A 144,179-nucleotide genomic window follows, 5' to 3' on the forward strand; every position below is an offset into this window, starting at 1 on the left:
TTTTATTTTATTATCTTGTCAGTGCCGTCATGTAATAACAGAAACGTGTGGACTTCGTAAGCCATCAAATTTCCGCTGAACAAATTATGAGATGATTTCCATACTAAAACCGAAAACACCGCACAAGATTGACGAAATGCCAGAGCATCGATCAAAGTTTCCAGAAAACTTCGTGCATAATCAACGATGTTAATTATTTTTAGCTGAAGGAAAAAAGGTTTTCTATGAGCATGACATGATTACATCGAATGCCGTTTTAAGCTGTGCGGACAATCGACTCGTTTAAAGGACACAAGTTTGAAACCCATGTAGCGCATGCTGAAATATCGATTAAATGCCATAATTGAGAGTGGACAATAGCTTTCTTGGTTATCTTTTTAACTAATAAGTCTCTAACCACCAGCTACAGATAGGGTGGATTAACCCACCAACAAGAAGAGAACTTTCCAGGTGGACCGGGTAGGCGGCCATAGTTTTGGGTACATGAAGGTTAAAATCCCTTTTTTCAAGATACAAACATTTTCACTAAAAGATGCGAATTTTCTCCACGCTTCAAAATAATCTGTTGTTTTGAAATAAAACAAATCGTTTTCATAAAAGCTAAAGTTTTATTTCTAATTTCCCAGGTTGATTCATTTTGGTGATAATCCGCCCCAAGTCACAGTCCAGGATTCCTCAAAAAATAACAAGCTTAAATTTTACCATTGTTATGCTACAAAATACTTGAGGTAAGATATCACCAAAAACTCTTGTTTTGTAAAAAAAAAATTTTTCATAATGATTGACTAATTTTTTTTAAAACGCAACAATATTTGTGAAATAAGTTGTGTTTTTACGTTCACTTACGCGTATAAGGACAACTACGTCACAACTATAAAGTTGAATCAACACGCGGTAATTATTAAACCCATTAAAGCGTTGTAAACTGTTTTGAACGTTCAAGAATGACTTTTAAAATTAAAAATGTTATCATCGAACTTGTTCGTGAGCATCTCCTGGCATTATCACTTCGTTTCATTCAAATATCAAGCTACCCAATGATGTGTAAGGTCTGTGTGTCTTGGATGAAAACCAAAGATTGGCTGCTCTAGTAGCCTTCCCGGAAAGATCGTAAATCTGGGGTGGTAAAAAGATTGACTCTCGGCATTATAGAAGCTCACACGACAAAGAAGAAGGGATCTGTGACATGGCTGCAAAGTGTGGAATGAAGCAAGGAAAAAGAAAGAAAATCATAACATTAACTCTACGCCAAGCAGACTGCACAAAATGAGTAACCAAACTTCTCCAGATCAGCCAGTTCAGAATACATTTATTCAATTTCAATTTTTTAATTTTTTGTCGGAATACATAAAAAATCGGTATTGTAAAAACAAAATACATAGTAACAAAAGAAAAAGGTGGCAAAACCATAATGGTTTAAAACGTGCTTGCAAAGATCTAATTCTAAGGTTGATAGCTTATTTATGTTGCTTCTTAAGATGATAAATAGCTTCTCCTTTTCGATCCTTTAAATCAGCCACGAAAACGCTTATAGCAAGAAAAAAAAAGTTCTAAGAAAGAACTTTTTTTTTCACATTCCCGAAAGATTAAGCCTGAAAATATTCATATAATATATTAACCACCAGACCTGATTTGTATATCATTACAAATTATAAAAGCATGATTTTCGTAAGGTTATTCAACTTTAAACATCCTTTTCCTGTTTGGCAATGACGTAAAACAGCAAGTAATGCTATGAAACAAACAGTATGTTAAAAACGTTCAAAACATTTCACCGGTTGTGTCACAGAGAATTTCTCTATGTCTCGCAAGATTAGGGCTTCGAGCAAGCTTGTTTTTGCCAAAGGGAGAATTATTTGAAAAGCGTTTTTGCTTAAAGGTATGGGCTATGTTATGTATAACGTAATCACGAAGTACAAACTTGACCTTTAATTGTATTTCTGTTCCATCATCTTCGTGCTTCGCCGGACTTATTTCTAGTTTGTGGCTGGAAAATTTCGAGACATCACTGTTCTCAACAAAGATGTTCTGCGTTGCTTATTTTTAATTCATTTTTCACGGAAAGAGAAAATATGGTCTCAGTAATGATTATACAGCAAAAATTTCACCGTTGGTAAATCGGATTTAGGTCAATGTCTTCAGCAAGTTGATATGATTATCACAGTAGCGTAGCCAGGAATTTTGAAAGGGGGGGGCTTTGACCACCCAACGGCGGGGGGTCTGGGGGGCCTCCCCCAGAAAATTTTGAAAAATTACTTTGAATTTGGTGCGTTCTGAGAGCATTTTCAACAAAAATGTGGGTACGAATATTCCTGTAAAATGGTGTTGTCCGGTAGCATAGCAAAAGGATAAGATCATGTTTTCTTCGGCATTTTTCGGAAAAAAAAGCTAAGTCACTGTGTTTCTTTGTTGCTTATTCCTGGCTGAGATGTTTGAATGTTTTGTATTGGCAAAACTCGCTCTTTTAATGCAATTTTGTTTAAAATTAGGCAATTTTTTTTAGACTGAAAGCATCATTCTCAATATCGTGACGTCACACGCGTGCCAAAGGGGGGGGGGGGTTGTAACCCCCAAAACCCCCCCTTGGCTACGCCACTGGATTATCACACGAAGCATAACCTTGTTACAGCATAATATGACGTTGGTGAAAGGCTGAAAGCTTATCTTCAGACATCTCTTAATGTTTCATAACCTTCCTTGAGTTTACTAAGGTTTCCAAAGCGTTTTTTTATGAAATTTCATCCTTTCTTTTTTGTGGGTAGCTAACAGGTCCATAAAAACAATTAATATAGCTTAAAACCTCTGTTTCTCTGCAGGCGAGTATAGCAAGAATTGACAGCGATAGACAACGTGTTTCGCCCATGATGCTGGGCTCATCAGTATCGCACCACAAATTCATGCCACATTTGGTGGTGACCACATTATGGGAAGGTCTTTAAATCATTTTTTGTTAATCACATTGCATGGACAAAGAAAACAAAATGTTGAATTTTGAAAAGTGAAGTCTTGGTCTGCAGTTATTGTTCTTTATGTTAATCTAAATCTAAAAAATTAAAGTTCATTTGGTGAAAAAAAGCAACGCGTTTGTGATTTTTATCCTTGTTCGACACTGCTGAAAAACACCACTCATCTTCGAGTGTGAAAAACTTATATCTGCCAAACCTCCACAGAAAAACTGAATAATTGTACGGTATATTTTTGCCACCATGCTGCGCAGCGAAGGACCCTAACTTCCTTGGGTGACTTAAAACGGCTGGAATCTAACGGTACATTGGGTACAAGGCATATTTTCGAAAGTTTGAAGTGGTTTTAAACCAGCAAGTTTAAAGGATGCTTAGCTCCCATTAATTGCCCTTTTGCACTGCATGTTTTAAGTGTGTTTGGTGTGAAAAACGCAAACCTGTTTTGCAAACCCTCAATGAAAAGTAATTTTTGCTGAAAAACTTTTTGATTTGGATTTTTGAGTTTGTCGTGTCACCTCTCAAGTTGTCTGCGCTTTAATGCAAGTCATCTGTGGGCATTCGTGGCCTGCTTGTTGCACTTTGTTAGTGTTCAATGATTAGTAAATAGGCTTATAACGTGCAAAAAAAACTATTATCGTCTTTCAAGCGTGACGCTAGTTTTCGATTATATGCAATTAAGCCTTCAAGCAGTCACTTTTTGTCCATACGTGTAAAATCATTGTCGAATACAAATCGTCATCTTTCATAGTATGTTCCAATAAAAGCTACAAAATCAAAGGTTGAGTGTGGAAAAGTTATCAGTATTCTCTCTCAGCAGAAACGTGGCCTTCGAAATGAGTAGCCTTACAGTACGTTCGATAAGATGCAACCCGCATGACTGGGCTGAGCAGACGCCTTTTAGCACGTAGTCAACATCATAAAAATTGTAGCTTCATTCTACTGTGCTGAGTGAACCTGTTACCGATTGTTATCTTCCAACACCGCATGCGTAACTTCTTCAAAAAATCAATGCGTTGTAAATCTCTGTCCTCCTTGTTGTCAATTTATGCGACTGAATGCAGGAAACTAAATATTTAAAAGCAAATTCATTTTAGATTCAAAGTATCAAAAAGCATAAGTTTAATTACAATCTACACCATACAAAAATAAATGCTATTGCGTAAATGATATTTTGCCAATTCGTTTTTGAATTTTAGAAAAGTGAAAAAATTTAAACCCACGATCGGAAATCATTAAGAAAAAGTACCCAGAATCCGTTATCAGTCTTGGCACTTAAGGAAAAAATGATTTGAAAATGTTCATGATTTTTAGAGAATGCTAGAAATTTAATTTAAACCAAAGACCACAAAGTCGAGAACAGTCATCGGAGGATTACACTTTCCCAGCCAGAAAAATCCTCCCTTTTTACATTGATTCAACGTCTGCAGACGTCTTGCGTCTGCCGTGTTGTCGAGAGATTAAAGCGTCTGACCAACGACCGTAAGGGTATAGGTTCGGCACCTCGCAAGAGTACACGGCAGTTAGAAACTTAAAAACATGCTTGAAAGCATGCACGAACATTTGCTTCTTTGCTTTCAGTCTACTCAATCTTGGGCACTATCTGGATGCGGCAAAACTACATTTATTACATTTGAAAAAATATTTCAGAATTTTCTGTGTGTGATTGGGCTAAAACCGCTGCTCTGGATATATTTGAAGAATTTAATAAAAATTGCTTGGTATCAATCTTCTCTTTGTAGTTAGTGTGCGATCGTGATATGACTAAAATTGTAATCATAATCCAGGTTTGTATACATTTATTATGCAAATAATTGGTGAAACGGTACTAGAAGCACTGGCATTCTAACCAAACTTGCTTCAATAATCTTGAAAATACAAGAACTCGAAAAACCGCTTTACCTTTCGCTGTTTTTATACTGCTCAGCTTTTTCAACGGTAATACGCATCGATCTTTATAAACTGTTGTGATTTGTAAGAAACTTTATCTGAAGGTGCCTTACTTGAACGGTTGTGAATGTAGAATCGTGTAGTCATGTAGATCAAGGCGGGAGCAGGACAAACCCCTGAAGAACGTCATTTTTAATTTTAAAGGCGTCTTAACCAATTTTGTTTGTCAATCCCGGCAGTGAATGTGAAACATCTGTTGAAACACGCTCAATAATCATATGGACCCATGTGCCTGTTTAGAAGTAGGCAGAGTAGCTTGCAGGTTGGCCTCGGTGCAATTATGGTATTGTAGACGCCGTTGGACTCAGGAAACATGCCGCTGGTTGACTGTTTGTCCACATAACAGTCCTATAGGTGTCTTGAGAAATGAGGGTCTGGTACACAGTCAATCTTACACATTGGACAAATTGCCAGTGACACTTATTGATTACGCTACAAGCCAACTTGAGTAGTAAGCCCTGCAAGTACAATTCTTGTAAATATATCCGAAGCAAAAGTTTAATGCGATCAATAAGCGTTTGCCAAATGCACTCAACATACAAAAATGCGTAGACTGAAAGTCTCAAGTGCTGCGGCTTACGCAGATGGTGAGTCCAAAAATTCCCCCTACTATAAGAAATGAATGTAAAACTGTAAAAGGCTTTAAATCAAAAATAAACAAGCTAAATCTTCCTTGAAATAATCCCATCTAAGTATTACATCATGCACCAAACATACTAATATTTTTTTTGCCCAGCAATGATAAGCCAATGTGTGTAGATTTATTAGCAAAATAGTAAGATTGTAAGTACTCCTACTGGCCTTCTGGTTCTTGTGTTTTTTGTCCACAGAAGTTCTACAGAGTCTGCAGAAGTTTTTCCATCCTCTTTGACCAATCTCCATCTTTCGGTGAAGCGGTGGCCATGTGCTCCAACCAGTTGTTTTATTTCAATATCTTGGACTGGATCGTCATGCTATTGTCTGATTGTTAATCTGTTTTTCTAACGTATTATGCCAAATTGGATTTTTTTGTCACTTTAATATGGTTTAACGTGTAAAACATACGGTAACCCAAATTTATCATATTACTGTGACATACCACTACTGCATCCCAGCTGGCGATGCCTGTCATTTTTGCATTAATTCAACGTTAGCCAACGTTGGATCGGTGTGGAGGTGACGAGTTTAGCTGACTGGGGTCTAAAATTATCGCTTTATCAACGCAACTTTTATCAAAGCACGCTTGATATCTTTAAGACATAACTTCCCTGGGTATAATTGAATTTCCGCAAGATGATGATGTTGTTTTTGCTAGTTTGTTTTATTTGTTTTCGTCATTGATTCGCATCGTCAAGTTGTATCTTTTTTGTGAGTCGTGCAAGGCCTGGTGCGTTGCGCTTGAAATGGCTTTGCCCGTGGTAGGATTTCTTTGTGGGGTTTTCTTTGCCTGCCTTGCTCTTTGCTATGAGCTAAACGCATCAAGACGTGTTCCCCTTACGACCATCAGCACTCTTGATAACGCACCATGGCCGATCTTCATAGCAACTGTCCATACAAATCTTCAATATATCAGCTAAAGTTATGTAGGCAAATAAAGTTATAGCCTATATATATATGTTTATTTGTTTTGTAACATTTTTTATTTATTTTTTTATTTTCCCTTTATATCTTAAATTTTTCTGAAGGTGTTGCGACCGTGCCAAATTTTTTTCAACTCAATAACTTACTTTGGTCACAAGCACGTTTTAACGTTCGCGTTTTGTCGCTTCTACCTTTTTCTTGACCTTTGCTATGTTGACGTGTATTGTTTTGATATGATGGTCAGAAATAAAAAAACAACTGAACTGAACTGAACTGAACTGAACTGAACAGTTTACATATTTCCAGAGGTAAAATCAGCAGTTACAACAATGTGCTCGATGCAGCAAAGGAAACCTGATGCCGCTGCACAGACGACCAGCATTTTACGCAGTAGTTGTGTCACTGTGTGGATATGGGAATAAATAGTTGCTATGATTTGTTGAATGCGGTGATATTCGATAATGCGCTGTCAGTGCTATGACAAAAGAATCATGACTGGCTGGCAATAATAGTTCGCTTTCCTCATGTCTGTCATACAAATATTCACGAAGAAGGGCAGTGTACTCTCATATATATATAACGATCGAGCAATATAAATTAGTCAAACAACTTGGTCGTCATAGAAAGAATAGTATGCAATCTTTAGTGGGAAGTATAGTTAATGCATCAGAAATTTAATACCTTGTAAGTTTAAATGCAATTTAAAAAAGTATTAGTTTAAATTAAAAATTGCTATTGAAGTAATAACTTTAAACCTAGCTTCTAACAATTATTAGAATGTAAAAGCATTAAATTTGTTTGATAAAGTCTTTAAAACAAACTGAATTGTAGAGAATTTTATTTTTGACATGAAATTAATTGTTGGAATAAGTTAACCTTTAAAAGGTGAAGGTCAAAGGTGATTTGAGAGAAATGAGAGCATGGTACTTCGGCTAACTCTCAGAACGTTTTGATAAGAGTGTCTTGTTTTAAATAACAAAACGTTTGCAAATACAAACTTTGAATACGTTTCTATTTAGAAGAGAACTTATTTAGTATTTATTTTCTAAAGTATTTAATCAAATAAATATCTATCAAAATGAAACTGCTGATCATATTTGTATGCATTCTTGCTTATGGCGTACATGATAGTACGGAAATTTTCTTTAATGGTAAGCAAACTCTCTTACTATCAACAGAACTTTATAAAGAGTTGGTCAATATGTTTCATTATGTTGTAAACCTAAAATAAAATTAAGTAGTCTACATCTAAAACAAAAACTTTGTACGTTCAAAGTCCATAGAAAGAAATGGTTCGAAGAAAGAAAAGTGAACAAGTAGCCCGTTTCGCGCACAGCACCAGTTCTGTTTATTTAATTGAAAAAATATATTTGCAATGACGACCATAATAATTTTAATAAACTATAAAATCAACGTTTTACTGTAATTTTGATGGTTCTTAAATAGTTTCAAAAGATAAAAGCTTGAGTGAAGGCGCAATGCAAGTGTATTGTATGGTGTCTTACAATGTGTAATCAGTCGTTCTTACATGTGCAGACGTTAAATCCATGTAAAAATGACAGATTTTGCTGTCTGAGATGTCACATGGACACTGTAGCGTGTTTTGTGCAAAATCTTAGAATAAAAGTGTTTTTGTATGAAACAATGTACATGTGTGATAAAAACTCTTGTTATAATTAATTTTACTAATTTATTATAATTGTGCAAGACCTTTTTTGCACTCAAACAAGAGTCAAAATGACGTAGATTCGAGTGTTGGAAACCTGGATGCTGATGCCATTAGACTTTTCATCTTGCAGATGTTGCAGTCACCATTTGTGTTTTATTAAATTTCTTCTATTTTTCTCACCAGCTAGATTTTTAGCAATCCTAAAATCTCACGTAGAGAACGAAAATTCAAACTCCTTCACGACTAGTGCACCAACAACAACCACAACCACAACAACGGCTGCAACTACAACCATAACTACCACTACCATAAAGGTAAAACCGAAAAACTGTTTTTATCTACATACATCTTATACTTAAACAACATATACTATAAACACTACAAAAAGTGTTCCTTGTCTAGCAAAGCGACTTATATCACATATAGTTATCAAATATTTTATTCAGATAATTAGTAACTAGATTTGATACGTTTTATACCGTAGTCTACTTATATTACATGTTATTCCTTATACTGCCATGGCCACCTGGAGATGCGGCCTGATTTGTCACATTTTGCAGATTTTGATTACAGCTACTGCTAGTGCTTGACTGGCATTTTTTGAGATGTGTTTACTTTTTGCGGTTTCCTAATGACAAAAAACTTTTTTGTTGCCTTGGGGAAGCAGTAGCAAATGAAAAAAATTAAGTTGAAAAACGCAAAATCAGACTGTTATTGAAAATTAACAGTCTGACTAAAATTTACAAAATCAAATTTTCTTTGTTTTTCAACATGTGAGGATGTTAAAACCTATTGTATCATCTGGGGAAAAGAATAAAGAAAGCGTAAAAATATAATTTTTAGAAAATTTTATTTAAACATTCGCCAAAAGTTAGAAAAACCTGGAAATTTCTGCAAAATGTGACAAATCAGGCCGTATCTTTAGGTGGCCATGATACTGCATATTATATACTGCATGCATGTTATACTTTTATTAGGTTATGACATAGCTGTCAAGTGATGCTTGTAAAATGTTAGAATAAAAGTGTTTTTGTATGAGACATTGCACATGTGTGATATAAATTCTTATTACAATTAATTTTATTGATTTATTATAGTTATGCAAGACAGTTTTTGCACACCAATGTATTCAAAAGTGTTATTCAAAACATAAATTTGAAATACAATTTTGGTAAAGAGGTGACTTTCTTCAACCATAGATAGATAAACCAACCAACCACACGGCATTTAACATAACACATTGAAGTGAACATAAACTCAGAACTACGAACGTTTTTTTGCCATTCACGTGTTAGCCCTTTTCAAGCAACGAAAAATAACTGGTTTTACATCTACAGTGAAAATATCGTTACTTGAAAAGGGCTAACATGTGTATGGCCGAAAACGTTCGTAGTTTATAGTTTATGTTCACTTCAATGTATTATGTTAAATGCCGTGTGGTTGCTCGGTTTTATCTGCCTATAAATTTGAAAATTCTTTAACTCAGCGTGTAGATTGTATTCTAACATGTGTAAAACTCCTTTTGCTTTCCTTGATCTTCTGTAATATAATGGAACTTATTTTTGTCAAAGACGCTGAATTGCGCACCTTATTGCGCACGAGATAGTTCATGGAAATACAAGCTTACAAGATGCGGAAGAAGAAACCTAAGTAAGTTTTACATTTAAGATTGAATGGTGAATTAACTTGAAAAAGCACACCATTATTATTATTATATTATACAGTAAATATTCAAAACAACCAAAGCTAACCAAGCATGGAGAAAACTTAATGCTATAATTTGCCTTAATGAAGAATGTAATTAGACCATTATCACAAAAGTGGCATTTGAGAAACACCATATTTGGTGACCAAGAACAAACAGACTGAGCCACTCCTGGCAAACGGAAATAAATCTATTTTTTTGAATTCGATATTTGTAAGCATCAAATAAATGCAAAACAGTTACTTTCTACAAAGTAAGAATATGATGATGCAAAAATTTTAATTGTAATTAATATCAGAAATCGAATCAATCTTAAATTACAATCAAAGTTAAGCAAACCAAGTTCTGTTGATATGAAATTATTGAATAAAAAGCAGGTTCATAGTTTACAAAACATGTCCATGATAAAAATAGAAATTAAAGATTGTTGCTTTTGTAATGTGGTCAACTGGTCATGCTTATTTGTGGGCAATATTACTTGAGGCACGATTGTTGGAGTTAAAAATCTCAAGCAGGGTTCAGTTATAAAAAAGGCTTTTGCTTCTTCTGTTTTTATAAAGTTCTTATACAGTAGAACAGGATTGTGCTCCGTTGGATAACTTAGACTCTAAAAGGTTTCTATGAAACCGAGTGCGGGGAAGAATAATACAAAATAGAACTTTTTTTTTTTTTTTAATTTAAAACTACCTGCATTGCACTAAATTAAAAAAGTAAATTACCATAGTTTTTCAAATAATTTTAGTATGATACATAATAAGCTACGCAGGTCATTTATAATAATTAAGATTCCATTTTAGATAAGAAAAATTACAGGGCAGTATTTTACTCTTGCTATTACGTTTATTCTTTATGACTTTGATTTTTAGTTTGAGAAATGTATTGTTTAAACTTAAAGTCTTAAAAACGCTTCAAAACGTTGAATTCTATTTTAAAATGATAATATTATGCAGTCGTTTAACATCTATCCTTGTATAATAGCCTACCTGTTAGATAACGCCTAAAAATGCTACGATAAAAAATTAACTTTGAAAATAATTATTGAGTTAGTCGATCAACACTCTTTTCCAACTGTCGATATCGTAATGTTTCAATTCGTTTACTTTGCAGAGCTTTGCATCATTTGTCGAATCTCTCTAAAGTGTGGTCGAAAACCAGTGTCACCTTTGTAATAATTTGAGGAAACGGTTCAAAATATCAAGAAAATCTCATTTAAAATACTGGGGCGTTGCACTTCCAGAGATCTGAAATTTCATTCCAAATACGTTTTGGGAAGATCTGAAATCGGATCCGATGTTTGGAAGAAGATTTTTTTCCTTTAACGATTTCATCATTTGGAAGAAAGTGCACTATGACTTTGATTTAAAACAAAATGAATAAAAAGTTGCTTAAAAAGCACAAGAAGCTTAATTAAAAATTTATTTCCATAGTTTGTGAAATGTACTGTACCTGCTCTGCGACTATTGTATTTGTACAGTATATTGCTGAAAAGGATTCGCGACTGTTGATTGTACTTGATTAAATTTTTTTAAAATCTTCTGGTGTTCAATTGCTATTAAACCTAAAGTAACTCAGGTAATTTACATTGCTGTCGATCTTTTATGCCTCAGAAACAACGCTATGGGTACACTTTATAGAAATTTGAGGTAGCTGAGTGCAGAGTTAGCTTTTATAGATTTCATAAACAGGCGCTCGATTCCTTTTCTGGCAAGTTAGCTGATACGTTATCTATGTCAAGCAAGCTTTTGCGCAGTCATGAACGAAAAGATTCCAGAAAGCGCTAAACTTATTTTCAAATTTGATCAGTCAAGCTGTAGTGGAACTACGGCGATATCCTTCTTGGAAAAGAAAATTTTAATATATGTGATTTTCTTTTTTGCTTACAATATGACAACGTATTTTTAAGCGCAATGATGAGTTCCGAGATGCTACATTGGGTGTGTAAATTCGGCCAGTCATGTTTAACTTTGTTCATTTGACTGGCAATCGTAACTTTGCTGTTTTATAGTGTTGCGAATTATACTATGAAAAACATTAAAAGCTTCTTAAATTCGTGACGCTTAAAGAACATTGTCGAAAACTATACGTGGCATTCTTGCCAAGTGACATTTTTGTCACTTTTATTAATTTTATAACGTTGTAATTTCGACGTTGAACCAAACCACACCTAAAACACAAAGCGTGTTGTTCATCCAGAGATGAAAGATTAAAATACCATGCGCTTCGTTTATTTAAAATTTTCTCCGTTGCAAAATTATTAACATTTTTCTTGACAGATTAATATAATAAATGCAGTTTCTTACCAAGGAAGAAGATTGAGTGTTGTATTCACGCACAGCGTGTAAACAACGTTCCTTATTTCGATCTTTCGTTTGAGAGCAAAACCTTTCGTGTTTTAAGAAATTAAACTGGTCGACATTTTAACTCCTCCGCCCCGATAGCTCAGTGGTTACGCGCCCGGCTTAACATCACACGACGCTGGTTCGGCTCTCGGGGTGTGCGCTTGAGCAACGCATTTCAGGAACTGTTCTCCATTCAGCGTCACCTAGTGAATAATGGAATAATTCCCCGGCAACAACACTTCAACAATCGGAAAACTTCACTTTGTCAATCTCGGTAACCGGCCCTGCGTCAAGAGCCTCTACAGCCTACAAGTATACGAAATTTTCCAGGAATTACCTATCAAGGTTTTGTCAGTCCGAGGATAAAGATTCAAAACCAACCAACTTTAAAAAAAGTTTAACATTTCTTCAATGCAAATTATATTTGGTAAATAGTTTTTGAAATTAAAGTTTGAAAAAGCGGGTTTAGTGTAGAACCAGTGTTCTTCAAACTTCAGTATGCCTCCATCAGAAATAGCTTATTGACTGACCTGTTTTTACCTTTAACCAACTCATTTGCTATCAGAAAAAATTACACATCTTCAATCTTTAGAAAAGAAATGAACGCGTCAGTTCTCCAAGCAGACTTAGCAGTGCATCCACAGCAGTGCCGAGCCCAGTTGGAAAACTTTTTGTATGTAAGGTTATTAGTCGGTTAGTGATGCGCGGTTGTTATAGATTTAAATTGAATAGATCAAAAAACAAAGAAGTCAATCTTGGTGTCCTCTATCGTGCATGTCGTTAAATATTTTGCTGAGAAAAAAGCAGCGTGCACTCTATGAGTGTCGAACCGGCGTCGTTCTGAGCTCGCTCGTTATTTGACCAATTCCTTGTGAAGACTGAAGAGAGTTATCAATCACTTTTCCCAGTCCCACTCCGATGGACTGCCTACCCATCCCAGCAGGCATCCAACCCGCTGAGCTACGACATAAAGGAGTCACGATTTCTCTCGCTCGCAGAGCTCTGGACCCCGACCCTCTCCTCCATGCAACATTCAAGCGACCACCACCTATAAAGCAGCGGCTGAAATCAAGACGCCCCATTGTGCCTGCCGCACAACAACTACTTAACAACGCAGTAGAACTTGGTTTAAGTGCGGCACATTGACGAACCACATGTGGAACACGGAATGACAAAATCACACCTCCACGCTCCGTGACTTCATACCCGACGCCGATCCCCGTCCACCAGGGATGTCCCTCGCAAGGCGTGCGTGGGTCAGGCTTAACCGCCTGCAAACTGGCGTCGGCCACTTTCCTTCGGACATGCACAAGTGGGGCCTGGCTCCTTCATCAGAATGCGAGTGTGGTGCCACGGAACAGACCGCAGACCATGTCATCCACCACTGCCTAACCCACCGGCCTCTACACGGTGCGCATGGTCTGAGGGTCCTGGACGACGAGACTGCTGAGTGGCTGAAGATCTCCTGCCCTCCAATCTAGCCTGGAAAGATCGCTCATACGCCATCATCATCATCAATCACTTTTCACACTCAAAAAGGAATTTTGCAAAGATTTCAATAGAAGCAATAATTTGTATTTTTATCAGACACAAATTGAAAGCATTTGCTATTTGATCTTGGCTGGCTTACCAAGTAAATAAAATTTATTCCTTTTCAACATTGCTTCATTGTATATCTCGTTGCTGAGAAGAACTAAACAACACAATAACTTCAATCTGTTATGTTGTAGCTGTTTTTATGTGTTCGGTATTAATCCGTAAATATTTAGCAATGCAAAATGATCAATAAAATAAATTTATAACTTGCTTCGTGTAATTTCTGATGATGAGTAAGTTTCACGTTGGAGAGATGAGTATAGTTTTTCACAAAACGTGTTTTTAATTTTGTGATGAAAATAAAGTTTATTACTGTCCCGGATTACTGTCGTGTTTACCTATAAATTGGGTAACACTGCTAAATTTATCTGGTAGTGCTTTAAAGCGTCAGCAAGCACGATGGCTCATGGAGCACGTCAGCGTGTAAGCATCCTACGCACTTGTGCGAGGACAAATAATCAACAATGTTGATCAATTTACTTTCCAAACTACAATTTTTCAAATCTAAAAAAAATACAAAAACAAGAAAACAAAAAGTATTGGAAATCATAAATTGAATAAATAAAAGAAAATTTTACACATGCTTTGTTGTTTTAACAGCTGTAATTTAGATACCTTTAGCTGTTTAGTTGTAGTTTAGATATCTTTCTTAACCAGATTAAATAGATACTTTTCTTAACCAAAATGTTACATTTATCCAATTTTGAAATATAATTCAGAAACCTGGACAATTAACAAAACAGTTATTAAAAGAACAAATGGATTTGAAGTGTGAGCATTCCGAAAAATGCAGAGGATTTCCTCGACTGCAAGAAAAAGCAAACCAAATTTTTAAAATCAAGTCAAATAAACAAAAAATCTGCTAAAAAATATCACAGAAAATCAACTTCAATTTTTAGGCACCGTGCTGCGCAAAGCAAAATTGGAACATCTCTCTTATAGCCAAAATTGAAGAGAAGCGTGCCCAAGGCGGACAAAGATTAACCTACTTAAACCAACAAACCGACAAAACCAACATACACCTAATACACAAAGCAAACAACAGAGAATCTTGGAAACTTTTCATGCAAGAGGCAGTCAATGCTTGGAATCAAGTGCAACAATAAAAAAAAAGTTAAGATACATAAAAGTAAAAGTGAGTCCCACACTTGATCCAAGCATCGGGGATGAGAAGATAAGGTTTTCATTGTACTAAGCCATCGGCACTAACAAGAGTAGGGTGGGCGGCCATCCCACCGCATAGCGTCCAACGAAATACTTCACAGAAAGATAGATTTCTTGAGCGTTTGTTATAGGATAAGTTGCAGCATAAAACTTCTCTGCACCGTTTCGAAAAGTTGAAATTGGTAATTTACTAATGGAAAGACATCGGTTCAACGCTATCCACCGACGCCCAGTATGTGCTTGATTGTTACTTAAAGACAATGAAGTGTCTTTAAATAGCAACTGTTTTACATACAGTTGAATTTGGCTGTAGCGATTTTGGCTAAAGCGACATTTCCCTATCGTGGCATCTGTTTCAAGTCCTGCTTTTAAACTGCAGGTAAATTTCTGCTATCGCGTTTTCGGCTAAGGGTTACTGCTACGGCTACGGTTACGGCTATGGGTTACTGTATATGAAAAACAACTACTACTGTCAATATGATCTTGATTTAGAGTAAACAAGTTTAGACTAGAGAGTGAACAAAATGAAATGGACAGGTAGCTGAAGTTTTGGGAAGTTACTTTACCGAAGACAAGCTTGTTCATTTTACTTTACTATTTTATTATAACTAACATTTTGGCAACGGTAATAAGATAAAGTTTGTTATCAAGATAAAGTCAGCCAGGTTCGGTAGCTTGTATATTTTATTGATAAGGTGTTTGCCGTTGTGAATGCGGCTTCTGCGGCTTCATCAGTATCTTATTCAAATGGAAAGATTCTATTACTGGATTCAGAAAAACATTTTCAAGTAATTCCGAAAGACTTCAATAAACGTATATAGGCTACTGTTGATACACAGGTCGCTATTGAATATGCAACTCTGGAAACCACTTTTTCTTTAAGTGAGCTAAATGTAAATGTTTCCTCGTGGCTATAATATCATATGAGCGTCTCACTACGTAGAACTCGCATTGTGTAGGCTACGAACATTAAGAACTTTGAATAATTTTTCTGATTGAATATAATTTGAGTTTATCTCATTTTTAAATAAGTTAGCATGTGGTATATTATACAGTAAAGGCTGCACAGGTTACATACAATCGATCTCAGATCTGCCAACACGAGAACCTAAGGGGAAATCCCTCAGCTACTGAGCTGGTTTGTTCACATACATCTAAAACTGAGTACGATTGCAACGTCATGATTACGTCAACACAAAAGGAACACAGACACAACGCAAGAGCAAGTAAAGCAAACATGACAATTAACAAATACAACATAAACACAGGCAATTCACAACAGTTGCAAATGCACTAATATCAATCTAACCGATTGGTGTACAAAACAAATTCACGAATGGTGTCTTGTTTTATAAACATTTATGAAAAAATTATTTGGTTAGTTGGTTTTGAATCTTTATCCTCGAACTGAAAAAGCCTTGATAGGTTATCCCTGGTTGTTTCGCGTACTTGTAGTGGCTCTTGACGCAGGGCAGATTACCGAGATTGACAAAGTGAAGTTTTCCGATTGTTGAAGTGTTGTTGCCGGGGAATTATTCCATCCATTAGGTGCCGCTGAATGGAGAGCAGTCCTTGGAATGGGTTGCTTAAGCGCACACTCCGAGAGTCAAACCAGCACCGCTTGATCTTGAAGCTTCTTCGTCCACGAAGTCACGCGCTAACCAATTGAGCTATCGGGCGGACGGATTTAGAAACTCTGGAAACTGCTCGATTACTGTAACTACAAGACCACCAAACCGGCTTGAAAAACAGGGTTACTTTAATTCAAACTGGGAAATTGTCGGACCTGTTCCAAAATTTTACGTTGCCTGATGATATACCCATACATCAAAGGATATAATTCCATGAAAACTATGTTCCAAAATACTTTACATTGAGACAATGCGGAAATAGCGCTCATAGCGGACATGATTATTAAATCGTGACCTGACAATTTCCCTGCTGTGCATCCAAGTCGGCGTTATAATCCAAATAAGGAGTCAGTCTAAGACGGTTAAAGTCACAAACGCGTTCTCCTTATTTTGTTAATTTCCGTCTTTCAAAATACCAAGCATGCAGCAAATACCGAAAATCATGATTTTTCCAATTATTTTTAGTTATTGGTTAAAAAAACAAGATAACCTACCCTAAAGTTTCTAATTTTCTCGAAAATCATTATTTAATGAAAATTGCGTTTAAAAAGAAACAGGACAAACATACCACGGTTGATTACAAAAACACAACATTTGCTGATATTGACATGCATATTAATTTTTTTTCTAACAGCATATCCAATTTTGAACAAAATTAAACCTGCATTTCATTTCCACAGAACATTCCCAAACTTCGCGAAGATTCTATAGAAGGTTGCTGAAAAATATGCCTAAACTATGATAATAATTTTGCACTATATAGGCTACATTTGTATCAATGGGTATAACACCGGAGTTTAACTTGAAGCATCACTAAATGTTTTGTCTTAAAACTTTCTGAAATTGTTGGGTAGAAACAATATTGCAATGTATTGCGCAGTGAGACAAATTAAACCTGTTGTGATAACAGTTCAAGTAGGAATCACTCTGTAGCTACAATTCCATCAGCGAGGCTAGGTTAGAATTTGGGTTGGAGCGTAGTTAAACTTGGCATTGCTCGAAGGGGTAGCCAATGCTACAATGGAAATCTTCTGTTTCAATTGTCTCATTATGGAATACTGTACACTACTTGAGTTTTTTAATCCCAACTTTGTTCTTCCATTGGTTAATGTATTGTTTTGTTTGTTCATTGGTTGTCATAGTCACCCGTCTCCGTATTTCAATATTCAAAAACATTGTTCTTGGCTATATGTGCATTGTTACTAAAATAATGCTTAGTGAAACGATGTAAACAACTGAGCAGCGCACTCCAGGTAACGTTGTACTAATGAAGGGGATGATAATGATGATGGCGTTCACACTTCGCATTTGAAGATGTAAACGTTAAAGGCAAAAGCAATTCAACCACGAATGGTAATTTTACACTGTCCTAAAAACCAGACCCGAGTCAGATTGAATTCCTATAGGTTTGTACTGTAGCATATAAAATTAAAACAATTATGTAATAGGCTTTTTAAAACATGCTTAAAGTTGGACACAAAGGTTGGCTGCTTTGCTTTCCCGTCCACTCAATGCAAATTCGTCATCTTCCACAACTGAGAAAAGACAAGGTATGGACAAAATAAACCAATCTATAAATTAAACTCTAAAGTGATATAAAAAATGGCTTCACTTATTAAACTTTTTTTTTCTTTGGCTAGGTAAAGTCCAAATCAAATGCTTCCTTTAAAAAATTCCGCAATTTATTGGGTGTTTTCCTCTGGTGATTTTAAAGTTCATCGCCAACCTCACGGGGATTGCTGTTAATGACAAAAACATGAATCTCAAATGAAAGTTTTTAATTGTTTTGATTTTTTTTGAATGCTTGCCCACAGCAGTGACGTGTGGTTGTGTACGTCAGAGATTTGCAATTGGACAAATAAATCAAAGCTTTTAATCTCAAAAAACAAAGCAGGGACACTCTGATTTGTGGTTTGGCATTTAACGTTTTTTCAACATTTAAACCTTCTAAGTAACCGAGGCCGTGTGGACAACAGAATTAAAACATGCATTGCATTAAATCAAAAACAAATACAAAAAGTGCCAAGAGCAAGAAGAGCCAGAATATTGATCACGACTTATTCGATAATCTTGGTCGTAATGTTGGTGTGTGATCTTACGTTTCACAAAACAAAAACAACATCCTCATATTGGATATCCATATAATGAAATTCCAAACTTTTTATTCTTATTTTTCTTGTAAAGAATTATCTGCATCATGTACTTAGCATGCAGATTACATGAAGCATATGAGTTGTATTTACGAGTAAATACTTTTACTCAAGTTCAAAGCCTCCAATGTGGTTTCTTTGTCATAATATTAAAAACCTTTAGCAGCTTCATCGAATCACTCTGTTTACAATTTGTAAACTTTTTTACGTTGGTTTCTTTAAATGGAGAACAAGTCAGCTACATAGCCGAGTGGTGAGTGCCATGGTACGGCATTCGAAGTGTTACCGGTCCGACAACCCCCTAGAGCAGGGGTTCTTAACCAGGGGTGCAAGCACCACTACGGGCGGCGAGACCTGTGGCTTGGTGGTGCGGAGATGCAGAATTACCAAGGTTTGTTACAATATGACGTAAGAAGTAAAGTTGTTTTACCAGGTTCAACAAAAATTTCGAACTGTCGACGACTATTACTTTTCAGCCAATCCTAGGAAGGGGTGCGAGAACTGGTTGGTAATTTCAAGGTGGTGCCGACAAGGCAAAAGGTTAAGAATCGCTGCCCTAGAACATGCGGCTGTTTCTGACAGGACACTTAATGGCATGCTGGGAGGTGGACACAAAGATTGGCTTCCTTACCTTTTCTTACACTCAATTGAAATCTTCAACCACCGGCCGTAGCCTAAGCCTTGGTACGCGGTGGACTACTAATTGAATCTAACAAAAAGTTTTACAAATATAATGGGACTGGTGGTCGTTTTAACTATTGACGACTTACAAACCTTATTGTTAAATTTCAATTGTTTGTCTATTTAGTCATCGGTTCAGTTCATCATATTCTAGCCCAGTGCGAGCCCACGACGTTTGAAACCTCATTTATAGACTAAATTTAATCTTTTGTCTAAGAACAAGCACTATTTAAATTGAAGAAGTAGTTCAACAATAGGCTGTTACAAGCATTGTAACTCTGATGAGTGATTAAAAGTCGTTGATTTGTTAAAGCAAAAGTGAACTCCCGAAAGTGGCTGTTGTCGTTGAAGTGCTCCGGTTCATTAGCTGTGGATTTGAGTGAAGTGAGTGAAGCCTAATTGCTGGCTGTGAGGCGGTGAGTTCGATTCTTACTGGCAGCAACAATTTCAAAATATTATTTTGCAAGTAAGCGACTTTTTTGCCTTAATTTTTGTTTGAGTCACGGCAATCGTGTTTGAATTTCCATCCGCAATATCTAAAGATCAATGTTTTATGTAATACTATTGTTATAGTGATCTTGGAAAAGCCTGGAAAAATCATTGAAGCGAGAAAAATCATTGAATAAACTAACAAAACTTATACAGGCCATATGACATGTTATGCTGTTAGGCTACAAATCAAATAAATAGCGAAGCTTTATAGTTTAAGGTAAAAACAATTTCCTTTAGTTTTTCTCTATTTTTTTTCCACTTTGTGACCTTCCTTATTATTTCTCCGCATTCCTTTAGAAACCTGTATAAAAAAGTGATTAAGTTTTCATGCGTAAAAATAACGGCAAGCCAAAAATTTAAAGTTTTCGTTTTTACACAACACAGTTGTGGTTTGAGTTCATTCTAGTATACACCGTTATGTAAGTACTAGTTGCTTATGCAAGATTGCCTGTGCAAGATTGACAAAAAAGGAGGCGATTATCATCGTTAAGATACCTTTCCAAAAAAATATTTATTAAATATTTCAATCAATCAATAAGACAACGTTAGTTGAAACGTCAGCAAAAAGTGCAAGATCGTTACTTGGAACGTACGTGGTTTAACCCGGACAGACAAAGTGGTGTAGTGATTTGGAATGTGTCTTTGATGGCTTTGTAATGGTTGGTCGTTTCCTTTGATTAAAATATCATCTTTCTTTAAGCATTACGATTTGTGGGAAACGATTCATTGATGAATTTTTAACTAAAAATTGGCCATTCTTGTCTTTTACTTTTACTTTTATATTTTTGTTGTGCTGTATAATTTGCCAATTTGCTTATTTTTTGTACAAAGTTGCAGCTGCCATCGTAACCCAGTGGTAAAGCTGGAGTCAACAATTGGTGTTACACACACTCTTCACAGACATTCACACACGTTACACACACACACACACTCCTCCCCTTTCCTTGTTGTATGAGTAAAACTACCAGGATTAAACATCGAAAAAAGGATTTAATAAAAAAAAAACATAATTAGTGGATTTCCTTTGTGGGCAACTAGACACAGTGTGACCAAACAAATTCAAACTACGACAAAAAGATTCGAAGAGTTTACAATAATATTGTTTGGACAATTTGATAAGTTGCAATCAGTCAGACAGTTTTGTTGTTTGGAGGCAAAACAAAACGCACGGAAAAAAAACAAAACAAAAACGAAAGCATACCTTGTGCAATGTGCATCCAATGAGAGAACGCGAAAGACCGTAGCCCTGGGTAGGCGTGAGAGGTCACCGAGTCTACACTCTCTCATTCAAATAGATATGGCCTGCGAAAAAAACGCTACCTTATTCAAATAGTAAAATGAAACAATAGAGAAGGAAGAGGAAAAAACAACGCAGACGCAAGGAATGCTAAAAGAGAAAATAATGATACTTAAAAAAAATCAGGTGTGGTTGTCGCCTCTGCAACTCTTATTTACTGAGCAAGTTTTTTTGCATGTTTTGCTGAACAGTTTATAGCTTTACTTCATGCGTTTTATTTTTTTCATATGCAAGGATAAATTGTACACTAACAATAGTTAAATGATAGAACAAATCGTAAAAGTAACCACAAACTATACTTGAAGTTTTTTGGGGCTAAACCATTCCACATCTATGCAAGTGCAGACAATTATTTAAAAAAAAAATTAAATTACTCTTTACAATAGGTACATGGATACAAAAGAAATGCTGCAGTATATGATGATCGCAATAGTTCATTTACTGAAGACGCGGGTTCGAATCCATTGTCAAGCAGTTGCCACTCATTCGATAGAAAGTTGTTTTTCTGCAAAAGTCATTAAAAGGAGCTGACCCGCCCTAAGGTTTTCTGCATATAATGAGAACGTTTGCACGATGCTGGAAAACCTTAGTTCGACGCCGCTGTAAAGCACGCGACTAATGTCACGGAAAGATACCTAATAAAATGATTAGCCTAATAGGAGGAGCTGACTTGGTGACTTTTGGTGACTTTTGGTGACTTTTGGTGACTTTTGGTGACTTTTGACTTGCTTCCTTTGGTGTGTTGTGTTACATGTAATTGTAGTATTACTGTGTGTTGTCACAAAAAGCACGAAATAAAGCAATGCTATTAATATTAGGCTATGTATTGTATTATTATCACCATATCACCCTATGTCAATTTTTTTGCTATTCCGAACGTGTTTCAAAGCATCATGATGACACGAAGAAAGAAAGCTGTCATGTGGCTCTGAGCAAATAGGATTAAGTATCCACACGTAAAAATTATCACTATCCAATGTAGCCTATTACCTTGCACGATTAACCGCATTGTAGGCTACGATTAGGCTAAATATCGCAATAATTGATATCAAGGTTTCGATGATTTAATTTATCCCATTAATTGAATACGACAATTATAAATAAATGACGTCGGTTCTTGCATAACGTGAAAAAACAACCACATGTGTGACTTTTTCTTTGCTGGCCATATCCCTTTGCTTTTGCTATTTCATTATTCTGGCATCATGACAAGAAACAAGAAACAAATCAGAATGAAAATGAATAAAACTTTCTTTCCACTTCAAACCGAGAGAGGGTACTCCAACACTCGTTCCTGAGATGTGGTGCATGCTAAGGTGATATTTGAAATCATGCCGAGATTCAATTGGCAATGTGTTTTTCCAATCCTATCAGTTACTGCTGTATGAGTCACAGATTAGAATTGCTCTAGCGCGCATTTGAAGTATTCAATGCGTTTATGTATAATGCCATGTTTCTACCAGACAAGAAAAATGTTATTTGTTCTAGCTAAAAAAAAACAACAGTACGTTGCACTGACTGAACGAAACGTTAGAAAGGAAGCAGATGATTGTCGCTTTAATAACCAAAGGTAGCCTAGAGCCTATAATTAGGGGGGATACTTTTGATTTCAACTTTGGTCTTGATTTTAGGATACAACAGTAGGCTATAACCTAAGCCCTCCGGAATGTTTTTAAAACACTCACAACCAGTAGCGTAGCTAGGAATTTTGAAAGGGGGAGGGGGGTTTGACGACCCATCGGCGGGGGTCTGGGGGGCCTCCCCCAGAAAAATTTGAAAAATTACTTTGAATTTAGTGTATTCTGAGAGCATTTTCAACAAAAATGTGGGTATGAATATTCCTGTAAAATGGTGCTGTCCGGTGGCATAGCAAAAGGATAAGATCATATTTTCTTCGGCATTTTTCAGAAATAAAGCTAAGTCTTTTGGGGGTTGTAACCCCCAAAACCCCCCCTTGGCTACGCCACTGCTCACAACAAACGTTGGATTTTTTATAGAAATATTTACCTGTCAGTTTTTTTTTTTTAAACTACCGTCATTTGATCATGCTGTATGTTGTAACATAAAATTATTTTTTAGACACTGTGAAAAGTTTAATAAAAAAGTCCTATGTAGGTCATGCTCAGCAGTAGGCCTGATGTATGTAAATCAGTGATATTTGCAACTATTGCTAGAAAAAATGGCAGTCGCCTACTAGTGATATGGATATCTGGTCAAGGTAGTCACTATCAATAGCTGTCTGGATTATAGAAATAGGGTCAAGCTAGCTGGTCTTCGACAGGTCTATCAAATGCGTGGAGCCAAAGTTCTCCATAGTTGGCTTGTGGGTCAAAAACAATCAAGGAAATACGGTAGGTTTTAAGAAAAACAGTTTAATCATGAGTGTTACCTGGAGTGCATTGTGAGGGAATTTAAGGAAAGACCTTCTGAAAGTTCACTTCACAGTATTGGAGCATTGTCTATAATGTGTATTTGGTAGAGCTTTCTCTACAACAACCTCTCGTCGATCACCATCCATTAAGCCTATAACAACTTTACACGAAATATTGCAGTTGAAGCATCTTGAGCAGCAATTGTCAGCCTGAGGTTTTCAATTGGTTGTTACAGCAGAGGCAAGTTGGTCTCCTTGATTGAAATGAAATATTGAAATGAAATCAGGAGATAAAATAGATAGCAAGATGAAAAGGGGTTGGGCTGAGAATCTCAGAATGAGGGTTTAAACCGAAAACGCAAAGTATTTTTTTTGCAAAAAGAAGCCAAAGACGTTTTATCAGTTAAATCAGTTATCATTACAAAACAAGCTAAATGCGACTTTCTTTTTTGAAGAATAGTTTTGGAGATAGGTTTTAGTCAATTCACGGCGGCTTTATTATAACTAGTTTCACACAAACTGTTGGTATTTATGTCACGCTTTTGCGCATGTGCGTAGTCATGAGCACAAACGAAAATGACTACTTTGCCGTGTTTTACGAAAAATCCAAGAACAAAAAAATTGCTTGAGGTTGTCTTTCCACATTTCTACAGTGTTTTAGTACAGTAGCAAACAATATTTGAACTTTAAATGGAATAAACAGAACTTGGCGCCCATACAGTACAAGACAATTTTAGGAGAAAAGTAATTTTCAGGGTGGGGGGTTTTTGGATGAAAATTTCAATTTTTTTTCAAGGCTCTTAGAATATACTGTTGTATCCTAAAATCCAGAGCTAAAGTTGAATTAAAAAAAGGCCGATTAACCTCCTCCGACAATAATAATTAACTAAAGAAAGTGTATAAAGTTTACATTTTAAGTAAAATTCTCCATTTAGATCTTCTTCATAATAAGCTACAATAAATAAATAAAATCAGGCAGTTTCGCAAACTTGTATAATTGATTGATAAAGTTTTATAAAGAAATAGATGCTGATATCTATCACTGTTTGTTCTCGTCTCACAATAACATCGAGGAACCAGAACAGAGGTTGAGGGCATCGGCATCTGTTTCTTTAGTTGACCTTATTTGCTTTGAATTTAAAATAAGTTGAAATATCAACAATTATGTGGAACCATTCGCTCATTAATGTTTTGTTTATACTTTTGTTTTAAATTTATCCACTTTTGATTTGTGACGTAGAAATGATTCTTTTGCTTCCAAGTGTTGCCAACAGTTTTTGTCAAAAAAAAAATCAACTCCTTTTGAGCCAAAGTAATGAGGACTTATGTTTGTGTTTTGGATTTTCACTTTGGCTTTAAAGCCATAAATTAGTGCCTCAGGGGACTTGCAACAAATAAGTAAATGATAAACTATGTGATAAAAAAGAGTGCGTATTTTCCTATTGTGGTGTTCCCTCATATGCTGTCATTTTTTTGCCTGCGAGAATTTGCGAACAAGATTCTGATTGAACTGCGAGGGTATTGTGATGCGGAGAAAACGCGCCGTGAGGAAGTGTTGTAGCCGCATAAGTTAGCTAAGCAAAGACTGATTTGGTTTTTGTTGCGCAAAAAGATTTAGCTCATAAGAAGGGTTTTCAACTGTAAAATTAAAAATATATTAGGTCTTTTCTGAAAATAAATAAGTGCCGCAAAACATTATGAACAAGATATTTTCTATTTTTTAAAGGCCAAGTTTGACGTGGCGAATAAATAATAGAAAATGTTTTTTGAATAGTTTCTCAGTTTTGCTTTGGATTTCGTATTTTTTCCTGTGTGAAAAAGCATTTGGAAAATCACAAATAAACAAGTTTGCTGGGGAACAGGCAGGCAGCAAAGCAAATTAAAACCAAAAATTTTTTGGCAAATAATTTTCAGTTTCTCATATTTCGTTGTTTGATAAGTTCGTGACCGTAAAGTTGGATTCTTACTAAACGCGAATCGGAGATTACAATGCAAGAAAGGATGCTGTCATACTTAATCTGCATTTCGTGCTAGTTGATTTTTCAAGCTTTGTCCAGCAAAGCCAAAAACTTCTATGAAAGCTTCCCAGATTATAAGAAGTCAAAACAGTGCGCGGTTTTAAAGAAAGAGTTTATTAGCACCAATAGCAGAACTTAATTGATCATTAAATCCTTTTTTTATGGTATAGGCTACCGAAACTATCGCGGAACAGTATGAGTCATATTAGTAAACCATAAGCAAGAAACCTATATAAAGTGCAGATTATTATTTTGGAGGCAAATAAACAACTGCTATAGAGCAATGTGGCTAATTTTTCAAATATAAAGTTACATAGGCCTAGGTCAAGTTAAATTTGAAGAAAATAAAATAGCATTAACACTGGTAAAATTAACTAGTATTTTTTCTTGTTGCTCTGCAAATTATCTAGCCTGCAGATTCTTTAGATAAAAAATTTGGGGCGATTTAATAGCTGAAGACAAAGCTAATTTGACCAAGCCAAGTAGCGTTTTCAATGCATTGGACGGCGGTTCAAAATTTTCCGGAAGCAAAGAGAAATCTCGGAAAAGCAGTTTAAAAGTTTAAATAATTTCATCTCTTTAATAAAATGCTTTTGGTGTTTTTGCATAGAAAAGTGATTCGTAATCTCTAAAATCATAATGCAAAATAAAACAGCTAATTTTTCACTTTTTCTTGGCAGGTGTTATTGTTTTATAGAATCAAGAAGAACAGTGACTATGAAGTTAGTAGTTCTTTGCATTGTTTTGCTTCTTCCATTTTCTCACGGGTTCTCGTCTTCTTTAACACAAAGTAAGTGATCGTTTACAGTTTATTTTATAAATTAATTAAATCACTTTTTAAGAGAAGTATTCTTACTAATTTTTGTCGTATCTAGGTTAATGACCGGTTAGTAACGAGCAGTGGTGTAGTGCTGCCAGAGCTTGCAAGAGATCAGTATCACTACCTCTCTGTAGAAATTAACGAAAAAGACTTAGCAATACTGATAGGCAATTAGTGAAGTCTTTTGTTATTTTAAGAAAGTTAAAGTCAAACTGCCCGACAAAGCACCAGTTCTTGTAAAACTGCCAATATACCCATTGTGGAGAATTAGAATTTAGATGTGAACAGGAAGGTCTTTGGATCCATTTTCAAGCATGTTATTGAATGCCTTCAGGAAGTCCTTAACCGATGTCCTTTCAAAAAATAAAGAAATAAATGTATGTCGAGTATTGGGGGAAGTCCCTATCATTTGCATACCGACGCTTTCTAAGAATAGTTTATTGATTTCTGTCAAAGAAACGAAACTTTTCTTGTCATTAAATTGTGTGGGCTGTATGCAGTAAATATTCGCTTGACTTTTAATCGGAGTTCAATCATTTGTGTGGTATACCGATAAAATATTAGTGTTCTTTAAACCCTAGATTAAGTGTTTGCTGACAAAAAGATGTCCATCATATGTTAATGTTTTAAAATGCCTGCATTGCAGTTGTAAAATGTACAAAACCAATTTTAACCGACATGGTTATGTAATGATTTATTTGTAAATAAAATTATTTTCAAATACACAAAAAAAACAACTTTATGTTGATTGATAAAAATGGTACAATTTTACCCAATTTGTCCAACATTTCGAAGGTTAAATTTGGACTCTGTCTGCCGTAAACCAGGCTTCCTGCCAATTTAGATTAAAAGATTAATTTAAAGTTTTCAAAACGCACGATCTCTAAGACAAATCCAAGTAATGATAAAGCTTTGGTAGAGAGTTTGCTTTGTTGTAGCCTACCATAGACATACAAAACAAAGTAACTTCAAAGTGTTTAACGTGTTATTACACAAAGAAACATAACTTAATTAAAAATAAATTCAAACGTTTTCGACACGTACTTGTGTCCTCATCAGAAATTAGTTTACTGTGCATTTGCTATACAAAAAATAATGAGAATTCAAGCAGCTTAAATGGAGTCACCATTATCAAAGTCACCTTTACAGCCTGTTTTACCCTTTGCGGAGGTCGTCAGCAGGTGATTATTCAAATAGAATTAGAATTCAATGGGTGGAGTAATTCCCAGGCAACATCACTTCAACAATCAGAAGTTCCACTTTGTCAATCTCAGTGACCGGCTCTGAGTCAAACGCCTCTACAAATATACGAAACTACCAGGATTAAGCTCTCAAATAAGCTTCCCCAGTCCGAGGATAAAGATCAAATCAATCACATAATTGTTTACACAAGAGTTTTAATTTGATGCACAAACATGTGAACGTGTCATTCGTATTTCAGTGTGACGTCACACAACCTCCACTAGATTCTGCAATCTGCACAGAACTAGAAAAATTATGCTACTAGTCAAAGTTCCAACTGGAATATGTCAATGAATGGCCGATGAACTGTCTGGCCGTTACTTCTGACTGAAGTGTTTAACCTTAGTCCTCGATGACATCTGGATTTGGTTTATCTGTACATAGCCTACTATATTAAACCATCTCATCATGTCATTAAGTTTGGAGGATTAGTTGTCAGTTGTACTTTAGTTCAAAAGGTGATTTGTAAATAAACATCCAAAACATTTCGCAGAATTGCAAACCATTATTTTTTTCAAACTGCTTTGCTCGAATGCAAAGATAAACATAAAAAAATAATCGTTGTTTGCTTTTGGACTTTCACGGGTTGATAGTGTTATAAAAAAGCAGCTTTTTTTAGTAATGAATATTTGAGAATACCCCGCAAAGTTACAAATGCACAACCCACTGGCGGGCGTTCCCAAGAAACGATTTCTGTTTGAAACCGCGAGGTGTAGTTTTATCGTATTTATCAGAGCGACTGAAGGTTTAGAATAATTTGAAGGAAAAGCAAGAAAGGAAATCTTTATGTCCTTTTTGAGGGGTGTCGAACTACCACCCGTGCAAGAGCCGTACCAGAGCTCCCATCACTCGGCTATGCAGCAAACAGCGCTTGGCTAAATCTTAGCAAAGCTTGAAATAAATACTGCAGTGCTCACTGAGGTGATGGTGCTTTAAGAAAGTCACAATTAATTGTGGCTTTCTATCAATGCAAAATATGAGCACTTAATATGACAAAACCAAAAAAATTAAATCTTTGATTTATACTATGTTGTTATATACTATTTTTTATTTCTAAAAAATTCTTCTCTATAAATCGATTTTTGGATTCAGCTAAGATCATAGACCGCTGAAAGGGTGTCATAAATCAAACTGCAGACCAATTATTGTAATTGCATTGCCGGAGTGCTCGTGGAAAGGGTCAGCAGAATCAAACAATTATTTAATCAAAGCCAACATGATTTGGCAATTACTCTGAGAATAACTCATCTGTCATGGCTGCAAAACTTCCGTTCTAACATAAAGTTTCAGTCGCTGCATTTGCATCAGCAAATCAGTTTTTGTATATTACTTCAACGTCTGCAGTTTTTGAATCTGCAGATGTTGAACCAATGTAAAAAAGAAATAACTTACTGGCTGAGATATTTTAAGCTAGTTATTTCATCGACTATAATTATTGGTCCCCTTTTTACAATGACAAGAACAATGTTATCATTGCATTGCTTTAAAAAAAAAAATTGTAGTATAGTTCAGGTAGACAAGGGACCGAACACTAGGTTAAAATCTTTCTTCGCCATGCTATTTTATTAATGTTGACAATTCTCTGTAACAGCATTGTCTGTAAACTGCGTTATTGTACAGAAATTATTAATGTATTGTTTTTTTGCTTGTTTGGTAGTAAATATGGACCTATTGGTCTGATGCAAATAATAATAACAATAATTATAACTAAATAATAATAATGTATATTTCCGGTTTATGCAAACATAAAAACAAAAGTTTTTTTTAGGACTGTTAAACCTCCTTGGCGATTTGGAGAAGATTATAAACAAACATGCCAACGAGACACCATTTAATGACGATGCTGCCGCTCAAACAAATGCACCAACAGCAACTTCAGCAGCGACAACAACATCAGCGGTAACAGCAGATGAAATCGAGGTCAAAACAAATTGCTGAAAACTAGATCTGTTCGTTAGTTTTTAATGCCCACAACGCATTGTAACCGATGAGTGCAGTATTTTATAACATCAGCAATTTTACTACATTGTTACTAGTGTTATGGCGGGCACGCATCATGTCATGATAAAGAAAAGCGGTATAGGAATAATAGGTTTTTTAAGCAAATCTACTTCGAGCTACTTGTCAAAACCAAATCGATTAAAGCAAAATATCCATCTTTTACAGGGGATTCCAGTTGAAGAATATTGCAAAAATTTTTGCCAGAGGAGTAGTGATGAAAAAAATTACAAGCGCACGTGCAAGCAAACTAAACAATACGGTGAGTTTTTTTGCGTCGTCAACTTATTTGGTCTTCCGGTTAGCAACCCTGGTCATTATAGGTTGTTCTGGGCTTTGTTTACAGTTCAGAATAAGACCAGTTATTTCTCCAGAAAATAATTTTTTCTGGAAAAAGCAAAAAGTAATTTTGCCATGAAAAAAAATCAGAATTTTTGCGAGTTCAGCATCTTGTTAGATTTAAAATTGAAACCTTCAAGTTAGTTATGAGTTTAAAAAGGTTCTAGGCTTATTTTGATAATTCCATGATTAAAGTTTCATGCATTGTTATAACTCAAATCGACTTTAGCGAAAACGTTGTATGCTACACTGAAATTACAGTATAGGCCACATTCTTGGCAAAACAAGCAAGATTAAAAAATACCAATTGTTTTGTGACCATATATAATCTACATTGACTTTTTGTTCCAGGACGATGTCTGTTTTGCCGGAACGCTTATGGATGCCGGGCACGCACATCCGCGGTATTGTAGCTCGTTGGAACCAAACGTGATCTTTTTATTAGCCGAACAACACCTCTTTATACCAACCAATCACAGTCGACGTTCCTTGCCGAACAAGTCGATACAGTGTTGCTAACAATTAAACCAGCATGATCATCAGACATTTTGATTCGTTAAGCTGAAAAGTTTTCTTGGCAAAAGAATCAAAAATTGAACCAAAAAAGAATGTTAATTTTCCGACAACTAACGTCTGTAATATTTAATCGAGGAATGAATTGTTTTTTTCTTCCAACAACTGTAAGTTTTTTTTGTTGGACCCAAAGCTCACAGTTGCTGAAAACGATTTAATCATTAGGTAATCGATTAGGTAATTAAAAAAAAATTAGTTGCTTGTGCGAATAAATGTCCTTTTTTGGTTCTTGTTTGAAGCATTCAATTCTACTTGGCCCATTCACAGTTACATTGATTTTGTTTCGAAGTATTGCCAAAACGATACAGTAATTTGTAATTTTCGGCAAAAACTTAAAACTTTTATTCTTCGGTCTGTGTTGTTCTTGAGAGTGTCTGATTTTGACTCAGCAAAGATAAAACAATCAAAACTGCTGACTCAGATTAGTCACTGCTTCCTTGCATTGTGTATCAAGGTGCTTTGTAACCAGTTTAAAATCGTATGCATAAAATCGATGTAAAATCACATAGTTTGTTGAAAAAGTATATATCGCAGTGTCTTCAGTATTAAAAACGTAAGATGTTAAAATTATTATGAAATAATTGTATAGATAGATTCAGTGGCGTACGCAGGGTGACAATGATTCCCCTTACAAAATCCTGCGTATTCTATAGAGTAGATGAACTCTTGTTAGTTATTATGCTGTTTGTAGTTTATTGTAAAAAGGTGTAATGTGATATTGAAGTTTAATATGTGAATAAACATTAATTGTCAAAACAAAGACTACTATCTCATGTTTGTATAGGTCCTATCGTGATTTTAAACGCCAAAGTGACTAGATAACATTTGCTTGCCGAAAAGCTTTAAAGTATTTGAAGTTTTGCAATAACCCATATTTGTCTCAAACAATGTCAAATTAAATATTTTCTGCCCAGAAGGCTTATTTTAGCAGGTGGTCGAAATAAAACGGAAGCGCTGTCAGAGTTTCGAGAATCGTGACTTTTTAGAAAGAAACTTTTCTAAATCGGATTTCTTTCAGTATATTTCAACATTTTGCTTTAAAACAATTGGTCCAAAAATCAAGTTTAATGAAATGCCACCGGTTCCACCGAACTGAATATTGCGATTGGAAAGACAGTAAGAAGCTGCAAAAACAGAACCATAATGCAGCTAAGACTTTGATAAGAGATCTTATTCTAAAATACCTGCTGCAATGCCAGCTAGCAAATTTTTAGCTTTTTTTTTAATTTTGTTTGTAGAAAATTGAGTATGTACCCCATCGACCCCCACATCGGTTAAACAAGGAAATAAATTGAACTTATTAAGAGCGTGGATTTAATAAAGCAGAAAAAAACATGATGAAAAATAAAATTTTACTCCAAAAGTGGTTGATAAATATTTTTGCAACAAAATCGCTAGAAAGAAGTAAGAACAAGAACGAAAAGTTAAATATCACTGCGCTAGTGCATTTGATACCGAAAATTGGGGAAGCCTCGCCCAAGCGACATTGTCCAACGAGGAAAATTTGGTCTCGTGTATGTTGATACAGAAAGAAAAGGTTAGTTGAAAGGCTTTAGACCATAAAGACAATACTGTTAATTTGCATTTATTAACTTGTCTGGAACTTTTACAAACAGTGGCAACAGCAAATTAAAAAGAGGTGAAAATGAATTGCCGAGAACTAGATCCTTTTGTTGGCTATCAATTGCTAGCGTTTATTTTTGAACGATATTTATACGACAAAATCGATGTCTCTACATGATGGCAATTTCAGCATTAAGAAGTTAGAACACAAACAAATTTCGTGCTTAGTTTGTATTTGAAAATTTGCTTAATTTACATGACCAGCACAGCAGCCGATAACAGATAACTTAGTAGATAACAAGCTTTTGTACACAATCATTGAATGCTGAGAAGCGGCCAAAGAGACGTTCCCTGACCGCAGAAAATATTTCCAGGTAGCAGGATCAGCCGGTATAACAATACTTGTTTTGTTTTTCTTGATTCCGTTAAGCTAGCTTATGCAATGCATACAAATAGAAATTCAGCACAAATAGTCTAAAATGTGGAGTCTAAGTTTGTGTGGCCACGTTTCACATAAAATCATGGTTGAAAAAAATTTTTAAAATTTATTTTCGATATTTCAGCTTTTTGCTGTAAAGGCTTATTACGGTGATACTGACTGACTACACAAGACACAGCAAACTTTATTTCGTTGTTTTAAAAACTTTCATTAATGGAATCGTCTAAGCATTCATTTAGATGTCGGTTCCAACATGGGAGATAATATGTTGTGAAGAAATATGATCAAAATGATGAGTAAAGAAAAAGAAAGTGCAAGCAAAGTAAAAAGATTGTTGAAACTTATTAAGCAGTTCACATAACACCCATGAATATTTATGATGAGAAAAGTCTTTGTAGTCTTAAATCCTAAAAGTTTTGCAAACTTGTAGAGGTTAAGAACCTTTGACACAGCCCGGGTTTCCAATGTAGATTGTGGAAGTTTTACCTTTCAGGTTACATAACTTTTCTGAAAGTTACCTTTGGTATTTTCAACTGAATTGAATCATCCCTTTTCTTCTCACTTCTTATTTCCCAGAGTGAGATATTCAAAGGTTGAGAGATTAAGCTGTTTTATTGATGTTAAAAGGAAGTATGTATCAACTCTTATCATTAATTCTACATGGCCAAAGACTCGTTACTATTGATATAGGCTACAACAGTACAACGTGTTCAAAAATCTAAAGAATACGTTAATATGTAACGAGTAATCCAAACAAATCTATTTTGTGAGAACAAGGGGTACAATAAGCAGTGGATTTAATAACCAAAATCAATACAAAAGAGTAGGCCTACAGGGTGCAGTAGTCTATATACAACACAGACGGATATACAAAAAAATCTATTAACAATGCAAATTGTATTTCATCATGGAAGAACGGAATATTTCTGGAGTAGTAGGCTAAAACGGATTATTTCATAAACTATTATGCAGAGTTAACCAAACCATTTTGTCAATCAAACAATATAAAAATGTAATGGATTTTTGAAACACTTCTGCAATTCTGAAAGCCAACTTAACTTTCAAAGACTTGCAGCAAAGCAAGTCACAATGTATAAGCTCAAATCAAGATTGATGTATTTTTCACTGTGATCGAAACTGATATCTTCAATTTGTGCTCACTAGCACACTCGTGCGGGGGCCTTTTAAGTTTTTGATATATATTTTAGACGTTCCAAGTTGGTATTATTGAAGCAATCGGCATAACTTAATTAGCATCCAAAGCAGTTAAAAAAAGTAACCTAAGCATTAAGCAATGGCAATAAAAGTATGAGAAACGTCTCTTTAAAAATTTTACTTTCAGGGCAGAATAGCAGAACTTTGGGGTTCTAAAGTGATGATGCATGGACTCATTTTCTCCTGCATTGCTTGTTTAACTTTCGAGCCAAGCACTTTATTGATCAAAGAAATTGTCGTTTGTTAAATGTATCAGCAGCGTTTTTAAGAGGGTAATTTGGATACTGTCGATAGAGTATCGGGCCTTAAACAAGACACAAAAAATCTATTCAAAACATATGTATTTTTGTTCAAAATCTCTCCTGAAAAGAGTAGGGCCTTTAAAATAATTTTCGGCCCAAAAATACTTCTGAAACTTTTGTTAAAGTTTTTGTGTACCAAAGTTTTAAACTTCAATATAAACAAAGGAGGCATTCGCTCCTGCAACGAATTATAAACATAAAACAAACAACTAGATCCAATTTGCATGCAAAGATTTCATGCACGTGATCTGACATACAATTACACTTTTGATGTGTTTATACAAAACATTGCTTTTTTCAGCAAGCCATATTGAATAAGCATCGGAGATGAGATGGATGAAATGATAAGGTTTCCATTATACTTAGCCATCGGCACAAATGAGAGTAGAGTGGCCAGGCCAGTTCCTTTCTCCCGGCCGCATTTTCTTCAGCAACTACGCCGTTAAAACGCTGGATAGAAGTGAGCTATATTTTAAACAATCAGCTTAAACCGGGAGTCGAACCAGGATTACATGATTGGAAAGCGAGCGCTTTATTCGCTGCGTCATCCCATTGCTACCAAAGGGACAATAGGCTAAACTGCAATCCAGGGAAACTAAATTGTCCGCTTAGCAGTGCATCTTCTTAATAATTTACATCGTCTCAAAAACCTTTATCTTTTTGTAAACTTTTGAGGTGCTTTTCTAAAGGATAATCGCATTCCAGAAATCTTCAGATAAAAAAATTAATTGAACAGTTTATTTTGCGACGTAATCTCAAATTTTTCTAACTCGCTGCGTGAATTTACATTTAAATAAGAGTTGTGATTTTGAAAATAACTTTACATTGACCTGTAGGTTTTCAGCAATTATGTTATTACTTTGAGGATAAAATAAAGGACAACACTTTCAAGAACAAAAGGATTCTTACAAAAAGCACGTTTGCGTTTAATATGTTGTTTCTTTTTCTATCAAATTAACAACTTGACGATAAAAAAGAAGAAATTATCAAAAGTACAGCCTATTTTCCTTTTAAAGTGAACAATAATCGCCACTTAAACAAACTTAAACTTAACTTACTTTTTATGAAAAAGAAAGGGTAGTCTTGATCTTATGCAGGAAACCGCTGATAAAAATGGCAATAATTTCAAGCATAAATACCAATGTGTTGCGTTATATAAAACGTGACAGCAGTAATGCTTGTGGTGATTAAACTGAGATTAAAAAGTTAAAATGGAAAAAAAAATCAAAATAATCTTACCTAATTTTATCTCTGGGCCTGTAGGTGAGTTATATAGTTTGTAGCCAAAAACACAGGAATTATAATGTATAAAGTACAAACAACATCACATCTGCAAAAAAGCTTGTGAGTTAGTTTCCTAGAACAAAACATTTATTAAATGTCATGGATATACTTCGTGTATAAGGACTATGGTCTTCAAATTATAGTGTTTTGAGAAGACACCTGCGCGTTATAAAGTGAACTTGAATAGTGAAAAGTGTGGGTGTTTATCGGGATTATTATCGTTTCTGGCAGTAGTTGCAGCGTTCATCCGATTATCCCGAAAGTAAAAGCAGAAACACTGTGGCACTGAAATTCACGACATTAATGTCTGGCAATTTGCCAAACCACACGCAAGTGTTTCTGCATTGGCACAAGGTTATCAGCACATTGTTTTGATTTAAAATTTTACCTTAAGAAGATTTGTTTTAAAATACTTAAATCGTTCTGAACGATTTGTGGAAATCGTGACAATGATATGCCTCATCAAGTTTGCAGGATCTATTTTTGTCAGTTGACACGCTTTAGGCAAAAAGGTGTTTTCTAGGAAGTACGTTTAAGCTATATTGTTGCAGTCATTTGCTCAGGATCGCAAAGTTAAAGTTACGCCATTTTTTCCACTTGTTGACTATGTTGAGTCTTCACCGAAAACTCATCGACAAACGTAGCCTGTGACTCATCTTCTTGATCCAAACCTTTGTGCGACGAGGAGCATAACTTGAACTATCCATCAGAGCTGTATCAGTTACATAGTTTTCAGTTCAATTACATCGTCAAAAAGTGTGGTTACATTACAATTACATAGTTCTGGAATTTTCAAATTATAATTACAATTATTTTCCCATGTAATTAGTAACACGTTCTTATTACAAAAGTTAAATGTTTCAATATTTATGTTTATTGATGGTTTTTGCAGTTTGCTTTTATCAAAGACAAGTAGGATTGCATTTAATGAAGATTAGGTTCCAATGTAGAAGTCCTATTTAAACCGCAACTAACTCAACAAGCTCAACAAAGTAATGATATCATGCGTGTAACTTACCCTATGCAAGTGTAATTTGCGTCAATTTTTTTTTGAAATTACAATTACGCAACAACAAAAAGTTTCATTTACGATTATAATTACAATTACATAAAAATGTGTGATTAGTTACATTCAAGTACAATCGCAATTGATCCAACTCTGCTATAGGTGCAGCGCTATCAAAATGTTGTCATCATTATTATCATTGTCGTGACAATACCCGTTAAAATAACTGGGAAATAATAGAAAAACATCTAAATACAATCCACGCAAAGACTTATATTAATTCATTCTAAAAGGTTTTATCGCTTCATGACTCCAATGTTGGTTGTACCACCAACAATAGATCTTTTGAACCACAGATTAAGCTAACGACATAAGAATCAATTCGTATTGAGTTCTTCCATGGGTCAGTAACCGAGAATTTTAAACATCGGATTAAGCGGAATAAGCTACTAAATCCGCTAGTTTGCTAAATCGGTAAGTGATCCATCATCAGTGTATCCAACTCTTCTTGCATTTAATCTGCGCAGCACATGGTGAGTCCATGCATGACGTTCGAAAGGGCGTATGTTTGATACCCATCTAAAAGACGATATACTATAACAATAATAATCATGTGTTGTTTAGCGTCCATTGCGACAACACGCAGTACACTGCGATCATAGATGCAACATCACAGACAACAGGAAGCAGCGAAGTGACATATAGGCTACTGTAGTCGTTTCTAGCACTAGTTGCAACGTTCATCTCATGAAATTGAAAGTAAAAGCAGCAATAAACAGGATGGTTTATTGCTTCACTGACGTTTCGCACACCATGACATAATTGTCCTGATGAACACCCAAACTTTTCAGTATTCGGGACATATAGTCATCGAGAATAGCTGATTTCATTATTTTGGCATCCTGTGCTCTGGAGCGGTGTCGAACCTACGTCCTTTCAACGTCGCGCAGAGGTTCTCACCATTCAGTTGCGCAGCCGAAGTTGTGTGTTTGGTAAAGCGCGTTAGGTCTATGACGGAGATAAACGTGGACGCAGAGGTAACTTTTCTTGTCTTTCCGTCTCCTTAAATATTAGCCTTAATACGAAAAACCATAAAAATATAAAAATGATAAGAATATAAGAGAATTTTTAGCACAGAAAGTTTCGTTGGCCTGGAAGAAGTTTCACAATGAAACTTGCGAATCAAACAGCTATCAGCGTAATCGCAAAGTTTGAAATATATTAAAAAGATAATCGATTTTCGTATATTTTTGTTTTTTGCCAACAAAACAAAAATAAACTGAACTAAATTGATGTACTACAAGAAAGATACTATATATAGTGACAAGCGGCTTTCTGTCAAATTAACAAGAACTTCAACAGAGACTTGATGATTTATTGTTGCGGCATTTCGCATACAGAAACGTTGGTCTCGATGGAAAGCCACAGAACACGTAGGCTACATTCAAAAAAATGTATACGACGAATGAACTCACAGATTTTTTGTGAACTTCGACTGGAAAGCGAACATACAGATGCTGTCTGGTTGTTACAATTTTCAGAAGATTACAGTTTTTTTTGGACTGTTTTACACTGATTAGTGATATGTGTGAGGCGATGTCACAATTCGTTGTGTTACCTGGAGTAGGCAATGAAGATGAGGAAATTAGGTTTTTAGAAAATTACACCCGGACAGTTAGTAACAGACTTTCACGGCAAAAAAAACTTTGGGTTTTGTCATCTTTTCCTTTTGTTGGTGTGAAATTCGTGTATTTACCTTATCGTTTTCTATATGTTTGCGCCAGCAATGAAAAATAAATTGGATTGAATTTGAAAAAAATTATCAGGAAAAGACGTAAGTCACGGCGGATCTTTACGCAACCACAATGTAAACAAACGTCAATCGTATTTGCAAGAGTTTCATTTTTCACAAAACTTAACTTTAATTTACACACAGTTCTGACTATTGTCTCAGGAGCATAGGTGTCACTTCGGCATAAAGTTGTGTCAGCACTCAATCGTATGAGACGCTGAATCAATCTTAAAAACGGGTTTTGCTTGCGAGAGTATGTGTAATATGTAATAATATGCCGTATGTTCATTGTTTATTCTTAAATGCTCGTGTTGTTGATTTTTCTTTTTTATATTGGTTGTAAGGTTCAGTCGTCCCGCATGGTTTCATCAACTGGCACACCTCCAGTTGCTTTAGGTATGTGGAGCCAACTGGTTCTTCCAACTAATTCATCTACTTTAAATTGTTAGGTTTGGTGGCCGTGCTTAATTTACTTTCGTGTACGTAACCGTTAAATTTGCATCGCATGCACGTTTTAAACTTTTGTAGTTTTGCCACCTTTTCCTTTTGTTGGTTTTGTTCCCGTTCACTATTTGTAACTTTATCATTGCTGTTGTTTTCCGACAAAGAAAAATAAATTGAATTGAATTGAATTGAATTGAGAGTGCCTGAACTGGACAGTGGACAGTTAGAAAGCATTGCTATCAAACCAATTCAATCGCGCCAATCGATTTTCTGTTGCAAATAAACCCAATAAATCAATTGTTTTATTTTCACTTTGCACAAAGAGTTGCGTTTTTAAACTCACTCAAACCTGCTGTCAATATTTCAAAAAGTTTGAGACTAAAATTCAAAACTTAATCAAAAGTCATTGGATAACCGTATCAACCTAAGCAAGGAAAATAATTCGCTTGCTCTTTTAATAAACATTTAAGAAAAAAATGGATTAAATAATTTCTTTACTCAATTTTTAAAAGCAATTTTCTTTCACGAACGGTGATCATCACCTAATTTTATTTATTATTTTAGCCGTATCCTGCATAGCCTACTCAAAATTCCAGCACTTCAAACAAATGGGAAACGACCGCAAAACATAAGTACCAAAAGAGATTTAATAAAAAATGTTTTCAAACAATGTCAACAAAATAAGTTGGTTTTAAAAATGTGTAAGGTCTTTGGCGATTATTCTTTTATTATTCACCTACCAGCAGTTCTATGCTGTGTGTGTTATTACAGTAGTTTACTATTATTATGCATGATATTGCTTTCAATACGCATGTGCAGGGGCGTTGACAGGGGGGTCTAGGTGGTACTTTTGGACCCGGGCCCGGAATATTTAAGGGGCCCGGATTTTAAAAATTCCCCGCGACTTCAAACATAATCAAGATCTTAATATAATCAGATCTGAAGGAATTGCCATCAGAGGTTAAAACTGCTATTTCAGCCGTCAGATGGTAAAGTACCGGGCCCCTTTCTGGGTACTGGGCCCACCATCTCAGGGGGCCTACTAGTAATAGACTTTTGCGTGTCAGTGACAACATGTTTTTAGCTGCTAAAGTTTACTGTGTGTACTTCCATTGAGAAGATAATTTAGGTCCGGTACCAATGAGATGCTGGGCCTGGGCCCTTATATCAAAATATCTCTAAAATCACCACATTATCTTGGTCGTTATTTTGTGATAGAATTTCAGGGGGCCCACAGGTAATAGACTTTTGCGTTTCAGTAACAATCTGTTTTTTAGTTGTTAAAGTTTACTGTGTGTAGCCTACTTGTTCATTGACAAGATGATTTAGGCCCGGTACCAATGAGATGCTGGGCCCTTATACCAAAACATCTCTAAAAACCACATTATCTTAAAAAGTTAAAATGTGACAACATTAGTAAAATTACCTGTATTTGAAATAAAACAGGTTGGTTGCAATTGAATACTTGAAATCAAGACAGGCCCAATTCCTACAAAGGTGTGTTTAAGATGAATGTGTTTTAATTATTTTGGTTGTTTATTTTTTCGTATTTTGTGGTAAAACTTTGGAATTGACAACTGTTGAACTGAAACCGCTTTATATTATACACTGGTAGTGGTAGGGTCACCATACTTTGTGTGCTACTGTTATAGGTTAAACCACGAAGTAGACAGCTCATTTTAAAATGATTGTCATAAATGGGCAAATTATATAAGACATTTGCATAACTTAATTGCAATGCCTTGTCTAAATTTTGCAAAAGCATAGATTGAAACCTTTCTTTAGCATAAGGTGAAAGCGTTCATGTTTTGTACGTAGGTTAGCTTCTCGTTAGCATAAACTTTAAGAGTCAGGTACAATTGATTTTGAAGTCTGCTAATAAGTAAACAAGACACATGAAATACTTTTTGTAATACTGGACTAGCTTAAAGTTTGGTTGGTCTATTGATATCCCATTTAACAATAAAATATTTTTTCTACATCTGCCGGTATAACTTGCAAGGTAAAAGTATTTTTTGAAGTGTCAGAAGCTGCATTAAGGCTGTTGCACTTTTAGCTTAACGTTTTGGTTTTACAGGGTGTTTTGTTTTCTTAAGCTTTACTTCAAAGTGAATGTTACTGGTTTACAACTGGTAATCTAGTTCTAGAATGGTGTAGGCTAACCTTGCTATGTACCAAGATTTCATTCAGCATTTCATAAAGAAGATGTCTTGTTTGAACTAGCGACATTCTTGCTTTGAACATTTCAGATAAACAAAACTCTCAAAGAGGAATTCTTTGAAATGGCTGAACATGGAGGTTTGTCAGAACCTAGCAAACTTTGCTTTGCCATTATTGCAATTGGAATACATTCGTTTACTATGATTAGCAATGGTGCAGACGTGCTGCAAAAGTTTTGCAGATGTTCCAAACAAGGGAATGTTTTTCTCCAAGCTCTTTGCATAGTTTTTTTTTTTTCAAAAGTTATGTTGAGCCAAATGTTAAACCTTGAATGTACCAGAAACCATGCTGCTTTATGTTTCATTTCTTTCATTCCAAGCAAAGATGAAGCTATAACTTGATAGACCTGTCCTGTGTTTACTATTAGTTATATTTCTGCTGTGTTCTGTACACTGTTGGGTTGATGATTGTTTATGAAGTTATAAAAGTTTAACTAGGTAGTAGTTAGCCGGTATTGTGCAATGTGCAGTAAGCATTATAACATTTCATTAAGCACCAGTAACCTATGAAGGCTTTCTGAGTACTGCAAAGTTGTCAGTGAGTGATGAAGCTGTTAGACCTTACCTAGAAACCTATTAACTAGTGTTACACTGTAAATATTGCTCCGTTTTGTTAAAGATCATAGTAATTTTCTTATGTATGCCGTGATTCCTGTGAAGTAGTTGCAACATGTGATGAAGTTATTAAACTTCATCTACATAAGTCAGCACTTATGCACCATTTCAATAACAACTGTTTTTAGCATGACCATGGTGTTTGCATATGAAAAAATAGTTACATGTAGAAAAGTTAATTCAACAGTTAGATTACAGCAACTGCTGCTCATAATAATTGTGCGTCTTAAATTCAGCAACCATAATGTTCCAAAAATAAAGCAATTAATAAAAAAAATGTTTTAGTGAAATATAGCATGATTAACAACAGGTTTCTAATAATAGTGTATCTTGTGTGAGTAGTTAATATACCATGTACGCCATTCTGTGCTGTTATAAATTAACACTGTTCTGTTGTGAATTGAAAGTATACACTTGAGTTTTCATGTTAGCATTTTGATTGGGTAGTGGGTACTTGTTAGCTTTTTGAAAGTATTGTATAGGTGAGTGGTTTAATCAATCAATCACTGGTTTATTTTTTTCACAAAATATCACATCAAATGCACTGGTACATTACATCAAAGTGAGATAGGAAAGAAGCGAAAGACCTTATGAGGTCACCAAGTCAGCCTCCACCTTGGCGATCCTATAAGGCAAAACATAATTACCACTTGGTGAAAGTGTTAAAATGTTGTTTGTTAAAGCATTTGTGAATTCACTTTTTTTTGCACTTCTAAACTGTTTTGCTATGTTATGGCTATACATTTAAAAATAATAGGTTAGTGAAACTTCAAATGCCAATTGTAATTTTTGGAAAAAATTGCTTCCAAATGTAGGTAACCAATTTAAAATTCTCATAATTTTGTCAATTCTTGTCCGATGTAAAAAATTGTATGAACTCAATGTGATAAGCATGTCAAATTTTGATACCAGCTTTTACTGTGTGATATAAGATCTGGGTTGAATGACCCATACGCTTCATGACCGTTGCCAGTATGTTTAGAAATCGTTAACACTTTTGGATTTCATTGCAAGCAAAGGTGTAGCTATGACTTGATAGACCTGTGTTTGCTCTTATTTACATTTGTATTGTTTTCTCAACTGGTGAGAAAGTCTAGTGAAGTGAACCACCTTTCCATATCAGTGCAGTTAACATACACACTATATTATCATAAGTCTGCTTGCCAATAAGGGGCTCAAAATTATTTTGGCCCCGGGGGCCCACAAAGGGGTTAACACAGCACTGCACTTCAGCTTTCTGGTGGTCAAATAGCCACTTCAGCCACCAAACAGTAAAATAAGAATTTAGTTTAGTCTAGTATAGTGATTTCCCTAACCATGAATATTACCCGAAACACGAATTTCAAAATAAACAGGTTAATATTTGTTTAAACTCAAACTGAAATGGCACAGGTAAGAAGATTGCTATCCCTGTTTCTGCACTAAAAATTGCACTGCACTAAAAACTGCACAAAACCGCTTTTCAGATTGCAGCAATCAGCAAATGTTTGATCGAGGCCCAAACACCTTTTCCAAGTCAAATTGAAAACTTTTTGACTGTCTGCACCACCTTTGCTGTAAATTCTCTTCTGGTGAGCCTAGAATACTCTAGCGCCATGTGACAAACAAAAGTGCAAAAAAGCAACAGCTAGATAGAGATAGTAAGTTTTGCGGTTCAAGAAATTTTAAGATTGTGCAAGATTTGTTAAATGACCATGCTTAAACGACATCAATAAAAGTTTGTACACAACCTTTATTTTCATAACATAGTCGATGAAGGCCGAAGGGGGCCCGAAAATAAATTGGTACCGGGCCCGAGAAATCCTGTCAACGGCCCTGCGCATGTGAATATCTCCCAAACAGGTTTTGGAAAAGAAGTGCGGCGCCTAAAAAGCTTAAAATAGAGCGCCTGTGGAAACTAATTTAATCTAATTTCTTGATGAAATGTTATTGTAGAACACAAACTATTGCAGAATATGTTTTGAAGAAATAAAGCGAGCAAACTGTGCCACTTTGTTATAAACGCAGTTTTGTATAGCCAGTTTGAAACAACCAAAGTTTAAAGGCTTAATATTTACTTAAATAATGTTTGCATTGCTTTTAGTGGCATAACCAGATTAATCGAGGTAAAATTGTCTTTTTATTTAATTAAATTAGCATTTCTGTAACCGCAAATATTAACAGTAAAGTTGCAAAAATATCACAAAAAGTTTAGTTTTTGTGGTATTTTACGTTACAAAAAGACTGCGCTTTTTACTGTATTACGCGATTACAAGGCTTTGTGGTGTCATGGAACATCTTTATGCCTGTGTGCACATGTGCTATTACACCCATGGAGGGTAGCATACAATTGTGCTTCCCTCTTGCAGTTTCAAAAATTGCCATACTTATAAAACCAAGACTGGACTTGTTATTGTCTTTTTTTTCGTTTGAAACGTGTGACCAGTGCGTCAAATGGCAATACGATCTCTGCTGGTACATTGCATTATAAAGTTTGAGTAGCATTGGCATGAACTACCTACCCATTCATACTAAAAAAGAAACATGTGATAATGTTTCTGCGAAGGCTGCTTGTTGTGACGTATTGCTGCAATCATCGAGGCTAGCACAAGACAAGGTTTTCAGTAGCCTTTGAGTTTTTGTCATGGAAGTTTCCAATGCAACAAACAAACTTATTTATTTATTCTTCTTTTTATTTTCACGTTATTAAGATTATTATTGTTGTTATTAATGTTAAATCTTTGCTTATTGAGAACAGGACAGCAGCACGATTTGCAATTCTTATATTACGGATTGCTTTATTATTTGCTTTGTTAATATTAACCTCTAAAGGAAAAAGTTTGTATTAACTTGGTATTTTCACAGTTGATACGACGGGATAAAGACATCAAAGAGTTCTTAGAAGAAGTGGATATGGCATTGTCTGAGTAACTTGAAGATAATTGAGGAAATGAGATCTGAGTGAAGAACTATTCCAGACAGCAAATCAGTGTTTTTTACATTGATGCAACGTCTGTAGACGTTAAATCAATGCAAAAAACGACTGATTTGCTGTCTGTGTAAATGGGTGTTTGAGTGAAGCCAAAAAATTTAAAGATCCTTTGCATTTTTTTTATTTCTTTCGCCTCCCGGAAGGCTCTGGTAATTTTAAAATAAACTCAAGCAATGTTAAGGTAAACTGAAAATGAAGCGTCTGTTTTTGAAATAAAGAATAAAGAAAATTTTGTAAATACGTCAACTAAAGCATTACAAATTAAAGTTAAACTTTTATTACTTATATTTTTCGTCGTGCAAGCCTAATGCTGGAAAAATTACTCGTTCCTTGTGTTAATGGAAATCAACTAAATTTCTAAACCAATTTTGTCCATAAAAATACTTTCGAAGGTCCAAGCAAGATTTTTTAAATTTCACAATTGATTTGACATCTTGATTCCGCGATGAATAAAATAGCCTAAAGCAACTTTTACAACTTTTAAAGGTTTGAGGTAATGTGTAAGTTGAGACATCACATATTTCTAGATGGCTCTGACCAACGTGATGAAACAACGAGGAGGAACGTTAGAATGATTGAAAGTAATTTTTAGCCATTCAAGGTGGTGTAGTTTAGTCTGACAAGATAGATTAAGAAATAAAAATTAGTATATTTGCGTTTGAAAGTAAACTTAAATGCATGCAATTCAACAGCTTATCAGAAAGTCTTTGTCCTTTTTCTAAGAAATATTTTTTAGGTTATATTTATTTTACTGTAGACAGGTCTATGTTTATTTATTAGGTTCAGAGCCGATAAAAGGAAAATTAGGGCCCTGTATCTATGACATGCCAGGGCCCCTAAAACAAGACAACGACAATAGAAGACTTTTGAAAAATTTTAAAGCGGAAAAATACCAGTAAAATCATGGAGTTTTCAAGATATTGAATTGTTATGTTATTTTCAAGATATTGAATTCAGGTGATAAAATGAAGTTCTGCTTTGCTAGCAAAGTGGAATGCAGATAACTAACAATACAAAAAAAAAACTACTTTTAATAACTTTGCATTTAGTTTTAAAATTCAAGTTTTAGCTTGGTTTGAAGTAGTGTCTGTAACAAAAAAAAGGAAACAATTAATTAGCTGTAAAATTTGCACTATTGTCGTTTATATCTCAAAAATGTATCTGATCATTTTCATTCAGTTGTTAAATTAAAAAAAAAGAAGTTATACGCTATGCACGCAACAACATTTTTGTGATTTATGCTTTTGTTGTGTAATTTACGGCATAGCTTTAGCTTGGCCGAATCATCATTAGTCGTCATCTCCGCCTGCAGCAGATTGCGCATCAACATGGGTTATTTGCTTCCAAGAGTGGCGATTTTGAGCCAACTCGCCCAGTGTCGCCAAGTTGGCCGAATATCGTGATGTAAACAAAGATCTTCCGCTATCAAGCGAGTGAGGATTCGAGTTGATGAGCTTTTGTATAATAAATTGAGCCAAGTGTTGCGGTGCAAACAAAATTCTGCGGTTATTGAATAAAGAAACCGTGTGCAAACCACACGTTACCAATACGAAACTATGATATACTTTCTTGATATTTCTTGAATGTAACTTACATTCATCTTTTTTCATTGAGGCGTTTATGATCAGATTCTTTGCACATGTTAAATTTTACGAGTCTTTTTATCTACGCAGCGTTTGCGCCTCGAGGGCCCATTCATGCGTCATTCTGTTATCTGGTGTCGAGGTGTTTCTGCTAGTTTTAATGGTTAAAAAAATTTTTGTTCAAATTCTTTAAATAGCTTTTATGTTTTTATTCTGCTGTTTGTTGTATTTCAGTCACTTAGCTAATTGAAAATACATCTTTGTGCACTTTTGTCAAGACATGGTGGTTTGGAAAAGTTGTTTGGTTAATATATTTGTGGTTGCCCTCCAACATTACTTCAACAGCATGGTTACAAACTTTGTGATTTCCTCCTCAGATGATAAATCTTTTTCCTTTTTACAAGAACGACCGCTCCATAAGTTTTCTCAAAAGAAAGAATTTTTCCGACAAATGCGCCTCGGGCTGAAATAATGGAAAATGATTTAAAATGTTTAGAACAGCACTGAAATTTCTAGTTAGCTTATACTTGTCAGTTTTAAAATCGCTAAAAAGATTTGAAACGTTCAAAGTATATCCCAGTATTGAAACTGAAACTTAAAAATGTCGAAGAAGAGCCTAAGGCTGCAATCTTAAATTAATTGAAATCTTGGAAGTCCTACAGCCCATTGTGAAAATCCGAAAACAGCTAAAATTTGCTAAGTAGCCTACAGTCCAGTGCAGAATTAAAAGATTATTGAAATGTGTCAAAGTTTGCTGGAAGGCTACTGAAGTTAAAAATCATTAGAAAACAGAGCTGGCAACTCTGATGCTGTAGATAGATTTTTATTTCAAAACTTTTTATTTCAAAGTGACGCAATTTCACTCATTGCTTCTAATTGGTCAAAAGCGTTTCGTTTCTCGTTGACCAAAGTTATGACAATTTCTGATTCTGTAATTGGTCAGTTTTTCTAAATGATGCGGCGAGTAGTTCAAATTAATAATTGAGAACTGAAGGGAAGAAAGGCATTAAAAAAATTGTTGGTAGATTTGTTTAATTTTTTTTTACATTTTCTAATGATAGTTCATAAATTGGCATCATATATTGTTATACAACGGAGTTGAAAACTGAAACGTACTTCTTGAAATAGTGCCGCGATAGCTCGGTTGGTTATGGTTAGCGCGTGACTTCGTGAACGAAGAAGCTTGAAGATCAAGCGGCGCTGGTTCGACTCTCGGGGTGTGCGTTTGAGCAACACATTCTGAGGACTGCTCTCCATTCAGCGGCACTTAGTGAATGAAATAATTCCCCGGCAACAACACTTTAACAATCGGAAATTTCACTCTGTCAATCTCGGTAACCAGCCCTGCATCAAGAGCCTCTACTAGTATGCGAAGCTACCAGGAATAACCTAACAAGGCTTTGTCAGTCCGAGGATAGAGATTTAAAACCAACCAACCAAGTAGCCTACAGATAACTACACCATCTTCATTCCTTAGGTTCAGCTTAACAAATTACCAACATCAGTGGCAGAATACCAACCACAACTAGTCCATCAAAGAATTTATTTTATTGACATTTCAACACTTAGACTATTATTAAAGTAGGCTATATGGTTATTAACAGTGTAAAGATATGGCCGATTTATTCCAAGCAATGGAAGATTAAAGGAAGGTTCTCATTATTCTGTACTAAGCCATCGGCACCGACAAGAGTAGGTTGGCCAGCTTATTTTCCCCGGTAGCCTTTCTTCAGAAACTACGTCCACTCAATTTATCACACTCTGGGTGGAGGTGAACTGTGTTTTTTCTTCAACAACCAGTCAAATGCAGTTGAAGAAATAGGATGCTTGGAAATCGAAGCCATTTTGTAGCTAAAAAAGCGTTGTAGGCTACAACTGTATAAAGACTAAAAATGTATTTCTTAAGCTTCATTGCAGAGAAAGTGTTTAATAACAAAAAGGTATTATTATACATTTAAATATTGGACGTTGTATACACATTTTTGACCTTCAATAATACAACTTCATCTGGCATTTTAAAAATTACAACTTGCAACAACTTTTAGTTTAACTTTGATGCAAGATTGAAACTTTCTCTGGAACGAAATACACAAAAAGATGAAATCAATTTTTTGGAGCCTGTTTGTTTTGCTTGTAGTAGTCTACAATCTCGACTCTTCCGATGCAGGTACCTTGATTGTTTGTATTGATGAAGCATATGAATGTTATCTGGCCGGGTGGCGATGTCCATCAGCTCTAACTAACATGAATAAGGACACAGATTTAAACTGTTATCATGACATGTTAAATGTTATCATAGCAAAACATAAGTTCACCAATGCAGGTGTGTGCAATAAACTGAAGTAAACATATTCTCAACATATACATATTCTAAAAAAAAAAATTATTCTAGTGAGTAGTCGCCGCAAAAATTTGTCACAATCAATCACTATTGTAATCCGTTCAAAGGATTCTCATATAACTTAAATTTTGAATAAAAAATGTAACGTGGCTAACAATTAATTGACATCAGGTTTGTATGCTGTTTCTTTTATGTCTTATCTGCTTGTGTTGAGCGTATTAGCCCTTTTGTTTATTGGGCTACTAAACGACACAGTAAACTTTTAAGTGTGATTTATTGCAGAAACGTTTCCTTCAAGACTGAGTGGCCACCCATTGATACGAACACGTAGAGCTGCGTATGTAAGTCCTTAATATTGATAGGCTAATGATATAGTTGATTGATTGTCGCTCTACAACTGCTAAGGTCTTTCAGCGACAGGACTCCTGTTTAATTTTGTATCATATTTACGATGTAAACACATTATTACCCGACTTATCCTCACTGCGTTATGCAAGAAAGAACACAATCGGTACCACTTTAAAGTCGTTGGTTTGACACGGCCTGGTATCGAACCTAGACCTACCAGCACTAGAGCCGAAGGCCGAAACCCCTCGGCCCCTGAGCTGGTATGCAAGTCATCAACCCAGCTATGTAAAGTAGAAAGCCCGTGTCTGCAGACGTTGAATTTCGAGCTGCAGACGCTAACTGCAGACAGCTATACCTCGCGTCTGCAGACGTTGAATCAATGTAAAAAGGACGACTTTTGCTAACTGGAAAGTGTTTTTATTTTACTATCGACTGTTTCAATTGTAAGATTGTCCCTCTCTGCCATTGCACTAACCCAGATAACAAATCAATGTTTTGTTACTTTCTGGGTATCTTAGACGCTACCTAGGTAGCAAAAATGGCCTTTTTTACATTGATTTAACGTCTGCAGGTGTTGGACTAGATTTCTGGCTGAATATTATTTCTTTGACTACGGTAGCTCAATGAACAAACACCTTAATCCTTCTACAAAAAAAGTGCAATCTGGCGACAATAGGCCAAGTTTCGACGTGCGTAATGGAGTATGCTTTCATGCACCCCCTTCCGTTTGGTGTAGGCTACGGTCGTTTGGTCGACAGGACGTTTGGTCGACAAGACATTGGGTCGACAGGACGTTAAGTCGACAGAACGATTCATTTTAGGGTTAGGTTAGGGTTAAGGTTAGTTAACTAACCCTAGCCTAACCCTAAAATGAATCGTTCTGTCGACCTAACGTCCTGTCGACCAAATGTCCTGTCGACCAAACGTCCTGTCGACCAAATGACCCGGTACCTTCCGTTTGAGCTTGTGGAGCATCCGCCACATTTCAAATAGGCTTGATACTAAGACTCGTGGTAGTAGTAGAAACTTATTGGTTGCCGCGCGTAAACATACCAAAACATATCATAAATTATAGGCTTCAAGCTACAGTATTTTATAGATAATTTCAAAGTTTTAACTTCTCAATACATGTTCGGAAACGACAAAAACTGATTACCGGTATCAAGAATTTATGACCCGAAATTGGCTTTATTTAAGTTACAAAAGCGGTCTCTTTTATTTTGACTCAAAGGCATTGTTCATTTTCTTGACTTTATTTTGACAAAAACAACTGTTTTTTCTGCATTTATAATTTAATCTATTTTTCTCTTGTAGTTTAATATATTCTGGAGTAATATATGCAACACTTCTTGCAAGTGGTCGTACGCTTATAACAAAAAAGGAGAATTTTTCCACAGAAGAAAACCGTGCAAAAGATTCAACAGTTTGAAAAGTAAGTAGGCCTATTGTTAACCTCACCTGAAGTGACAAATTATCAATTAACAGCAAAAATATTTGCTTACCGAATGCAGAGATCACCTACTACAAACTTGTGATATAGAATTCAACTCCAAAGGTATTTCTTTGGTGAATAATGTTTAGGAGATTTGCTGCCCAGCAGCCAGTGTTGACAGCGGACTTTAGCATTCTTTTGTGCAATTTAATCATTTCTCGGAAAAACGCAAAAACGGGGCGGAAACGCTTTGGTAAAAAGAGTCTGGCTGGATGCAGAATAGGACTAAATTGTCGTTTTATAAATTGCCCATCCAACGTGTACACGGCAAAATGTTAATGCGATGTTGGACACAGCATTAAACGCTCCATGCCATGTCACCAAATAGTTTAAGAAACAAGTAGTTATTCTTATTGGGAGTGGATTTACTTTTGAAAGAAATGTTTGAAAATGTTCTACAGATAAATTACATGTTTTATGAGTAGCCCGTTTTAATTCATTTTAGTGTACAATTTAGGGTGGGTCGATTTTCACACAAAATAGTCAGATTGTCGCATAAATCGGTATTTAGGTGAGGCTTGCCATACTAAATAAAGTGTTCAAATTTCAATGTGATGTTGTGCTCATAACCATGCACTTACCCCAGGTGGAATGAAAAAATACGATTTCTACTTCACGGTAAATTATATTCAATACTTCACGGTAAATTATATTCAATAGGTAGGCAGCAGTGAAAACAAAACACAATTGAAATTTAATGAGTTGAAACCACACCTGGATGTTAAACTAAACAACACAGTCTTCTTTGATTCAAATATAGGCCGCTGCTTTCTTGCATCTAAGATAGAATAAATCATTGTTTCTTTTCTCCTTTCCGACAGAGTTGAGGCTGACCTCAGCGACTGCACGAATCATTCTTTCAACGGATTGAGTCTGTGGTGTGTATGATGACTTTACTGGGACTGACTTTATTGCATCCCAAAGTTTATCTTCACTTTTAGATGATAATACTGGTGGTTCAGTAACGTCAATCTGTGTCCAGTCGATCATATCAATATAATCCATTGCATTAAGATTAAGTTTATCAGCAGGGCAATGGAATCTTCGTATTATTGTAGATGAAAGATTCCGTGATTTCAGAATTCGCCTTACAGCTACCTCACAAATGGCAAGTCTATTGTCATGAAACATGACATAGCCTATAGCAAGTTTTCGGGGTGAGCTGCATAACAATTTTGCTTGATCGATTTGTCGATGACAGACTGCACTTCTACTGGCTCAAGTCCACGACTGAGTTGTATCATAAGGAAAAGTACTGCTGGAACATCGCTGATATCTGTGGCCATCTTAGTGGCAAACCATACAGGCCAATATACAGTTGGAATGAATCGTGTCAATGTCTTAACAGCTTCTGATGGATGGGTTTGACTAACATAATAGCACATTCGATTTGCTCTTGTGAACAGTGGCTCCGAGAGGGGGAGGAAGTCGGGCCAGTTTCCCCCCTAGCAAAACATTGCAAAGGTAAAACGAGTAGTTTTTTGTTTTTGCAGTTTTGAGGGGGGCCCATATTTAGTACTAAAGTAAAAATGTACCAACTAAATAATCAACAAATTCTTAAATTAAGTGCGTAGTTCCAAGTATTTCTCAATCATTGTAAATGTCACTCTCGATGCGTGTTAAGGTAGGCGATGTTGAACAGCTTCAGGACGTAAAATCTGAAGCTGAAATGATTTCTGTATCACTGAACGGTTTCGATTGTATTGATAGTTTCAACTTGAAAACTGGTGCTGTTTTAGCTAAGCGGGAACTATTTTTGCTTGACAACTGAACCTTAACTTCAAAATCTGCGTTGGCCAGGCATAGGATGTTGCATCCAACATAAGTTATCTGGGAAAGTTAAAGGTATCAGTCCAAGCCCGATTAAAGAAAGTAAATCCTGTATATTTTTTGTTTATGGATCATCATCGGTCATCATCTCCGCCTGCAGCAGATTGCTCATCAACATGAGTTATTTGCTTCCAATAGTGGCGATTTTGAGCCAACTCGCCCAGTGTCGCCAAATTGAGTCCGGTCCATGATTGGATGTTGTCTTGCCATCGTTTTGGTTGTCTGCCACGTTTTCTTTTTCCTTCTATGCAAACTTTGCTGATTCTGAATTGTGATCTTTTAGTGTGGCCGAACAGTTTTAAAACTTTTGAATTTAGCCTATTACTGCTGCAATTGGATGTAATTTTGTCATAGTTAAAAGATCTTCTGTTTTCGTATGGTTAAGTAGCCTTTTGTTGGTCATGCTTCTCATGATGTGATTTTGGAAGGTAGTGAGTTTTTTCTTTATTTGAGTTTTTTGTTTATGGATGTTGTTGCTTAGGCTAAATGTAGTTGTAATGCATAATGTTGCCTACAGACAGCGTTGTTCAAATGTCTTATCATTTTTGGAGTAATTGATTATCTGTAAGCTTGTGGCATCTTTAAAGTTATAGCCCAGTCAGAGGAAAAATTCTGAAAAATGTAAAGTAAGCTGTCCTATCATCTTGCAAAGAAAATTGACTTCGAGATGGTAATCAAGGCGTGGTGCAGTCAAACCCAATGCTTTACATTACCCTTTTGCAATTGAAGCTCTAAAGACGTTTCTTAGATGCATCAAGTTGGAACCAACAAGAGCTTGATCGGAAGCTGAGTCAATGCTGAAGTAGCCTACAACTAGCAGTTTTAAATTTGTGGCTGCTTTGCATTATGTGGATTATGGTCCGAAACAAGATTCACTGATGAATTTAATGAAATTAAAGAAAGATGTAATCTAAATAAGAGAAAGCTGAAAAGAGTAGGCTATTACTCCTAAGCTAAAGTTGCAGTGGCAATTACTATATAAATTTAAAAGAAAATGATTTTCTTTTCCTGAGGACAGAACGCTTTTATAACTCCACCTAGCTGAATCATTCGAAGGAAATGTATTCTACCGTAGGCTACATTGCAAAGGATTCGATAGTTGTTGGAATTGATAAATGTATCAACAAACTCAAACATATCGGCGATGAGTTTGAAGTTCCATGAAAATTTCATCGTAGGCCTATGTCTGTTGTGCAGTTGCGGGCATGTGGGAAAAATTTAAACCATTTGTAGGCTACAACAATGACATTTTTCAAGACATTTTGGATGAGTTGGTACTTTTGACAGAAAGCCACACAGCAAACTTCAGCTGCAAACCAGAACGAACCACCCCATAATCTCTACACAATAGGAATCATTGATTGCAACTTTCGAAAGGTTTTTCCAAATATTTTTGTTATGATTTTTTTTTTGTGTTCCGGTAGCTACCTCCAACGGTTGCGCTTTGAGAACGTGGTTTTAGCAATTAGGCTACTGCAATTTGTAAAGAATTGTTTGCGCTCCAGTAGGCCTATGACTCAAAGCCGATTGAAAAGCCTAACTATACATGTTGTGCATCAATTCAAACGTCGCAAAATTTTATCATTTGATGCTATGATCCGTAACTTTGCATTGCAAAAAGTCCAGAAAGGGTTGAATTAAACTAGGGATGTCCAAAGTCCGGCCCGCGGGCCAACTCCGGCCCACGAGACGTTTTTGTATGGCCGCGCCTGTTGTAGTACAATGTGTTATTTTTGACCTGCAAACACACAAAAATCATATAAATTCAACTTGCAGTTTTCAGAAAAATTATTGTGGCTGTTGGCCCGCGAACTCCTATGAATCTGGCTCGCGTGGGAAAAAGTTTGGACACTCCTGAATTAAATGCTTGGTTGAACCATGGCCACCTAAAGATACGGCCTGATTTGTCACATTTTGCAGAAATTTCCAGGTTTTTCTAACTTTGGGCGAACGTTTAAATAAATTTTTCTAAAAATTAGATTTTTACGCTTTCTTTATTCTTTTCCCCAGATGACACAATAGGTTTTAACATCCTCACATGTTGAAAAACAAAGAAAATTTGATTTTGTAAATTTTAGTCAGACTGTTAATTTTCAATAACAGTCTGATTTTGCGTTTTTCAACTTACTTTTTCTCATTTGCTACTGCTTCCCCAAGGCAACAAAAAAGTTTTTTGTCATTAGGAAACCGCAAAAAGTAAAAACATCTCAAAAAATGTCAGTCAAGCACTAGCAGTAGCTGTAATCAGAATCTGCAAAATGTGACAAATCAGGCCGCATCTCCAGGTGGCCATGGTTGAACTATTTTCGTTGCCTGTCGGCCTATTGTGTGTTTACAAAGCTTTCTAGACAAAATAGTTTGCCTAAATGGCATTTTTAGTGCAAGTGTAATCCAGTTTGATGATTTTTACATTGAACGAAGTTCTTTTCATGCTGAGGAAAGTAGGCTAATTTCAGCTTAACACGAACATGCAATACAAGATACAAATTAGTTGTAACTTATACATTTGCTAAAAAATATTATGGGGCCCATTTTTCGTATTGTTTCCCGACCAGTGCTGATTTCTCTCGGAGGCCCTGCTTGTGAATGATTATATTTCCCAGGATATCTGTGAAAGAGTGTTTCAGAGCATTCCCCAGAACTGATTGCATGGCAGATTTCCAAAAGGTAGGTTACATCTGGTCTGTGCTTAGATCCTTTGAGTTGTCCAATTTTCGCAAATGGGAAGTTTCAATTTTATCAAACAATGCGATCTCCAAGGCTATAACCAGTGCTGTATTCGTAAAAAAAGCACAGGGTATACTGTCAAATTTACCAAAATGATAAATAATACACAACTTGCAAAATTCTATTTCTACCATGACATAAATTATCAACATCAAAATTGGACGAGAGGTACACAATTGTTTATTTTTCTATAAGTACATTCCAAACAGTCTACATCTTTAACCTCTTTACAAATTTGGGATCTAGTATTCTTAGCTTGTTGTTGTCGCATCCAGGCTTAGACCTGGTGGTTGAAGATTTAGATTAAGTGGACGGGAAGACAAGGGAACCAATCTTCGTGTCCATCTTCAAGCATGCCTTAAAATGTCCTGCCAAAGACACAGCCGCATGCTCGTAAGCGGTATCGAACCGGCGCCTTTAGAGTGCCGTTCCAGGGCTCTCACCACTTGGCAATGCAGCCTGCTATGCAGTCAACTCGGCTATATATCTTTAGCTGATCGGTGGTTTAGCAGCCAGGATCTTACATATTTTTTAGCGGTAAATTGATAGCCACAGGTAGCCTATAGTCCATTGCAATTAATAAACATCAAACAGCTCACATTATCAATGGTCCTCAAGGAGTTAAGTAGTTAGTTAGTAGTTGTCAAGAATTAAGGATAGCATACGCACTCTCTTTGGAAAACCAGAGGGTATACTAATAGTTGCTCAAAAAAGCAGAGAGTATACTGCGTATACCGCCGTATACCCTCGAATACAGCACTGGCTATAACGTATAACCACAGAATATCGCCAATTTTACCCATAAATGTTTCTGGACCAGATGTCTTTCCCAATAATCCAAATAGATGCCGCAATGGTAACTCATTGATGGGCAGCATAGGCCAACATATATTCCACTGAACTTCATACTGGATAATGGATATGATCTTCTATTCTAGCAATTGCTCCATTACGATTCAAAGTGTTCACTGCTGTCCCGTCACAACCTGTTATTCGAATTCCATCCATGTTCATATTCTCGTCGATCATACATTTTAAAATGTCAACTGAAAGACCACTTGGTGTTGTGACATGAGAGATGTAGCCTAGATGTCACCAGGTTGTGTCAGTAAAACGTACTGGTTTTCTTTTATTTTTCTACTGTGGTTGTAGTCATCAAAGACATATGATTCATCCTTTCTCCCATCGAAATAAAGCAATATAAAATTATTGACGACATGTTGGGTTGGTTTCAATCCAGTACGCCTCTTGACTCGGCTACGGTATGTCTCACTTTCCGTGGGTCCATAATGATGTCTGTGGAGAAGTTTTCTTCTAACACATCCTGCAAAGTAGCAGTAGCAATAGCAGCAACTGTTTGTCAAAAACCATCTTTCGATCGGCTTCTCTTGCAACACAAGGGATTGGGATGGTATTGTAGGCACTAGGCCTACTTGTTGAGACGCTCTCCATGAAACTCGGACCATTATCGAATAAATCAGATAAAGAGTCAGTTTCACAAAGCTTTTTGTGGTATGTTAAACCGCACAAATATTAGAAGTTCGCCCACTGCGCAGGATTGCAGGTTTGGGCAAAAAGATGAGGCAAAATGACAAAAATTTTCGCAATTTTTCGTCCAATCTGGCAACCCTGTTATAGGAACAGAGGGTCATTGGGGTAAAAGGGTTGCTGTGCACAAAACGATTTTAAACTTTGAAGAACTGTTTAGAAGGTAATGTCGCACGTATGTTCAAATTTATATGATAAATGGAGAAATCGACCTACCCTAGTGTACATTTACCCAATGCAAATTTTTCTTAAAAATGTATTTCCTGTTTTTAGCCTACATCTCACGGAATAGAGTAGTGATGACAGTTTTCTACTAGGTGCCATAACACAGACTTTGATATCAATGTGTTGAAAGTAGTCCGCTGTTATTTCTCAGTTCCCAGCTTGATCTATTTTGTTAATCCTTCCCTCAGGGGTCACCAAACTTTTTCTCTGAGGGCCGGATTGCTGCGAGATTAACAGCTGCGGGCCGGATGCAAATTGCGAAAAGATATACAACTACTTAGAATCTCCATTGACTTGAATTGAGCACAATAAATAACAAAGTCAGCGGTGGAATAGCAAAGTTGTGATGAAAATCGAAAGGTTGCTGGAAAAGTTATCCCCTGCTGTGATACACTACAGGGCATCGTGCTCTTGAAAAAACATTACATCTTTACAAGTTTGGCCTAGGCTGTCCCCATTTGTGGTGGCCTAATGATAAAAACATAACACCAACATGTAGGCTGCCTGGTGGAAAACTGTACAAATTCAACATACAACAACGAACTATAAGAACGAACAATTTTAACAAAGAAGACTCTATTACACAAAAAGGCAAAGCCAAAGACGATTGCTAATGCCTAGGGAAGCACATGTACAGAATTGTAGTGCAGCTGTAATTTCCGCAGCACGTGGCGGGCCGGATGAAATCAGTTCGCGGGCCGGTTCTGGCCCGCGGGCCGTAGTTTGGTGACCCATGGCTTATATGAATGTGCAACAAATTATGTCATAACGCAATAGTTTACACTTTACACAATGCAGTATCAGATATGTAAGTTGCTTTGAGAACAATGCTAGTAGTAACCTTTCTATTGGTTTTGGTGATTCCGGGGAACAATAATTCATAATATTCCTCTCACCTAAATGTGCTTTTAATGTCAACATACGATAAAGTTGTAAGAACTCATGATTACAAGAACATCAAAATATAAGAACACCAAGATTTCCCTGTTGACTGCAGGCTAGTTGTACAAAAATATCCTTATACAGTAAAATTCGCATAATAAATCCACCTTGATCCAAAGCCATTGTGGATTTAATCAGAGGTGGATTTAATAAGCGGATTCATATTCCATATTTTTCAGACCTTTGCAAGTTCTGCAGACAGCAGGTATGCAACAGGGGAGGCCAAATATACACATAGACGATGTACTGGTCATCTTGTACAAAAGAATAATGACTGTCCTTCTAAAGAAGTTCAAGTTTGTTCAAGAATAAAATTGAAAGGCTATTAAACATAAATATTGTTATCGTCTTGTGACGACTCAATATTATTTCGTACAATAACCTAACTACTTACAAATCCGAGTACATGTATATCTTCTAGCGATGCAGGCCACTTGCTGAAACTTAACCTGCATGCGTTAACCAGATTTTGAAGTATTTTTGTGTTGACTTATATTATTTTGTTGCCTTTGAAAGATTTTAAATAGATTATAACTTTCTGCTGGCTATTTCAGTTTCATGGTCGTTGGCTGGATCCAAACTTTGCTGTAGGTTATGAAAATATAGTGTTGGGAAGTCGAACGTTGTTGTTGTTTTTGACTCAAAAAAAACTGCGTTGTTTTGCAAAGTGTGGAGCAGCAAATTTTAATTATTCTTGAGAGTGCTACAGTGATAGCGTGGGAGTCAAATTTCATCAGCTTAAGTGACTAAGCTGCAATTGCGTGTTTTTTTTTTGAATGTTGCTTCTTTTTGATGACAAATGCCTCTCAACGTAATCCTTGCATGTCTATTTTGGTAGTCTGAATATTTCGAAGTGCGGTTATGCTGAAAATAGCCAGCTGGATGTTATCTTTTGTAGCCCACATGGCTATCGATTAACAATTACTCATGTTGTTGTATATACAGTATATGTTTTTATCTATTTCATCTTAAACTCTTCTGAAGGTGTGCATTGGAGTCGCAGTTTTTTACTGATCTGATTATGCTTTCAAGCACGTCATAAAATTATCGTTTGGTTGCTTGCAGTGTTTTCTAGACTATTGCAAGTAGGCTATTGTTTTTGCAGTGACGACGAGAAAAAAAACTAAATTGATAGCAGCGAGCCTCCAGCAGATATTGAAAGAGCGATTGAAGACCATTGATCTCAGCTATTATTTCCTTTAAGAAAATTACAAATTGCACAAAATAATTTTTTCTACGCATTATGATTATGTGCGTTTGCATAGTCTTCTTCTGGCTTTATTCCCACTTCAAGTGGGGTCGCCGGTGCAGATTGCAGTCCTCCACATCGCTCTGTCAATAGCATCTTTTTCTTTCACTTCTACTATTTTCATATCTTCTGCCACACAGTCTTTCCATCTTCTTTTTGGCTTGCCTCGCTTTCTTTTACCAACTTCTAATTGTCTCATTTTCTTACGACATATTCTTCGTTTTTCCTCACCACGTGAGCAACCATTTATAAAGGCGTGTCTCTCTCAGCTTGTTTTTCAGTTCTCCGACTTGCATTGATTCTCTGATGATTTAATTTCTTACTCTGTCCTGCTTTGCCAACCTCAGAAACCATCGCAACGTTTTCATTTCTGCTACGTGCATTTTCCTTTCCTTTGTCTTCATCAGGGCTACCGTCTGCATCCCATGTAACATTGCTGGTCTTCTATCGTTTAATAGAGTTTTCATTTCAGCTATTTTGGATCCTTTTTTGTCACACAGGACTCCTGTTATTTAAGTGGCAAATGATTTTTTTTTAATTAATAACTTTGCAAGTAGGCTAAGCAAGAATAAAATTTCCCTGCGCAAATGACACAGTGCTAGGCTACTGCACAATTGCTCCTTTAGCTGGAGCACTGGTCGCAGCGTTCTTACATTTTTGCTGTAGCCTGCTCCTCCTTTTCATCGATTCTGTCACTGATCCCCATGTCTTTGCCCAACATTCAAAAATAAGAAGTGTTTAGCAGTGGAGCTTGAGGATTTTATACACACAATTGCTTTAAATAAATCTACTGTAGAGGCTATATCTTTACAAGGACGAAGTCCCCAGAAAAGATTTGAGGTTAGGCTATATCTAGCTAGAAAAGTTTCGGGACTGTATACGTAACAAGAAGATTTAACGTGAAATATTGAGTCCACGTAGAATTTATTTAATTTTACACAACAGATAAACTTATCGACAGAATACATTTGCATTCAATCTCATCGTTAGTAGAGAAGGTTGTTTTATAAATTTTAGAACAAAATTATTCTGAAACGACGTTGCTCAACTAATAAATATTCTGTAGGCTAAGTTATTACTGTATAACCCATTTTTCCTGCTTATTTATAACCTATAGTAGGTCTACAGCACGAGGTTGTTAAAAATACAATTTATTGGGACCAAACCGTAGGACTGTTGATCGAGCAAACATAAAAGTTTTTATTAAAATTTATAAGTGTCTTACCGTTGCGGAATGGCTAACGGTTAACTTCTTGCATGTTATTTTTTGTTGTACAAAATGTGTTGTTCACCAAATTGATATCGCAATTATTTTATCAGATGCAGTCCTTCTGTTAGAGATTGTAAACCATGGAGATGTGAAACTATATTCCCTTTTGGCTTATCCGCAAAACGAAAAGGATTAGGCTACGTTTTTTTTTCTAAATTACAAAACAGTGTAATTTTTATTGGTTACATAAAGAGTGAAGACGGTTGTAAAGCAATTTAAGGTTTTCAGTTGAAAGCAAGTCTGTAAAAAAATGTCAAATGATTCTTCTAATGTCACCGAAACAGCGGAGTTGCGAGTCCCGTAATGTAAACTGTGCCTAGTTTTTATAGACGTTGGAAAAACAGGAAACATTCTTTAGTTTGGAAACGTAAAAAACAATTCGCATTCTTTGGATATAGGCCTAGTGCGTTTTTTAGAAATGTCTCGATTTGGAGCCCGAGGATTTAACTGGAACCGGGCCCAAAGTATTCACTCAACGGCACTGGCTAAAATTATCGGAAAGGCAGATGCGGGTATAGAATATAGATGCAGTGTGGTACTACACGTGTGCAGCACACTGGTGTCGCTCAGGAGAGTGTCATGGAAATTCTACTGGCAACGAGCAATACCAAAATGCGGTTTGGCAAGTAATGTCAAAATTGTATTTGAAACGAGGAAACTCTGCGATTCGTATCAGCAACAACACAAAACCAATATTACGGGCTCCTTTTCTATAACATACAACAGTGTATACTCGATCAAATCTGAAAATTCCTTTGCAAACAAATGAATTAAAATGATTGGCGTGCGGCAGAAAGAATTTAAACTCACATTAAGATGTCCAGGTACCAGCGACAGAGCGTAGAGCAGCGAAAAGTTATCGTTTAATAATAATGATGAATCAAGCAACTTTTAAGAATGTGGACAGTGATTGACACACAATCAGGCATTTTTAAATACAAGGACCGTTTATTTCCAGAACCAACTAACGTTCACTTTCCTGCTTCCTTATAGTTCATTGCTGAGAAAAGGAGATCAACTGCACAGAGGCATCAGACGGCTCAAAACTCGGTCATTAAATCATTCTCAATACGGGCCAGCTCTTATTGTGTAAAAGAAATGCCAATATTTAATGAAGTTTTAAATTTATGAGAAAAACGGTAAATGCACTGAAATTATGTGGTAAAAATAACCACTGCTTGTTTCCAGTGTCGATGTTGATATTTGCAAAATTTTCAATCAAAACAGGTAAGAAAATAGTCCCCGCGCCCAATTGGCAACAAGTCTGTTCGTCGTAGCAAGAGGCAAGAACAACATGGCAGAGGGTGGTGGAATTGCAATACACCAAGCATTACGCAGTAAAGTACCACCAGCAGCAAAAAAAAACGAGAAAATCAACAAATAGCGACCGAGAAGGGAAACAAATTATGACACAATGATGTAATACCGAAAATAAGCAGTTTTTTACTCGACCCTAAAGGGATTTGAACTAGTAACTGAAGAAAAACACTAAAAGAACAGAAAATCAACTATTTCTAACGTTTCAAAAAGGTGCATCTTATGAACCGCTAGGAAAATCTTCATTTATCTCTCTCTTCTCCTGCTCTCCGTCATGATCCCCCTCATCATTGCCCTCATCCATTGGGATCTCATCATCTTGTTGAAGATCCGCAACGGATGTGGTATCGCCATGAGAGAATTGCTTTGAATCATCTGCTCCGTCGCTGAGATCACCATTTGTAGCTGGCTCTGCATCTGTTTGAAGAGGATCGTTTTCATTACGACGAATTTATTCCCAGTTGTTGACACTTACAATATACAGTACCGTAGGCTGTTTCATACAATAAGCACTAAGCAGTTTTCGAAGAACGTGAGAATTTTTTGGAAATTCAAGGGCCGTTCCCGCATCTTTATGACGTCATAATGGGCGAAAGATTTTGGGTGTCGAGTTACACACCAGTTGCTAAGCTTTTCATTGGGTTACACTATAATTAGAAGCGGCTAGTTCAAATTGACGCTTAGTGGTACCTACCTGGTTGCTGAAGTTCTGTTGAAGATGCAGCAACCTCAGAGTCATCATCGTTGGGACTGTCGTTCTGATGAGTCTTACTAAGGTTGCGTTTGACCATCGGGGAGCTGACGCGGGAGGGAAGACGCGGCGCGTTCGGCCGTTGCTTACGAGCCGTGTTGAAAAAGCTGCAATATGCACATCTGTATTCTGCAAAAAAACATGTAAAAGTAACGTTAAATGTCACTTATATGAAAAGAAATATAGTAGTCACAAGTTAGATACATCTGCTCGACAACTCTGTAGAACCTACGTCCTACAGACTTACAAAAGTAGTTGCAAATTGGTTGAACCAATGACTCACCCATGTACTCAAACTCTTCCTTTAATGCCATTCCATTGTGGGAATAACAGTTTTTGCAAATTAGGGCGTATCTGAACAAATTGCAAAGCAATTATGACAGGAACAATGCCCTTATGAACTAAGCCATAACTCGTGATTACACTTTTACAAGTACAAGACGCAATTAAAAATCTTTTCTGAACCATGCCTTCTCTGCTGTTAGGCATATGACAATCCCAACTTTGAAAAAAACCGCAACTCAATCATCTAACACAGACAGTAAGTTTCCTTGCTGTTTCTTTGCGCTCACACAACGTCAGCAAGTGTTGTTGTGCAGCTTCAGAGCACCCACCTGTTGTTTGGCCCGTCCCCAACAAAATATTCCACCATCTTCTCCATCGTAGAACGATTTTGTCGAATGAGAGGACGTGGCAGCGACTGTGGGAACGGCATTCTTTGACCTACATGCCAGGGAATACACAGAGTATTTAAAGATTAAAGACAGAGCTATATTATACTGCTTTATTATGGCTAAAGTAGCAGAGAAATGATTTACGTTATTATATATTTACATTATTCTCAGAGTAGTAGAATGAAATCCTCTCCGTCTCCGTACTTGTTACCTTGCCGTGGTGGGGAGGCTTGAGTACCTCAAGGATCCTGTGGGCTATACCGACGGGGGCTCGTAGCCCCTGGTAGGTCTAACCACGTCGGGCAGGTTACAGGTGAGAGGTCAGACAAAAGACAGTACAACAGCCGGAGCCCGTCAGCCTTGGACGGCAGTTCGTCTAGGGAAAGGCAAACCCTGATTCAAAAACCTCCGCTGTCTTGCGGCTACATCCAGTCCTGGAAAAAGCTACGGGAGTTAACCCAGACAGAAAATCCGGAGTGGAGTACGTGAGGCGGTCGACTGTCAAACTCTGACATCCTTCCGGCAACTCCTGCAGCCAAACCGTCGCCGAGTGTCACGCTTTGCGTTCCCTCGGACCACGCCGGAGAGGCAGAGAGGGGGGTCCTGTTGTGTTTTGGGCAGCGCAAGACCTCCATACAGACGCCCAGGCCAGCACTCTGGAGAGGCCACTCCAGTCGCCCCCATCTCTGGGTGCGAAAAACAAACCGGAGGACAGCAGTCAACGGGTTACACGCCAGGATTGGACTTCAGAGCCACATGAGAAGCTGCCGTACCCAGAGTGCTACCATCATCTGAAAAGATGGAAGGATGCCTACTAGAATGAAGTAGCGAAAAAAGAAAAGAAATGAGTTGCGATATTATAGGCTATATACATTATTCTTACCATACGATCTCGTTTGCTCCTTGCAATGTGTTGAGAAATTGATTGCAATAGTTACAAACAAAAATGCATCATGCATATACTTGGGTGTATTCTATTTGAATAAGCATGGACCGCATCATTACTTTGGCAAGGCAACAAATGCAACATTTTAGTTCCTGGGTCAGAATGTTGTGGCGGACATCAGCCATACACATATGGTTCAGTAACTAACCAGGACTATGCACAGACACCGCCAACAATGGTGTATAACCCCCATGAAAAACTGTGCTCACATGGTATGCCATGTTGAGTGTTGAATTTATGATTTTTCATCTTACCTCTCCCTAACCCATTTGTGGGTGTTTGAGGGTTAGGCAGGAGTGCTGTATTCATCATGCTTCTAACTGGGGTGACCATCGGCGAGCCGGAAGCCTGGTACATCGGTCGGGGACCAGTTGGGGAGACTGGGCCAATGTTTCTCCTACGCAGCTCTATGACAAGATAAAAGAAAACTGTATAAGAGAAACAGTTATTGCCAAGAAAACTTAACCCTACAATTCTCAATCAGACTGAATTGTGTGTGTGGTAACTGGTAAGCACCCAATTTGCAAAAATTACTCTTTTATATCTTCTTGCACGTTTTGCAAGATTGAAACAATGTAAAAAAGACAATAACTTTTGCTAGCTGAATAACGTTTGACAAAAAATATTCTATCAATGGTTTTTATACCTTTACAACTAAAAACTTAACGAGATAGAATCATTGTTCTGGCGAATGTGATCCGAAATGGCTGACCGCGACAGAGACCTATAATCTTTTTCTAACCAATCTTGTCAACTGTAATAATTCACAACGGAGCTGTTTATGACTGTTTGTTGTTCATGACACCAGACAGGTTTTTCACAAGTTACTCAAGAGCTCGCTAACGGTAGTGCAGTTAGTTGCAGTTACAGCTAATGTCCAACTTCATTTACAACTTTAAAGGTTGGATTTTTGGATGCAAAAGAGCATTGTGCTTAGAGATAATAATCAATAATATTAGTATAATTAGCCTACCGGTTCCGGGAGTCTGCTGGGGAGAAATGGGAGCTTCTCGCCGTAGTCTTTCTTCTTCTAATTTCCTCTTGGTCTCAGGGTCAAATTTCTCCAGGATCTCTTTGGCTTTCTTGTAGGTTTCCGTTTCCATAACATTTTCAAGCTTTGTACAAAAAAATGACAATCATGAAATACAGTTACTTACATCAGCAAAGCTATCATTAGCATCAACATTTTAATTAACAACTAGCTAAAGAACTGCCAGATGTAGAAGAAGTCAGTTTTTCTAACAGTAATGCAAGTTATTCTTTTGTAGCGGCTGCAAATTAAGATATTGATAACTTTAAAACTGAGAACATTTCTTTGTGGTGCTACTAATGCTACAGTAACATAAAATATAAACCCAATAAATCATTTCCTCACACAAGCATTTAGTTTTCATTCAACAAGTGCATACAGGTAGAAAAGAGTGTTCTTTTAAATGCGAGTGCTTGATGAAAAATATGTGATTATGATTCAACAAAGATACAAATATTCCCTTCCTTTGAAAAGGCGAAAACAATTCGTTGTGGTTTTAGGTGTCAAAAGACTACAACCCGTCTTTTGTAACTTACAATATCTTTTCGTTCATCTTTTAATTCTTGCAGTTCCAGCTCTAAACAAAACAAAGCAACAATAACAATTTATGCAATGCATCAACATTAAATGCTTTGCTGTAGCATAAAACATTGGTGTTTTATATTTTTGACCCCACAATAGTAAAAATTAGAAGAGAAAAAACGACAAATTATTCCACTCACCATTTTTTGATAATTTCCTCACAAACCACCAATGTAAGAAGCGCTTTAAAAGATAAATTCTGCAAATGCAAACATATCATAATTAACATATATACAATATGCAAAAAATAACATTTAAAAATGATAAAAGGAAATATACCACACGAGAACAACTGTACGCCCCTCAAGCTGGTGCAAGAGAGAAGCCCAATTAAGGATGCACTACAATTAACATTTCTTGGAAAATCTTTTCATTACCATATGGGCATGAACACAACAGTAACTAATTACAAAATAAATAGATAAAATACCAAACTGTGGCAACCACAAATCACACATTTGTCATATACGTATATAGTATGCATATGTCAAACGTACTCCTAATTTTCTACAACAAACAAAATCTGCAAAAATATAACTTTTGAATTTCTAGATGTATTTCATTAACACCGTATAATCGTATATGTATTGTATATATATATATATATATATACATGAACTCAGCGTCACTTACAATATAGGAAAGCAAAGAAAGGGTAGAATTTGCAGAGCCCGTTCAAATACTGTTGAAGGAATAAATAGAAAATACAAAGCAGCACATGCAATCACATATACAATGATTGAATACAGTATAAGGTTCCCAATTACCTGAAAATCCAAACTTTGTTTAAATACTTGAAGTCAGAATCAAAATTATGGATGTATTTTTTAAACCAACGCTCCATAATAAACCATTAAAGCAAGAATATTACTGAGCCTTCAGTATCAGTACTTTACAGACCATTCATTTCAAAATAAGAACTAATTTGATGTGAGCTACAGTACCCCAGCAAACAAATCACTTCTTTTTTATATTGATTCAACCTCAGCAAACTGGCTACCTGATTTGCAGAATAACCCACTGCTCAAACTCTATTTCAACATCTGATTAAAAAATTCTAAAATGCTTTCAACACATAAAGACGTCTTATACAATATACATTTGGTCGTGTTACATTGCATGAAAACTTGTGCTACTTTTGCAATCAATCATACCCTGGATCGAAGTTCTTGATTAGATTTTCGAAACCTTTGCAATCTCAGTATTTCCTTATCAATTCCTTCTAAAACTTCCACAGTAGTTTTCTTTTTCTGTAATGTGTGTGGTCATGTGAAACATAGCTGTGAACGTATACATGTGTAATCATCACTACAAACGTGATACCATATAGCACGTACATGTGTGTGTGTGTGTGTGTGTGTACATGTCAACGTGTACATGTGTGTGTCACTTTTGTGGTGATCATCACCACAAAAGTGACACCAGATATAATAATATAGCAACGATGGGCAAACTGCGTCTTTCATTATTTATCTATTTTACTGGCACTACACATTTTGCGGCTCGCTGATGTTTGTAATTTTTGGCAAGTGACTCTTTTATTGAACAAGTTTGCCCACCCCTGTCGTATAGAATAGGAGTTTGAAAATTACGAAACTTAATCCTTACTTTTGTGATTATTGAGTCTCAATGGACTAATAAATATGTCGAAAAAGATTTATGACAACAAGAAGGAATGAGATACAAAGTAATCATTGGTAAACCCTGAGAAAATACAACTTAGTTGACACATGCCCAGACTCAGAACCTTTTGGTGAGCATGCAACCAATGTTTGCATGTGGCCTCTCTTCGAGTCCACAGCCAAGAAAATAAATATATATTTATATCACACAACTTTATTCAAATATAATTAGATTTGATTTCAGATCTCTTCCTGTAGAAGCTTTAACAAAATGCATTTCAAAGTCAGTGATAGGCACAGGAAGGGCTTACCTTCCATTTAGAAAACACAGATCCCATCGCAAATCAAAATTTCAACTGAATTCAGGTCATAAAGAAGAAACACCTTTTTTCATTGCTTGAACGTAAAAACACAATTATGAACTATTTAGTTATCTGAAAATTCATAAAAAAGTTTTAAATTAGTAATATGGCTATGAAAGTGAGGAGTTATATGCAATGCATGACTTCTTAAACCAGAATATTTCAAAACGTTTGCACTAATTTTCATAATATCTTTTAAAATGTACATCTTCATACCTTGCTACAGTAAAATTGAATAGCCTATTATGAATTATGATATTGCAATTTGACTTTACAATGAAAAGGGATTAAAACAATTGCTGCACGGAAACAATCGGCCACCCCCACTAGTGGGGAACAAACCGACGATGGATTATGATGATGAATGCACAAATATCATTAAAAAAAACAGAAATCATGATTGAAATTACACAAAATAAGACCAACAACTAGAAAAAAGGAAACAATTTCTTTTACAGTAAATATGTACAGTATGAATATTCAATGTAAATGAATGTTAATAAGATGTTGCAAGGATGCTTCAAACAGTTTTGCAATGCTTTTATTGGCAAGATGAAATGTGAAAGAGTGCTCTGGCATAAATATTGTCTCTTTAACAGCACAGCATAGGACTGAATTGTTATATCTACCCAATAAAACATGGTACGGTAGGTGGAAGTATTCACTTATATAAAACATGGCTAGAGCTACTGGTCAAAATCTCAATGTATAGACTTGAGACACATTCCATGCAGATTCCTTACTCAATTCGAAGACTACATTGCTAAAAAATATGAGGAATTTCCATTATCATGATACTGGAAAAGTGTATAAAATAATGCTAATTGCTGTTTGGAAGATATTGTTATAAAACGAACGATGGTGAAATGGAAATGTTCAAACTTCTATTAGTTCTTGGCTGATTGAAGTTCTTGAAGAAGCTTGTCATTATCAGGAAGAGTGTATTGGAATGTCTTTTTTTGATAATAATCACCAGCAAGTTGCAGGTTTTCAATGACATCTTGCAACAAATGAGCTCGGAGGGCCCCTGTCCCAGGGATATCCAAATCAATGTGATTAATGTGAATATGCAGATGGTAATATGATGGCTGGTAATGGAAGTACATGCGAAGTTTGTCTTTGTCAACATTAAACTGTTGATTAATGGCACCAATAGATTTCAGCAAGATGTTTTGTAATAAAGGAATATGCTCTGATGTTAGATCTCTCAAGGATTTAATTCCATGTTGGTGAGGAATGGCAATGACATAAAGAGACTTCAAATCTTTACCATCCCACTTCATGTCTGGCAATAAAATAAAACCATTCTCAGAATCACTATCTTCAAACAAGATGCGTTCTTTTTCTTTTTTGTGCTCTAAGATATTGTACACCCACTGTATATTGAACACATGATCTTGAAATTGTTTTTCCAGAAATGGCTCAACAACTTTGAAATAGTCTTCAGAAGTTTCTGAAACAAGAACAATGTTTTGTTTTTTAAATTTATTTAGATGTTTTTGAGTTGCAGGGAAAATGACAGTTGCTTTAACGTCACAAAGGTCAGAAGGCAACTTTGCATTATATGTGGAATAGATATCATTCTTCAAGTCAATCTGTAGTTTAGTTTCAGACGACAAGAGCTTTGCTAATTTTTTGTCAGTGACATCAAAAGCTTTTCTTTCCAGTATAATCACTGCATCTTTTTCATCATGTCCTTTAAACTTGCCATGAATACATGCAACCTTTTGACTGGTTTTATCATTCAGGACAGACACAGCAGTGACCCCATCAAAACTTTCTTTTATGTCATTCTTGCAGTCCCCTTCTTCGTACTTTAACTTTTTTGAAGTGACTTCATCATCAGAAGAATTTGATCTTTTAGATGACATTATTTTAGCAAAAAAAATAAAGCAAAATTCTAGCTTATGTCAATTAAAGCAAAAAACTATTTGATGTTAAATTAGCTCCTTTTAAAAATACAAAAATATGGATTTATTCTGAAAGAGCATACAATGAACACAAGTTGTAAGCATAGAATTAGCGGCCTGCATGAGACCATAAATACCTATAATATTGAATGGAGGCTGATGAAATTTCGATCTCAAGGCTAAATGTAATATTTATCTCTTTGAAATGATAGCCTAGTTACAAGAGGGCGCCATATACTAAAACCACACTGATCATACACTACGACCAAACTGATCTCAAATCCCTGCTAAACTTCTAGTTTCACTTAAAAAAATCTTTCCCTAACATCAGTATTGCCGCATTCTAGCATTTGGATTTCCAGCAGAAGTGAAAATCAAATGCAATATTTGCAACAAACAAAAGGACCTCCACCTACCACCGTCTCATGATCCTGGCAGAACAATTCTGCGAGATCCGCCTAATAAAATAATCCGTAAAAAGACGCGCGGTAAGCAATGCAATAAAAGCCATAGTCAGACTCTATAAAACCATGTCTCGTCACATTTAAGCAAATGTTATATTGTGACTGTCATATGAGATTTGGCAAAGAAAGTTAGCATCACAAAAATGTCTATGTAGGCGAGTAAGAAGTGACATTGGACCCGGACATTTTTGATAACAACCATATTTTGGTTACAGGAGGCTTGTCTGGTAGTCAGATCGACAATTCTAAAATTCGGCAAAAATCGGACCTAAGGAACTGCCCCATACCGCTTTTTTAAATTTGCATAGCGCACTATCTAGCGGTTGTAAATATTTGCTCTCAATAAAATGCAACATGTGACGCATATATACACGTAATTAACAGTCACAAGAAGATAAGTGTATTAAAACTATTTAAAAAGGTTGTGATCATAGGTGTCGGCAGGAAAGGAGCACTAACCCTCCCCCCCGGATTATGATTTTACATGTAATTTGCTTGCAAAAGTGCAATTTTCCAAAATCGGATTCGCCTTCCAGGCAAATACTTTCCCATCAGGTTTTCCACCAACCCTATTTTATTTTTTTGGTTTCTCTAAATATTTTTCCGCCGTAGGCTCAACAACCACTTACATCAGACGTTAACAGTAGTTTTTTTTCACAATTCTCGCACCTCACCACTCAAATGTTACTTTGAATTGAGAAGTTTTCTTACCTATGTTGCAGCTTACAAGATGAATTTGGCTTCAAAAATTGTGTCTTTGCAACCCCCGCCTCTCCCCCACCCCTTCATTTTTTCTGACGACACCCATGTTTGTGACGTATTTGGTCATTTATTACTGTTTAATGTTTTTCACGCAATTAAAATCGCCCACGTTAAATTGTAATTCAATGTAGGCTATATGACACTTCAACAACATTAGCAACTGAAACAAATGATGATACAACGTTGGCAGATGTAGAATCAACGTATAGGCTAATGAAACGATGAATATCAGCAATTTGAGCGATTAATGCTTCAACAGAAAAGACAGCGTATATTCAATATGTATAGCGACTATTTAATATGCGTATAGCGTATACAGTGTATATTTAATATGCGTTCACTTTCATTTACAAATCATTCATTGCAAAAAATATTTTACTTGCAAAAACTACCACAGTAACAATTTGAGGTCCCGTTCTAGAGATACAACTATTTTTATTATTTTCACACTGAGCTTCACAAGCACAGTGAATACTGCACTTAAAGCCTTTCTTGGAGCAACCACAAGATGTGCATAAACGTTTAGCGCTCCTGCGATTGCACCTAATTTCTTTCAGAAAGGTTTTGGGTGCACATTCATTGTCATTATTGGGACCAGACCAGAAGCTGTTTCCTTGTAGGCCTATCCATAGAAAGTAGGATTCAGCACAGTTTTTAAATGACGCCATGTTGACACTTGATGATGCACACGAAGGCTGTGAAAGTAGCATGCTCTACTTGTTGGAGGCATTCTTTCAACTGATATATATATTGGGGATACAGCGTAATTGTAGCACAATAATTTCAAAGTATCCATGGAAAACCCTTGCTTGTACAGAATTTGAGCAAATTCTTCTCCAATTCTGGAAATGTCTTCTTTTAAAGCTTCCTTGTTTCCGAAGGTGGCACATTTACATTGCACTTTGTCCAGACCTGATAAGATTAAACTTTTACTTTTCCTATTCGGTAAAAGCAGGATGTTGTATCGCAGCCAGAGAACGCGTAGCAAAATAGCAACGATCAGCACATATTTTCTCCAAGAGCAAGCTGCTCCGAGAAAGGACATCAGTTGATAAAAACCACCAATTCGTAAGTGAACATTTTTGAAAATACTAAAGTTGTCCTGTTTAATTTTGAATGCTCTGAAGTAGAGGGGTTGGTCAAACGTTAGCGGTGCACAACATATGCTCATTTTTCTCGCTTGGTCTTGAACGAATATCATTGTACTTGTGTTGTAAACAGCTTCATCTGTTGCGGGATTAAGCAGTGTCATAGAATTAAATGATACTGACAAAACTTGAAACTCACCTTTAACTACATTGGCTATGAACCCTTGCTATTGTACTGGCTCAGAATTGAATACATTTGAACACAGCCACAGAGTGTCAAGCAATTCATAGTGCGTAAATAACACAGCAGAGGCATTCAGCTGCTTGATTTGTACGTCTTTCCAAGTACCCATCTTCGCAGCAGTAGCCTATACGACTTGACTAAACTGCCAAAATTACTTAATTCCAGTAGTTCAGTTGCACTGACGTGTCCGTTTTACAATAACTAGAGGTCGAGTTGCCATTTTGGTGTTTGACAGTTCATAACGCCCATCACATGCGTTGTATCATGACCTGTCAGAGTATCTTCGTTAAAATCGAAGTTACCTGCTAACCCACTGACAGAATAAACCGGGATGACTTGTAGAGTCCATTGCCTCATCCGTATTATCACTATTCGCTTGGCTTACAGCAGCTGATCGTTGAAACGCTATTACTTGACCATAACTTGCACAAAGACCAAGGGATGATAACATCCAAGAGAATACGCGATCTTGTGACCTGATGTTTAAAAATGCCAATTGACAATAAAAAAGGGGAAATGTAAAATATCCTGCTTGCTGACTGCAGAAATACATGGGACACACCAATTTGTAGAAGTTTCTTCTGATTCACTCCGCGATCGAGGCATTATTGCAGACATTCAAGACTTTAAGCGACTCCGGTATTTCGGAAGCAAGATACTCCAGATTAATGTCTTCAGTAACAGGATAAGATGTTTGGGCTTTATCAATTTTTTGAATTTCTTTCTTTATAACACTTCCAGCTTGCTGTATTAGTTTTTTAAACTCTTTATCTTCTTCAAAACGTGATTCTTCATAACAACCATTTAAAATGTTATCGACATGTTTCTTTAGCGTTACCACGTTAGGTTTGCCTTTCACCTCAGTGATGCTCAGTTGCTCATCAAAGTGCTCCAGCAAACGCCATTTTAGATGTTTGCTACTGTAAGTTTGAACATCGCTAGATAAAAATGTCGACATATGATCGCGTAGCTCTTGCAATGTATATTACTCGATTAATACATTCATCGATTAATTTCATTCAGCCTACTCGATTAATATACATTCATCGATACTACATTCATCGATTAATTTTCATTACCCTAATACTACTCGATCATTCAGCCATAAGCCTACTCAATTAATTTCATTCATCCACAAACAGAGTTTTTTGAATGCTTCTTCCTTCAACGAATCTGAGTTGCGGGAGTTGAGCATGCTTCCACTGCTTTCACCAACCTGATCAGATTTTATAGTACGGTTACTGAGAAATCGCTGAAGACAATCTCTGTGATATGTAGCTTCTACAGCTCGTAGGCTATATCTCCTGCACAAAGTATCCTAGATTTTATTTGAATTGAAATGTCATCTGTTCTCATTTCACATTCCGCTATTAATGTATCCTGAAGCAAACTTCTCTTTTGTTTTTCGTCAACAATTTCCATATTTCCTATCGAGGAAAATTGCTTTGGATTCTGTTTGAGTTTTTCAAGATCTATTTCTTCACTGCAAATTAAACAATGGGTTTTAGAGTCGAGCGTAGTTCTGGACGGGAAGGGAAGATAAAACGGGGAAGAACGGGAAGATAAACGGTAAAAGAAACAAAGGTAGACCAAGAATGATTTGGACATCAAACATCACTAAATAGACAAAATAAAGATATGAAAATGCAGTAGGCTACAAATAGCTCATGGTCGAGAACAATGGCGCATTGTATTCAACCCTCAATACGAGGAAGGAACATAATGATGATGTTGTTCTCCTTAATCGCGATGCTGTAGAATGCGGTTTGTGCGCATCTGCTTGGTTTTGAGCAAAAGCTTTCCGATTCGTGTAATTTCTGTTGCAAATATTATGGACTGCAATTTCCCGTTGGTTGCCAATATTCTCATTTGTTTGATCACGATACTTTAACAGACCACTGGGTTAGTGCTGATACTGCTTTTGAACCTAGCGTTCTGCCATCTTTTCCACAGACAACCACTTTCTGACAAACTTTGCAGATTTTACTTACATTGCTTTCCATATTGGCTCAAAAACTCAACGTTTTAAACTACTTGCTTGCACGCGTATTAGAAGTTAGAACTGAAGGATTGGTCATGTACTGTCCCAAAGCTCCGGCCACGTGTCAAAATGAAATTAAGTTGACAACCTGCTGAGAAAATTGCTCCATTTTACCTAAACTTAACGTTTGGCGACGTTGCATCAAAGTAAGAATGGCTACCTATGTAACGACCTATTTCTTCAGATAACCACTTTTGTGTTGCTTTGGCAATTATGGATTTCTTTGGTAGGATTTCTTTGTGGGTTTTCTTTGCCTGTCTTGCTCTTATTTGCTATGAGCTAAACGCATCAAGACGTGTTCCCCTCACGACCATCAGCACTCTTGATAACGCACCATGGCCGATCTTCATAGCAACTGTCCATACAAATCTTAAATATATCAGCTAAAGCTATGTGGGCTAATAAAGCTATAGCCTAAATTTATGTTTTTTATTCTATTGTTTTGGAACAGTTTTTTTTTTTTTTATTTTCCCTTTACATCTTAAATTTTTCTGAAGGTGTTGCAACCGTGCCAAATTTTTTTCAACTCAATAACTTACTTTGGTCACAAGCACGTTTTAACGTTCGCGTTTTGTCGCTTCTACCTTTTTCTCGACCGTTGCTATGTTGACGTGTATTGTTTTTGATATGATGGTCAGAAATAAAAACAACTGAACTGATGTAGTCGATTTAGTGACTTGGCTGGTCTGATCTTATAGTTGTTATCCAACTCTTTAATTGCAAGAACATTTGTTCGGGGCATTTTCTGAAATCTTTTCTTTGTAAAAGTTCAAGGTATAAATCATTACCAAATTTTATGTGCCCATAATTTTCATGTTCGTCAGATACGTTGTAACAAACGAAATTACATTTTCCGAAATCAATCTTAGTTAATTAGCATTTTGCAGAATTTTACAACCACTACTGCACTATCATTGCAGACTAGTTTCTGTTACATGAGGCACTCAGCAAACAAAATAGCAAATTCTGCTGAAGGGTAATTCTATACACTATGTTAATCACCCTTGTTTCACTTGAAATTCGCGATTTAGCACGACAGAAAATACTTATGTTTTTCTTCCGCTAGACGGCACGCCGTTCAAGAATTGCTCCCCTCAAAAAGGCCTTTCCTTATGTCCGAATTTTGCCGAATTTTAGATTTGGGGTCTCAAACAGGTAACCCATCTTTTTATGAAGAAAAATGGTTGTTATCGAAAATGTCCGGTCCGGCTATTTTTATGTCAATTCTTACTCGTCTTAATAAAAATATATTCCCAAAGCACTTTTCAGAATTTTCTTTTTGATTCGTGGTCAGCATTAAATTTTCTTATCAAGGTTGTCACACTCCTGATGCGGCACATGAGGAAACGAAACGCACAACTCCAGCTGCGAACTGAAAAAGACTGAACATGGTGTAGTCACGTTTAGTGGAAAATATTCAGCTCAATGGCCTATATTAAAATTAGCCTACTTTCCAATGCAATTTTTAGACAGAAGTTTTCTATGTTTTTGATGTTTTTAAAATACTTTATTTTTAAACCATTTTGTTGTCGATTTCTCTTGGTGAGCCTATTTGTTCGGTAGGCATTTCAACGTGTCACTGTGGGAAGGACATAAAGCAATCACGTGTGACGCATATGACATCACTGGTGTTTTAGTCACAATTTTTCTGGTAAACTCAATTGATTGCAGTCATTAAGATCCTTCTTGCACTCAGTTCAGTCGCAGAAGAAAAAAGAATATTAGGAGAGGATGGGAATCGAACCCAGGCAATCGAAATGACAATTCCTTTGCACTAACCCATTAGGCCACGCTACTTGAACGTCTGCGCGACGTTCGAAAGGACGTGGGTTCGACACCGCTCCAGAGCACGCGGCTGTGTCTCGGCGAAAGACACTTAAAGGCAAGCCAAAATAAGGAAAGCAGCTGACTCGAAGACTATATGTCACTTCGCTGCTTCCTGTCGTCTGTTGTATCGCATCTGTGATCGCAGTGTACTGTATGTTATCGCAATGGGCGCAAATAAAAGCATGATTATTATTATTATGATTACTTGTGGCGATACATTTATTTAAATTTCTTTGTATCAAAAATCTTTCGAGAAGAACGATCAAAATATCACATGTTGAGTCACATGACTGAAATCAGATGATTCGCATGGAAAACTGCCATTATGTCATGCATAATTGCGTTACTGCTTTGGCACAGAAGAAAACGTTAAAGTACCTACCTGTTTGTTCTGGAGGTTGTCATTTTTGGAAAAGAGATTTTACAGTAGCCTTATCAAATGAAAAATAACAAAAATATCCAGCAGTGAAAAGTGCGTAATAAGCTAACCTTTTTGCTTATGAAGCAGCAATTTAGTCAATAACTCCCAACCGCTTAAGAACTGGTAAGTTATTGGAAGATGTAAAACGTTGATGTGACACAGGGGATATTCTTTGGGAAGCACAAGCTGTAAATGTGGACAGGAGCAAACGATGCAACATCTCCTCGAATGCCCTGTCCTAAAAGCAAGATGCTCTGCACAGGGTTTAGCCGAGTTCAACAATAGAGCAAGAGCTTGCGTGATGGTCTGGGCTAAGGCCATGTGAGACATGAAGAGGACTCCAACTGCTGCAATTGGTAGCCTACACTGTTTCATTGTAGGGTCTGCGAGGTTTACTTCCTTTTGCTAAAAAAAACTGTAGCAAGCCTATAGTATCTGATGTGCTATTTGAGGTTCATGTGCAGCAGATGTAGGATATGGCCTACTATGCTCTTGCACGGTCAATTCTACAATATGGCATATTGTGTTGGGCTGTAAGCACATAAAAACTGCTCAAGAATGCGAACTCGAATCGTTTGCTCAATTATTCAGCCTAACAACAGGAGAGTAAAACTTATCTCCTACTGTAACAAAATCTCGACATACTTCCTAGCAGTAATTTGCATCAATTAGAGATTTCTAAATTTGTTTTTAAATTTAAAAATATGCTATTAGCTGGCTACTTTGAACCTTACTTTCAGAAAATTACTTAAGAAGGCTACATCGCCATCGCAAGAGAACTTCTCAAAAAAATAACTTTCATTTAGGCCAACGTTCATCTCATGAAAGTAAAAGGAAAAGCAACGACCAACAGGTTGATTTATTGCTTCATTGACGTTTCGCGCACCATGACAATGCGCATCCTCAGAGCGAATAACATACAAAATAAAATTTTCAAAGTGATACTGCAGTGCAGTTGAACGCAAGAAAAAATGAAACAATGGTGGGCCAAAAGATGTGTAAGAAATTCGAGATGAAATTAATTTCGTTTCGATTTTCTGTTGGTCTCCACTGCTTTGACTTTTATATTTAATGTTAGAAGTTATTACTTAATTTAACGCTGAAAGGAACCGCACACACATATTTACGTCTCCCAAAGGAGGCGCTCGCCCAGCAATGAACCATTACCAGTACTCTACAAGTAGGCTATACCAAACTGCCAGGTTTAAACTCTCAAAGAAGCTTTCCTTTTTTATACACATTTGCCAACAAGGTAGGTACTTTGCCTCAAAGGCTCATGTTAGTCCAGTCGCTGAACTTACAAATAGGGTCAAACCCGGAAAAAAATAATATTAAGCTGAAACTTTGCCAGATGGTTCTATTGATGATGTGTAGTGACCAAAAAAAGCCTCATGATTCCCCTTCGGGAATAGTGAGTTTTGGCATTTTTCCATAACGGCAGCAGCTCCCATAGGCCAAAAATTCGAAATCGTCTAAAATTGATCTTTTATACCTCATTAGAAAGATAATTTAATGCTGAATCGCTTTCACATAAGAACTATGGTCAAAAATACACATTTGAAGTTATAAGACTTGTTACTCAATGCAACAAACAGTGTACCAGCCTCATTTTTTAATCATAGATGAGGCTGGTATACACTGTTCAATGTTGCATTGAGTAACAAGTCTTATAGTAATGATACCAGACAGTCAACCAATGATTCCTCTTTGGGAATAGCGAGTTTTGGCATTTTTCCATAATGGCAGCAGCTCCCATAGGCCAAAAATTCGAAATTGCCTAAAATTGATGTTTTATACCTCATTAGAAAGATAATTTTATGCTGAATCACTTTCACAAAAGAACTGTGGTCCAAAAGTGCCCACTTTTGATGTTATGATTTATTGAACTGTCATAAGTTAAGATTTAAATTTGTAACGAAAACGCATGTTTTATCATTAAGTGGCGTCTATCAATTCTGTACCAGCTACACAAGATCGTGTTCTTTCGAATGAACACAACAAAGCTCAATTTATTGATCTGATTTCTGAGAGTTTGAAGAAAGATGGACAGCAAGTAACTAACTGTGATGGTGATGCTGACATTGAAATTATGGAAACAGCGATCAATCTTTCTGCAAGCAGACGAAATCCTATTGTTGTAGCCGACGACACAGACATTATTGTTATGTTACTCTATCATTGGAGGGAAGATTTTCAAGATGTTGTGTTTTTCCGAGAAAGGGCTCAGAAGGATGGAGGCTGGAGCATGAAAACTGTTTCACCATCACTGGATGCAATCAGAAAGCATCTTATATTTATTCATACATGGTCCGGCTGTGATACTGTTTCGGCTCCATTTGGAAAAGCATGCTTTCTCAACCTTGTGAAAAAATCTGATGAACTGAAAGATTTATCCACGGAAATGAGCGATGTTTGGGCAGACCAAGCTAAAATTGCAATGTTAGCAGAACCAATCTTTGTAGCAGTGTACAGTATGGTGGAAAGAAATTTCACACCTTAACGAAACTCAGGTTAGTTTTAAAAGTATTGGCTAAGTCAGTTGCTGTATACATGTTACACGTATATTTCTCACTGAACATCACTCTATATTACCCTAGTACAGAAAATTAACGAACCACATGTATTAACAAATCAACAATTTAGCACGAATCTCAAAAACATTGCATTTGTGCATAACACTTTAACTAAATTAACCCAGAAGAGAGGCAATTCCAGATAATTTCTTTGGTCTTTTAAACATCTCTGTAATACAGTGGTTCCCAACCGGGGAGGAATTTCATGAGTTCAGGGGAGGAATTTCAGTTATTGCCCGTTCGTGTGCAAGAGCTACCTTTAATAAGTTACTAGCTGTTTATTTGCTAATAAATTTCATACAAATATTACCCTAAAAGTGTTTCCAGAAAGCGCTATAATCCATTATTTTAGTGTAATTTTGCAAAAATTTTCCGGGGGAGCATGCCCCCGGTCCCCCCTAGAATACGCGTGCCTTTGGCACGCTCTAACCCCCCACCACTTTTATTGCTTCCCTTGCTCAACCCACCAGGATACGCCACTGCACATGAGGTAGCGATGTCTTTAATCAAACACTTTGTCATTCTCTTCAATCCATCAAATATTTGGCCCCCCCCAAAAAAACATTTCTAGCTACGCCACTGGCCAACATGCCACTGGCCAACACCCCACTAAAAAACCTTCACATACCTTGGGTTCCGCTCGCGCAGAATGAGGATGATCGACACGATGGTTTTAAGAAGCCAAGCCAAAAACTGGCTTATCTGGTAATTTTTATAGATCGCCGGCTATGCGGTCCCTGATCCCGTTTTTACTTCCGATCGGAATGAGGAAAGAGTCTTAGAACCCTAACATAATGGTGTCTATTACAATCTGGGAGAATTGTAGAGAAACCATTTTAATTAAAATTCTAGGGTATCTAAAATTTAGGACTCCCTTTTTTGTTTTTAGTAATATGGGGAGGAATGAATAGTTCCAAAATAGGCAAAGGGAGGAACGCAACAAAAAAGGTTGGGAACCACTGCTGTAATAAGTTATTATTTCATATACCTTCCATTATTAATTTTACTTTAGACATAGAAAGTATATGGAGATGGCCTGTAGCGCACCCAGCATGGGGCTAAGGGGGCTCAAGCCAGGGTTGAGAAAAACCCGGGTTTTTTTTTAAAGCCCAACCCGCCCGTTATTTTTTTTAAAAAAAACAGGGTTTTTTTGGGTTTTATTAAAAAAGACGCAAAAAAAATAGATTCATGCTTATTTCACCTCAAAACTACTTTTTACGAATGAAGTGCCTTTCACTCACAGTACATGCTTGCATAACTCAATAAAATAATGCACTAGGGCTGTTGTTGCTTGAATGTTGCATCATCCATTAATTTCAAGATCAAGTTGGATGTTGCATCATCCACTGATTTCTATACCAAGTTGATGCTACCGTGGTAGAAATCACATTATTGCATCATTTGCTTTAGATTTGAAGGCAAGGAGCATTTATGCCATCATGTTTAAATATTTTTTATCATTTATATATATATATTATATATATAGCAATGGATGAGCAATTGAGCGATTGCGTGGCCAATGGCCATTTAGGCAAATGTTCTGAAACAGCCATGCGTTAGAATCCAGAATCTGTAATTGGTAAAAGCCTCCTAAATTGCATTTCACATCATACATACAGACTACAGTAGAGTAGTACGTTCACCAGTTTAACTATAAGGCCTTCTTGCATAAATGAGTTTTAGTGTAGTATACACAAAGTGGCATTACCGTACTTGATTTTTGTGTACTGTACAATATCCACTGCGTTTTCAGTTTATTCTTGTAAATTTACTTCACAATCACATCCTTAAGTCCTAATTTAAAGTTTGTTTTAAGTGCCTTGTAGTGTTCTTGTTCATTTTATTAATTTTCTAATAAAAACTGGACAAATATGATGCTCTGGTTTTTTTTATGTTTTTTCAACCGGGTTTTTTTGGGTCGGGTAAAATACCGACAACCCTGGCTCAAGCCCCCCAAACCCGCCACCAAAAATGAAGTTTGCCCGATATGATGCGGTAATGATAGTGATAGAGTTATTTTATGCCGTTGTCCCCGCCCTTCATGAAATATCGCTACGGAGTGATAAAGAGTTCTCTTGTGGTGCTAAATTACTACTGTGCAGAATATCTAAACCGGACTTCGTATTTTCTCTCGTGATATCGAATGAAATATTTTCGTTCAGTTTGCCACTTAGTAAGCAACTACAAAGTAAACAATTGGATATGGAAAGTGCAATTACACACGTGAAAGCTCTTGAGCAAGTTTTAAATGACGTGAGGCTGGATGCTGTCGAAAAGTTCAATGCAATTTACACGAAAGGTGCAAAAATTATTTTTGATTTGTTTCAAGACAGCGTTGCACTGAGAAGAATTGCTGAACATCAAATTCATCGGAACAATGGTGTTGCAGAAATGCCTGAAGATTATTGCCGAATATCTGTATTCATTCCATTCATCGACGATTTCATCTCCCAACTTAACACCCGTTGTTTAAAGCATGGCAACATGCTTGAGGCGATTTTTCTGTTACTTCCCATTGCAATTGAAGCAATATTGCTGTGCGATTCAGACATCTACTGAAATATTTACAAATTGTTAAAAATATTTGTTACCTTGCGTGGCGTGGCGACAAGGCGTGACGACAAGGCGTGATTTGCAAGCTGAAAATCATAAAGAAAATGCAAAATGAGGCTAGATGCATTGTAAAAAGTAACGTAGCCTTAGATGCGAGAAAGTTTCGGTGTCTTGATAGAAACTTTTACCTTAACACTGTAGCCTGGTGAAGGAAAAAAATATGACCGCGCAGTGCTGCACACAATACCCTGCATTTGTACGTCATTGAACGTTGTAATTTCATGTGAAATGACGTTTTGTAAAGTATCAGCTTATGGGTTATGTTGTCTAAAAGCGCAACTATAGCAGCAAGGGGACCAGAAAAATTACATTTTTTATCAGTAACAATTGTAACAACAACAATTGAAGCCAATAGTGACATTCTGGCATTTTCATAAAGTGTCGAGACTCGAGAGTGGAAGAAAACAAAACCAGCCACTCACAAGGTAAATACACTGCTCGACATCTGTGTAGAACCTACAGACAGACTTACAAAAATAGTTGTAAATTAATTTAACCAATGACTCACCCATGTACTCAAACTCTTCCTTTAATGCCATTCCATTGTGTGAATAGCAGTTTTTGCAAATTAGGGCGTATCTGAACAAATTGCAAAGCAATTATGACAGGAACAATGCGCTTATTAACTAAGCCATAACTCGTGATTACACTTTTACAAGTGCAAGATGTGAGTAAAAATCTTTTCTAAACCATGCCTTCTCTGCTGTTAGGCGCATGGCAATCCCAACTTTAAAAAAAAAAAAACGCAACTCAATCATCTAATACACACAACGTCAGCAAATGTTGTTGTGCAGCTACCTGTTGTTTGGCTCGTCCCCAACAAAATATTCCACCGTCTTCTCCATCGTAGAACGATTTTGTCGAATGAGAGGACGTGGCAGCGACTGTGGGAACGGCATCCTTTGACCTACATGCCAGGAAATACACAGAATATTTAAAGATTAAAGACAGAGCTATATTATACTGCTTTAATATGGCTAAAGAGTAGCAGAAAAATGATTTACGTTGTTATATTTACATTATTCTCAGAGTAGAATAGAGTAGCAAAAAAAAAAGAGAAATGAGTTGCGATATTATAGGCTACATACATTATTTTTATCATATGATCTTGTTTGCACCTTGCAATGTATTGTTAAAAAATTGATTGCAACAGTTACAAACAAAAATGCATCAGGCATATATTTATTGAAATGTATTCTATTTGAATAAGCATGCTCTACATCATTACTTTGGCAAGGAAACAAACGCAGCATTTTAGTTCTCTGGGTCAGAGTGCTGTTACAGACATCAGATATACACATAAGGTTTGGTATATTACTATAGTGGACTATGCACAGACACCGCCAACAATGGTGTGTAACCCCCATGAGAAACTGTCCTCACATGGTAAGCTGTGTTGAGTGTTGAATTTATGATTTTTTCATCTTACCTCTTCCAAACCCATTTGTGGGTGTTTGAGGGTTAGGCAGGAGTGCTGTATTCATCATGCTTCTAACTGGGGTGACCATCGGTGAGTCGGAAGCCTGGTACATCGGTCGGGGAGCAGCTGGTGAGACTGGGCCAATGTTTCTCCTACGTAGCTCTATGACAAGATAAAAGAAAACTGTATAAGAGAAACAGTTATTGCCAAACGAACTTAACGCTGCAGTTCTCAATCAGACTGAATTGTGTGTGTGGCAACTGGTAAAATTACGCTTTTATATCTCTTCAACGTTTTGCAAGATTGAAACAATGTAAAAAAGACAATAACTTTTGCTAGCTGAATAACGTTTGACAAAAAATATTCTATCAATGGTTATTATACCTTTACAACTGAAAACTTAACGAGATAGAATCATTGTTCTGGCGAATGTGATCCGAAATGGCTGACCGCGACAGAGACCTATAATCTTTTTCTAACCAATCTTGTCAACTGTAATAATTCACAACGGCGCTGTTTATGACTGTTTGTTGTTCATGACACCAGACAGGTTTTTCACCAGTTACGCAAGAGCTCGCTAACGGGAGTGCAGTTAGTTGTAGTTACAGCTAATGTCTAACTTCATTGACAACTTTAAAAGTTGGATTTTTGTATGGATAAGAGCATTGTGCTTACATATAATAATCAATAATATTAATTACCAGTTCCGGGAGTCTGTTGGGGAGAAATGGGAGCTTCTCGCCGTTGTCTTTCCTCTTCTAATTTCCTCTTGGTCTCAGGATCATATTTCGCCAGGATCTCTATTGTTTTCTTGTAGGTTTCCGTTTCCATAACATTTTCAAGCTTTGTAGAAAAAAATCATATGATGAAATACAGTTACTTACATCAGCAAAGCTATCATTAGCATCAAATATTAGTAGTATTTTAATTAAAAACAAGCTAAAGAACTGCCAGATGTAGAAAAAGTCAGTTTTTCTAATAGTAATGTTAGTTATTCTTTTGTAGCGGCTGCAAATGAAGATATTGATAACCTTAAAACTGAGAATATTTCTTTGTGGTGCTACTAATGCTACAGTAACATAAAATATAAACCCAATATATCATTTCCTGACACAAGCATTTAGTTTTCATTCAACAAGTGCATACAGGTAGAAAAGAGTGTTCTTCCGGGCAGCCAGCAAAGGCTGCAATGCGAGTACTTGATGTAAAAATTCATGATTATTTAACAAAGACACAAATATTCCCTTCCATTAGGGCAGCGTTTCTCAACCTGGGGGTCGCGACCCCCAAGGGGGTCACGAAGGTCATTTCATGGGGGTCGCAAACATATTCATAAAAGATTTTCGAAATCGCAAAAGGTTTCCGGATAAATGAAAAATCTTTGCAGCAATCACTTTATTACACAGTAATATCGTAGCAAATGACTAATTGGTTGCACTGTTACGAAAGAGAACGCGTAGCTCGGTTGTAGGCCAATTTATCATCGTTTGTTCAAGTAGAACGAAATTTCTCTGAACTCAAAGAAAGAGATGCCGCATTTGTACGAAATCCGTTCTCTACTGCTTTGAATGTTGCAGATATTCCAGATGAGTTACAAGACCAATTTTATGATCTTGAAAATAATTCTTCCGTATGTGACGTTTTTCATGAAATGCCACTCTCTCAGTTCTGGTGTGCTATGCGTAAATCATACTTACAACTATCTGAACTAGCTTTTCGAATATTACTTCCATTTGCCACAATATACCTCTGCGAAAGTGATTTTTCAGCTTTTGTCCATATCAAAACGAAGGCAAGAAATCGAAGGAAAGTTGAAGATGATATGAGATTGGCGTTATCAAGCACTCAACAACTAATTTCGAAGTTGGCCAAGCAGTTGCAGAGTCAACCGTCGCATTAAAAGTTGTGACATTCAGCAGTTCTTTGAAATTAAATGTTACTGAAATGTATTTTTGTGCTAATTTGTATATCTATGGAAAACCTAGCAAGAAGGGGGTCGCAGGCTGTTTTAAACCCCAAAAAAGGGTCATGAACCACAAAAGGTTGAGAAACACTGCACTAGGGTGGACTCAAAAAAACTAAGTTTTGATTTTTAAACTTTTTCTTGTTTAGACGTCTGCATTGTAGTCCAAACTGACACCTTGCCAAGTTTTGTTGCGATTGGTCCACATTTGACGCCCTAGCAGTGGGCTGGTACCCCCCGCCGGGTCAAAATCGGCCAATCTGGCTGTATCTCAGCAACCGGTAGGCCTAGAATGCTCAAACTTGGCTTTGAAGAAGCAGAATGCATGGTTTCCTATCTAACTTCCAGAGGGTTTTGGGGTCTAAACTATTTAGTTTATGAAAAAAAATGCAAAAAACTTATTTTTGACCAAATGTGGCCCTCATAAACGTGCAATGTTTAACTTTTAGTTTAATATACAACACTAATTGACTAATGACACAAAATTTAAAATACAAGCAACTTTTGTTTAATCATAGACAAGCTTTATTGCTTTTGCAGTTTGGTTTACCACTTAACTTTCAACCACTGACCACTGTAATTACCCATTAAATAATTCAAGACAGTTTTTTTTCATTTTTCGTATTAGTTTACCACTTCACATTTCTTAAAAATGATTTTGTGGTTGTGTCCAGCTTTTTGGTGGACAATGACTTCTTGGCCATATCTCGAACTTTAGAACGGTAAGCATGAGTGACTTTGATTGCTTTGTCCAACTCTTTCTCACTACTTGGGGCAAAAGCCCTTTCCTTAACATCAGTAACCATGCCCAATAGCCCAAAACTCTCTCAACAACATCATTTGTAGCAGGCATGTTCTGTAGCAGAGTTTTGAATGATGAAAACTCCTCCATATGGTTCCAAGATCTGGGACTTTTATGAGTCAGACATTCTAACTTGGGAAAAACTCTAATGAGTTCAAAAGAGTCTGGTCCGATCAAGTCCAGCAAGCGAGTGGAGTTTTGAATAGAATGCGTTTGAACTCAGCCCTTTCCAATAAATAACGGCTCTCTCAGAACTTGATCGAAATGTTTGCATCTTTTGCCACATTCGGACCTTGGTGGATATGCTCACACGATCACTTGCAAAAGCAAACACAACGTGGCGCTCAACATAGGCGTCGATTTTTTCTAAGAAGAGAGAAATTCTGGGTGGGCGAGAGTTTCCAAACAGATTTCATTGAATGTGTATGTTCGCAAATTCGCAATTGTTAGTCTTTCTCACAAAGACTGCGTTTAGCGTCGCTGCAGCAATTAAGCTTCAATAGGTTTGATGTTTGCTTTTTTGCGCCTTGCGATCTTATGAGCGCTGCTAAACTAAACAAACTTCTTTTATGTTCTCCTTTGCGACCTAAAAAGCGCGTGACTCGTGACCTGTTATCTTTCAAGTGACGCCTTCGGATTTGCCGCATTTTGATTTGTAAAATGCGATTGTTTCAGTACGTCTTTAATTTGTGTCGGTTATTTTATTGTAGAGCTTCGGTAGAGAGTTTGTCTTGTTGAACCATAGGCATACGAAGCCGAGTAACGTGATCAAGTATAACATCTTCAAGTTTATTATAATACATGTAGAAACACAAAACTATGCAACAAATTAAGTATCGAACGTTTTCGACATCACAAGATGTCCTCTTCAGGAATAATATACATATAACTTAACTACATCTGAATAAAATACAATGGTTAGTACTAAATCTATAAACAGGAAAAGACAAAAGCTGCACAGTACTTCTGACTAGCTCAAACTTAACGATAGGCGCCACGAGAATCAAAGGTAACTGCATCAAAAAGTGTTAAACAGATCACATGATATGGTAGAAAGGCAAGGTGCGAAAAAACTAATTTTAAAATACAGAGAGCAAGAAAGACGAGCCGCAAGCAAACAATTGTCTGTTCAAAAGTGGATTGTGACGTTTTATGTACAAGGCTTCCAAGATCTTAGTTTGATACTCAGACCTGCCTCTGGGCATGATCTCAAATTGCTTGATAGAAACGTTATTTTGGCATTCTGTAAATGAGAAAATGTGATCTTTAATTGCGCTTTTCTGTACAGAATTCAAATTCAGGTGTTCCCCAGCTCTAGTCGATAAATGTCTTGTTGACATACCGATGTATGTCAGGCTTGCATCACACAAACAACTGAATTTATAAACGACATTAGAACATAGAGCAAAGGGGGTAGGCGACTTTAGCTGGAAATATCTGCCTACTTTGAACGTTCTATACACAGGGTAAATGTCACAATCAAATTTCTTTTTGACAATTTCAGCTAGATTTTTTGAAAATCTTACCGAATCTTTTCCCAAGAATGGTACCGGTACATCAAAAAAGTTGCTAAAATCGTCTTCTTCGGGTTTATCTTTCGGTTTCGTACCCAAAAAGGCTTTTAATATTTTATCAAAAAAGTAGGACGGGTATCCATTTAAATGTAGCATATTTTTTAACTTGTTAGTTTCATTGTGGATCAATAAGTCCGTCGAGCAAACCAAACGGGCACGAGATAAAAGACATAAGATTAATCCAGATTTCCACTTATTTGGGCAAAAAGCGTTGTTATTTAAAATTTATTTTATTGTCATGTTCATTATGATGTCATATTCATATTCCCTTACGCTGACCCGGAACTGAAGTTTGATCGTGACGTAACGAAAGTGAGACCATTCGGAGAAAAGATCAAACGCGGATTTCTCTCACCAGGAATTGCCAGCGTATAGCAGTTGCCGTAGCAACAACAATGCAGTGTGTAGGCTACGCCTTTTTTCAACGCAGCATTTTTGTGGAATTGTTTTGTTCTGTTGGATACCTAGTGAGAGAGAGAGACATAGCGTAAAACAAGAAGTTGCGCTGCAGTTGGTTGGATAATCCAACGTTTAACAAAAACGGAAATAAGTGTAACAAACACTTCATAAGTGTCATGAAAACAGGGTGGGCGAAACATATTTTGCCCACCCTCATTTCACGGCAGGGTGGGCGTCGCTCACCCGGCCCACCCTATTTCGACGCCTATGGCGCTCAATGAGGTACGGGTCATTCCATGCCAAATGGGTTACACCAGTGGTTCTCAAACTTTTTTTTGTTGCGACGCTTCTGGAAAAGTTTTCTGGACTTGCGACGCACCAGCAAATAAAAGTAAATGAAGAAACTTATGATTAAAGTTTTGTTTATTGATACAACATCAAAAAGAAATGCATATTATTTAATGTGACGTGTGGGCTGTTTAGTTCATTGAATCTTGGGAGAATTTTTGAAATTGCCACTCGCATTTCTTTTTCAGTATTTATTCGTGATCGATATTTGGTTTGATCACCACCAAGGCAGAAAATTTTGCTTCACATAAATACAACGTAGCGAATGGGATAATAATTCGCAGTGCTTTCTTTCACCAAACCTGGATAATCGTCATTCATTGAATCCAAAAATTTGCCGGATTTCCTACGACGAAAGGATTGCGAATCCATTCGTAGTTTGAAAAATTTTCCGGGAAGTATTTTGCAAATTTCGACTCGAGCTTGGACAAATGTAAATAAATATGCTTCGCAAATTTGAAGGGAAAAAAACGCACTTGCAACCTCAACTCTTCACTGTGTTTTCAAAATGAAATTACGCCAAGAAAAATGATTCGGAGCTTTTAATTTTTTTTTTTTTGAAGGATAGACATCCAACACTACTTTAGGGTATCAGCAGTGGCAAATATTTAGTTGATTGCGGTGTAATCAGCTAAATGCATGGGACACATGTGTCCCAGCGGTCCTCAAAGGTTTAACCTAATTTTTATAATCTTAAACTGAGTTCAGCCAAGAAACGGAATTATTCTGCGACGCCCTTGGAAAAGTGAAACGACGCACCAGGGCGTCGCGACGCACAGTTTGAGAACTACTGGGTTACACCATAAGTCATAGATTTTATTGAAATTTGGCATACTTGTAGATGTCAAAGAAATATGAAGAATGCAGAAAAAAATGTTGGAAAACTTTTAAATATTAGTAGAGTTATGGTCTTTAGAAAAATCACCATTTTTGCCTGTTCCGCTTTAGTGATTTTGTCCAATTTCTTATTATATTTCTAATTTCTTAATCTATGATCAAACAAAATGGTTGGGAATTGCTAGACAGACATTTTAAGACCCAAGGAATCCAAAAATGTAAATTAAAAAGTTGACAGAGAACTTCTTGATATGATTATAAAGGTTTCAATTTGCTGCATGCATTTTTCGGAGGCCAAACTTTGGGGGTCTATAAAAAAAATGGGTATAAAAATTAAGAACTGAAATTCACATGTTTTATATTTATACCAATACTCTTTCATATCAAATAAAAAATATGAATTAATTTTGATAACTACTATGTTAAAAGCTAAAACCTCAATTGTTAAGGTAACAGGGATCAGTTGTCAGTAGATGTTACAGAAAATATATTTCGCACTTATTCAATCAAATATAGTTATTACTATCTGAAGCCTTTACAAATTGTTTCACCTAACGGATCATCAGAAGGTCTGAAAAAAACATGCAAACAGTAAAGAATCGATAATTCTGAAAAGATATTAAATATTACAACTGTAATTTAATCTGCCAAAAAAATCTCTAAACCTGTACTTCCTGAGAAGATATTAAATATTGCAACTGTAATTTAATTTGCAAAAAAAAACTCTAAACCTGAATTTCTGAAAAGATATTAAATATTATAACCGTAATCCAATCTGCAGAAAAAAACCCTCAGAATCACTAAGGACAACATCCATCCTCCACGACAAAGCTTCAATCAATTTGTCCCAATGGAAACCAAACAACATGATGGCAACATCTATGACATCACAAAGAAGCAAAATGCATATGTGATGATTAGCGCTATATAGATGATATGTGATGATACTACAGATTGCGCTGATCATCACATATGCATTTTGTTTGGTTTCCATTGGGACAAATTGATTGAAGCTTTGTCGTGGAGGATGGATGTTGTCCTTAGTGATTCTGAGGGTTTTTTTCTGCAGATTGGATTACGGTTATAATATTTAATATCTTTTCAGAAATTCAGGTTTAGAGTTTTTTTTTTGCAAATTAAATTACAGTTGCAATATTTAATATCTTCTCAGGAAGTACAGGTTTAGAGATTTTTTTGGCAGATTAAATTACAGTTGTAATATTTAATATCTTTTCAGAATTATCGATTCTTTACTGTTTGCATGTTTTTTTCAGACCTTCTGATGATCCGTTAGGTGAAACAATTTGTAAAGGCTTCAGATAGTAATAACTATATTTGATTTAATTCGCTCTGCTTTGCCTTTTTGCTTGGCATTGAGCACTTTTTGTAGTATTAATAGTTTTCATTGTTTCGCACTTATTCAGTGCATCGTCAGTTCTGATAAAGGGCAGTTAAAACCTACAGGTAATGTTTTAAACAACATTACAGTGACGCAATAATGTCAAAACATGAGCGTAAAAAAATTGAAAAAGATCAGCTCAGCATCAGCCAAGAGCAGTTAGCTACTATGTTAAAAGCTAGATGTTCTGACTTATAAACTTTGTACTTTTTTACACTCATTATTCAAGATTCTTGTCTATGACATTACAATTTACATTATTGCTTGTTGATGACATCACAATTTACATATTGTTTGTAATAACAATTGTTATGTAGCTCATGAATACATTGAATACTGGTAATTGGTCCGTCTGCTCTGTCTAAGTATATCGTAACATGTCAGTGTCTGCACTGTCCTATTAGTACTACATTAGTTTTACAATAACACAATTGTTATGGATTCATCACAGCAATGCAACATTGGAAAAAAAATGAAGGAATTGTGCCATAAAATTCACTTTGCTAGAAGCGTTGGGTTTGTGGACATTGGTGGACTTGCAGAAACCGATGAACATGTTTATTATGAACATTGACATTTCTCTGCTTTAAGCAGATAGATGGGCTTTGAACACTTGAACAGTGGGAAAAGTATATTTCCTGGTTGCAAGATTTGTCGAGCATGTTAGGAATAATAGAGCTTCGGTAGAGAGTTTGTCTTGTTGAACCATAGGCATACGAAGCCGAGCAAGGTGATCAAGTTTAACATCTTCAAGTTTATTACATTTACATAAACATAAAACTACGCAACAAATTAAGTATCGAACGTTTTCGACATCACAAGATGTCCTCTTCAGGAATAATATACATACAACTTAACTACATCTGAAAAAAATACAATGGTTAACTAAATCTATAAACTGGAATCTATAAACTAATTAGTTTTTTCGCACCTTGCCTTTCTACCATATCAAGTGATCTGTTTAACACCTTTTGATGCAGTTACCTTTGATTCTCGTGGAGCCTATATCGTTGAGTTTGAGCTAGTCAGAAGTACTGTGCAGTTTTTGTCTTTTTCTGTTTATAGATTTAGTTAACCATTGTATTTTTTTCAGATGTAGTTAATTTGTATGTATATTATTCCTGAAGAGGACATCTTGTGATGTCGAAAACGTTCGATACTTAATTTGTTGCGTAGTTTTATCTTTATGTAAATGTAATAAACTTGAAGATGTTAAACTTGATCACGTTGCTCGGCTTCGTATGCCTATGGTTCAATGTTAGGAATACTACATTACTAATAGGACAACTTAAAATTGAAATCACAGTTAAAAGAGTAATTAACTGACAAGTTACCACTACTATGGTGCATGGCTTAGGTGTATTACTAGTATTCAATTCATTCATGAGCTACATAACAATTGTCATGACAAACAATATGTAAATTGTGATGTCATGAACAAGCAATAACGTAAATCGTGATGTCATAGACAAAAATCTTGAACAATGAGTGTAAAAAAGTACAAAATTTGCAAGTCAGAAAATCTAGCTCTTATCATAGTACAGTAGAATTCGCCTATAGTGACACCTGAAGGGACCGCGGAAAAAGTGTCACTATAGACGAATGATGACGTCGTTGATAACGTCACTTGTGCAGTATCTGTGCATGCGCATCCCATGTTGGTTTAATTCAAACCCAGTCAGCAAATCAACCCTTTATGGTTCAACCTCTGCATACGTTAAATCAATGTAAAAAGATGGATTTGCTGGCTGGGAACTGGCGAATGTTGATAAGAACAAAATATGATTCCAACTTAAACTGGAAATACACCGTAAAGTGTCTTTATACGGAAATTTTTGAACCCAAGGGACAGAAATGTGGTGTCACTGTAAGCAAAGTGTTCTAATACACGAAGTCACTATAGGCCAAGTCATTTCTATGCAAAACATATGGTTTGCAAACGGGACTTTGCAACAGGTGTCACTATAAGCGAAGTGTCACTATAGCCAAAGTCACTATAGGTGAATTCTACTGTAGTTATCAAAATTAATTCATATTTTTTATTTGACATGAAAGAGTATTAGTATAAGTATAAAACATGTGAATTTCAGTTCTTAATTTTTATACCCATTTTTTATAGGCTCCCAAAGTTTGGCCTCCGAAAAATGCATGTATCAAATTGAAACCTCTATAATCATATCAAGCATTTCTCTGACGACTTTTTAAACAGTATTTTTGGATTCCTTGGGTCTTAAAATGTCTGTTTAGCACGGGTCTGCTACTATGCGGTGAGTCCGATTCGGTGAGTTTCTGACCTCTAACCCCTAACCCTAAAACGGCAATGATAATTAGGCTACGATACCCAATAATTTTTAAAAAAAATTTGAAAAAATCACCAAATAGGGATCGGACTCACCGAATCGGACTCAACGAAACGGGCCATTCCGGTTTAGCACAGTAGTTCTCAAACTTTTTCAAAAAATTTGTTGAACGGTCCCCTTGCGATTTTTTCAACGACTCACGGTCCACCAAAAACTTAAGGCGCAAAAACTGTAAATGATAATTTATTTGTTACATGCAATGTCAATTGCATTAAAAATGCACACGTCAATAAAATGTGTGCACCTGCTTGGGTGTTATTAGTTCTAGGTTAGGTTCCGTTTGGTTCAATATGATCTTGATATTATGTAGAGATGTACCGATATATCGGTATCGGTGATATCGGCCATTTTTTGAGTATCGGTATCGGCAAAATTTGGCCGATACTGTGGCCGATACTAAACATGTAAAAAAAGGCGTTTGCTGCGGAAACAAAAATATAGATTTTTTAAAGTAGTAACTAACGTCACATTGAAGTAGAAAAATAACAACCTGTTCAAATTTTTGATACCTCACAGAGTCACAGTCCCATGACATCATGCGCGCATCTTTTGGCATTGTTTGCTTACAGTCGTCGTCGTCGTCTGAGCTTCTGGGGCCGAGGGTCTATCCTTTTACCACCCCAGATTCACGATGTTCCCGGACTACACTGGAAGGCTGCTAGAGAGCAGCCAGTCTTTAGTTTCATCATCCATGACGCGCAGACCTTCCACTCCGTTAGGTGGCTTGAAGATGGTACAGTCATTGATGATGTGGTCTGCGGTCTGTTCCTCGGCACCACATTCACAGGAGGAGGAAGAAGCCATTCCCCATTGGTGCATGGTTGAGCGGAAAAGGCCGACGCCCGTACGGAGACGGTTGAGGCGCACCCACGCCTGTCTCTGTAGTGTCAGGCCGATTGGGCGTGTGTCGGCGTCGGGGATGAATGAATGGAGTCTGGTGGTGCTTGACCTCCATTCAGAATTCCATTTATGGTCCGCCCAAGTAGCCGCAGAGATGTCTTGTTCATCAGCTTCGTTGATCAGAAGCCGAGCAGCTGGCACGAATGGGTGTCTTGATTTCAGTTGGCGGGGGTGCCCGTTTGGGAAGGCAGAGATCTTGTTTGCTTACAGTGATTCTTTCACTCAAACTAAACGTTTTGTTTCGGCAGTTTGGCGTTGTTCGATTCTTAAGTTGTGAAGGAGACTCAATTTCTCAAATATTTATCATTTGTGTTTTTTTTTTACTCTCAGCAGAGGATAAACCAGGCCAAGACTACCCAGGTGGCGAGAATGTGTAGTTTTACATCGTTTTTGCGTTGCTGGACGTTTGAGGGACCCGTGTGGCTTGGTTGTTTTTTGGTGGGCTGGTTCTGTCAGTTTGTGATTTGGTTTCCGCCTTTCGTTGTGGTGGACTCACCAGGCTTGAACAATGTTGTGGCGGAGTGGGTGGGCTCGGGGTGGGGCGGTGGGACTGCAAATCCTCACTGAACTAATCAATAAGTAGTCTTGTTGCGCCTGGGATGGCGGCCTCATTGTGGGGGGGGGGGTTTCCTTCCCTGCTGTCAGCACGGGGCTGGGCGCTCACTGGTGCGGCGGGCTGTTGCGATTTGCTGGCCATAACGGTGTAGCTTCCACGCTAGCCATTTAGACCATCCAATCAACTATATGTTTCTCGGCAGCCGTTTTGTAGCAAGAATTGACATCGACAAGAATTGAAATGGCTAGTGTGGAAGCTCCACCGTTGTGGTTGGGGGGTAGCGGCAGCTCGCTGTGCTGGTGAGTGCTCAGCCTTGTGCCGGGGGGACGCTCCTTTCTTCGCAATGAGGTTGTCATCTTGGGTGCAACAAGACCATTTTGATTGGTTTGGTGAGGATTCGTGGTCCCATTGCTTTCTTTTTGGGCTTACTTATTCTGCCGTGACATTGTTTGGGCTTGGTGAGTTTGTTGCGGCTAAGGGTGGAAGTTGAATCGCCGACTGGTGGAGCCGGCTTGCTGGGGGCAGCCGAGTTGCACGAGTTTTTTGAGCATTTGGCTGGGTGGGAGCGATGCAGAATTGTGCATTTTTGCTACCTGGGTAGTCTTGGCCTGGCAAAAGCTTTTCAACCAAACAACAAGCGCCCTTAGGTTGCACATTACTTGTCGAATAGTTTTTTGTACGACTACACAAATCACTTGGTTTACATTTTACATCTTATTATCAATTATGATAGCCTATTTGGAGAGTTTGCGCAAACACTTTATTAATTTTTCAGAAACCCCAATTATGATGTAGCCTAATGTTTCTTCCCTTATACCCCAATCATCAATTATGATGGCTTTTTATTACTAAAACCTACTATTATGACACAACAATGCGGTTGAGATTGGATTCTTGAATCTTTAATAAATTATGCCAATTTAAAGCTTTTTTTAATAGTTTTATGCAAATAAGGTAAAACTTAGCATTTGATATAATTCCTTGCAATTACCAAAATTGCTTCTTTTTGTAACACCAAAGTATCGGCCAAAATATCGGTATCAGTATCGGCCTAAAAAAGTGATATCGGTATCGGGATCGGTATCGGCCAAAATATTGGTATCGGTACATCTCTAATATTATGCATTACATCCAACATGTTTTGAGCTAGGTATCAATGTGACATTGACTTCTGTATCTTTGACACCACCTCCGACAAAAAGTTTTCCGATAGCTCAGATATTCTCCTACTCACAGTGTCGTTTAACAGAGACACTTGCTTCAGCTTTTGAGCTTCAGATTCTCCCAAAACGTTTGATACAACAACTTGGCAATAAGGCAAGATCAGTTGTTCTCCGCTGGTGTGAGACTTCTTAACCCTACACTACAGTACAGTATTTTCCTTCCATTGATCACTAGTGCTATCAAATCTTGACCTAATTAAACTATTAGCTTGCCGTTTAAAAAAATCTGCATGTTTGTTTTGATAATGTGGAATTATTCTGGATGATGTGTTACCAAAAGTCTTTTCAGGTTGCTAGGTTTTAGAGTAGAACTTGCTAAAACAACAGCATAGCACGCACTGCGGCTTTTCTTCTCCTCCAGAATGTGTCACAGTGAAACCAAATTGAACATAGGAATCACTGAATCTTAATTTTTTTCGAGGCTGAGCCATTTTCACTTTTTGTACTCAAATTTAAGTTAAAAATTTAATTAGTAAAGTTAAAAAGTTATTAATTTTTGCATGGCCCACTGCAGATAAGGCCAGATTTGTCACATTTTGAAGGATTTTATTAACAGGCTGACTCAAACTGTCTTCAACAATGCAGTTTCTACAACTAAAGTTCTTTCAGAAAATATTGTAAGAGGGTGACAAACATTTCCTTTATTAGTAATAAGTATTTAAAGCTTTGTACGATATCGTGAGCTTTCTTTGAGTTGACTGATAGTTATTAATCTTCATAAATCCCAATTATAATACGAAATGAAACCTCTATCAGAAGTAGTTTTCTCCAAACCACCAACATTAACGTAAACGGAGAAAATAAACTTTTTCTACAATTCAGTAGATTGTTTCTGATCGTTACTCAATGCACATTATAAAAAATACGTCTTGGCAGGGCCATTGAGTGCATAATTGGGGCCGGTACCAAGCCAAACTCCGAGTCCCCTCAAAGTTTCAATTAGCAATGCACAAATAAATATACGTACAACCTGAATTTCTCTTTCACAGGTTTACTTTTTCTGCATAATTAGTGCAAACTATTATTTATCACATAGGTCCTCACAACAAGTACGGTGTGTGAAAAAAATAACATACCGGTACTAGGGTGGTCCAAAAAAAACTTTTTTTGTAAATGTTAATGTCTCACCTTAAAATATTCTTACCATTGATGAGAAAATGACATATGCGAATTTTCATAAAGATTGGTTGATATTTAGAGGTTGCTACCGGGGTTCAAAGTTTTGTCGTTTGCCCCCATTTTAACGTTTCGAGAGGATATGATATGATACGGTACAGTAAAAAATACGGTACAGTGCCATGGTATATTGCAATAAAAATACAGTTTAATAATTACTCTATAGTTTGTTTATAAACTCATGTGTCTGTATTACGCATTATACTAACTGGTCTACATGTACAAAATGTGCGACTTTGTATAAGGTAAAGGTGAGTCCCATACTTGAATACAAGCATCGAGGGATGAGGTTCTCATTATACTAAGCCTTCGGCACTAACGAGAGTAGGGTGGCCAGTTTCTTTCTCTCGGCCGCCTTTACTTCAGCAACTACGCCCACCCAATATATTACACCCTGGGTAGAGGTGGGCGTGGGCGGTGTTTGTCAACAACCAGTATAAACCGGGAGTCAAACCAGGATTGCATAATTGGAAAGTGAGCGTGTCACCGCTGCGACTTTGTATACTTGTGTTTTAAATTCAGAGACTAAATTGGACATTCATTAAAAACTTTAGAATACAACAAATAAACTACATGTACAAATGTACATGATGTAAACTAATATACATAGTACATGCATACAGGAATTATTGCGCGAGGGTCTTTCTACTGCAGTCTGGATATCGCTGAAGGTGATCGGCGACAACACGCAAAAGATACTGTTTTTGTTCTTCGCCAAATGTGTGTAATGTGTTGTATTCCGTGATCAACGCCACTCCACGCTCGGCAATGTCATTTACAACCTTCATTTCACTCACAATTGCTCTCGCTCTTTGATACGCGTCATTGGTCTTCCAGTTATCTGGGTCTATCTCCAAAAATGATAAAGACAAATTCAGGGCCTTAAAATCGGTTTGTATTTGATGTAGCAAAATCTTTCCAAACAAAATCTTCCAAACAAAATCTTACAACCTTCCAATGAAGGTTGTAAATGACATTGCCGAGCGTGAAGTGGCGTTGATTGATCACGGAATACAACACATTACACACATGTGACGAAGAACAAAAACAGTATCTTTTGCATGTCGTTGCTGATCACCGATATCCAGACTGCAGTAGAAAGACCCTCGTGCAATAATTCCTATAATCCTATACGTATGTACTGAACAATAAAAACTATTAATACCGTACTACAAAAAGTGCTCAATGCCAAGCAAAAAGCCAAGCAGAGCGAATTAAATCAAATATTGTTATTACTCTCTAAACCAGTGGCTCCCAAACGGGGTGCCAATTGCAATGCTCAAGGGTGCCGCGAGATATTTTAACTTTAACTCGTTAACTGTGGAATTTATTTATTTATTTTAACTCTAATCCACAGTAAGCCTTTGTTTTCTCGCCCAGGAAAAACAGCGTGAAAGAGATTTTGACTCGTTGCTGTTTTTTCCATAAAAACGTTTGAAACACATCATTATTGCCAGGTTTCATGATTTTATTTTGCGTTTCACGGCGCACAAAGTCAAATTGCAGTGATGGATTATCGGATTGTGTGACCCAGCACGATTATAAAATTGCACGATTGTTTGCGAACCATTATAAAATAGAATCTTTTGCATGGGGGATACCATACCTGCCCATACAAACACGATAGCCTACATAGCTAATCGAGAAATAGCTAAGTTATAATTGATTTGTTCTTTATACTTATATGAATATATTTTGTGAATTGCTTTGCGATTACAATTGGGTCTCCAAATTAGGAGATTTTCCGTACAAACGAACATTAAAACTAAAAAACGAGAACGACTGCTTATAGTCGAGGAAGAAATGTGGGTGGCTTTGTCGAATGTGCCTCGAGATATTAAGGGACTTTGGGCAAGAAGTCAAGCCCAAGTTTCACACTAAATTTTGAATAAATACATTTATTTACGTGCGCTATACTGTACAACTCATTCTGTGTTATTTCATACAGTTACTTGAAATACAGAAATCTCATAAAATTGACCCAGTTTAGCCAGGGTGCCGCAAACTATTTATCTCTTTGATAGGGTGTCGCAAGGTCAAAAAGGTTGGGAACCACTGCTCTAAACTCTTGACAGCCTGTTTTAACCTAAAATGAGGACCTTCTGATGATTACCTTTTTAGGGTGAAACAGGCTCTCAAGGGTTTAGACAGTGGTTCTCAACCTTTTCTGAGTCATGGCCGCCCAGACTGTGGCTCTAAAAGACCATGGCCCCCTTGAGCAAAATAAAAATGTATTTGTTTAAAGAACAACGAAACGAAATCAATAAAAACAGTTAACGAGTGATTAAATGATTTAATGCTTTCTTTTTCGTAATAGACTACGCTAGTAAATCAAGCGTATCCTTAATTGTTACATTACAATCACAAAAGATGATGCAACATGCAGTGAGATAGAACATACGATGAAAAAACATGCTTTTAGCTAGCTTTATGATACTAATACCTACATGAGTGTTTTTTGTGTCACAATTCTGTTATAATTCATCAATACATGATCATTAATGAAGCTTTTTATCGTGGCTCCCCTGAGAACGCTCTGTGGTCCCCTTGGGGGCCGAAGGCCATGGTTGAAAACCCCTGGTTTAGAGGGTAATAACTATGTATGTACTATGTATATTAGTTTACATCATGTACATGTAGTTTATTTAATGTCTTCTAAAGTTGTTATTGATTGTCAAATTTAGTCTCTGAACTTTAAACACAAGTATACAAAGTCGCACATTTAGTGTATGTAGACCAGTTAGTATAATGAGTTATACAGACACATGAGTTTATAAACAGACTATATAGAGTAATTATTAAACGGTATTTTTCTTGCAATATACCATGGCACTGTACCATATTTTTTACTGTACCGTATCATATCATATCTGTATCATATCCTCTCAAAACGTTGAAATGGGGGCAAACGACAAAACTTTGAACCCCGGTAGCAACCTCTAAATATCAACCAATCTTTATGAAAATTCACATATATCATTTTCTCATCAATGGTAACAATATTTTAGGGTGAGACATTAACATTTACAAAAAAAGTTTTTTTTGGACCACCCTAACCGGTACATAAAATAATAACCGTTTTAAATACGTTTGCCTGTAGAAATGACAAACTTTAGAAAAGACCCTGAATACTTGGTGTAAAATAACATACGTCTTTAGCATACACACAACACGACTACAAAAATAATTGCCAATGCAGCAGCTAAAAGAAAGACCATGAAATTGTAATGATAAATGTTTATCAGGGGTGTAGTCAGGGGGCGAGAAAAGGGAGCAATTGCCCCCCCCCCCCCGAAATATTTTAAAGTAACATTTCACACTCTATTACCGGATCATTTGACAAAGTTTTACTACCGATTTTGGCTGAAAGAATGGCAATTTTAAGATGTGTTTTAAAATTTTTTCCGGGGGAGGACCCCAGTGAGTGCTCCACCTTCAATGAAACTCGTTGCCACTCCAGGCTCACTCACATATGAAAAAATACTTATTTTCCACCCCTGAAATTTTGTGCTGGCTGCACCCCTAATTTTATATTTCATAGCCTATGTAAAATTTCAAGATTAGTACTCGATCTTGCCTCACACCATCACATACACCAAAGGGATGAGAATTATGGTATCCCTACTTTACAATCATACATTGTTTTGCATAAAAATACAAGAATTGTACAAATATCATCGGATCATTGAACAAGCTTTGAAAACTTTACTTGGTCAAATTCATTTGAACAGTCTAAACATATAATACAGTACAGTAAATAAGTGCAGGCAATGGGTTTAGCAAAATACAAGATAGTTAACCTATTGATTTAAAAAAAATACACTTACTGAAGTTGAAGCCAAACTGATTGTCAGTCATACATAAAAAGACTCTATAATATTTATGAAAAACAAAATCCTTAAAAATTGTTGAATGTCATGTTGGGAAATGTGTTTGGGCTATCACAATGACTACTGTTGTCTTTGTTGCTTTTCACAGCACATACAATTTCAGAATACATGCAATAATTAGGTGCATGTCCAAGATACATTGAAGAAATGACTAGAAAAAGGTAACATACAAAAATCATAAGACGGATTAATACTCTCAGTTGTGGTACCCAGCTGATTAATTAATACCAATTTTTTAACACATTGTTTTGAACATATCTACAACGCAAAGGTACAAAAACCACCAAAGGTATAATCATCACGTTTCTATCTTGTAGGATGGTTTGGATACAATGCATCATTGTTCATCACGAAGAAAACTTCTTAGTCTTACATAACTTTTATAACAAAAGTAGAACACTCCTAATGCAGTAAGCTACATACTCACCATGGCACTGAGGTTTAACACCAAGGTCTACTGAAATCTGTACATGCCAACAATACCAGTTCCACCAGTCATTCTAACTCTATCAACGGATAACGAGAGAGGTGAACCGGTGGTAGACAAAAACTTTCTAATTACTTTTATGTTCATACTTGTCACTTAAATACTTTTGTAGTAAGTATTAATTCTTTTACCTTTGTCTTGTTTTGAAGTTGTTCTTGAACTCCTTGTGTTTTTGCTTCTTGTTTTTATATGTGGCAAAGCTTCTTTATTAATAAAGTAAAACCTGGTCAAATGCTGAGTCATTTTCAAATCACTGATATTTTATTAAGAAATTGGAATGCCTTTCTACCACCAGAGGGTGGTCCATCACCATGAATATGCTTAAAAGCAACTTCATTCCTTTGTTCAACATCACACAACTGAACTTTCCCTTCTATTTTCCTGTTCTTTTTTTGATGAATGAACTTTCCACGAAAGGACACAATCATTTAAATACAAAATTATAACTTTCAGAAATGTTTGTAATGGCCCTGATTAACTGTAACAGCAAAAACTCTGCATCTAAATGTGATTGCTATGAACTACAAATAAAACTAGATAAAAGTCTTCGCTAAGCACCTTGTTATAAGGAGGATTTTTAAAAGTACCCCACTTTTGAGACGATGTTTCAGCCTAACACTTACCAGCAAAAAATAAACTTGTTGCTTCAAGATGTTCACAAACTCGTTTAATTAAAAAAGCGACGGCATTTAAAAAAGTTTTTTCTAGTAGACTTACTTTTTAACATAATTATCCATCATGTATTTTTGTTTTTACAAACACAGCTCCTAAATGTCAAAAAGCTGTTTATGGTAAATATAACACAATGGTGCTTTGTTGGTTATTGTTACCGCAAAAGTGTTTTAACTTGTAAAAACATTAATGATTTTGTTAGATTTGTTTTAATGTTAATATTATGGCAGTAGCTATTTGACCGGCGCCGGTCTTTGAATCTGAAACACAATTTGACTGGTCATGAAGTCACTATATAGGCATTTTTTCTTTTTCTCTTTCAAAGCAAAAGACGAGTTATACTATATAAGTTCTAAATTCAACACGTAAGTTCAACTGATTCTGTGGCGCGTGGGATACGTATCGGGCTGATGCTCCAGAGGGAATTAGTTCGATACTACGCGGAAGTGTTTTTTTATTATTATTTATATTTAACTAACTTTTGACCCGAAGTGACTCAATTGTTAGGCTTCTGCATTTTTGTGGTCAATTTTTAATTTGAGTAGCCTACAAAACGCAAAAATGTAATGACAAACGAAAAATTATGACTAACGCAAAATTACCCAGAGAAATTCTCAAATTTCAGAAAATTAAAAACTCTAACTTTATTACTTAATTTTATTTTTTAATATTCTTGAGTTTAAGAATTTCTCTGGATACTTTTCCATTCGTCATAAGAGGATGTGACCGTGTTTGCCAAACGACGCAAAAATGTAATGCGTCGTTTGGCAAACACGGTCACATCCTCTTATGACAAACGAAAAGTTACCCAGAGAAATTCTGAAACTCCAGAAAATTAAAAACTCTAACTTTATTACTCATTGTTGAAAAGACATAAAAAATTGGGCTGTAGGCAACTCAAATTAAAAATTGAGTCACTTCGGGTTGTGTCACTTCGAGGTCAAAATTTAATTAAATATTAAAAAAAAAAAGCTTCCGCGTAGTATCGAACTCATTCCCTCTGGACCATCAGCCCGATACGTATCCTACGCGCGACAGAATCAGTTGAACTTACGTGTTGAATTTAGAACTTATATAGGCAATTTTCTCGTCTTTTGCTTTGAAAGAGAAAAAGAAAAAATTGCCTATATAGTGACGTCATGACCGGTCAAATAGTGTTTCAGATTCAAAGACCGGCGCCGGTCAAATAGCCACTGCCTAATATTATGTTAAGATTAACTTGATCGAGCAGTCTTTGACCCATTGTAGATTTTAAAGCATTTCTAACTCCTTCAATCCTACTTATTTCCAGTAGATTTAGTCTAAGTCTAAATTACCATAGTCCAAGTCTAAATTACCATGTTCTACCGGTATATCGCGATTTCGGGTATTGAACCATTTTGAGTACAACTCCATGACCAGCACATTAAAATTTACAGCAGTTCAGTTTAGAAAAAGGCTAAATAAAAATGACTGTGGCTATCATTCCCATACAAGGGTTGCCAGACATGGAATTCTGCCCAATTTTGAGAAAATATTGTAGCCTACGTTAAATTGCCCACTCCATTTTTTTTTTATAAAGTGTAGCACACTGCAAAAACTTAATCCAAATACAGTCAAGTTACTACAATTTTTCATGCATATTACAAAGTATTTGACTTGCGATAACTTGAAAGATCCAGTGTCTTAGTGTCTAAATATACCGTACTTGGAGCAAAACTAAAGTTCTTGATTTCTTATTATTACAGTGCAGTGTTAAACACTTGTCATGCAGCCACCTAAAAAATGTGGGCATAAAAAGATCTGGGGGCTTGATTTAATTCTTTCAATTCTGATCACTTTCACAAAAGCATGGCTAATAAAACGTACTTAGAGACAAATGTCATTTTAAATAAACCATGCCATAATAGCAACCACAAAAATGACTGCAATGATGAATGATGAGTTTTTTCATGATGAAAGCAGCACCTGTCAGTTAGGCAAACTTTAAAGCCTGGAAAAACTTAAAAGGTATAATATATATAGTTTTTACATAGTCAAAATAAAACATTCATACTTGTTTGACATATCATTGGGCTATGTTAGTTAAAGCAGTAGACACTAGACAAGGCACTCTAACAGCTGCAAGGTATTATGGTATCTGTTAAACATACCCAAAGATTAAATTGGTGAATGCCTAACCTATTCTGGTATACCTATGCCTGTTGAACTGCCCAGGTACTTTTTAGTTTTAACTATCAACTAAGCAGCTTCAAAAAGAAAACAGACCCATCACCAGTGGTTTGAACTGCTGGACTTGGCTGGGCTGCATTGATCAAAAGTCTCACCAAATAGCCAGTTGAGTATGTGGGAGTGGCAAATAAATCATGTTTAGTTAAGTCTAGTTAAAATAACAATAACACATGAACTTTTTATCAATCAACTGCTTTTAACTTTTCTTTAGCAATCGCTATTATTTCGAGTATTCCTGCCAATGTGACAAATCAGGCCAGACACTAGAGGGGGCCATGATTTTTGGCTAACTTGACTAAGGCTAAAAAAGCTAAAAGTTCGGAAAGGCATTCAATTCAAAACTTAAATCAGAAAAAATAACCAGCCTTAATCAACTTCGCCTAACTCCTTGTTAGTCAAGAATATTTCGTAATTCTGTTCATGATCTGGTAAATACGAGTGTTGTAGGAATATGTCACCACTATGCACTCCTTAATGTCACAAAGGCGATAGAAATGAAATGAAAGGCCAGGCTTAAAAAACTGTGTGGAGGGATGGCAAGACAGCTCACTAAAATATGGTATATATATCTTTTAAGTTTGGTTTGGAAAATAAGTTGCCTGAAAATTTTCACTTTCTACAAAATTTTTTTCTTTGGGATCATGTTAATTTTTTTGGAAGGTGCTTCGCGGAAAATTGTCTCGCGGACCACAAAAGGACAACGGACCTCAATTTGAGAACCGCTGGTTTAGCAATTTTCAGCCATATTGTATGATCGTAGGTTAAGAAATTAGAATTATGACAAGAAAATGGACAAAATCACTGAAGTGGAACATGCAAAAATGGTGATTTTTCTAATGCCCATAACTCTACCAATGTTTAAAATTTTTCAAATTTTTTTTTTGCATTCTTCATATTTCTTTGACATCTACAAGTATGCCAAATTTCAATAAAATCTATGACATGTGGTGTAACTTTTCCAAAAAATGTGCTCATTTGGCATGGAATGACCCGTACCACAGGTGCAGGACCTGCAGGTAGAGTTTCACGCGAGCACCAATAGCCATTTCAAGGAAAAGGTCCAGGTAGCCTATGATGTTGCTTCTTTTAGGAATGGCATTTGTGAGAACGTTCCACATTTCTTAGTCATTCACTTCAGCATTTGTCAGACTTGGGGATGTAAACCAATATTAACATAAAAAAGCGTTAACATACTGGAAAAAAGAAGCCAGTTCTTGCAGTGGTACTGAAATGTTTAAATAATGAGTCAGAAGTGTTGGTTGATACGATAAACACGACGGACTCAAGTGGATCAAAGAATGAAACAAGACACGTAATTGAAGCACTGAATGTTGTCAATTTCGACATAAAAATAGCCTTGGGTCTTGTTTTTGACACAACTGCAGTAAATAGTGGTTAGAAAAGCGGCGTCACCGTTCAATTTCAAAGCCATATAGGACACAGTATCTTTCAACTAGCCTGCAGGCATCATATCATGGAGCTTGTTTGTGGTGGAGCAGCTTCAGTGGTCTACGGTGACACAGAATCACCACATGAAGCTGTATTTAAAAGCTTTGCAGAAGTTTGGATGAACAATATAAATGTTTAAGTTTATGAAACTTTCCAAACAAACAACAGAAAATTGAATAGAATTAAAGAATCAGTTCTAGATTTCTTGTTCAGTTGGCTTCAAAATGGAATAAACATATGAGAAGATTACAAAAAGTTGGTTAAATTGTCCATTCTTTTTCTTGGTGGTACTTTCCGGCGTGGATACAATATTACACGTTCAAGGCTCCAAGTGTGTTTAGCACGTATGATGGCGAAGATCATTTGTACCATTCAAATTGCCTTGTTCAAGCAGCAGTTATCAAAAAATCCAGCTTTTACAAAAGATTGTGGCCTTGAGAATATATATTCACTGGATGCTTTTTAACACTTTTTTATGTTAAATATTAGTTTACATCCCCAAGTTTGACAAATGCTGCAGTGTATGACTTAGAAATGTGGAACACTCTCAAAAATGCCATTCAGCTCACCTCTAAAAGAAGCAACATAGGCTACCTGGACCTTTTCCTTGAAATGGCTGTTACTGCACGCGCGAAACTCAACCTGCACCTGTGGTACCTCATTGAGCGCCACGTTGTGTTTGCTTTTGCAAGTGATTCATTGTGTGAGCATATCCACCAAGGTCCAAATCTGGCAAAAGATGCAAACATTTCGAACAAGTTCTGAGAGAGCCGCTATTGGTAAGGAGTTAGTTCAAATGCATTCTACTGTATTCTAAACTCCACTCGCTTGCTGGACTTGATCGGACCAGACTCTTTTGAACTCATTAGAATTTTTTCCAGATTTGAATGTCTGATTCATGAAAGTCCCAGATCTTGGCACCATATGGAGGAGTTTTCATCGTTCAAAGCTCTGCTACAGAACATGCCTGCTACAAATGATGTTGTGGGGAGAGTTTTGGGCATGGTCACTGATGTTGAGGAAAGGGCTTCTGCTCCAAGTAATGAGAAAGAGTTGGACAAAGCAATCAAAGTCACTCATGCTTACCGTTCCAAAGTTCGAGATATGGCCAAGAAGTCATTGTCCACCAAAAAGCTGGACACAACCACAAAATCATTTTGAAGAAATATTAAGTGGTAAACTAATACGAAAAATGAAAAAAAACTGTCTTGAATTATTTAATGGGTAATTACAGTGGTCAGTGGTTGAAAGTTAAGTGGTAAACCAAACTGCAAAAGCAATAAAGCTTGTCTATGATTAAACAAAAGTTGCTTGTATTTTAAATTTTGTGTCATTAGTCAATTAGTGTTGTATATATATTAAACTAAAAGTTGAACATTACACGTTTATGAGGGCCACATTTGGTCAAAAATGTGTTTTTTGCATTTTTTTTCATAAACTATGGTTTAGACCCCAAAACTCTCTGGAAGTTAGATAGGAAACCATGCATTCTGCTTCTTCAAAGCCAAGTTTGAGCAGTCTAGGCCTACTGGTTGCTGAGATACAGCCAGATTGGCCGATTTTGACCCGGCGGGGGGTACCAGCCCACTGCTAGGGCGTCAAATGTGGACCAATCTCAACAAAACTTGGCAAGGTGTCATTTTGGACCATAATGCAGAGGTCTAAACAAGAAAAAGTTTAAAAATCAAAACTTAGTTTTTTTAAGTCACCCTACCTTCCACTGAAAAGGCGAAAACAATTCGTTGTGGTATTAGGTGTCAATAGACTAAACCCTGTCTTTTGTAACTTACAATATCTTTTCGTTCATCTTTTAATCCTTGCAGTTCCAGCTCTAAACAAAACAAAGCAACGATAACAAACCATGCGCCGCATCAACATTAAATGCTTTGCTGTAGCATAAAACATGGGTGTTGTTTTAGACTTTTTTTGACCCCACAATAGATTGGGTAAAAATTAGAAAAATAAATTGACACATTATTCCACTCACCATTTTTCGATAATTTTCTTACAAACCACCATTGTAAGAAGCGCTTTAAAAGATAAATTCTACAAATGCAAAAATAATTAACATTCAAAAATGATGAAAGGCAATATACTACAAGAGAACAACTGCACATCCTTCAAGCTGGTGCTAAAGAGAAGCCCAATTATGGATCCATAGGATGCACTACAATTAATATTCCTTGGAAAATCTTTTCAGTACGGTACCGTATGGGCATGAACACAACAATAATTACAAAATAAATAGATAAAATACCAAACCGGGGCAAACACAAACTACACATTTGCCACATATATATTATATATACATATAGTCATATACATTATGTCAAACGTACTCCTAATTTTCTACAACAAACAAAAATCTGCAAAATTATAACTTTTGAACTTCTAGCTATGCATTTCATTAACAGTTAACACCGTATATGTAAACTCAGCATCACTTACAAGATAGGAAAGCAAAAAAAGAGTAGAATTTGCAGAGTCCGTTCAAATGCTGTTGAAGGAATAAATAGAAAATACAAAGCAGCACATGCAATCACATATACAATGATTGAATACAGGATAAGGTTTCCAATTACCTGAAAAGCCAAACTTTGATAAAATAGTTGAAGTCAGAATCAAAATTACAGTTGTTTTTTTTAAACCAACGCTCCAAAAGAATATTACTGAAACCTTCAGTACCAGTACTTTACAGACCATTCATTTCAAAAGTAAGAACTAATTTGATGTGAACCACAGTACCCCAGCAAACAAATCACTTATTTTTTATATTGATTCAACGTCAGCAAACTGGCTGCCTGATTCGCAGGAAAACTTACTGCTCAAACTCTACTTCAACATCTGATTAGAAAATTCTAAAATTCATTTAACACAAAAACAGGTCGTCTTATACATTTTTAGGTCGCGTTATATTGCATGAAAACTTGTGTCACTTTTGCAGTCAATCATACCCTAGATCGAAGTTCTTGATTAGATTTTCGAAACCTTTGTAATCTCAGTATTTCCTTATGAATTCCTTCCAAAACTTCCACAGTGGTTTTCTTTTTCTGTAATGTGTGTGGTCAATTGGTCATGTAAATCATAGAGGTCAACATGTACATGTGTGGTCATCACCACAAATGTGACACCATAAATAGCAACGACGGGCAACTGTGTCTTTCATTATTTATCTATTTTACTGACACTAGGGGTGTTCAATTTCGAATTTCGATTAAGGTGATATTCGAAATTCGTTTTTCGTATCGGACATATATATTCGAAATTATAGCAGCCCTTTCGGCTGAACGCGGTTGAAAGTAACGCGCGAGTGGCGCGAAATCTGTCTTGTCGCATTTTGCAAGCGAAAAAATAATTCGACGTATGCGCATCGTCGATCACCACACGCTCTCGCGGGTCCAACGGGCAGTCCTGCACCAGGGATGCCAGGTTGGCATTTTTAATGCCAAATTTCACAAATTTCTCTCAAGAATGAAAATAGCTAGGTTGTGCAATAGCAGAAAGTGTAGGCTGAGCTTTGTCGCAGTTTTATCCATTTTTTACCGAATCCATAGGCGCCTAAGCCGTGGGGGCAGGGCCGTAGCCAGACAGCAGAGCAAGGGGGGCAACTTTTTTTTAGGGGGAAGAGGGCGAAAAAATTTAAACGGCCAAAATCATTATAATTGTAGCTGTTGCTCGAGAATGTTGAGATTTTGCCAAAAGGCAGGGAAACTTTTTCAGGGGGGCGAGGTCCCCCAGGCCCCTGGCTGGCTACGGGCCTGCATGGGTGCCAGGCCCCCACGCATATTTCTGGGTGGGGGCAACTTTTTATGCTGTATTGAATATTGATACATAAAACAATGGATGAACTAGCGATCGGCAGCAGGAAAACACTTTTTGAATGCAAACCGTAACAGCTTTGCGATAAATAATCACTATGAACGAGTTGCGATGCTACAATCCAACACCAGACAACAAAATCTGTCATTTTTACATTGATTTAATGTCTGCAGACGTTGAATCAATGTAAAAATGACTGATTTTGCTGCCTGGGACATAGCAAACATCTACCATTTTGTGTCGATTCAATGTCATCAGATGTTGAATGCATCCAAAAACAACATAATTTGCTACGTAAACGGAGCGTGCGTTTAGCTTTGTGCGCTTGCAAACGTACTCGATGTCGCTTTTGAGTCGAAACCTCTGCACTCTGCAGTGAAATGTCGTGGCAGTGAATCGCTCGCTGTGAAGATGAACTTGAAGTGTTTGGGATCCCAGCGACCTCGGCTCCAGTGGAGCGATCGTTTTCAAAAGCTGGCCTGACCGTCACGAAGCTGAGATCCCGACTGACGGGTGACCATGTCGATCAGCTTGTGTTCATAAACAGGAGCTGTAGACGTTAGTTTGTGTTCTTTTTTCGCAAATTTTCATGGCTTTTTTTCGCGTTTTCTAGCGAATTTTTATGTCGTTTCTTTCAATAAAATCACATTTTGCAGTTTGGTGAATAGTTGTGATATTCGAAATCAAATTTCGAAAATCGAAAACAAATTGAATTTCGAATATTCAAATAATCGAAATTGAACACCCCTAACTGACACTACACATTTTGCGGCTTGCTAGTGTTTATAATTTTTGGCAAGTGACTCTTTTATTGAACAAGTTTGCCCACCCCTGTCATATAGAATAGGGGTTTGAAAATTACAAAACTTAATCCTTACTTTTGTGATTATTGAGTCTCAATGGACTAATAACTATGCCGATGAAGATTTATGAAAAGAAAAAAAGAAGGAACGAGACACAAAGTAATAGAATTTGGTAAACCTTAAGAAAATACAACTTAGTTGAAACATGCCCTGACTCAGAACCTTTTAATGGTGAACCTACAACCACTGTTTGCATGTGGCCTCTCTTCGAGTCCACAGCCAAGAAAATAAATATATATTTATATCACACAACTTTATTCAAATATAATTAGATTTGATTTCAGATCTCTTCCTGTAGAAGCTTTAACAAAATACATTTCAAAGTCAGTGATAGGCACAGGAAGGGCTTACCTTCCATTTAGAAAACACAGATCCCATCGCAAATCAAAATTTCAACTGAATTCAGGTCATAAAGAAGAAACACCTTTTTTCATTGCTTGAACGTAAAAACACAATTATGAACTATATATTTAGTTATCTGAAAATTTATAAAAAAAGTTTTAAATTAGTAATATGCCTATTAGTAATGCCCCCAAGAGTCATGGACAAAGCAACATCTTTGTCCATCATGCTGATTGTGTAGATACAAAATACATACATTAATACAACATACAATAAGTATATACAATGTTCAATATTGAATCAAGCATTGTTCAATAGAAAAAAACTTAGACGAGCCAATGCTATACAGACTTTATACAAATTTCTATTTTCAAATTCAAGATACAAATGGTTCCATAGTAGATGCTAATGCATAGCATAAGCCCGTCAACTCAGATGAACTACCAAGAACCAACACCCAACAAAATTCTATCATCAACTGCTGAAGCTTCATTTTCATATATAGAGCTGTCATGCTTCCGCATTGATGACCGGGGATCAAACAGCATTTTTCCAATTGTTGCAGCAAAGTTCTGATCCTCACAATCGCTGACAAAAGTTGAAGTCCGATACGATTTCGTAGTTTGGTTTTGATTGCAGAAACTCTCGAAAAGGCTCGCTCAACTACCGTAATGCATTGCTGATTGGTATAGGCTACATTGTTAGTGCCAATTGAGCAACTTCTCTAAATTTATACTCCCCTGCAGCATTTCTAAACTCGTACACCTTGGTACAAAAATACAAGAATCTATCATTTCCCGTTTTAATTATACAAGGAAGACCAGTTTACATTCAGTAAGTTTCTCCACTGACATGCAATTTTTCCCACTTTAATTTATAACTTAGACACCAATAAAAGCTTCAAAAATTATGGTACGGTACTAAACCAAGATCATAACTACCCTATAATTTCCGATATTCGATACAAGTGCAATTTCGCTTTCGCCACTCAGCCCTTCCATTCTCCTGGATGAAAATGAATACAGCATTGCTGTAACAACAGTCAAAGCTGCTAATGGTCAGCAGTAAAATTAATCCTCATGCCGAATCAAAAAAATAACGTCATTTTTTCTGTAACAAACCGAAACTTTACCAACATTTTCAAAGGCTGGTCGGATTCTACCAATTATTCAGTTCTGCCAACTCAAAATTCACTGTCAAACAACTTAAAATTCTGCCAAATTTAAGCGCCGTCTCGCGCCAAATCAGAGACTGAAAGTAGCCCAAAAAAGCGCAAGTCGCAAACCAACATTTTTTGGCGCCAAGCCCAACTAAAAGTAGCCCAATTGCAGATAAATCGCCCAATCTGACAACACTGCACCGTCATTCTTCTGGCAAAATAATTCTGCGAGATCCGCCTAGACCTAATCCTAATAAAATAATCCGTAAAAAGACGCGCAGTAAATAATGCGATAAAAGCATACCGGTAGTCAAATTCTATAAAACCACTTCTCGTCGTCACATTCACAGTTATTCACGTCATTCACATTTAATCAGGGGTGTCACATTCCTGATGCGGCACACGAGGGAGATGTGAGGAAACGGCATCTTGAACTCCTGCGGCACACGAAACGTGCAACTCGAGCTGCGTACTCCTGAAAAGGACTAACATGGTGCAGTCAAGTTTAGTTGAAAGAAGTCAAGTCAAGTCAAGTCAATTTATTTTGTTTTAACAGCGCCATATATTAACATATAATCAGAGTAAAATGTAATTGTCAAAACAATGCATTGTACAACTGTTGGTTAGATTATGGCGCAATCAGGATGGTAGCGAAAGACCATAAGCAGTCATCTAGTCAGCCACCACCCCATCACAGTAAATCTAACTACACATTCATACACACTAGTGTGCAGAGGCAGGCACACTACTTTATTGAATAAAAAGGGTTCGCCACTGAGATTGAAAAACAACTACTGTTGGTTTGAATCTGCATTCTCAGACTGAGTAAGCCGAGGATGAAGATTCAAACCAACGACCAAGAATTGACCAACCACCAATAATTAGTGATTGTGTGCTATAATAGGCTACAGCACTTGCGAAAGTTTTCCTGAAATAACGAGGAAAAACGTGGATACCACCACCGAATTGCAACAATTTTTATGTGAAGCATACAAAAACAGGGCAATTTGATACTAATAACGGGTCTGCTACTATTCGGTGAGTCCGATTCGGTGAGTCTGATTCGGTGAGTCCCTAACTTCTAACCCCTAACCTTAACTCCTAACCCCTAACCCTAAAACGGCAATGATAATTAGGCCACGGTACCCGATAATTTAAAAAAAAAAATTAAAAAATCCCCCGTTAAAGGATCGGACTCACCGAATCGGACTAACCGAATCGGACTCACCGAAACGGGCCATTCCGCTAATAACTGTAGAGAACAAATATTAATAAGTACGATATGATGATATAGGCCTACTGTAAAGGTAAGTTATCCTTTGTATTGAGCACTTAAGGTACGCATATTGTATATTCATGTAACAGTTGGTTTTTGAGATTTTTTTTAAAGCAATGGAACGGTAAATCTTTTATATCGTGTGAAATTTCACTCCACACTTGCACACACAAGAAATGGAGTGTTTTTTTGCCAAAGTTTGTTTCAAACCTGGGAAGAAAAAATCTGGTTTTAGCCTTATGTCTTGTATCATGTTGATGTATGTCGTCTAATTTAACAAAGTAGCCAGAGAAACATGCTGGCAAAAAATTATTTTCGTACTTGAACATGAACTGTGCATATGCCAGCTTTGCAAGGTCACTCACTTTTAATACCTGAAATTTGCTGTACATGTAGGTCGTCGAAGTTTTCCTGTCACCAAACAAACACGCTCTAAAAAATTTGTTCTGAATCACTTCCACCTTGTGTACTAACGTTTTGTTGGCCCTACCCCAATTAATTATCAAATATTGAAGATTTGATTTAAATAATGAAAAGTAAATTAATCGTAATGTGGATAATGGGACATAGTATCTGATTTTGTAAGCAATGCCACATACTTTACTCAATTTTGTGCAAAGGTCAGAGATATGGGCGATTGGGCGTTCCAGTTCAATCTGTGGTCCATCGTTACTCCAAGATATTTTACTTGATCAGTTTTGTTAATGCTTTGGCCGTTTAAGGTGAGAGAGAACGATTTTGCAACAGGAAGATTTCTACAAATAATCATAAAATTAGTTTTAGTGTAATTAATCGATAATTTATTGGTTCTCATCCATACATCAATCTTTTTTATTTCTTCAAATTGGCTTGTTGTTCTAGGCAAGTCAAATTATGGTGTGTCATGTTTAGGCTGGTGTCATCCGCAAAAAGAGTGGTCATGAAAGAGGACGCAGTAGGTAGATCGTTCACATATAATAAAAATAACAAAGAACCAAGGACTGACCCTTGGGGGATGCCGCATTTGACCGTCGAAAAGTTTGATGATGATGAGTTAAGTTTGGTGTATTGTTGTCTGTTGGTTAAATAAGACTTCATCAAGTTCCATATTTTTCCACGTAAACCATAACAATATAATTTGTTCAATAAAATTCCATGATCAACAGTGTCAAATGCTTTACTCAGGTCAAGAAAAATGGAGCACGTATAGTTATTGTTATTTAAGTTTTTGAGTAAATGATCATATATGTGAGTTATACTGAGTTCTGTCGAATCGTTTGTCCTAAAACCATGTTAACTGGGAGTTAATATATTATTTTTATCCAGAAATTTAATCATTCGTTTGTACAAAAGCTTTTCAAGAATTTTAGAGAAAGTGGGCAAAAGAGATATTGGCCTGAGATCGGTTAAAGCAGTGGGATTGGATACCTTTGGTATTGGGATGATTTTAGACAGCTTCAGTGGATCTGGATAGGTCTCTTGAGCAAAGCAGTTGTTGTATAATCGAGCAAGAATGGGTGAAATAATACAGTTTGCAAGTTTGATGAATTTTGTCGGGATATCGTGTATTCCAGGAGAAGTTTTTGTTTTCAATGTCATTATGATGTTTGAAACCTCACTGGGATTGATGTCTTCAAGTAAAAAACTGGATTGGCATGTTGTCGTTAAAAAATCTGAAGAGGATACGCCAGTTGGTTTAATTTTACTTGCCATATTAGTACCAATATTGGTGAAGTGCTCATTCAATAGGTTTGCAAAGTGGGTTGATTCAGTTTTGTGTAAAGTGTTATTTATTTCCATATTGGTGGGAAGCGATGACGTTGACTTGGATTTGCTAGTGATCAATTCGTTAATTACTTTCCATGTTTTTGATGCATCAGCTTTGTTTGCTTCAAATAAATAAGTGACTAAGTGTAGTGTTGTCTTTTAGCTATTCTTTTTATATGCACCAAGCGGTTATTGTAAGCTGTATATTTCTTTATTTTCATGTCATCTTTGTGCTTATAGCACGCTCGATATAGTCTATTTTTTGTCCTTATGGATTTAAGAATTCCTTTTGTGATCCAGGGTTTGTTTTGCAATTTAACTTCTTTACGGGATAATTTCCTTACAGGTGCGTGTTTATTGAGTGTTTTTTGGAACGCATCTATGAATTCACAGAATTGTGTGATGACGTTGTTTTTTGTGAAATCAAGGGAGTTCATAGCAACATGCATTTCAGATAAAAAGTTTTCATTGTCAAAATGCCGCATACATCGTGCCAATTTCGGAACTTTGGTTTTAAGGAAATTCAAATTAGTTACGCTCAAGAACACTGGTAAATGATCAGAAACATCATATAAACAGATACCGCTGGTTTTGTGTTGTTTTTCAATGTTTGTGTAAATATGGTCCAATAAAGATAGTTCACTAATTTTAGAAAATCTAATTGGATGGCTTATCACGGAATTACAACCTATGGCCACAAGTGAGTCCAAATATTCTTTTACTTTAGGGGTTTTATTTTCATGCATAAGGTTGATGTTGATGTCTCCGCAAATGATATATTGTGATTTCGTCTTCTCAATTTCCGCAATAGTTGATATTATCCTGTTTTGAAAACTATCAATGTTTGGTCCAGGATGCCTGTAGATGACACCAACGACTGCGCTGTCTTGAGAATTACTTTTTATCTCGATCCAGAGGTCTTCACAATTTGGTACATTTAAGCTAATATGATATCATTACGTATAGAATATGCAATATTATTTTTAATGTAAAGTGCAACACCACCAGCATTTGTAGGAGAGTTTTTGTGTAAAAATTTGTATTCGATGAGGTTAAAGTTATCAACACAATTGGGTTTTATTTTAGTTTCAGAAATTGCAATAATATCTGGTTGGTGATCATAGGCGCCTAACCCGTGGGCCGTGGGGGCCAGACCCCCACGCATATTTATGCGTGGGAGCAACTTTTTATGCTGCATTGATACATAAAACAATAGATGAACTAGCGATCGGCAGCAGGAAAACATTTTTAAATGCAAACCGCAACAGCTTCGCGCTAAATTATCACTAGAACGAGTAGCGATGCTACAATCCCACACCAGACAAAAAAATCTGTCATTTTTACATTGATTTAACGTCTGCAGACGTTGAATCAATGTAAAATGACTGATTTCGCTGCTTGAGATATAACAAAAATCTACCATATTGCGTCGATTCAATGTCATCAGATGTTGAATGCACCCAAAAACAACATAATTTGTTACGTTGATGCAGCGTGCGTTTAGCTTTATGGGCATGCAAACAGACTCGATGTCGCTTTCGAAAGTCCAAACCTCTGCAGAGAATTGTCGCGGCAGTGAATCGCTTGCTGTGAAAATGAACTTGAAGTCTCGGCCCGAGGTAACCACTAACCAACGTAACAAGGGCTGGTGCAAACCGCATTGCGCACACGTGGCATAATCAACGCAACAATGGACTCGCGCAAACTGCATGGCGCACACACGACCGTTGCCATAAAAACCCGATCAAAGGCGTGGAATATGCGCATCTTTTGTTTCATCTGCAACACGAAAACGGGCGTATTACAGCGAATTGGAACTTGAAAGCTGGTCAGCCATAAGTTGCGATATTGTAGTGAAAAGGGAGCAATGTCAAGTCGAAAACTTAATCAAACGTCTCTCCGTAACTATTTTTCAAAGGCTGTTTACGGATGTCGGCAACTTTTAAATTTATTCAACGTGACGTGCTGTTGAATTGATGTAAACATGAATGATTTTGCTTGCAACAGGTATATTTTCAAGCGTATGATCAAGTTAGTATTTTCATTCCATTTACAGAAAATACCTTTTAGTAAACCTTTTCGTCTCTTGTTTCATGCTAATAAATCTAGTTCGTTGCTAAACTTTATGTTGTGCTTAGCTTAAAGAATCGCAGTCCATCAACCGCTAGCCAACGCAGATGCATAGCATGTGTTTTGGTCGAGTTTTGTTTATAATAATTAACGGTAGGTCGAACGTAGCGATAACTCCGAGTGTGGCAATAAAAGCAATTCTAGTGTGACGACATAATTACGTCATATATCTGCATGACATTTCGCTGAATTTACGTTGCTGCTGGTGAAACACGCTTTCGCCCCCACGGCCAAAAAACTAGTTAGGCGCCTATGTTGGTGATTAATTTCGGCCAAAAATTCTTCGAGTTTGTCTTTGTTTTTGCTTAGACTGCGGGTATTGAAGTGGAACAAGGAGAGCTGTGTTTTTTTACTTTCTTGAAAGAATTTTTTAGTATCTGATGTAGAGAGGTAGTTTTTGGAATCGAAATTGATGTTAGTAGTGGACATTACAACAAACACAATAAAAATGACTGACATATACATGTGCAATGAATAATTACAATATGACTGGTTAGACTACGGAGTGACTTTCAGTTGATAGACGAAAAACTTTGAAAAATAAACACTATTATTGCGTTATGAAATATTTAATTTAGCAAGGATTTTACTACTAAACAAATAAGTAAATAAACCACCAACACGTGCATTTATATCTTATAGTCAAAATAACAGAACTGAGAAATTACTTATGGATGACAAGAGAAACAATTCAACGGAAGAACTTGTAATTAATTAAGACTAAATAAAACATATAACAAATCAAGTCGAAGTGGTGTGAGCAAAACCTGGAAATAAAAGCACTATTATTACGTCATAATAAAAATGTTTTACAAGAAAGTTGAAGATTAGCCTTGCACCGTACGCATTAAGTTAATTTTTTTTAAGTAGAAATTTACAACAAAAAGTTAGTGCAGAACTACAAACAATTGGCCAACAAAAGAAAATTAAATCAAAAGCGGAGTTGTAACATACAGTACTATGAACAGTCCAAATTCAATCTTTCTTTAGAAATTTGATTTAATAGTCATAAGAACCTTTTTCTGAGTCAATGGTTACTGTACCAAGCCTGGACAGGGTTTTATCTTGTTCGGGGTGGAAATGAAGGTTGACTACGGTTAGGTGGAATATAAAGAAGTTCAAAAAGATATCTTGTGACTTTTCTTCACTTTGTCTTCAAAATTCAATTATCTATGAGCGATCCAACTTAGTATTATGCAAATTGCAAAATGGCTGTCAAATTCAATGAATAGCTTCTAGCTGGCCTAAATCAAGATTTCTTCGAATTGTTCTGTCTCTGCGAGTTTTTAATCAATTTTGAAAATTTTTGGACTGAAATGACCGCAATTAAATTTCTTTCTTAATTTGTCAAAATCTAGCTATTCTCCAGGCCTAAGTTTTTCTTCAGTCCAATTTATATATTTAGACCTGGAGAGCAAAATCTTTGCTGCTAACTTTTTTCCGCGCTTTTTTCTGAAAATATTCAGCTCAATAGCCTATATTAAAATTAGGGCAGTGGCTATTTGACCGGCGCCGGTCTTTGAATCTGAAACACTATTTGACCGTCATTACGTCATTGTTCAGTCACTTTTTTTCTTTTTCTCTTTCAAAGCAAAAGATGAGAAGCGCGCATATAAGTTCTGAATCCAACCATTTTATTCAACTCGTTATGTGGCGCGTGTGGTACGTCGCCGCTTCCTATTCTAGAGGGACTGAGTTCGATACTAACCAGAAGCGTTCTTTTTTTTTAACTAAGTTTTGACCCAAAGTGCATTTTGTTGAGAGCAAAAATGTATTGCTTCGTTCGGCAAACACGGTCACATCAATCAATCATTTTATTTTTCGTCATTAACGCGTCCGGGACGAAAAAGATACTAACTACAAAAATCGATACATATAGACCTCCCAGCACGTTAATGAACGGGAAGACGTGGCAAAACCTTGAAAAGTTTAAAACGTGCCTGAATTGAAAAATTATGTAGGCTATATACCGTATCAGTAGTTAGCACGGCCACAATCGGAAAATTACCCAGAGAAATTCTCAAATTCCAGCAAACTAAAAAAACTCTAACTTTATTACTCACATTTGAAAAGACATAAAAAATAATTAAAAACTGACTAAAAAATGCACTTCGTGTCAAAATTTAGTTAAAAAAAAATAAATAAAAAAAAAGAACGCTTCCGGTAGTATCGAACTCAGTCCCTCTAGAGTCGGAGGCGGCGACGTATCGCATGCGCCACGTTACGAGTTGAGTGAGATGGTTGGATTTAGAACTTATATCCGCTTCTCATCTTTTGCTTTGAAAGAGAAAAAGAAAAAAGTGACTGTATAGTGACGTCATGACCGGTCAAATAGTGTTTCAGATTCAAAGACCGGCGCCGGTCAAATAGCCACTGCCTAAAATTAGCCTACTTTCAAATTCAATTTTTAGACAGAATTTTTCTGTATTTTTGATGTTTTTGAAATACCTTCCGTTATTTTTAAACCAGTTTGTTGTTGATTTCTCTTGGTAAGCCTATTTATATGGTAGGCACTTCACCGTGTAGCCTACTACTGTGGAAAAGACATAACGCAATTATGCGTGACCAGGGGCGGATTTACCTATGGCGCTGGGGCGCCGGGCCGCCCCCTAAAATCCCAATTTATTTTTTTATGTCTGCATGCAAATTTCCTTTTTATGCTATACTTTAACTTGTAACTTTCCCTTTTACTAACGTAAAACAATGCTTATTTTAATTTCGCTTATTTTACAAAATAGAAATACTAGACTGTTATTGCTGCAAGCGCTTTTTTCATATTTGAATTACTTTTTTATTTGCAATATCTTAACTGAGTACCACTCACTTGTACTAAGTAGCCTACACCTATAGGTCTCATCGTTTGAATGTTTTTTATATAATAATGCATTTTTTCGGACTATCCACCAGTGAGTTTCAGGCACTCTAGGTTGGTGATTTATTGAAATGGATTTTGGTAGTTACCCCTTTTTCATTCACTTGGAGCAATCACTGTTGTATAGCCTAATATTTTAGTGGAAAATACCTAAATTATCATTTCTCGTTCGTTATTGCTTTTAATTGCCACGAGCGGCATTATGGCATTGCCTCAACTTTACAACTGATTGTCACTTGTGGTGTTGATTTGTGATGTGGGAATGACTGGTACCGTAGCCCAGGGTTTCCCAAACTGGGGGTCGCGACCCCCCAAGGGGTCGCAGAAAGTATAGCCTACCAATTTGCACAAGGTACTGCATATTAACACTTCTGTGCGAGATGCTGTGACAGTTGTTAACTTTATTAATAGTCGCGCACTCAATAGGCTGCCCGTATTTTTGAAAATTTATGAGGTGAAATGGAATCGGAGTTAAAAACTCTTTTACTGCATCGTGAAGTGAGGTGGCTTTCAAAAGTCAAAGCTTTAAAATGGCTAACCAATTAACATTGAAAACTGAAATCGTGATTTTTTCCAACAGAACAAAGTTCAGTCTTGGTCCACCATTTTCGCAATAACATCTAGCTTTTGAAATTATTTCAGATTTGCTTGAAAAACTAAACGAATTTAATTTGTCCCTCCTAGGAGAAAACATCAATATTTTGCATTGAAGTCTAAACTTGATGCCTTCATCAAAAAATTGAACATCTGGAAACAAATATTCCAAAATGATTTGTCTGAAATGTTCTCACTTCGCGTACGGGTCCCACGAATTACCCATAAGCCCCATAAGTACCCATAAGTACCCATAAGCACCATAAGTCGCGTCGAATTACCCATAAGTCGCGTCGAATTACCCATAAGCCCCATAAGTAGCGTCGAATTACCCATAAGCCCCATAAGTCGCGTCGAATTACCCATAAGCCCCATAAGTCGCGTCGAATTACCCATAAGCCCCGTAAGTCGCGTCGAATTACCCATAAGCCCCATAAGTCGCGTCGAATTACCCATAGGCACCATAAGTAGCATTGAATTACATAGAAGTAACGTCGAATTACCCATAAGCCTGTATAGTGTAGAGTGTAGTCTATAGCCGTCTAGAAGCCTAGTAGTCGGTTGCATAGCCGAGTGGTGAGGAGCACGGGCTGGACGTTCCAAAATATAGTTCGACACCGCTCAAGAGCAGGACACTTGAAGGCATGCCTAAAGGTGGACACGAAGATTGGCTTCGTTGCCTTCCCGTCCGCTTATGTGTAATCTGCAGTTTGCTGCAGCAGATGGAGTGTTTTGTCCGATAAAACACCTTAACATTGGGCAATTTTCCCTATGAACCAGGTGACTGCAGCATAGCAATCGTTCTCGCACTCAGCTAGAGACTGAATTCTTGCTTTGAACTTGATAATAAAGAAAAAAAAGAATAATGGCAAGGGTGGGAATCAAACCCGTGTCACCAAATTCAATAGCCTTTGCCTAAACCACTCAGCCACGCAAGAGCTCGTGAAATCTTCGCTTAATTTGCTTATATGGTTAATGTTTCGAGAACGCTCACAATATTATCAGTTTAGTTTGTTTTTATTTCTGACCATCACAACGAAAAAACAATACACGACAAACTTAGCACTAGGGCCATTTTTATATGACCTTAAAAAATCAATAATATGACTTTATTTTTTGGAAAATATGACTTTATGTGAAAATCGTTTATTTTTACATGCGAACAACGTCACTCACGGAACTAAAGAGTAAAACATACGCAACATAACAGTAATACACATCCATTTTTATTTTAAACCACTGTTGTAGTACAGTTTCGTTTGGTGTGGAATGTTAGAGTCTTTGAAGTTACGATTTGGACGTAAAAATGACTTTAGTAAGGAAAATGAGCTCTCCACAGACGCTGATGTGGGTTGACACTTCTGCAGTTTTGCATAAAGCGCTGGTGAAATGTCTTGTCTTTGTAGCTCCATAATTTGTTTCACATCGTTTTTGTCGAATCGCTTCTTAATGTAATTTTTGAGCTCAAGCGGATCTTTTCCGAAATCAAGGGCATTTAGATCAGCATGGGCCTCTTTGATGGTTTTTTGTTTGTTTGTTTATCTTTATCCTGCATTGCGGGAAAGCGGACTTGAGCGCTATGCATCGGTGTACGCCTTCCGACATACACCTGACCCACGCTGCAGCCGACGGCAATGTCTGTTTCCGGTTGTCTACTTTACTTATGACTTAAATTTGGTACTACCCATTACTCGAAATCGATCACTAGGTAGAGGCAATTATCGTTAAGTTTCTTGCCCAGAGAAACAACAGCAAGTGGGGGTGGCTGGAGTCGAACATGCAGGCTCTCGACTGCGAGCCCAACGCGCTAACCACTCGGCCACGGCTGCCGACTTACAACTTTCCATTTTGAGTATTAAGTTTGAAATATTGTTGTAGTGGAGGCATATTTCTGTTAACTGACTAGTCAACTTTGGATCGTTGACTGAATTTTTGACGCTCTTTACAATAACTCCTTCACCTTCCCATGCATTGACTATTTCTTTCAATTGTGGAAGTCTCTCGGCATAATATTGAGCAGCATTCAACCAGCTACCCCAACGAGTAACTATGGGCTGTGGTGGCAGAGCCACTAGTGACTCTGGTGGTGGTATGCCACATGAATCGAAATCGGCAGCTCTGCTTCTGTTCTTGGCTTAATTACTTCACCGCTTAAATTGGTACTTTTTATTTAAAGTATACAACGATATGACTTTATAACTCAAAAATATGGCTATATAACTTAAAAAGCTGATTTATGACCTAACTAGGAAAATATGACTTTATATGACTTCATAACTTTCTAAATATACCTCATAGGGATGCGGTTTTTGCGTTAAAATTGATTTTTCGACTTACTGATGCATAGAAAAAAATATGACTTTAATGACTTTAAATGGCCCTACTTAGCACAGATCTATAAAAGGTAAAAGCGACAAAACGCGGACGTTATAACGTGCACAATACCAAAGCCTACAGATTACATATACGCTGACATGAGGCGTAAGTAATTCCACGTTGCTTATGGGTACTTCGACGCGACTTATGGGGCATTTGGGTAATTCGATGCGACTTATGGAGCTTATGGGTAATTCGACTCGCGTCGAATTACCCATAAGTCGCGTCGAATTACCCATAAGCAACGTGGAATTACTTACGCCTTCATGTCAGCGTATATGTAATCTGCAAGTCGCTGTTGCGACTTGCGATCGTGTCACTTGTTTGTTTGTTTGTCTTAAACTGATTGTCCTGCTTTGGTATCATGCACGTTATAACGTCCGCGTTTTGTCGCTTCTACCTTTTATAGACCTATGAACCAGGTGACTGCAGCATAGCAATCGTTCTCGCACTCAGCTAGAGACTTAATTCTTGCTTTGAATTTGATAATTAAAGAAAAAAAAGAATAATGGCAAGGGTGGGAATCAAACCCGTGTCACCAAACTCAATAGCCTTTGCCTTAACCACTCAGCCACGCAAGAGCTCGTGAAATCTTCGCTTAATTTGGTTTATATGGGTAATGTTTCGAGAACGTTCACAATATTATCAGTTTAGTTTGTTTTTATTTCTGACCATCACAACGAAAAAACAATATACGACAAACTTAGCAGAGGTCTATAAAAGGTAGAAGCGAAAAAACGCGGACGTTATAACGTGCATGATACCAAAGCAGGACAATCAGTTTAAGTAACACGATCGCAAGTCGCAACAGCGACTTGCAGATTGCATATACGCTGACATGAAGGCGTAAGTAATTCCACGTTGCTTATGGGTAATTCGACGCGAGTCGAATTACCCATAAGCCCCATAAGTCGCGTCGAATTACCCAAATGCCCCGTAAGTCGCGTCGAATTACCCAAATGCTCCATAAGTCGCGTCGAATTACCCATAAGCAACGTGGAATTACTTACGCCTCATGTCAGCGTATATGTAATCTGCAGGCTTTGGTATTGTGCACGTTATAACGTCCGCGTTTTGTCGCTTCTACCTTTTATAGATCTGTGCTAAGTTTGTCGTGTATTGCTTTTTCGTTGTGATGGTCAGAAATAAAAACAAACTAAACTGATAATATTGTGAACGTTCTCGAAACATTACCCATATCAACCAAATTAAGCGAAGATTTCACGAGCTCTTGCGTGGCTGAGTGGTTAAGGCAAAGGCTATTGAATTTGGTGACACGGGTTTGATTCCCACCCTTGCCATTATTCTATTTTTTCTTTAATTATCAAGTTTAAAGCAAGAATTCAGTCTTTGGCTGAGTGCGAGAACGATTGCTATGCTGCAGTCACCTGGTTCATAGGGAAAATTGTCCAATGTTAAGGTGTTTTATCGGACAAAACACTCCATCTGCTGCAGCAAACTGCAGATTACACATAAGCGGACGGGAAGGCAACGAAGCCAATCTTTGTGTCAACCTTTAGGCATGCCTTCAAGTGTCCTGCTCTTGAGCGGTGTAGAACTATATTTTGGAACGCCCAGCCAGTGCTCCTCACCACTCGGCTATGCAACCGACTACTAGGCTTCTAGACGGCTATAGACTACACTCTACACTATACAGGCTTATGGGTAATTCGACGTTACTTCTAGGTAATTCAATGCTACTTATGGTGCCTATGGGTAATTCGACGCGACTTATGGGGCTTATGGGTAATTCGACGCGACTTATGGGGCTTATGGGTAATTCGACGCGACTTATGGGGCGTATGGGTAATTCGACGCGACTTATGGGTACTTATGGGTAATTCGACGCGACTTATGGGGCTTATGGGTACTTATGGTGCTTATGGGTACTTATGGGTAATTCGTGGGACCGCTTCGCGTACCGTTCCTACCTAAGCAACATCGAAACCGTCTTGAGATATGCTTTATCTAACACTGAGCCACGGGTGGACTTGCTTTGTGGCAGAAAGCAGTTACACCCATCACACACCACCGTCATTCTGGTAGAATAACTTCTCCGCTTTCCGCCTAAAAATGTTATCCATGAATAAGTGCGAGGCATGAAATGCGACCAGACATACATTCGAAAAATCTTAAATAAAACTATAATCCACAACACGTGCCACTTAAATTTTACATGCATCGGATTCAGTATTAAATTACCTTTCCAGGGATGTGCACCAAAAGGTGCGCGTTAGGAAGGAACTTCCAGCAGAACGCTTCAAAGATGGAGGATGTATTTATAATAAACATTAAAATAATACGATTTTTGCATAATTGACACCTCTTCAAACATCTCCGAATAAAACTATAATCCGCAACACGTGCCGCTTAAATTTTACATGCATCGGATTCAGTATTAAATTACCTTTCCAGGGATGTGCACCAATAAGATGGCATTTGGAAGGAACTCCTAGCAGAACGCTTCAAAGATGGAGGATATATTTACGATAAACATTAAAATAATAAGATTTTTGCAGAATTGACACCTCTTCAAACATCTTCAAATAAAATTATAATCCGCAATACGTGCCACTTAAATTTTATATGCATCGGAGTCAGTATTAAATTACCTTTATAGGGATGTGCACCAATAAGATGGCATTTGGAAGGAACTCCCAGCAGAACGATTCAAAGATGCAGGAGGATATATTTACGATAAACATTAAAATCATAAGATATTTGCAGAATTGACACCTCTTCAAACATCTCCGAATAAAACTATTATCCGCAATACGTGCCACTTAAATTTTACATGCATCGGATTTAGTATTAAATTACCTTTATAGGGATGTGCACCAATAGGATGGCATTTGGAAGGAACTCCCAGCAGAACGCTTCAAAGATGGAGGATATATTTACGATAAACAATAAAATATTAAGATTTTTGCAGAATTGACACCTCTTCAAACATCTTCGAATAAAATTATAATCCGCAATACGTGCCACTTAAAATTTATATGCATCGGATTCAGTATTAAATTACCTTTATAGGGATGTGCACCAATAGGATGGCATTTGGAAGGAACTCCCAGCAGAACGCTTCAAAGATGGAGGATATATTTACGATAAACATTAAAACAATAAGATTTTTGCAGAATTGACACATCTTCAAACATCTTCGAATAAACTTAAAATTCGCAATACGTGCCACTTAAATTTTACATGCATCAGATTCAGTATTAAATTACCTTTCCTGGGATGTGCACCAATAAGATGGCATTTGGAAGGAACTCCCAGCAGAACGCTTTAAAGATGGAGGATATATTTACGATAAACATTAAAATTACAATAATTTTGCAGAATTGACACCACTTCAAACATCTCCGAATAAAACTATAATCCGCAATACGTGCCACTTAAATTTTACATGCATTGGATTCAGTATTAAATTACCTTTATAGGGATGTGCACCAATAGGTCGGCATTTGGAAGGAACTCCCAGCAGAACGCTTCAAAGATGGAGGATATATTTACGATAAACATTAAAATAATAAGATTTTTGCAGAATTGACACCTCTTCAAACATCTTCGAATAAACTTAAAATTCGCAATACGTGCCACTTAAATTTTACATGCATCAGATTCAGTATTAAATTACCTTTCCTGGGATGTGCACCAATAAGATGGCATTTGGAAGGAACTCCCAGCAGAACGCTTCAAAAATGGAGGATATATTTACGATAAACATTAAAATAACAATAATTTTGCAGAATTGACACCTCTTCAAACATCTTCGAATAAACTTATAATCCGCAATACGTGCCACTTAAATTTTACATGCATCGGATTCAGTATTATAATGCCTTTATAGGGATGTGCACCAATAGGATGGCATTTGGAAGGAACTCCCAGCAGAACGATTCAAAGATGCAGGAGGATATATTTACGATAAACATTAAAATAATAAGATTTTTGCAGAATTGACACCTCTTCAAACATCCCCAAATAAAACTATAATCCGCAATACGTGCCACTTAAATTTTACATGCATCGGATTCAGTATTAAATTACCTTTATAGGGATGTGCACCAATAGGATGGCATTTGGAAGGAACTCCCAGCAGAACGCTTCAAACATGGGGGATATATTTACGATAAACAATAAAATACAAAGATTTTAGCAGAATTGACACCACTTCAAACATCTCCAAATAAAACTATAATCCGCAATACGTGCCACTTAAATTTTATATGCATCGGATTCAGTATTAAATTACCTTTATAGGGTTGTGCACCAATAAGATGGCATTTGGAAGGAACTCCCAGCAGAACGCTTCAAACATGGAGGATATATTTACGATAAACATTAAAATAATAAGATTTTTGCAGAATTGACACCTCTTCAAACATCTTCGAATAAACTTAAAATTCGCAATACGTGCCACTTAAATTTTACATGCATCAGATTCAGTATTAAATTACCTTTCCTGGGATGTGCACCAATAAGATGGCATTTGGAAGGAACTCTCAGCAGAACGCTTCAAAGATGGAGGATATATTTACGATAAACATTAAAATTACAATAATTTTGCAGAATTGACACCACTTCAAACATCTCCGAATAAAACTATAATCCGCAATACGTGCCACTTAAATTTTACATGCATTGGATTCAGTATTAAATTACCTTTATAGGGATGTGCACCAATAGGTCGGCATTTGGAAGGAACTCCCAGCAGAACGCTTCAAAGATGGAGGATATATTTACGATAAACATTAAAATAATAAGATTTTTGCAGAATTGACACCTCTTCAAACATCTTCGAATAAAATTATAATCCGCAATACGTGCCACTTAAATTTTATATGCATCGGATTCAGTATTAAATTACCTTTATAGGGATGTGCACCAATAGGATGGCATTTGGAAGGAACTCCCAGCAGAACGCTTCAAAGATGGAGGATATATTTACGATAAACATTTAAACAATAAGATTTTTGCAGAATTGACACCTCTTCAAACATCTTCGAATAAACTTAAAATTCGCAATACGTGCCACTTAAATTTTATATGCATCAGATTCAGTATTAAATTACCTTTCCTGGGATGTGCACCAATAAGATGGCATTTGGAAGGAACTCCAAGCAGAACGCTTCAAAAATGGAGGATATATTTACGATAAACATTAAAATAACAATATTTTTGCAGAATTGAAACCTCTTCAAACATCTTCGAATAAACTTATAATCCGCAATACGTGCCACTTAAATTTTACATGCATTGGATTCAGTATTAAATTACCTTTATAGGGATGTGCACCAATAGGATGGCATTTGGAAGGAACTCCCAGCAGAACGCTTCAAAAATGGAGGATATATTTACGATAAACATTAAAATAATAAAATTTTTGCAGAATTGACACCTCTTCAAACATCTCCGAATAAAACTATAATCCGCAATACGTGCCACTTAAATTTTATATGCATCGGATTCAGTATTAAATTACCTTTATAGGGATGTGCACCAATAGGATGGCATTTGGAAGGAACTTCCAGCAGAACGCTTCAAAGATGGAGGAGATATTTACGATAAACATTAAAATAATAAGATTTTTGCAGAATTGACACCTCTTCAAACATCTTCGAATAAACTTATAATTCGCAATACGTGCCACTTAAATTTTACATGCATCAGATTGAGTATTAAATTACCTTTCCTGAGATGTGCACCAATAAGATGGCATTTGGAAGGAACTCCCAGCAGAACGCTTCAAAGATGGAGGATATATTTACGATAAACATTAAAATAGCAATATTTTTGCAGAATTGACACATCTTCAAACATCTTCGAATAAACTTATAATCCGCAATACGTGCCACTTAAATTTTACATGCATCAGATTCAGTATTAATTTACCTTTATAGGGATGTGCACCAATAGGATGGCATTTGAAAGGAACTCCCAGCAGAACGATTCAAAGATGCAGGAGGATGTATTTACGATAACATTGAAATAAAAAGATTTTTGCAGAATTGACACCTCTTCATACATCTCCGAATAAAATTATAATCCGCAATACGTGCCACTTAAATTTTACATGCATCGGATTCAGTATTAAATTACCTTTATAGGGATGTGCACCAATAAAATGGCATTTGGAAGGAACTCCCAGCAGAACGCTTCAAAGATGGAGGATATATTTACGATAAACAATAAAATACAAAGATTTTTGCAGAATTGACACCTCTTCAAACATCTCCGAATAAAACTATAATCCGCAATACGTGCCATTTAAATTTTATATGCATCGGATTCAGTATTAAATTACCTTTATAGGGTTGTGCACCAATAGGATGGCATTTGGAAGGAACTCCCAGCAGAACGCTTCAAAGATGGAGGATATATTTACGATAAACATTAAAATAATAAGATTTTAGCAGAATTGACACCTCTTCAAACATCTTCGAATAAACTTAAAATTCGCAATACGTGCCACTTAAATTTTACATGCATCAGATTCAGTATTAAATTACCTTTCTAGGGATGTGCACCAATATAATGGCATTTGGAAGGAACTCCCAGCAGAACGCTTCAAAGATGGAGGATATATTTACGATAAACATTAAAATTACAATATTTTTGCAGAATTGACACCACTTCAAACAATTCCGAATAAAACTATAATCCGCAATACGTGCCACTTAAATTTTACATGCATTGGATTCAGTATTAAATTACCTTTATAGGGATGTGCACCAATAGGATGGCATTTGGAAGGAACTCCCAGCAGAACGCTTCAAAAATGGAGGATATATTTACGATAAACATTAAAATAATAAGATTTTCGCAGAATTGACACCACTTCAAACATCTCCGAATAAAATTATAATCCGCAATACGTGCCACTTAAATTTTATATGCATCGGATTCAGTATTAAATTACCTTTATAGGGATGTGCACCAATAGGATGGCATTTGGAAGGAACTCCCAGCAGAACGCTTCAAAGATGGAGGATGTATTTACGATAAACATTAAAGTAATAAGATTTTTGCAGAATTGACACCTCTTCAAACATATTCGAATAAACTTATAATTCGCAATACGTGCCACTTAAATTTTACATGCATCAGATTGAGTATTAAATTACCTTTCCTGGGATGTGCACCAATAAGATGGCATTTGGAAGGAACTCCCAGCAGAACGCTTCAAAGATGGAGGATATATTTACGATAAACATTAAAGTAATAAGATTTTTGCAGAATTGACACATCTTCAAACATCTTTGAATAAACTTATAATCCGCAATACGTGCCACTTAAATTTTACATGCATCAGATTCAGTATTAAATTACCTTTATAGGGATGTGCACCAATAGGATGGCATTTGGAAGGAACTCCCAGCAGAACGATTCAAAGATGCAGGAGGATATATTTACGATAACATTGAAATAATAAGATTTTTGCAGAATTGACACCTCTTCAAACATCTCCGAATAAAACTATAATCCGCAATACGTGCCACTTAAACTTTACATGCATCGGATTCAGTATTAAATTACCTTTATAGGGATGTGCACCAATAGGATGGCATTTGGAAGGAACTCCCAGCAAAACGCTTCAAAAATGGAGGATATATTTACAATAAACATTAAAATAATAAGATTTTTGCAGAATTGACACCTCTTCAAACATCTCCGAAAAAAATTATAATCCGCAATACGTGCCACTTAAATTTTATATGCATCGGATTCAGTATTAAATTACCTTTATAGGGGTGTGCACCAATAGGATGGCATTTGGAAGGAACTCCCGCAGAACGCTTCAAAGATGGAGGATATATTTACGATAAACATTAAAATAATAAGATTTTCGCAGAATTGACACCTCTTCAAACATCTTCGAATAAACTTGTAATTCGCAATACGTGTCACTTAAATTTTACATGCATCAAATTCAGTATTAAATTACCTTTCCTGGGATGTGCACCAATAAGATGGCATTTGAAAGGAACTCCCAGCAGAACGCTTCAAAGATGGAGGATATATTTACGATAAACATTAAAATAACAATATTTTTGCAAAATTGACACATCTTTAAACATCTTCGAATAAACTTATAATCCGCAATACGTGCCACTTAAATTTTACATGCATCGGATTCAGTATTAAATTACCTTTATAGGGATGTGCACCAATAAGATGGCATTTGGAAGGAACTCCCAGCAGAACGATTCAAAGATGCAGGAGGATATATTTACGATAAACATTAAAATAATAAGATTTTTGCAGAATTGACACATCTTCAAACATCTCCAAATAAAACTATAATCCGCAATACGTGGCACTTAAATTTTATATGCATCGGATTCAGTATTAAATTACCTTTATAGGGATGTGCACCAATAGGATGGCATTTGGAAGGAACTCCCAGCAGAACGCTTCAAACATGGAAGATATGTTTACGATAAACATTAAAATAATAAGACTTTTTGCAGAATTGACACCTCTTCAAACATCTTCGAATAAACTTATAATTCGCAATACGTGCCACTTAAATTTTACATGCATCAGATTCAGTATTAAATTACCTTTCCTGGGATGTGCACCAATAAGATGGCATTTGGAAGGAACTCCCAGCAGAGCGCTTCAAAGATGGAGGATATATTTACGATAAACATTAAAATAACAATATTTTTGCAGAATTGACACATCTTCAAACATCTTCGAATAAACTTATAATCCGCAATACGTGCCACTTAAATTTTACATGTATCGGATTCAGTATTAAATTACCTTTATAGGGATGTGCACCAATAAGATGGCATTTGGAAGGAACTCCCAGCAAAACGCTTCAAAGATGGAAGATATATTTACGATAAACATTAAAATAATAAGATTTTTGCAGAATTGACACAACTTCAAACATCTCCAAATAAAACTATAATCCGCAATACGTGCCACTTAAATTTTACATGCATCGGATTCAGTATTAAATTACCTTTATAGGGATGTGCACCAATAGGATGGCATTTGGAAGAAACTCCCAGCAGAACGCTTCAAAATTGGAGCATATATTTACGATAAACATTGAAATAATAAGATTTTTGCAGAATTGACACCTCTTCAAACATCTTCGAATAAAACTATAATCCGCAATACTTGCCACTTAAAATTTACATGCATCAGATTCCGTATTAAATTACCTTTCCAGGGATGTGCACCAATAGGATGGCATTTGGAAGGAACTCCCAGCAAAACGCTTCAAAAATGCAGCATATATTTACGATAAACATTAAAATAATACGATTTTTGCAGAAATGACACCTCTTCAAACATCTTCAAATAAAACTATAATCCGCAATACGTGCCACTTAAATTTTACATGCATCAGATTGCGTATTAAATTACCTTTATAGGGATGTGCACCAATAGGATGGCATTTGGAAGGAACTCCCAGCAAAACGCTTCAAAGATGGAGCATATATTTACGATAAACATTAAAATAATACGATTTTTGCATATTAGACACCACTCCAAACATCTTCGAATAAAACTATAATCCGCAATACTTGCCACTTAAATTTTACATGGATCGGATTCAGTATTAAATTACCTTTCCAGGGATGTGCACCAATAGGTCGGCATTTGGAAGAAACTTCCAGCAGAACGCTTCAAACATGCAGGAGGATACATTTACAATATTCTAGAAAAAAAAATACGATTTTTGCAATTAAACACCACTCCAAACATCTTCAAATAAAGCTATAATCCGCAATACCTGCTACTTAAATTTTACATGCATCGGATTCAGTATTAAATTACCTTTCCAGGGATGTGCACCAATAGGTCGGCATTTTGAAGGAACTCCCAGCAGAACGCTTCAAAGATGCAGGAGGATACATTTACGATATTCTAGAAAAGAATACGATTTTTGCAATTAAACACCACTCTAATCATCTTCACATAAAACTATAATCCGCAATACGTGCCACTTAAATTTTACATGCCTCGAATTTAGTATTAAATTACCTTTCCAGGGATGTGCACCAATAGGATGGCATTTGGAAGGAACTCCCAGCAGAACGCTTCAAATATGCAGGAGGATACATTTACAATATTCAAGAAACAATACGATTTTTGCAATTAAACACCACTCCAAACATCTTCGAATAAAACTTTAATCCGCAACATGTGCCACTTAAATTTTACATGAATCGGATTCAGTATTAAATTACCTTTCCAGGGATGTGCGCCCATAGGTCGGCATTTGGAAGGAACTCCCAGCAGAACGCTTCAATGATGGAGCATATATTTACGATAAACATTAAAATAATAAGATTTTAGCATAATAGACACAACTCCAAACATCTTCGAATGAAACTATAATCCGCAATACGTGCCACTTAAATTTTACATGCATCGGATTCAGTATTAAATTACCTTTCCAGGGATGTGCGCCCATAGGTCGGCATTTGGAACGAACTCCCAGCAGAGCGCCTCAAAGATGGAGCATATATTTACGATAAACATTAAAATAATAAGATTTTTGCAGAATTGACACCTCTTCAAACATCTCCGAACAAAACTATAATCCGCAACACGTGCCACTTAAATTTTTCATGCATCGGATTTAGTATTAAGTTGCCTTTATAGGGATGTGCACCAATAGGATGGCATTTGGAAGGAACTCCCAGCAGAACGCTTCAAAGATGGAGGATATATTTACGATAAACATTAAAATATGTTTCTCGGCAGCCGATTTGTAGCAAGAATTGACAGCGATAGACATCGTGTTTCGCCCATGAGGCTGGGCTTTTTAGTATCGCACCACTAGTGTTAAACTGTTTTATTTGCATCAACGGCGCACGGGTACAAATAATTGACACGGCGAGAGAGCACAAACAATCATAGCCAGGTCGAAGACTTTAGAAAACCGGCCTGCCACACCCCGCGGCGGCGGGGAGCGGCGTGATTTAGGGGTGACGATGCACCCGGAAGGGTAAGTGTACCAGCTTAGGTCGCGGGGGCAAGGAATGATTTTCGACCACCGCTTTACCAGTCAGTTTAACTATTATCTTTGTGGAAACAAAGAAAGAGCCAAACAAAACCAGCAGGCGCCAGGGCAGAGGACATGTGAAGAGAGGGGCGTTCTTCCCGGCTATCAGCACAAGGCTGAGCACTCGCTAGTACAGCGAGCAGCTGCGATTCGCTAACCATAACTGTGTAGCTTCGATAGCCGGGAATAACGCCCCTCTCTTCACAAACATTAAAATAATAAGATTTTTGCAGAATTGACACCTCTTCAAACATCTTCGAATAAACTTATAATCCGCAATACGTGCTACTTAAATTTTACATGCATCAGATTGAGTATTAACTTACCTTTATAGGGATGTGCACCAATAGGTCGGCATTTGGAAGGAACTCCCAGCAGAACGCTTCAAAGATGGAGGATATATTTACGATAAACATTAAAATAATACGACTTTTGCAATTAAACAGCACTCCAAACATCTTCGAATAAAACTATAATCAGCAACACGTGTCACTTAAATTTTACATCCATCGGATTCAGTATTAAATTACCTTTCCAGGGATGTGCACCAATAGGTCGGCATTTGGAAGGAACTCCCAGCAGAACGCTTCAAAGATGCAGGAGGATACATTTACGATATTCAAGAAAATAATACGATTTTTGCAATTAAACACCACTCCAAACATCTTCGAATGAAACTATAATCCGCAACACGTGCCACTTAAATTTTACATGCGTTGGATTCAGTATTAAATTACCTTTCTAGGGATGTGCACCAATAGGTCGGCATTTGGAAGGAACTCCCAGCAGAACGCTTCCAATATGCAGAAGGATACATTTACGATAAACATTAAAATAGTACGACTTTTGCAATTAAACACCACTCCAACCATCTTCGAATAAAACTATAATCCGCAACACGTGCCACTTAAATTTTACATCTATCGGATTCCGTATTAAATTACCTTTCCAGGGATGTGCAGCAATAGGTCGGCATTTGGAAGAAATTTTCAGCAGAACGCTTCAAAGATGCCGGAGGATACATTTACGATCTTCTAGAAAATAATACGATTTTTGCAATTAAACACCACTCCAAACATCTTCAAATAAAACTATACTCCGCAATACGTGCTACTTAAATTTTACATGCCTCGGATTCCGTATTAAATTACCTTTCCAGGGATGTGCACCAATAGGTCGGCATTTGGAAGGAACTCCCAGCAGAACGATTCAAAGATGCAGGAGGATACATTTACGATATTCAAGAAACAATACGATTTTTGCAATTAAACACCACTCCAAACATCTTCGAATAAAACTATAATCCGCAACACGTGCCACTTAAATTTTACATGCCTCGGATTCAGTATTAAATTACCTTTATAGGGATGTGCACCAATAGGTCGGCATTTGGAAGGAACTCCCAGCAGAACGCTTCAAAAATGGAGCATATATTTACGTGAAACTTTAAAATAATACGATTTTGCATAATAGACACAACTCCAAACATCTTCGAATAAAATTTTAATCCGCAACACGTGCCACTTAAATTTTACGTGCATCAGATTTAGTATTAAATTAATTTTCTAGGGATGTGCGCCAATTGGTCGGCATTAGGAAGGAACTCCCAGCAGAACGCTTCAAAGATGGAGCATATATTTACGATAAACATTAAAATAATGCGATTTTTGCAGAATTGACACCTCTTCAAACATCTTCAAATAAACTTATAATCCGCAACACGTGCCACTTAAATTTTACATGCATCAGATTTAGTATTAAATTATCTTTCCAGGGATGTGCACCAATAGGTCGGAATTTGGAAGGAACTCCCAGCAGAACGCTTCAAAAATGGAGCATATATTTACGATAAACATTAAAATTATACGATTTTTGCATAAAAGACACCACTCCAAACATCTTCGAATGAAACTTTAATCCGCAATACGTGCCACTTAAATTTTACATGCATCAGATTTAGTTTTAAATTACCTTTCCAGGGATGTGCACCAATAGGTCGGCATTTGGAAGGAACTCCCAGCAAAATGCTTCAAAGATGCAGGAGGATACATTTACGATATTCAAGAAACAATACGATTTTTGCATAATAGACACCACGCCAAACATCTTCGAATAAAACTATAATTCGCAATACGTGCCACTTAAATTTTACATGCATCGGATTCAGTATTAAAATACCTTTCCAGGGATGTGCACCAATAGGTCGGCATTTGGAAGGAACTCCCAGCAGAACGCTTCAAAGATGCAGGAGGATACATTTACGATAAACATTAAAATAATAAGACTTTTGCAATTAAACACCACTCCAACCATCTTCGAATAAAGCTATAATCCGCAACACGTGCCACTTAAATTTTACATCTATCGGATTCCGTATTAAATTACCTTTCCAGGGATGTGCAGCAATAGGTCGGCATTTGGAAGAAATTCTCAGCAGAACGCTTCAAAAATGCAGGAGAATACATTAACGATCTTCTAGAAAATAATACGATTTTTGCAATTAAACACCACTCCAAACATCTTCAAATAAAACTATAATCCGCAATACGTGCTACTTAAATTTTACATGCCTCGGATTTAGTATTAAATTACCGGATGTGCACCAATAGGTCGGCATTTGGAAGGAACTCCCAGCAGAACGATTCAAAGATGCAGGAGGATACATTTACGATATTCAAGAAACAATACGATTTTTGCAATTAAACACCACTCCAAACATCTTCGAATAAAACTATAATCCGCAACACGTGCCACTTAAATTTTACATGCATCGGATTCAGTATTAAATTACCTTTCTAGGGATGTGCACCAATAGGTCGGCATTTAGAAGGAACTCCCAGCAGAACGCTTCAAAAATGGAGCATATATTTACGATAAATATTAAAATAATAAGATTTTTGCATAATAGACACAACTCCAAACATCTTCGAATGAAACTTAAATCCGCAATACGTGCCACTTAAATTTTACATGCATCGGATTCAGTATTAAATTACCTTTCCAGGGATGTGCGCCAATAGGTCGGCATTTGGAAGGAACTCCCAACAGAACGCTTCAAAGATGGAGCATATATTTACGATAAACATTAAAATAATACGATTTTTGCATAATAGACACCACTCCAAACATCTTCGAATGAAATTATAATCCGCAACACGTGCCACTTAAATTTTACATGCATCAGATTTAGTAGGCCTATTAAATTACCTTTCCAGGGATGTGCACCAATAGGTCGGCATTTGGAAGGAACTCCCAGCAGAACGCTTCAAAGATGGAGCATATATTTACGATAAACATTAAAATAATATGATTTTTGCATAATAGACACCACTCCAAACATCTTCGAATAAAACTATAATTCTCAATACGTGCTACTTAAATTTTACATGCATCAGATTCAGTATTAAATTATCTTTCCAGGGATGTGCACCAATAGGTCGGCATTTGGAAGGAACTCCCAGCAGAACGCTTCAAAGATGGAGCATATATTTACGATAAACATTAAAATAATACGATTTTTGCATAATAGACACCACTCCAAACATCTTCGAATAAATTTGTAATCCGCAACATGTGTGTTATGTATTTTAGTTTATTTGCATTGAAACGATGTACTTTGTTTTCGCTTCCCTCAGGTCTTCTCTTTTGCTTAATTCTCATCCGCCTGCCTTTGTTAATTGGCACTTCTCGTTTTAGGCTTACTTTGCAGGTTTCACACTATATCTTGGTTGTGCAATTTTATAATAAAACAGAGTTCCAGTATGACTCTGATTGAATGAGCTAAAAACACAACAGAGTTATTTGGCGACGAGGGTGGGATGCTGAACGTCTGAACGAGAAACTTACAGTGGTACTCAGAAGTGTTCAGTCTTAGTCCCTACGAGTTTTACTTTCTACAAGTTTTAGTTTTTTTAAATTATTTACAATATGGACAAGGTGGTGGAGTTAATGCAGTCGCAGCTAGAACATATGCGACAACAAATGCAGCAACAAGAAGAACAGGCACGACAACAAATGCAACAGCTAGAACGTCATTATGAAGAACAACTGAAGGAGTTAATTTCAGCCCTCAAAATTCCATGCGAATCAGAAAACCAAAATCGATTATCTCAAGCCATTCCTAAATTTTGTGAGTTTAATTCAGCTTTAGAACTTTGGACTGATTATTGGTCACGTTTTTGCACATTTGTAAAAGCACAGTTCGTTCCTGATGATAAAAAGGCTCAAGTTTTCCTCACTAACCAGTCAGCCAGCATCTACAAGATGATCCTCAATCTGGCCGCACAAGAGTCTACAGCAAAGCCAATCAATGAACTTACAATGGAGGAAATTTCGAATTACATGAAGGCACAGTTCGACCCTAAGCGCTTCGTTATTCGTGAACGATTTCGCTTCTGGAGCAACTTGAAGCGGAAACCAGGTGAGACTGTTCCAGAATTGGGTGCACGAATAAGGCAAGCCGCTGCCACGTGCGACTTTTCTTCTATTACTAATCCTTTAGATGAAGCTTTGCGTACTTGTTTTATGTGCTCGGTAGGAAACGAAGCAGTTCTTAAAGCTCTCTTTAAAATTAAACCTGACGATCTTACTTTTTCACGTGCTCTTGAAATAGCCATAGAAACTGAAGACGCTGCAAAAGTGGCTAAGGAGACGGTGTTTGGCACTGAACCGTCGGTGGTACATAAAGTTAAAGGCACCGATAGACGATATTCTTTCAAGAAAGCTACAGTGGCCAGTGCTAATGCGAACAAGCAAAGTAAGTGCTATCGATGTGGTAACTCTAATCACCTTGCTAACAACTGCAGATTTAAAAATGCGGTCTGTCATTTCTGTAAACTTACAGGGCATGTACAATCCGCATGTCGTAAAAAAGCCGCACAAGTTCATTCTTCTAAGGTCAACTGCATACAGGAGGTAAATACTGTTCATAATTCGTCGAGTAAAGTTCCTAAACTCGAGGTTCGAATTTTTATTAAGTCTTTTCCCGTCTTAATGGAACTTGATACAGCCACAGGGGGAAATTTCATCTCTTCTGAAGTTTGGTCGCAGCTAGGCAAACCTATCTTGCAGACTCCGCAGCTACGTTTTCAGTCGGCAAGTAAGCACTCGATGCCTATTATTGGATCTTTCACTGCCGAAGCGAGCTGCAACAAACCGGGAAAGACGACCACAGTTCAATTTATAGTATGTGAAATCCCTAACCTTAACTTATTAGGGCGTGATGCTATTCAAGCACTAGATATTTCGGTAGATAAGTGTTTTTCTTCATCTTTACATGCCATTCATCGTCACAACGACATAGATTTTAACTTGCAAAAATCATGTTCCGAGTTATGTGACCAATACAAAGACTTATTTAAACCTGAGTTAGGTTGTCTTCAGGATTACGAATTAGAGATTGAGTTTAACTCTGATTGTAAACCAGTGTTTTCAAAGCCCAGACCAGTGCCTTTCGCCATTCAAGAAGACTTAGCTCTTGCCTATGACGCCGGCATAGAAAAAGGTATCTGGACACCTGTACAATTTTGCGACTGGGGAACTCCTGTAATACCAGTTCGCAAGGCTTCTACCGAAGGTAAGAAATCCAAATTAAGGGTTTGTGGTGACTATTCTTCGACAGTTAATCCACAACTTAAAACTCACAGGCACCCTTTGCCTCTTCCAGAGGATTTAATGCGTAAACTAGGGGGTGGCCACGGATTCACTAAGATTGACCTGGCAGATGCTTATAACCAGATTAGGTTAGGTCCAAAGAGTCGAAAAATATTGGCATTAAGTACCCATAGAGGGGTTTTACTGCAAAATGTTATGCCATTTGGCATCTCTTCTGCCCCAGGCCATTTCCAAAAGATAATGGATGATTTAACTAGTGACCTTCCAGGTGTAGCAGTCTACCTGGATGACATTTTGATAAGCGGAGCTACAGCGGAAGAGCATTTCCAGAACCTTAAACGACTACTCGATCGTTTATCTTCGAAAGGTCTTAGATGTAGGAAGGAAAAATGTAGATTTGCCCAGGCAAATGTCGAGTACTTAGGTCATGTTTTTTCTAAACAGGGGATTTCAAAGGGCCCTAAAGTCGATGCTGTGCTGAACATGCCTGCTCCTTCCAATGCTGGTACCTTACGTTCTTTTCTGGGGTCGGTTCAATTTTATTCTAAGTTTATGCCCCCAGATTTTTCTACAGTAGCGCAACCGTTATATCATTTAACCAAGAGTGGTGTTCCTTGGAGATGGGAACACAAAGAAAAATGCGCTTTTGCAAAATTAAAAACGTTTCTTTCCGCAGACGATGTTCTCGTACACTTTAACCCGTTGCTTCCTTTAGGAATTGCATGCGACGCTTCAAGCGTGGGCATTGGCGCCACACTGTTTCACCGCTCCCCAGACGGAAGCGAGAGGCCAATAGCCAATGTGTCGAAAATCTTGACAAAGTCTCAAAGAAACTACAGCCAAATCCAAAAGGAGTCTTTATCCACCATCTTCGCTTTGAAGAAATTTTACCAATACCTCTACGGTAGGAATTTTATTTTGGTAACAGATCATAAGCCTTTACTTTCACTTTTTGGTCCAGATAAACCTACCCCTTCGCTGGCGGCTAACCGGTTAGCACGCTGGGCGTTGTTTTTGAGTCAATTTAGTTATACTATAGAGTATCGCAAAACAACGCATCACCAAAATGCTGACGCCTTGAGCCGTCTTCCGTCCAACGATGACACAATTTTTGATGGGGAGGAAAGTGCAGATGATGTTGATATTGTCTGCGCAATTGATACGTTGGATTCGCAGGTTAGTCATTCCGATTCTTCTACTTTGCGCAAGGAAACTTCCAAGGATCCAGTCTTGTCTAAAATCATTCGCTTTACACAAGAAGGATGGCCTGCGAAATCAAATGCTAACGATCCAATCGAACAGTTTAGAAGAGTTGCTGATTCTCTAACAACATGTTATGGTTGTTTATTATATGGTTCTAGAGTAGTTATTCCTTTTAAACTCCGCAATGATATTCTTTCTCTTTTTCACGAAGGTCATTTCGGCATGCAGCGAATGAAACAGCTGGCCAGGACAGCAGTCTACTGGCCCAATATCGATGCGGACATTGTCGACCTCTGCCGAACATGTACTACATGTGGTGAGCATCAAGCTGCACCAAGCAAGGCTCCTATCCACCCATGGATAGCTCCAGAGAAGCCTTGGAGTCGAATTCATGTCGATCACGCTATTAACTTTTTAGGTTCCAACTGGCTTATTGTTACCGATGCTTATAGTAAGTATCCTTCTATTCACCCAACTTCTTCCGTATCGACGTCTGCTACTATTGATCTTTTAGAGCAGGATTTTGCCCATTTTGGATACCCCCACTCCATTGTCTCAGACAATGCGACTACGTTTTCTTCAGAAGACTTCAAGAATTATTGTAAAGCTAGGGGTATAGTCCACATCACTGGAGCACCATACCATCCAGCTACGAATGGTGCTGCAGAGCGTTTGGTGCGCACTTTCAAGCAGGCGTTGAGAAAATCGTCGTTACCGCCTAAAAGTGCCACCACTCAATTCTTGATGCAGTTTCGCCGTACGCCTAATGCCAGTGGTTACTCTCCCAGTGAGTTATTAAACCACCGACAACTACGTACTAAATTAGATATTTTACTTCCTTCCTCAGCTCAGATCACGAAACCATCGACGAGTCCTTCGCCTCGGAAACAAAACCGGAAAACAATTAACTTCGATTACATCCAAGGATGTTGGTGATCCTTGTTATGCTTTATACTTTGGTTCCAGGCAAAGCCGAAGCCCTCGGTGGGTTCCTGCCGTCGTGGTGAAGCGACACGGGAGTCGTAGTTTGCAGGTTCGAGTGGACCTTCGAGGTCCAATATGGAGACGCCATATCAACCAGCTACGTCCGCGTTATATCTCGCCGGAAGACGGGGACCCAGGGGAGACTACTTTCACGTCGTCATCGACAGCTGACGAGTTTCCAGTTCCATCGATGCCGATTGCGACCGAGGATTCATTGACGCCGATTGCGACCGAGGATTCATCGACGCCGACAGCGACCGAGGATTCATCGACGCCGATTGCGACCGAGGATTCATCGACGCCGATTGCGACCGAGGATTCATCGACGCCGATTGCGACCGAGGATTCATCGACGCCGATAGCGACCGACGATCCATCATCGTCATCGCATCAAGAACAAACATTAAGGCGATCAAAGAGAAGATGCCAACCACCTCTTCGTTATGGGTGGTCATAAATTTTATTGGGGAGGTGTTTTGTTATTTAGTTTATTTGCATTGAAACGATGTACTTTGTTTTCGCTTCCCTCAGGTCTTCTCTTTTGCTTAATATTCATCCGCCTGCTTTTGTTAATTGGCACTTCTCGTTTTGGGCTTACTTTGCAGGTTTCACACTATATCTTGGTTGTGCAATTTTATAATAAAATAGAATTCCAGTATGACTCTGATTGAATGAGTTAAAAAAACAAAAACGTGCCCCTTAAATTTTACATGCATCAGATTTAGTATTAAATTACCTTTCCAGGGATGTGCACCAATAGGTCGGCATTTGGAAGGAACTCCCAGCAGAACGCTTCAAAGATGGAGCATATATTTACGATAAACATTAAAATAATATGATTTTTGCATAATAGACACCACTCCAAACATCTTCGAATAAAACTATAATCCGCAACACGTGCCACTTAAATTTTACATGCATCAGATTTAGTAGGCCTATTAAATTATCTTTCCAGGGATGTGCACCAATAGGTCGGCATTTGGAAGGAACTCCCAGCAGAACGCTTCAAAGATGGAGCATATATTTACGATAAACATTAAAATAATACGATTTTTGCATAATAGACACCACTCCAAACATCTTCAAATAAAGCTATAATCCGCAATACGTGCCACTTAAATTTTACATGCATCGGATTCAGTATTAAATTACCTTTCCAGGGATGTGCACCAATAGGTCGGCATTTGGAAGGAACTTCCAGCAGAACGCTTCAAAGATGGAGCATATATTTACGAAAAACATAAAAATAATACGATTTTTGCATAATAAACACCACTCCAAACATCTTCGAATGAAACTATAATCCGCAACACGTGCCACTTAAATTATACATGCATCAGATTTAGTATTAAATTACCTTTCCAGGGATGTGCACCAATAGGTCGGCATTTGGAAGGAACTCCCAGCAGAACGCTTCAATGATGGAGCATAAATTTACAATAAACATTAAAATAATGCGATTTTTGGAGTGGTGTCTAATATGCAAAAATCGTATTATTTTATTGCTTATCGTAAATATATGCTCCATCTTTGAAGCGTTCTGCTGGGAGTTCCTTTTAAATGCCGACCTATTGGTGCACATCCATGGAAAGGTAATTTAATACTGAATCTGATGCATGTAAAATTTAAGTGGCACGTGTTGCGGATTATAATTTTAGTTGAAGATGTTTGGAGTGGTGTCAATTTTGCAAAAATCGTATTAGTTTAATATTTATTGTAAATATATGCTCCATTTTTGAAGCGTTCTGCTGAGAGTTACTTCTAAATGCCGACCTATTGGTGCACATCCCTGGAAAGGTAATTTAATACTAAATCTGATGCATGTAAAATTTAAGTGGCACGTGTTGCGGATTATAGTTTTATTTGAAGATGTTTGGAGTGGTTTCTATTATGCAAAAATCGTATTACTTCAATGTTTATCGTAAATATATGCTCCATCTTTGAAGCGTTCTGCTGGGAGTTCCTTCAAAATGCCGACCTATTGGCGCACATCCCTGGAAAGGTAATTTAATACTGAATCCGATGCATGTAAAATTTAAGTGGCACGTGTTGCGGATTATAGTTTTATTCGAAGATGTTTGGAGTGGTGTCTATTATGCAAAAATCGTATTATTTTAATGTTTATCGTAAATATATGCTCCATATTTGAAGCGTTCTGCTGGGAGTTCCTTCCAAATGCCGACCTATTGGTGCACATCCCTGGAAAGGTAATTTAATACTGAATCTGATGCATGTAACATTTATGTGGCACGTGTTGCGGATTATAGTTTTATTCGAAGATGTTTGGAATGGTGTCTAATATGCAAAAATCGGATTATATTCTTGAACATATCGTAAATGTATCCTCCTGCATTTTTGAAGCGTTCTGCTGGGAGTTCCTTTTAAATGCCGACCTATTGGTGCACATCCCTGGAAAGGTAATTTAATACTAAATCCGATGCATGTAAAATTTAAGTGACACGTATTGCGGATTATAGTTTCATTCGAAGATGTTTGAAGTGGTGTCTATTAAGCAAAAATCGTATTATTTTAATGTTTATCGTAAATATATGCTCCATCTTTGAAGCGTTCTGCTGGGAGTTCCTTTCAAATGCCGACCTATTGGTGCACATCCCTGGAAAGATAATTTAATACTGAATTCGATGCATGTAACATTTAAGTGGCACGTGTTGTGAATTATAGTTTTATTCAAAGATGTTTGGAGTAGTGTCTGTTATGCAAAAATCGTATTAGTTTAATATTTATCGTAAATATATGCTCCATCTTTGAAGCGTTCTGCTGGGAGTTTCCTTCCAAATGCCGACCTATTGGTGCACATCCCTGGAAAGGTAATTTAATACTAAATCCGATGCATGTAAAATTTAAGTGGCACGTATTGCAGATTATAGTTTTATTCGAAGATGTTTGGAGTGGTGTCTAATATGCAAAAATCGTTTTATTTTAATGTTTATCGTAAATATATGCTCCATTTTTGAAGCGTTCTGCTGGAAGTTCTTTCCAAATGCCAACCTATTGGTGCACATCCCTGGAAAGGTAATTTAATACTGAATCCGATGCATGTAAAATTTAAGTGGCACGCATTGCGGATTATAGCTTAATTCGAAGATGTTTGGAGTGGTGTCTAATATGCAAAAATCGAATTATTTTTTTTGAACATATAGTAAATGTATCCTCCTGCATTTTGAAGCGTTCTGCTGGGAGTTCCTTCCAAATGCCGACCTATTGGTTCACATCCCTGGAAAGGTAATTTAATACTGAATCCGATGCATGTAAAATTTAAGTGGCACGTATTGCGGATTATAGTTTTATTC

General features: G+C 36.8%; 6 protein-coding genes across 7 annotated transcripts; 4 read left to right on the forward strand and 2 right to left on the reverse strand.

Annotated features, from left to right (window-relative positions):
- The first annotated feature begins 7,487 nt into the window (after positions 1 to 7,487).
- On the forward strand, positions 7,488 to 12,006 carry LOC145787946 (uncharacterized). The gene is made up of 4 exons (XM_082599785.1): positions 7,488 to 7,621; positions 8,323 to 8,453; positions 9,711 to 9,789; positions 10,952 to 12,006. The coding sequence occupies exons 1-4, from the start codon at positions 7,549 to 7,551 to the stop codon at positions 11,011 to 11,013; spliced, it is 345 nt and encodes a 114-aa protein (XP_082455911.1). The 5' UTR covers positions 7,488 to 7,548; the 3' UTR covers positions 11,014 to 12,006.
- A 14,261-nt stretch (positions 12,007 to 26,267) lies between these two features.
- Positions 26,268 to 31,254, forward strand: LOC145787984 (uncharacterized). 2 transcript variants are annotated; one of them, XM_082599823.1, is made up of 4 exons: positions 26,268 to 26,373; positions 29,414 to 29,565; positions 29,812 to 29,905; positions 30,334 to 31,254. In XM_082599823.1, exons 1-4 carry the CDS (start codon positions 26,301 to 26,303, stop codon positions 30,393 to 30,395), a joined length of 381 nt encoding a protein of 126 aa, XP_082455949.1. In that variant the 5' UTR covers positions 26,268 to 26,300; the 3' UTR covers positions 30,396 to 31,254. The 2 variants fall into 2 exon arrangements, with proteins under 2 accessions (XP_082455949.1, XP_082455950.1); XM_082599824.1 differs by having other exon boundaries at positions 29,414 to 29,544.
- Positions 31,255 to 47,899: 16,645 nt separating this feature from the next.
- On the forward strand, positions 47,900 to 59,944 carry LOC145787618 (uncharacterized). The gene is made up of 4 exons (XM_082599391.1): positions 47,900 to 48,155; positions 48,612 to 48,670; positions 49,992 to 50,109; positions 57,621 to 59,944. The coding sequence occupies exons 1-4, from the start codon at positions 48,086 to 48,088 to the stop codon at positions 57,677 to 57,679; spliced, it is 306 nt and encodes a 101-aa protein (XP_082455517.1). The 5' UTR covers positions 47,900 to 48,085; the 3' UTR covers positions 57,680 to 59,944.
- A 629-nt stretch (positions 59,945 to 60,573) lies between these two features.
- Positions 60,574 to 67,318, reverse strand: LOC145787426 (endoplasmic reticulum junction formation protein lunapark-B-like). The gene is made up of 11 exons (XM_082599168.1): positions 67,194 to 67,318; positions 66,415 to 66,510; positions 65,894 to 66,027; positions 65,401 to 65,459; positions 65,215 to 65,255; positions 64,622 to 64,763; positions 63,903 to 64,055; positions 62,643 to 62,751; positions 62,312 to 62,382; positions 61,972 to 62,157; positions 60,574 to 61,694 (listed from the first exon to the last, which is right to left on the reverse strand). The coding sequence occupies exons 1-11, from the start codon at positions 67,218 to 67,220 to the stop codon at positions 61,498 to 61,500; spliced, it is 1,215 nt and encodes a 404-aa protein (XP_082455294.1). The 5' UTR covers positions 67,221 to 67,318; the 3' UTR covers positions 60,574 to 61,497.
- Positions 67,319 to 68,131: 813 nt separating this feature from the next.
- LOC145787425 (endoplasmic reticulum junction formation protein lunapark-B-like) lies at positions 68,132 to 110,015 on the reverse strand. Its single transcript, XM_082599167.1, has 11 exons — positions 109,887 to 110,015; positions 107,808 to 107,903; positions 107,302 to 107,435; positions 106,841 to 106,899; positions 106,644 to 106,684; positions 83,309 to 83,450; positions 82,617 to 82,769; positions 81,986 to 82,094; positions 81,696 to 81,766; positions 81,166 to 81,213; positions 68,132 to 68,697 (listed from the first exon to the last, which is right to left on the reverse strand). Exons 1-11 carry the CDS (start codon positions 109,911 to 109,913, stop codon positions 68,132 to 68,134), a joined length of 1,446 nt encoding a protein of 481 aa, XP_082455293.1. The 5' UTR covers positions 109,914 to 110,015.
- A 26,980-nt stretch (positions 110,016 to 136,995) lies between these two features.
- On the forward strand, positions 136,996 to 140,820 carry LOC145787898 (uncharacterized). The gene is made up of 3 exons (XM_082599736.1): positions 136,996 to 138,643; positions 139,358 to 140,020; positions 140,303 to 140,820. Exons 1-3 carry the CDS (start codon positions 136,996 to 136,998, stop codon positions 140,818 to 140,820), a joined length of 2,829 nt encoding a protein of 942 aa, XP_082455862.1.
- The last annotated feature ends 3,359 nt before the right edge of the window (positions 140,821 to 144,179 follow it).

The sequence above is a fragment of the Aplidium turbinatum genome, chromosome 18, assembly GCF_918807975.1.
Source record: "Aplidium turbinatum chromosome 18, kaAplTurb1.1, whole genome shotgun sequence".
Lineage (NCBI taxonomy): Eukaryota > Metazoa > Chordata > Ascidiacea > Aplousobranchia > Polyclinidae > Aplidium > Aplidium turbinatum.

Bases quoted from the DNA above. Each gene is read 5' to 3' on its own strand.
- LOC145787898 (XM_082599736.1), top strand. From the start codon at position 136,996: ATGGACAAGGTGGTGGAGTTAATGCAGTCGCAGCTAGAACATATGCGA. The intron at 138,644-139,357 runs GTAAGAAATCCA...TTCTTTCCGCAG, and splicing joins TCGCAAGGCTTCTACCGAAG to ACGATGTTCTCGTACACTTT. The intron at 140,021-140,302 runs GTTGTTTATTAT...TTAACTTTTTAG, and splicing joins TTCTCTAACAACATGTTATG to GTTCCAACTGGCTTATTGTT.
- LOC145787426 (XM_082599168.1), bottom strand. From the start codon at position 67,220: ATGGGATCTGTGTTTTCTAAATGGAAG. The intron at 66,028-66,414 runs GTATGATTGATT...TTGGATTTTCAG, and splicing joins ATCAAGAACTTCGATCCAGG to GTAATTGGGAACCTTATACT. The intron at 62,383-62,642 runs GTGGGTGCTCTG...CAATTTGTTCAG, and splicing joins GGGGACGGGCCAAACAACAG to ATACGCCCTAATTTGCAAAA.
- LOC145787984 (XM_082599823.1), top strand. From the start codon at position 26,301: ATGAAGTTAGTAGTTCTTTGCATTGTTTTGCTTCTTCCATTTTCTCAC. The intron at 29,566-29,811 runs GTCAAAACAAAT...CATCTTTTACAG, and splicing joins TAACAGCAGATGAAATCGAG to GGGATTCCAGTTGAAGAATA. The intron at 29,906-30,333 runs GTGAGTTTTTTT...TTTTTGTTCCAG, and splicing joins CAAGCAAACTAAACAATACG to GACGATGTCTGTTTTGCCGG.
- LOC145787618 (XM_082599391.1), top strand. From the start codon at position 48,086: ATGAAATCAATTTTTTGGAGCCTGTTTGTTTTGCTTGTAGTAGTCTAC. The intron at 48,671-49,991 runs GTAAGTCCTTAA...TTTCTCTTGTAG, and splicing joins GAACACGTAGAGCTGCGTAT to TTTAATATATTCTGGAGTAA. The intron at 50,110-57,620 runs GTAAGTAGGCCT...CATATTTTTCAG, and splicing joins AAGATTCAACAGTTTGAAAA to ACCTTTGCAAGTTCTGCAGA.
- LOC145787425 (XM_082599167.1), bottom strand. From the start codon at position 109,913: ATGGGATCTGTGTTTTCTAAATGGAAG. The intron at 106,685-106,840 runs GTGAGTGGAATA...TGTTTTGTTTAG, and splicing joins AAGAAAATTATCGAAAAATG to AGCTGGAACTGCAAGGATTA. The intron at 68,698-81,165 runs GTAACAAATATT...TTCTTGTTTCAG, and splicing joins TTGTCGCCACGCCACGCAAG to AAACTTCTGAAGACTATTTC.
- LOC145787946 (XM_082599785.1), top strand. From the start codon at position 7,549: ATGAAACTGCTGATCATATTTGTATGCATTCTTGCTTATGGCGTACAT. The intron at 7,622-8,322 runs GTAAGCAAACTC...TTTTCTCACCAG, and splicing joins TACGGAAATTTTCTTTAATG to CTAGATTTTTAGCAATCCTA. The intron at 9,790-10,951 runs GTAAGTTTTACA...TTTACTTTGCAG, and splicing joins ATGCGGAAGAAGAAACCTAA to AGCTTTGCATCATTTGTCGA.